This window comes from Argiope bruennichi, chromosome X1 (genome assembly GCF_947563725.1).
Source record: "Argiope bruennichi chromosome X1, qqArgBrue1.1, whole genome shotgun sequence".
Classification (NCBI taxonomy): domain Eukaryota; kingdom Metazoa; phylum Arthropoda; class Arachnida; order Araneae; family Araneidae; genus Argiope; species Argiope bruennichi.
In genome coordinates this window covers 127,115,677-127,256,490 of record NC_079162.1, presented here as the reverse complement: position 1 = coordinate 127,256,490, position 140,814 = coordinate 127,115,677, and the positions used below count along the sequence as shown (strand labels likewise).

General features: G+C 29.2%; 1 long non-coding RNA gene across 1 annotated transcript; it reads right to left on the bottom strand.

Moving 5' to 3' along the window:
* Window positions 1-42,696: 42,696 nt before the first annotated feature.
* LOC129958147 (uncharacterized) lies at window positions 42,697-101,075 on the bottom strand. Its single transcript, XR_008783166.1, has 3 exons — window positions 100,938-101,075; window positions 72,886-73,023; window positions 42,697-42,762 (listed from the first exon to the last, which is right to left on the bottom strand). It is a non-coding gene; the product is annotated as an uncharacterized LOC129958147 (long non-coding RNA).
* Window positions 101,076-140,814: the final 39,739 nt, after the last annotated feature.

The window sequence follows — 140,814 nt, the reverse complement described above, 5'->3', positions numbered from 1 at the left end:
GTCTTATTTTTAATATAATATGAAGGTTTAATTTACATTATTTATATATTCATAAGATAAAAAGAATCTTTTGCTGATATTTTTCGAAATGTTGTTCTATTACATTTAAACTAAAGTGATCATTTAAATTGAGTTAAAAAGTAGGGATAAGGTTTTTAGCTCTATAAAATGCAGAATGATATATATATATTTTTCTCTTTTTGAAAGATACTACCAAATACGTTTAGATGTGCTAAAATTGATTTTTTTTCCAAATCCTACATTTAGTTCACACTCTCCCTATATATATATTTATATATCTTGTTCAAATTTTCAATCGTTAATAAAATACTTTTTATTCATCCACTCAAGTTCAAATACATTTTTTTAAAACTTGATTACACTTGATGTTAATACAGTTTTTTCAAATATTAATTCATTAATTAAATTTAATTAATTTTGAAAACTTTAAATAGACTTTTAGCAGTTTGTAATGCAACTTGAGGTCAACAGGCTGTAACTCAATCGGTAAAATGCAAGGATTTCAGTATTTTTCACCTGCAGGTGAAGAATGCGAGTTCAGTTCTTGCGAAAATCAATAATTTTTTGATACTTAATTTTTTTGATAGTTATTTAATAAAAAGTATTTAAAATAAAATTTTTCTTTGTTGACCTAAGTGGGAATTGAATTAATTTTTTTTAAATACGATTTGTTTAGTACGGGAATTCAAAAGAATGGAGTACACTCCATACTTGATCTAACATTTTATTTTCCATCTAGATTTTTAAGATTATTTGACAGTTTTTCACAAAGACGTAATCAATTTTGTAATTATATCAAATGCCATTAAAAGTCATTGCTTAAAAATGTAATATTTGCACAAATGTCGATTTTTTTTATTGCTATGATAGCTCTTTCCTTCTCCCTCTTTTTTTCCAAAAACCTTTAAATTTTCAATTCATCAGTAAATTAATTAATTACCGTTTCTCGAATAATGGTTATTTTTAAATGACCATCTCAATAATTACATTGTGTTTTAACAACTGTAAAAAATTGCATATTAATTCGTGAAATCTGTTTTTAACTGTATAATATTAGAGAAAATGTAAAATATTTTGTATCCTTTGGGAAGATTATTCATAACGGTACTCTCTTAAAAACTTTACCACTTCTGTACACTGAATATATAAATATATGTAAAAATGAAAAATGTGTATAAATAAATATATAAAAATGCATAAAATGTTTGTTTAAACGTATCGTCCAAGTAGTGATAGAAAAATAAGAATATTTATTATGATTTAAAAAAAATTCTAAATGCAGTTAAAAATATTTAAATTTTTTAGATATTCCTAAAATAGCATTTAAATTACAAATGATTCACTTTCAACTTTTAAAATTGTTCTCATCAATCATTACATCATCTATATCTTCAGAATCTTGTCAAATATAATTTAGTGCATCGAAATTGGTTTTCACACGTATTCAAATCAATATAAATCATACTATGAATGTTTGGATTAATTTATGTTGCTCCTTTGTTTAAAAGAGATAGTGACATATTAGACATTCGTGATATTGTAAATAAATGGCCTCATTGAATGCTCTATAAATCAAGGCTGTTGACCAAAATACGTTTTAAAGAAAACTTCATGAGACCAATTATTATCTATAAAAGTAAGTTGTATCTTGAAAGTTTTTTGTCTATTTGTTATTACTCAAGATTTTTTTTTTAAATTTATAAATATTTTGAATACTTTTTCAGGTTTTTGATCCTCACCTTTTTCATAGTTTTTAAGTTCTTCGATTGTATAAGGTACAGCGATATATACTGTTCGCCTCTCATCTCCGAAAGTGAGATGCGTGCTATTTTCCTGCGAATTTCAAATTAATATTTATGAAGATATCGTGATATATAATGTTATGAAAAGCAATGAATTTTAAGACGAATTCCTTCGGAGATATCACTGAGAAAATAACACGCCTTTTGAATTGACATCCATCGGATAAATAAACATCATGAACTGATATCACAAGATAAAGATAAAAATTTTGTATTTAATTTTTAATAACTTTTCGCTTAATTTTTTATATTTAGAAAATATCAAATGCAATTCTTTTTTTTGGAAGTTATTGACCCAATATTTCTTTTTAAATCCTGATTAAAATGCATAAAAGAAAAAGAGTCAAAAGAATCAAGGACACAAATGACTCATTTTAATCTTCATTGTTCTGGTAAACCACGAAATGGATAAATGTATCGGCTGTTGTTAAAATTAATTTTTACTGGATTTTTGAAAGAAATAATGTCAATTAAAATATTCATTCAGTCAATCAGTCTTCATTATATCAATAGTTGCTTCTGTGTTATCTCTTTTATGACTTTCTTTTAAGTTGAAATTGTTAAAACCGTGTTGTTATTGTTATGAAAATAATAATATCAGTTACAATTATAATTAGCAAATAATAATCTAATGCACAATTAAGTAAAAAGATAGAATTTTTCGAGTTTCAGACGTTAGATGGCGCCACGAACTATTACTAAATAGAGTAAGAAAACGTGCTTGCACATTTTGCTTCATATAATTTTTGGTTGTGTTACCGTTTAAGAAAAAGTATCGCGTTATATCAATTCCTTATCGCATTAGATACGATTGACCGTCGTGTTTTCTTCTTGCATTTTTTGAAAATTTAATCGTTTGTGTATGCTTGGGAATAATTAAGAAGTTTTCTTTTAGAATTTTGTATTATCGAATATACTTCTTTATTATTTGTGCAACTTCAACACACTGCTAATTCCTCAAATATTAATTATTTTTACTGTTGATAAGAATACTAGTCACAGGTCATTAACATTTTTTATGCAAAATAGATTATTATGGTTACAAACCATCAATGCCCATCGTATTAAAACTAATGACAGGGCGATAGTGGAGGGATATAGGGGAGCCAGAAAATGTTCAATAAGCACAAAACGATATAAAAGCTTACTTCTTAAGCTGCTGAGAAATATAGAATGGAAATGAAATTCATTCTACACAACAGTGTTTAGTTTTTGCGTTTGTTTATTTAATTCAATTTTGTTATTAAATAAAGCAACGGTTTATCAGCTTTTTTTTCAATCGAATTTTTATGAAAAAAATTAGTAGTTCTTAATTATTTAGTTTAAGCTACATATAAATAAAGTCAGACAAAACAATTAGGAATATTCGAGACAATACTTTTGTCTTGTGGAATCTAGTGTAACTAGCTGGAAATAACAGTTTGATCCAAATACGTTTTCAACTGTTGTTTAAAAGGCTCATAACTCTCACATATTCACATTAGTGGATTTCCTACTAGGTAGCTGCATAGGGCCGCTGATCTGAGAGAGGGGCGTAAACCGGTCGATTTAAAAAAATTTATTTCTTAGTTGCCAAATAATTAAGTTGGTAAAAAAATAATAATTCCATAAATGATAAAGTATTTGGGTATCAAGTATAATTAGTCAGGCTCCTGTATGTTATTAGAATATTTAGAAAACAGAAAATCTGCTTCAATGAAATGGAGTACAAGTATCGATGCTAAACAGTCTGGAATCATATTTTTAATATAAATGAAAGTCATTGTGGCCTTATATATCTCTATACCTATCTCTATCTATCTGTCTTGAGCCGATTTCAACCAAGTTTTGTACACTTATTTATTAATACAAGAGAAAGAATACCGTTAATTTTTCAAAACACAAAAATTAATTAAATATTCAATTATTTCGAAATTAACCGACATTTTGCAGTAACAGCGGAATAAATAATCTTACAAGAAATATTTTAATACTTTCTAAAAATTTTACGTTTTACCCTTTCGATAAAATTATCCGTTTTTACACATCATTTCTTTTAATTATTATTAATTAAAAAATACGTAAAGACATTAAAATTAATGTTAATTTCAAACTACTGTGCTACTATTTTTTTAATTTCTGTTTTGTTTTGACACATATCTTTTTCCCAGGTTTTCATTTGGCTCAAACCAGTGATTTAATAGTATCTAAAAGCTGTATAAGTCAGTCGTTCAAATGGAGGCAAGATAAGAAAATCCCTTGCGAGTAAGTGAAGTGGATGTAGTCGCACCTGGTTATATGCAATTAATCCATATTTCGCTTTTTTTCCCAACAGAAACTTCGGAGGACAGAGAAAGAGAGAGAGAGAGAGAGAGAGAGAGAGAGAGAGAGAGAGAGAAACTAAACCCGTTATACAATTAATTTTTTTTTTTTTTTTTAACGATACTAATTTCATCTTTGAGCAATTTTTCTTTCAATTTTTGCTAAATCTTTAGAAAATTTAACGCAAATTTTGATTTTGAAACTAGAAAATTTGTAGGTATTTCTTTGCTGAGGTAGTTTAAGACTTTGAACTACTCTAATTCTGCTTTTTTAAATATCTCTTTTATTTTATAAACATATTTTGCCATCACTTTTAGTAACGTTAAAGCAGTGATTTAACAACTACTCAAATCAAACATAGGCCAATCGCTTAGATGGAGGTAAGAAAAGAAAAGCTTCTGCGAGCAAATGAATCAGATGTTTAATGACAGCAGCAATTTCAGGCCATGAGAAATACTGAATATTTTGCCTGTTTTCTATAGTAACTTCGCAGAAAATTATCATAGAAAAAATGTTTTTACATTAACTTAAAATTAATTTTTTAGCAATGACAGTTTTATTTTTGTGCAATTTTTTGAATCGATATTAATTTTAAAAAAAAATTAGTGCATACGATTTTGAAATAAAATTTATAGGTGTTCTTTCAATAAGCAAAATTAAGATTTTCAATAATTTTGCCACTATATTTTTAATTTCTCTTTTATGTTAATACATAACTGTTGACATTTTTCGTTTGAATTAACCAGTTAACTGCGGAATTTATTTTTCGAAGTCCCTCAAGTCCCCCTTTTTGAAGTCAAGCGATGACGCATAGACAGGTTGAACGTAATACAAATGGCTGTATAATAAATTTGACAAAAAATCGCAATAAAGCGAATAAGATTTCATTTTTATTAGATAAAAAATGACACATCGACTGCGCCAAAATGTAGATTTGGGTTGACGTGTATACACGTCGAACGCTATACAAATGGCGGCATAATAAATTTTACAAAAAATTAATAAAGAGAATAAGATTTCATTTTTATTAGATAAAAAATTACACATCAAATGTGCCAAAACGTAGATTTGGGTTGACGTGTATACACGTCGAACTATACAAATGGCTGCATAGTAAATTTTACAAAAAATCGTAATAAAGAGAATATTTCATTTTTATTAGATAAAAAATTACACATAGACTGCACCAAAATGTAGATTTGGATTGACGTGTATACACGTAGAACGCTATACAAATGGCTGCATAATAAATTTCCCAAAAAATCGTAATAAAGCGAATAAGATTTCATTTTTATTAGATAAAAAATTACGCATAGACTGCACCAAAATGTAGATTTGGATTGACGTGTATACACGTCGAATGCACTTAATTGATTAAAGTAATGAGTTCGTGATGGCCAAAAGGAAACATAAGTGCATCACTCGATTTCATGCGAAGGCTCGGGAAGTAAATCTTTCGTGGGCAAATAAAATATTTATTTATTGCAGATGAATAAAAATGCATACGAAGAGCTGTTGCCAGAGCACATGAACGGAATTATAAGAGAAAGCTTTAGAAGCAGAGGCGATTAATAATTTTTATCAAGAAAACAATTGATTTAGTTTATTTGCGAATATTTATTAAGAGAACGGTGGACTCTGTTAAGCATTTTTGCTAATTATGCACTTAGAGTTATGGAATTTTTTATGCATATGTATTAAAATACGAATGCGTCGCATTTTTTAAAAGAAACTTTTGAAAACGAAATATTATTTTAAGAAAATTAAAAAATGCATAATTTTTTAAAATTTTAAAATATTTCAGGCGATTCAATTTTTAATTTCTTCCTTACTACCCAATATAAATTTATTTCATAACAAACAGTGCATGATTTTGTAATTCCAATTAAATGCAGATTTTTTAGAAGTATTTTTATGCACACTCGCTGAATTTTCATAAGAATTTTATGTCTTCCGGAACTAAAATTGACTTTTAACTATCTGAAAAAATTCGAAATATAAAGTGCATACCCTATTTTTTTTCTAATGTTTAACCGAAATCTTTATCATCAATTCTATTTAATTTCTTCAAAAATTAGGACACCTGGAACAATTCAAAGGCATTTAAATGTAATTACAGTATCATTTTGAGTAAAGTAAATAAAAGGTGCTTTTTTTTTCTCTAGGCCTTGAAAATATTCACTTTATTGGACAGTATATCATATAACACTATTTTAGTTGAATATAAATATATATTTTATTGAGCAAAAGATAAAAATAAAATGTAATATTTCTGCCCATTTTTGGTATTTCAAAGTCCACTGTCCCCTTAGTGAAAAATTTACTATTAATTATTAATTGTCTCTCAAAATGGTCTTTAATTCCTTCTTACCCTTCAGCAAGAAAAACAGTTGTAAAAAAATTTGCAGTATTAATATAACAAATATGGAAAAAATCAGCTATCGGCGATTTCTAAAATCATCTACTTCTATTGATGTTTTAATCTTAATATAAACAAAAATACTTGAGGCTACGAATGTTTGTATATATGTTGTACATCTCCTTCTAAATGATTGAGCCGATTTCAGTCAAACTTTGCACACGTATTCGTTAAGACAAACAGGGAAAAAATACTGTTAACTTTAAAAAATACTGTCAAAGTGCAAGAATTAATTAAATATTCAATTAATTAGAAATTAACCAAAGTTTTACCTTTTTTCTGCTGTAATTTCGGAACAAGTAATCTTACAAAAGATATTTTAATATCCTTAAAAGTAAAAATTTTATCATTTCAATAATAACAATTTTATTTTTGCAAAAAATTGCCATTTAAAAGATAATAATTTCATTGTATTTCTTTCAAATGTCAAATTTGAAAGAATTTAAACGCATTAAAATTAATGTTAACCTTGAACTAATCTACCATCCTTTTTTAATCCCTTTTTTATTTTAATATATATCATTTTGACAGGCCTTTATTTGCCGAAAACTGAGTATAAGACAATCACTAAAATAGAGGCAAGAAATGTAAAAGCCATGCTAGCAGGCGAAACAGATATACGTCGATAGCAGCCGCTTTAGGATGCGTGAAATTAACCAGTTAATTAACCAGTAAACCATTAAAATTTACTTTTCTTCCTTAAAACTCCGGAGACAATAAATCTGGGCTATTATCTTTTCAATGATTTCGTCTTCATTTTTATGCTACTTTTATTTCAATTTTTACTAATGCTTTAGAAAATTTAAACCAGAGGATTTTGAAATGAGAAAAATTGCAGGCAGACATTTCTTTGCCGGGCAACATTAATACTTTAAACTATTCTACCTCTATTTATTTAAATTTCGTTTTTATTTTAATACATAGTCTTTAAAACGGATTTGTATATTTTAATATTTTATATAAAAGGAGCTCCTGTATCAATACTACTGTGCGTGAAAGGATTTTATTACTGAGTAACACCGGGTATATCAGCTAGCAGATAAATAAAAACGGTTTACAATGTTAATGAAGTAAAATAAATATTAACCTAAAATAATCATTAATATATTAAAACTGTGCTTAAACTTGAAGTTAAATAATCCATCATAATGAAAATAGGGCCTCAATGTAACTTTACATAATTATTTAATTTAGATATAATAGGATACAGAACAATAAACACAAATATAGATATTTATGTTTTTAAAAACTATTTGACATTAGAAACTTGGAAAAATATCAATTATTATGCGTGTATCAATTATATTGCGTGCTTAAATATTATTCATCTTTCTGTTATTAACACTTTCTTTCACAAAAATTTCTTAAAAATAATGCATTTAAAATTAATGAAACCGATTTTTATGACTGGATTTATATGTTTCAATTTAAATTAAAGTATCAGATTCTATTTAACGTATTGTACTGTAATTTTAAGAGCCCATTTAATCTTTTTTGATGAACATATTTCTTCAAGTATTTTAGGATTATTGCGTCACAAAGTTGTCTTTTTAAAAATTTAAACGCCTTCGTCTCTGCATAATATTAATATATATTTTTGAAAATAGCGATAAAAAAAATGTCACTTTCAAATGTGATTTGTATATCAAAAAATAGTCACATGATTGCGCAACCCTTATGAAATCTCGTTAGAATGATGATTGTAAAAAAAAAAAAAAAAAGAATTTACTGAATCACGACTTTATTATGAAGAGCAAGGTAGAGAACGCCTCGACTTTCAACTTAAGTGAAATATATTTCTTCTGTTTTTTTTTTTTTTTTTAGCAAATAATATAGCCAACAGGGAAATTTTCCTGTAACATATACATTTATTTGTAGAAGTCTTTTGCATGCCATCAATATTCTTCCGATTCCTTGGAATTGATTTGGCGGTGCTGGTTTATGTCATGAAACAGCGGATCATGCTGTTTCATGACATACTTTTTAAAAATCTTTTCCATGTTAAATTTTTTTTTGTTCCTGTTGTGCTACAATTTACATCGTCGGAAAGTACGAATGAAAGTAAAAAAGTAAAATATTATCAATATATTTTTATCATATTTTTTTTCTTTTTCAAGCATCTTTAAGGCCAATATCTTTCTCTCTTTCTCATTGGATAAGCACGATTATGTTTAATATTTTTCAGAGAAAACGCTATAACTTATATTTCTGATTTTTTTTTTCGATTTTTAATAATTTTGAACAAATCATTTATTTGTAAGAATCTTTTGCATGCCATCAATGTTCTGTTCTGGAATTGATTTGGCAGTTTAATTATGCTGTTTCCTGACATATTTTCAAAAACAGTTCTTGTCCATGTTAATTTTTCCTTTGTTCATGCTGTGCTTTTACATCGTCGAAAAGTAAGAAAGAATCAATATATTTTTGATCATATTTTTTCTCTTTTTCCAAGTTTTTAAAGCCAGTTTTTTTCTGTCTACAATCATTGTCTGTGCTCGATTACGTTTAATATTTTTAAGAGAAAATAAAAAAAGGAGAACTTATATTTCTAATTTTCTTATTAAAATTTTGACTTCTTTCCGGCTATTTGCGATTCTGCTTCGAAGTTAAATCGCAAGCATGCCATTTCACTACACATTTAAGTTTCGCATTTGAGTGAGTTTAGTATTTCGTTTCATATGATCATCATGTAATCAACTAACTTATTTTTTTAAAACAATTCAATTGTTTTAAAGGACAAATTCAATGTTATTCGTAAAAATCAATTTTTTCAGCCCCAGATCATTAATACTATTATTATTATTATTTTCGAAAATCGCCAAGCAGTTTAATCCAATGCGAACTATATGAATCTGAGATTTCTTTCGATATATCACATTAAATATATCGCTTCTTGTACTAAATGATTATCTTCATAACACAGAGCGCTTTCCTTGACTCTCTTTAGCCCCCCTTTTTTTAATATTAGAGAGTATTTCTTTAAGACAATGTTTTCTGTTAACAGGTATATATAAACACAGATGCTTTAATGAAAGTAAACTTATATCGTTATTTCTGATTTCTCACATTTTAGTCATTTTGTTTGAGCATTGGTTATTCTGGCTATTTCATTTTGTGTCAAGTGGTCTTTAAGTTTAGAGGGTTACGGTTCGGGATCTGTCAGAAATATGAAGCTTATGCACGTTAAAACCGTCGGGGTATAATGTGTGAAATTTTGAAAACAATTGTCTTCATCGTTTACTGACCATGGTTCAAAATAATCAGGCGTCTGCCGTGCAACTTGCAAAGCGCTGTCACCTAAAGTTGCCGCAACCATGGGGCACTTGACCATCAAATGAAAAGTAATTTGTTTACCGGATTTCTGTCCTTCATTATAAATATTGAATTCGATATGTATAAAGTTATAGCTGTAAACACGAGCGGTATGTACTCGTGTAAAGTGGGACTGCAGTACCCCTGAATTCTTCAATACATAAATATAATCACTTAATATTTATTATTATATAATATTTAAATCCATCAATCATCTTATATTTCTAACCATCCCTTCTAGATGAAATGTAGATAAAATAGTATGGCTATCTGAGAGAATTTTCACTTTCTGATGTCTTAGAGAAGTTTTATCCGTCTCCGAGTGCTAAAACTTACCTTTATTCCAGGGGTGGACATTAAGTCGATTGCGATTTACCGGTGGGCCGCCAAGACATTTTTGGGTGACAGCTTTTACTAAGATCTAAGACGGGCATACTAAAAGAAACATATTTATGGAATACCAACGAAAAATTTCAAAAATATTTCTGACGAGTTGTTTAAAAACGGAGGTATGTTGAACAAAGAAAAATAGTATGACGAAATAATTTCACTCCAAATTCGAGGAACGTTTACAAGAATTTACTAGACTAGAATCAATTGTTACATTCATGTGTTACCCATTTGGCAATATTGATGTGAAAGAAGTAACTGAAAATATATATTTTCTTTATCTCTTGAGGAAAACGAAGTTTTTCTCCTTCAAAATGTCATAATTTAAAAAGCACATAGTTCAAGACCTAAAAATAACTTTTGGAATGTAATGGACGAAGTAAAGTATCTTAATTAAAAAATAAGTTGCATACCATTTAATAACTTTCTTTGGCTCTACCTACTTGTGTGAATCTGCATCTTCAACGATGAATATAATTAAGACAACATATCGTTCCCATCTCACAGACGACCACTTAGAATCCATAGTAAGATAAGCAATTAGTAATTATATATAGAAATATTCAAGATTAGCAGACAGTATGCAGACCAAGTCTTCTACTAACTATAACTAAGTTTAGCTTAGTTATATTAACGTCCGTTGTGAAGCAACACTAGGGCTATTTTGGGACGGACCTCGTCATTTTGAACTGCGGTCAGATGACGAGGACAACACCTGAGCTGGCACTTTCCTCTCCTCACCGCACCACACCAGCGGGAGGACGTTTGGTCTGACGGATTTAACTTGCAACAGACCCCCTTACACGACGGTTATTCGGTGCAATCGGGTCACGAACCTGAAACCCTACGGCTCACACGCCGGGACCTTACCACCAGGCCACCGCGGCCCAACTGTAACTAAGAGAACTAACTTTAGATGAAAATGATTTATTTTCTAATGTATTTTGAATTTTTGATATTAAATGCATCATTTGATATTAGTATATTTGTGTCTATTATTATTATGTTTGTACTTATGTAAGTCATATTCCTTATCTATTATTAACATATAATAAATATTGTATATCTGTTTTTTACCTCACCACCCCTACGCCACTGGGTAGATTGCAATACTTGAAAATATTAGAAATAGCCCTGGAAAAGTTTGCCCACTCCTGCTTTATACCATTCTTTCTGAATAAGCATTAACAATGCAATCTCAATTTTTCTTTCTTCCCAATTAATATTTAATTAACATAATACTGTAAGTCAAACAGAACCTGCTATAGATTTTAAACATATTTTTACTGCAGTAAGTGTTTTGCATGCTGAAATATGAGAATAATAAATAAAGGAAAATAAAAAAATAAATTATAAGACAAAGAAAAAATTATTCAAAGATCATTATAGACAAATTTTAGCGAACTTTTTTCGTAGCTCACACTATATTTTCGACAGTTTTAACTTAGAAACGATTAAATGTTTGAGAGCAGGCGCATGTACAATCTCTGCTACGCCAATATTAATCTGTACGATTATTTTTAAGGTTAGGAAGATGACAACTTTAATAATTTTATCGCTATATATGTATTTATTTCAATGGATTCTTTTAAAAAACAATTCGGTTGCAACCGTCTTAACCTTATAAACGAGGATAATGGATTTAATTAAAATAAGTGTGGTAATTTAATTTAAAATTTCTTAATTGTTGAAAATTTCTAATTCCATAATTAAATTGGCTTAATTTGAATTATGCAGAAATCCTCATTATTTGATGCAGTATTTTAAGCTGGAGCATCTTCTAGGTGATTTATCACGAACCATCTCGATCGATAAATATATTAATAAGTTATTAATGAATTGTTGACGCTTAAACAATTTATGAATCTTAGGGAAAATTATTTCTTTTTTGCGGAATGTAAATATGTCGTTAATTTACGAAAACATTAAATGCTTTGTATATTAACGAAGAAATGTGAATATGGAAAATGTTTATATGTGAATATGAGAGAGCATGTTGATAAAAAAGTATTAATTGTCTGCCCTATAATTATATATAATTATTATTATATTTTATAATAATACATCTACATTTTATATTTAGTGTGATATTTTTTCAAACTTAGGTGCTGAAATGCAAAATATCAACTCAAATTAGTTGCAACGACCAACAATATTGTAATAAAAATTTTAGCATAAATAGAATTCTTTTGTTTGTCCTTTAGATTACTTTTCATGAGTAATGCTCACCAGATGCAATATGTTCGAGAATTAATATATTTTTTATCATATTACGATGCTTAGTTTAGCTTAGTTATATAATTAGTTATATTAAAGCAACTCTAGGGATATACTGAGACGGACCTCGTCATTTTGAACCGTTGTCAGATGACGAGGACGACACTTGAGTTGACACCACCAATTCAAACTTCCACACCACACCAACAGAGGATATTTGGCCACTGCGGATTTAGCGTGCACTAGAACCGCTTGCACGATGGTTAATCGGGTCTCGAATCGGAAACCCTCCGGTTTCGAAGCCGGGGCCTTACCATCAGACCCTTTATTATGATGCGCGAAACTATATGTACCAATATATATCAATATAACTATATATATATCAATATATGTACCTCGAGTAGGTCACCCCTAAAACCGTGAGCTGTTTGGCATTTCGTTAGTCCTGTTATTCTATATTTATGCCACTGTTTATAAGGGTCACTCGTAATAAATGTGAAAGTTAAACGCAAAATAATAAACGTTCTCTTTAAGACAATTATAACCCACCATTTGGAATAACATTTGAAAAATTAATTCATTAATATCATCATTAAGTAAAATTATAACCCACCATTTGGAATAACATTTGAAAAATTAATTCATTAATATCATCATTAAGTAAAATTATAACCCACCATTTGGAATAACATTTGAAAAATTAATTCATTAATATCATCATTAAGTAAAATAGTAATAATAGAATTTAATCAAATAATTGTTCTAAAAGGTTATTTAGAGTAATTAGGAACAAATTTTGAGGCCTCTGTCATTTTTTTTCTATTTAAAATAATCTTATAAAATGGAAAGTAGACCTATAATTTTGTGAGTGCGTAGTCGTGTTTGGAGGGCTGATTCAACAAAGTTTTTTTTATCCAAATTAATTCATTAATTAATTAATTTTAGTTACAGTAACAATCATAATTACCCTGGTATGTTCCCAATTATCTTAGAGACTAAGGGTACATTGGGAGCACGTATTTTGGCTCCCCAACTATGCTGTGTTTCATCTGTATGTCTCGGATATAATATCGGAAAATCGCATGTAAAAGAGACAAATCTTGTGAAGATTTCCTGTGCATAGTTTATTATCCTCTGAAGATTTTCAGAAATGTATAATTTCAGATAGTGGATCAGATAATCTCACATTAGTGCGGTAAGGGAGTTTGGAGAAGAGTAGTGGCTGAGATATTATCTTTGTTATCTGACTGTGAAAAATTCGCTCCATTCAATATCGGTATGTCAAAATATCTTATTTTTAGATGCAACCAAATGTGCAATACATTTTATTTTTATACAGAACGTCATATTAAATATGGGACAATAGTCTGATTCAGATTCTTATTAAATGTTACATTTTGCGTATTGAAGGCTACTTCGTGTAAAGTGGGATACCGTTTGTTGATACTAAAATAAAGATAATTTCTTGTATTAAAACACTTTTTAGTAAACTACGAACTGAGAAGACATCAAAAAAGTGCATGAATATTTTTATTTTTTATCATTTCCGATTTTAGACAGTTAATTGTAAGTGAATTATAAAAGGTAAAAAAAAAATCTTCTATTGGAATTCAATAAATATAATTCTTTTTATATTAATTAATGATACTGTTCAACATCTAGAAATATTTCACAGATTTGAAAGTTCGTATATTGTTCATTTCAATTCCTCATCCTCCTCGTATTTAAGCTTTTAAAAAAATTCTAAAATATTAATTAACATTTAATGAGCTTTTATTGTCTACACGTATCTGTTGTAACATTTAATTAGTACATCTGTACGTATATGAATTTTATTTAAATTTTAGTCTAACTTTGGCATTAATAATATTAATCAAATGCTATAAAGATAGTTAAACATTTTTTTTAGTAAACTATGAATTGAGAAGACATCAAAAAAGTGCATGAATATTTTTATTTTTTATCATTTCCGATTTTAGACAGTTAATTGTATGTGAATTATAAAAGGTAAAAAAAAAATCTTCTATTGGAATTCAATAAATAGAATTCTTTTTCTATTAATTAATTAAATTGCTCAACTTCTAGCAATATTTCACAGATATGAAAGATTGTAAATTGGTAATTCATCTTCATTGGAATGCAAAAAACTTAATTCTTTTTATATTAATTAATTAAATTGTTCAACTTCTAGCAATATTTTACAGATCTGAAAGATCGTATATTGGCAGTTTCAATTCTTCATCCTCCTCGTATTTAAGTTTTCAAAAACATTCTAAAATATTAATTAACCTTCAATTAGCTTTAATTGTCTGCACGTATGAATTTTATTTAAATTTTAGTTTAGCTTTGGCATTCATAATATTATTCAAACACTGCAAAGTAAGTTAAGCATTTTTTTGCATATCAACAGGAAAAAGGGAGGGGGGGGGAAAATGGTGTTTTCCTCCCAGAAATCGATTTTTAAAAAAACATTTGAATTGAAAGAGAAATATATTGTTACAATACAAATATCATGCCTGAAATAGGTATTTGCATCTTACGATGATTTAGAAGAATTGTTTTGAACTTTGTCAAACACTGTTATAGTAATTATATGCTAAATTCAAGTCCGTAATAATCCATCGGTTTTAAAAACGCTGTTTCGGACGAATAATTGTTAACTGAATTCCTTAATGTTAGACATTTTACTTAATAATCAATTAATAATCCAGCTTTAATGTTGCTGGCTTACTTGGTACCCTTTTTCTTTTTCAACAAACATCAAAACTTTTTTATTTCAAGTAAAAAGGGGGGGGGGATGTTTATGGAGATGCATTTTATCGTTGCCATAGGAACCGTTTCCATCCCCAACCAGTTTCCTTACCTTCTGGGATGCTGAAAAATTTCGAAGAACCCATTTGAAAATAAAAATCGACCCAAAGAGAAAAGTAAACTCATTAGAAAATTATTCTGGAAAGAAATGACAGCAAGAACAATCTTAATGGCATTAAATAGCTATATTATTAAGCTACATTTCACAGAAAAAAGTTAATTTGAGTAGGAGTTTGTTTTCATTTATTATTTCGAAATATTTTAATGAGATACTTTATTTCTCCATTTAGCGATTATGAGTTAGACGTTTGAATATCCGATGACCTGCTTTTTTCAGAAGTGGATTAAAATAAAATGAAAAGCAGTAGCAAAGATTCCAAATGTACTTTATTTTAGACCGCAATGACGTTAAAAACTGTATTAAAGGTGAGCATTCGGAAAATAATTTTTAGATGAGCTTCTCAGAAAATCATACCCTTTTCTTAGTTATAAAATTGAAAAAAAGAAATTAAGCAATTTTTAAAATAGTAATCCATAAAATATTGAGATTCATAAATATACCAGTCACATATTTTTCTTTAACCCTTTAAAGGGCCATTTTTTTCTAGTGATATTATGCTAAAATATTTTTAAACTTGAAATTAGAATAAGAAAAGGGATTCATTTAGCTTATTAGATAAATTTAATTTGATTAATTAATAATTAAGTATCAAATCAAGACACATCATTTTGTGTGAGATAAAGAACTGAAGCATCTAAGTTTCTGTCTTTCTAAAAAAATTTGTCAGAACTTATGCCAACCTACATAAATTCATACAAAGATTGATAAATTTGGTGAGAAGCATACTTCCCACGGCCCTAGAAAGGGTTAACTTGTTTCGTGCTAAAGTTTTGAAATTTTATACACTTAGATATTCGTTATGACAATACACTATTTAAACATTTTTAAAGTTTTATTTTTTGTTAATGGATAAATTTAATTAAATTATGAGTGACATCACTTATAAAAGGATTCAAGAATTTTTTTATTCAGGTTTCCTTAATACTTATGATAACGAATAATAAATTAAAGATTGATTAATAGGAAATAAATAAAGGAAAAAAATATGCTTTATAGTACAATAATAAAAATGTGTTTTAAAAAAGCATCATTATTATTTTTTTTATATTGGAAAAAGCCACTTGCTTTGTAGTTTATGAATAGTATATCACGATGTTAAGCTGGTTACTTCCTTCAATCAAATTAGAATCTTTTTGTGACAACTTTTGGTAGCCTTTTTACAAATTTTTTTTATTTAACTTGACATGTTTCATGCTTATAAAAATTAAATTTAGGTAATTGCTTTTTCATTTACTTCCTGAAATTTTAGGGTTTTGAAATTTTGTCACCTACTAAAATACATTTTTTTATATTTTCGGAATTTAGATATCAGTTAATCGATTTATTGATTAATTATTACCTTTATGAATCACAAAGATTTTTGGTATCACTGAGGTAAAATTATCAACGAGTTTCGCGTTAAAAGACAAAGATATATAAAGCATTTTAATTTTTAATTACTCTATCAAAATGATTATCTTACTTTTAGATTTCGAAAAGAATAAAATTTTGTGTGCTCCATAATGCTGATCGAGAAGTCCAATTTTTATAAATTTAATTCATACTGTAGGATTTTGTAAGTTCTATTTTTCACAATCATGACTGTAATAGCAATAAGTACTTCAATTTAGCCCATAGACTTCTGTATTTTAGGCATTTGTTTAACTTTTCCTGGTGTATTATAACTTATCGATCCTAATGGGGATCTCGAATTGAACTTTAGGGCCGTTAAAATTTTGAAAATAGCACTTTCATTCATATTATCACTACTAATATCATCACTGTATAATTGGGTTAAACTGCTTTTAAAATTTTGATTCAATTTCTTAAATCTCAAATATATTACTTTGACTTTCTTATAAAAATATACTTTTTTTTTAAAAAAAAATTTCTTTTTTTTTTAATTCTGTTTCTAAAAGTGATCTTCATTGAAAATTATTAGAAACTCTTTTCTAAGACTATTACAAGTCGTTCTTTTGATAAACTATCTATAAAATGTTGTCTTTAAAGAAAAATTAAATAACGAAAAGTGAAATATTTTACCTCAACAAAGCAACACACTCAGATCTCACGATCGAATTTCAATATCTTCAACTTGCTTCGGAGTAAAATTCGACTCGAGTGGAAAGAAACTTTTCGAAATCCAGTCAGAATAAGAATTTGGAAGAGTTTTCAAAGATTGACTTGAATATTCGAAAATGTGTAATAATTGGTCTAACGATCTCGTGCAATCTAACTTCTTTAGAGGATTAAAACTGAAAATGATTATTTTTATAGTTTATTTATGGATCAGAGCTCTAAAAGCAAAATAAATTTTCTTAACATGTAAGAAATTCTGCATTTGATTGGTTAATTAGTCTCCCATGTTAGAGTCATCTGAGAGTTAATGGGGATGGATCTCTTAATTTTCAACAGTGATCAGATGACAAAGATGTATCTAAACATTGTATCTCTCCAAATTTCATCACTCTAGTGCGAAGACTTTTTCTGTTCTAAAATGGGATAGCAACGAGGTTCAGGGAATGATCCAGACTCAGTATGGTTTTAAATATTAGACACATGTAAAATGTACGGACGATTCCCTTTCTTAGCCAATAAACACAATTGGTTGCATTTCGTAACACAAACACATAAATTTAAATGAATTTCATTAAAGAAATCAGCACCATTATTACCTCTATTATTCATTCAGATGCAAAATTTATTATTGACATTTGTAATTTTTGTCACTCGTAATGCTTATCTGAAACTATTCATTGACATACAGGCAGAATGTTTAACATTTTCAAAGAATACTAAAAGATATGCGTGGAGTTATTCATTAAAAACAAAGCATTGCTCATCTCTATTTCTTAAGAAAATCTAATATCTTCGCTTTAGACAGTACTACTTTTTTTGGATTCAAACGTTGATAACTGAAGCTGCCAACACTGAAGCAAAAAGAAAAAAAAAAAAAACTAGTGTATAATATCAGAAAGATATTTTTGTAGAAAAAAATAAAAATTTAAAAAAAAGCTTAAAGAAAAATGTAGCTTTATTTGAATTAAAAAGCAAAATGAAAAATTTGCCTGTCTTCGCAAAATGATGAACATTCTCTGGAATTCCCAATGCCGTTTTAAGTATGTCCTAACTTTGTTATAAATGTACGCTAATTTCTACAAACTTTTTATGAAATAGATTTCATGCTAGCGTAAAAAAAAAAAAAAAAAAAAAAAAGATTTGACCCGAAATAAACACTATTCAATAAATCTACAACACATTAAACACTACATAGTTGCTTGTCACCGATTATATGAAGGATTAATAAGAAAAAATTGGTTTGAGAGAGTAAAGCATTATAAAGTGAACAACTGGATTTAAGATTTGGAAACCAATATCACTTCAGGCTTTCGCAGCCATTTGAGAAGAGTGAATCGATCTTCCGTTGCGAAGCACATTAGACTGTTAAAACACGAATTCCCTTATAGCTAGATAATAAATTGAAATTGCTCTACAAATCGATTGAAATCAAATGAATACACCTAGAAATTCAAATTAAAAAATGAACAGAATAATTCTTTTTTGTTGCTGTTGAAAGCTCTGTTTTTGTTTTTTCTTAACTAAAAGAATAATTTTATCTATCCAAAAAGCATGTATTAAATTCTGATGCTAAATTCAGCTTCTAAAGCCATATACCACTGTTTATTAATAGCAAATGTTAATTGAAGGTTATTTTTTTTAAAGAGGAAATAAAGGAAGTATTCAAATTTCTTCATTAGATGCTGGTTTATAAATGTATGACAACACACTTTATATGTATAATTTGTTTAATATTTTTTTATAATCTTGTTTATTCTGTTTGTTAGTATTATTCAAAAATATGGTGGAGATATTAAGAAATAATTTTATGTAAGGTGGAAAACAGCGTATTGTGTGAATATTGATATGAATTTCAAAATGAAAATAGTGTTTTGAAATCAATAATTATTTATCATCTTCGTATATTATATGTTAATTGAAATTTGGCAATGGAAATGACTGAAATACCTTTCGTAGTTTGAGTAATAATTTGAAAATAGAAGATTCTAGAGCTATTTATTTGGAATTAACCTGTAACTGCAGACGAGAGTCAAAATGACTCCGCGTTGTTCATTAGTTCTGATTATCTTCTGGTATTTTGTCCTTGAATGCAATCATCTCTTCAGTACCTTCAAGTTGCTCTTTCAACAGTATATTGGCAAAAGTCTGAGTGTAAGCGCGTGTGTATAACCGAGTTATTCTTTTTCAAAGTTTTGTTGTTATTTATGGAGTCATGGACTCCATGTCTCTGAAATTGCTTTTAGTGTAAAAAGAATAAAGAAATATTTTAAAAATAATATTTTAAAATGTTGTATTCTTTATCTTTGTTTGTTAAATTCTAACATTAACATTAGTGTAATTACGTAATATCTAAACGAAGTAAATACTCAGTAAAATATTGTTTAGAGTTTTTTCTTATAACATCTTTCCAACCATTTAATATTATAACATTTAACATTTTTAATATTAATATTTTTAGTATTTTTGGTAACTACATGATTTCCAGAATGTATTGTGTTTCCAAAATAAATTCTATTGCTGTTAACAAAAGACAAAAAGAAAAAAACAAACAAACAATGAAGTCATTTTGACTTCGTATCTCTGGCAGCGTGAGGAAATTCATGTCTCCAGTTACGGATTACAATAAATAAACCACACAAAAATAATTTTTGATGCAAATGAAATGTTATTTAATCGTTACTTTAACGAAACAAACTTTGCATCCTCCACTCTGATTTTATTTATTTTCCGTTAAATGCTTCTGCGGTTTTATTTATTTTACTACATTCTCGGTATGCACTTTAGAAATTTTAACATCTGAATCTATTCATTTTCCTTTAAGTAAATTAAGATGGTGTTCTTCTACAGCTGTATGAAAAATGAAAGTTTAGAGGGAAAGCGAACATTGAAGAAAATCCAATCTCAGTGAAAGCATTTATGAATATGAAAATAATGCATAAAGAAAGTGGCAAAGCTATTGCGCAGTGGAGAGGAAAAGGAAACAAAAAGAAAAAAGACAAGAGAAAAGAATAAATAACAAGTAGAGCTTCCTTTTCTTTTCAAGCAAGCTCATTGCAGGAGTTCGTAAATGACTCAGACGAGTATGAAACATAAATCAACAGATGTGACTCAAGAAGATTCGGAGGACGATCCAAGTAGAAAGACGACCGGATTTTAATCACTACTAACAACACATCATATGGATTATCGACTAAATAAATCTCTGTCGCTCAATTAAAGCAAATTAACCAGACTTTTTGTCTTTTGAAAACCCAAATGTAACTTTTCTAAGCCTTCTCTCTCTCTCTCTCTCTCTCTCTCTTTTATTTTTATAGCTGGATCGGAGAAAAAATGACTTCATCTCATTAATAAACAAGTAGGTGTTTAGACGTCTAGAAGATTTGGTCTTGCGTTATTTTTTTTTTTCAACAATATGATTATGCAGACATTTATCACCTGCCATCCTGTGATTAATTAATGCACCGTGTTGGAAACAACATTGTATACGTTAGAACAAAGACAACGTCCTTGAGACTTAACTGAAAGAGAAAATTTGTATTGTACGACTAAAAAAGCAAATCTATGCATTAAAGAAGTTTCGATGATTAAAATCTTAATGCGATTTTTTAAACATCGGGTAATCATTTGATTCTCTTTATCTTGATTATTATTCTTTTGATGCAATTAAGCAAATAATTCCTGTTCAAAATTCAACTCTCTGATCATAAATATACTTAGCCCATTTAATTATCTCCACATCTAATAAAACAGCGGGTATGAGTTTCGTGTACCTTTCAGATAAAAATTTAATCATTTGAAAAAAATATTAGTCCATAAATAATGACGATAAACCTCCATATGGTGTCACGATAATTTTCTAGGCTAAAAGTTGTTTTAACTGTTAATTAATTTCAGTTACAGTTCTTTAATCAAAAAGGATTTCTTCGCCTAGAATATCCATTTTAATTTCGATAAGTAGAAACCATTTCCAATATTCTTTTTCCGAGAAAGATATGATTTAGAATTTAACGAAACGGAGAAGGAAGTCGTTTTTTTTTTTCATTTTTTAATTAATTTTATAAATAAAATGCTCGAAAATAATTTAAAAGCTGTTTCATTTTGTTTTTAAATTTACTTATTCCATTCCTAATCATTCCATTACTCATTCCATAAATAATAAATATAAATAATTTATCCTTGCATAGAGGTTAGCTACAGATACCAGCTAATCTCAATGCAGGGCTAAAAATGGTCTTTCATAGATATTTTCATCAAAAGTTAAATATATTCACCGAGAATTCCGCCTCACATTTTAAAACTAAAAATAGATTTTTTTAAAAAGATTTCTGTATTGTATTTCTCGTATCAGCAAAGAGATAAACTTATAATTTTAAAGTTATTATTGGAGTATTTTTATTCTTATTTCATTTTGCGCTTTGGTTTCTCCTTAATAGCATAGAATATTTTCGTGGTAGATATCTTCCTTGATTCAACTCAAGGCGCTTTAATAGTCCTCAAATAAGTTTTTAACTAAATAATCATTTATAGTTCTATATATAATTGATATATATTTGATATATATTCAATGAAAAAAAAACCCTGATTCATCTGTTGCATCTTACTTAAGTTTTGCTCTTTGAAAAATGTTTTCACTGGATTGCCGGAGCTATTTTGTTCCTATCAAATTAATCAAGTAAAACACATAGAGATATTTTATAAAAAAAAATTCTGTATTAATTATTTTTTCAACAATTATTGAATATGGAAGATTTTTCGAGGTTCGTTATATTTAATTGTTCGTTGTAAGAGGTTTGTAATAATTCGAAAGTTATTAATTACGATTAGTTTATCGATAGCAAGTTTGTTCTTAAAAAATTCTTGTTCTCTTTGATTAAAAAACTATCACTAAATACTCAGAAATTAACTTTTCAGCTGTGACCTACTCATTCATTTTTGTCGCATATTGTAAATGAATTTATCAAAAGTGCAGAATAAGCCAAGAAGGAAAAGAAGAAAAGACCCGTAAATTTGCTAGTAAAATGAAGTGCTCATTTAATTAATTGGATGAAACTGCGATGTAATGCCACCTATCTTTCCTGCCTATTTGCTAAACTCATCTGAGGCACTCTTCTTTAAGCTTGGCTTTCTACTTAATGACTTGGTAAATTTATTCTATTTTTTGGTCGAGATTTTTTATTGTTGTTACAATCAAGACGCACGATAAAAGATGCAAGAAATGATTTTGATAAATAATTTGCATTCTCCTTCATTCAGGATATGTAATTTGAGAAATCTTCAGAAGTTCCCTTTCTTCTATTTTTTTTTTATTTTATGGCTTATTTCGTTCTAAATCCTGAATAGAATGGCAATACTTTTTAAAAAGTTATATAAGTTAGTAAATAAATAAATAAAGTTCGTGACTTTCAATCATACAACATCTGTAATTCATTGAACTTTTTTTGAAATCTCTACATGGACTTTGCATGGTTTCAAAAGTAATTCTTCAGAAGTAATAGTTAAAGTCGGAGAATTTTTCTTAGATATTCAGCTGCATAAATTTTTTTTAAATAAATAATATAGTTTTAAAATAAAAAGTGTTATTATGAAGAGGAAATTCTTGCATTATGAACACGTGGTTAAAAAACAATTACAGCCAGAAGAGAATGTAAGAGAAAGCATAGGGTGGATCAGAATTCAGGGATTTTTATTTAAAATTTCCTTTTTCTACATGTGCTAAAATAAGTGTTTTTTTTAATAAATTATTAAAAATCACTTTAATGGCCGCTTAGTGTTTCAATGAAAGCTAGTAGAAATAAGGCGTAAAGAGAAATTTAAAGAACATTAGAATATCAAAATATTATCCATAATGTTTAAAATTGGCTGATTTCCGTTTTATCTGACTTAATAAAAAAGAATTTCATCCATTTTAATCATTCTGGATATTGGTTGAGAGATCCTTGGCAAGATAAATATTTGCAGCTATCACATCAAAAAATAAAAATAAAAATTTCCTCTCAGATCTTAAACAATGTTTTTTGAAACATTTATTCATAAATTTAATCTTCTAAAAATAAAACATCTTTAACTCAATTTTTTTGCAATGTTTCATGCAATTAGTAATTATATTTAATCCTTTACGACTCAATTCTTCTTTAAAATCGTATATCGAATGTATTTAATAACTTTTTCATTATTTGTTTCTCCACTGCTGGTCAAACATGAACTGAAACCATATGCCAATCTTTCTTTTTAGATTGGAAGATATCGGAAAATGAAAATCTTGAATTTTAGAGAATAATGAATAAAGACTTACAATCCTATTATTGTACCCATGATGATTTAAAAAATTTTTTCCGCATTATTTCAATACCTTCTACATGAAAAATGAGTGTTAAAAGTAAAATGCGTACGAAGTATAATGTGTTATTTACTTTTACTGCAAACATGTATTTTAAATGCATAAATCCCATATTTTGATTCATTGGCTTTTTTCTACATAGAAGCGACTCTATGAATTATTTAGACTGAATTTTGTGAATTCCAATTACAGAATACAGAAGATGATAATGATATCAGATTCATTTTGAAAGCTCCCTTGTCACTTTAATATAAAGAACTGGTCATCCATAATTTTAGTTTCCTATGTTACAAAGAATCTCGGATGGAACTGAGACATCAACTGTCATGCAATCATAAAATCGATATAATACCAGCAGAACAACGCTACCAATAAACATTTCGAACGAATCGTATGAAAATGCTCCGGTTTGACTTCAAAGTTTTGAAGTTATTTTAGATAAAAGACAAAGTTTTTTTCAACTCTTATCTTTTGTGTTATCATCAAATAAACTTTAATGCTACAACTTCTTCATATGCTTCAAACAATGGGGAATAAAAACAGTATTTTAATAGAAGCAAACATTTCAAAGTATCAAAATAGATTTTTTAAAGAAGCGTATTGTTTTCTCCCCCTCCCCAACATAGACGAAATAATGCAAAATTATTCTATTTTAAAATGGAGTTGGAAAAGGCTTAATTTTTGAAACTCAAATTTGTCTGAATTTTTAATTCAACCTCTTTGAAATGGAAATCTATTCATTTTGCTTTAATTATTTTAAAATACTTCTGTTACGTAGTCTTTTTTCTATTAAATTTGCTTGAAGTTAGTAAAATATATAAAATATCGAAATGAAATATAAAATTACTACAATTTTTCACACAGATGAGTAATTCACCGTTCAGAGCATCTCCCATTCATTTGAAATCTTTTTACAAAATTTTAATTAAATGAAATTATTTCATCTGAATTCTCGACCTTATTATCTTGACTTCAAAGTTTCAAAATTATTTTAGATATAAGAAATTTTTTTTAAAACCCTTATCTTTTGTGTTATCATATCAAATAAACTTCTTCATGATGCTTCAAACAACTAAGAATAAAAACAGTATATTCAAAGAAATAAACACTTCGACGTATTAAAACATATTTTCTTTCCTTTCCCGTCTTAACATAGACAAAATAATGCAAAATTATCCCACTTTAAAATGGAGTGAAGTTGGAGTTAAAATGAAATTCTATTTTAAAATTTTGGAAACTCAAATTTGTCCTAATCTTTGTTTCAGCAGCTTTGAAAAAGAAATCAATTTATTTTGTATTAATTACCTTAGATACTTTAATTGCCTCGTTTTTTATATTAAATTTCCTTGACATTAGTAAAATATATAAAAAAATCGAAATAAATATAAAATTGCTACAATTTTTCACACAGATGATCAATACAGCGTTCAGAGCATCTCCAGTTAATTTGAAATTTTTTGCAAAACTCTAATTAAATGAAATTATTTCATCTGAATTCGTAGCCTTATCTAAGTACAAATTATAGACTATGCGGGTTTTTATTTGAAGGTAGCAACTTCCCGTCTGGACTTCTGATCTGTTAGATATGCTAATTTCAGCTAATCGAGTGACGACGACTGCAGTCGCCATGCAGAGGTGAGCGCCAGTGATTAAGAGAAATGATTCTTTTCTGGTGTGTAAATAGGCTGTTGACGTAACTCAGTAACCTTTCATGCTTAGGGTTGTCTGACCTCGAACTTTTTCAAGGCGTAGTCGTATACACTCGGCTGCGCAGCGCAACGAAATAGACACTAAGTTTATATACAGATAATAACACAAACTAGCAATTGGATTGGGAAAGATGATTTCATAATGATTTGTGCAGTATCAGTAATCTCTTACCTTTAAATTTGAATAATAATTATGAATCGTTAATGATATCTGAAAGTTTGTGAAGGTATCAGCTGTTGGTTCCAGCTAGCTGGAGTTCATCAAAAAGACTGGTAGTTCTAGAGTGAATGCATTTTAATTAGTTTAATGCCTTTTATAATATAATTAATAGGTTTTGAAGTAAAGAATTTAACTATAAATTTCAAATTTAATGCTTCTAAGAAAAAACACTAATAACAGATCCTGATAAAATTTTTTGTAACAGTTATTATCAGGACATATTGAAGAGTTTGATGCCGATTGACCATACTTCTTTTTTTAGAATTTTTCTTTGGCCTAATGTGAAATAAAAGCCTTGGCGTAGAAATTCTGTAAAGTTTATGTGTTTTCCTTTCCCTCGGATATAGTCAATAAATACACTTTGGATTCTTTCATGTACTTACATTTTTTCCCAGTGTTCAGGATTTCAGGAACTCTTTAAGCAGAAAAACTGAAACATGAATCAATCTAATATGTTATTCTTATATAATTAAATTTTGTTTAGAAATATGTGCTGATAATAAAATACTAGTTGTGATGATTATTTTTCATTTTTCTGTGATTGGTACAGTAAAGAACCTAAATTTCTAATCCGAAAAAAAAGTCAAAAATCAATATCAAAGTGATAAGTGTATTATTTAGTATATAGAAAAAAATTATAAAATATTATAATTTTTATTAATAATAAATACTTTATTATAAAATATTATTTAGTATATTAGTATTTTAGAAAAGTTTCCTTTAATATTTTGTAAACAATCATTGAATAGGTTGAAATTTCAAGTTTCCTTTACTTTCTGTAACCCTGAATTAGATATACACAATGAATTATTTACTTAATAATAAAAAATATCTTCTTAAGATTAATACAAATTACTATAATGATTTTAGAACAATAAAGTAATGAATTTCCTCTTTATTTGCAATACAAAAGCAATATTTACAAAATAAAAGTGCCACTTTTAAAATTATAGCAAGGAAGCGGGATTAAGCATGCCTCAATATGAAATAATAGTTTAAGTATTTGCATAATCACATGAAACAGAAAAAAAAATGCCGAACTATTCAAGAAATGAAATTTATATAAATGCAACATTTCAAACTAAATACTTTAAAATACATGAATCTTTATTATAAGATCAATAATTTACATTAAAATCCCGATCAATAATTAGATGTACATTAAATCAAATGCTAAGTCCAAGTAAAATTAAGAATAGCTCACCAATAAAAAATAAATGCGATTTTATCAACTTCAATTATCAAAAAGTTTTTTTTTTGTACTAATCCCTTTTTATTTATTTTTTTCTCACCACAAACAAGACGTTTTCCTGAGAAAGAATTTTACATTCTCCAATCGATTTAATTCCTTTTTCATTAATTTTTATTTTTGTGATTAATTTCGAAATTTAATCTTAAATAATTGATGCAGAAAATTAAGCTCTGCCGCCGCCCATGTTCTAGATAAGAGCGTGCATTATAGTTATAGCATCAGAAAATCAACTTTTCGAATTAGAATCATGTTTTTAAAAGAAGCGGTAGTTCTCAAAAGATTTATAGGCAGAAAATCGGCTAACTTTTGTAATAAAAATATTTTTTTCTTTATGAAATTTGCGAAAAACACAATATAATTTAAATTTCTGGAATTATTTATATCCATTGTTTTCGTTAATTGCATATAGGCGATGTTATTGGTACGTAATTTTCCTCGTCGTGGCTATGAGATAAGCTGTTTTTTTTTTTCGTAGCTCGTTTTGTGTATTATCTAGCAAATGCTTGGAAAAGGGCCAGCTAGATTTTAATTTCGTTAAGAATTCGACGATGAGAATTTTTTCGTTATTAAATTATGAATTAAGTTAGAAGACATCACGAGAAAGATAAATAAGAATGTAGCTGTAACAAAATAAGAAAATACGAGAAAATATGCATGCCTTTTAGCATTTTCATTAAGGATTGCGAAAAATGATGCTTTTATAACGCAGATTTACGCCTTCTTAATTCGATTTCAAAACGATTTACGATAAAAATATCCTTTTTGTGAAATAAAGCATCCGGTTCTGGTTGGTCTTGTCTTTTTGACTAGAAAAAGAAAAAAATTCTCTCTTGAGTCTTTTTCTGCACTGTTTAATTTATCCAAAATCATTGCCATTTAAAAAAAAAATTAATTTGATTTTTTTGTTATTTTGAAAAATTGTATCAATTGTATTTAAAAATGTAAACATTAAGATATGTAATAGAATTTCAGCTATATTTTGGTAGTTCGAAGCATTACAAATTCAAATTTTCATATATTTTCTCTAAGGAGATATATATGGACAGAGAGAGAAAGAGAATATCCTACTTTAAACTTTCTCTATAACATTCAACTAAAATAATGAAGGTACGGTATTATTTTATATTAACTCCCAGAACATGACTGAATTCTTTGTCCTTTTTACCGAGAACATCCTATAAATTTTAAAATTTAAAAACTTTTTTACATATATATTTTGGGGCTATTATCTGATATTAAAATTTTAAGACAAAACCTATTATCATATCGTTGTTATTGTATTAAAATTTCGTATGTCAAGAACCACACAAACAAAACAGCAAATTTTGAAGTAACATCTAAAATCACAAATGTCCCATCACTATTTGTGACTACATATAAATATAATTTGTGACCACGTAAAAAATTTGACAGTGTATATAGCTAATCGATGTTTTGCATCATTACATTGTTTTGACAAATTTAACATACGACATTTTGATATAAGAATGACGTCGTAGACCCTTTTAACTTTTGAAAATTACTATAATAAAGTAAGGAAGGCTTTTAATTTATCACTTTCTCTAACCCCAAAACGATTACCTGATTCTCTCAAAATCTGCTACAAAAAACACATTATGCTTGTTCACATGATTTCAGATATGAATTTATGATTGTAATAAACTACTTTTAACCTTGATGTAAATCAAAAAAACCTTCAACAGATCAGAAAATAAATTTTAAAATTTCTAATTTTTATTTTCATAAAAATTTCTGAAACCGGCAATTTGAAATTTATATGAAAATGGTTAATTACTGATTTTTGAAACAGTGACTAAATCTTAAGTGACATCATATAGGTCTTTTTATATCATCGCTTGTCAAATATAACTCCTCTACAGTAAATAACAAATTCCTTCCAATTTTTAAATTATATACATTAACAAAACTAAATAATGTCTAAAAAAATTAATAGATTTCATTTAAAAATGCTATTTATTGCCAACACACTTTGGTAAACATTACTGAATTTTGAAATTTCAATTACTGCATTCAAAGTTGCCTAACACAATTATTTTCTTTCACTTATCGATATTCTTTTAATCTAAAGAAACTTCGTATTTACTTTCCATTAGAATCGAGATTTATTTTTCATTATCTATTTGAATGGAAAATAGATTATCTGTTAAAGAATAAATAGCAAGCTTTATATAAGAAGAAGAAAATGTTTTGCAATACATTCCAAAAAATGTGTAAGAGTTTTTGGAAAATTGCAAAAGACATTATTTTTAAAAATGCATGTAGCAGAATAGAAAAGAAAAAAGCATTTTTTTAAATTTTTATTTCTTAAAATACACACGTTAATAAAACCATTATTCTAAAATTAGGTTCTAAATCTTTTAAAATTTCAAAATCATGTGAGTTTTCTATAGCATTTTCATTTCAGATAAAAAATTTCTTATGATTTGAATGTTAAATAAGATTTTTTATTTCAGATTAGAAAGATATAATTAACAGGTTTTTGACGTTTTTAAATATCCATATATGTACTCGTAGGATGATCAAATAAGTTTTCTAACTAAACAATGAAATGATTTCGGTAAGTTTAATAAATAAGCGACAATACTTTATAATATTTCGTTATTTTTCCCTTTAAAATTTTAATCAATTTTTTGCTTAAATTTTAGTTTTATCTTTTAATTTAAATGAAAATAAACAATGAAATTAAAGCATTAAAAACTGTTTTTCCTGATTCCAGAAGTTCATATCTGAATTTTACAAATTTCTGAACCCCCCCCCCCCGTCCAAAAAAACACACACGTCAATTTTGGACAGATATGGTCTTTAGAAACAGTACTCTTGTAACTAACACATACTTAAAAAAAAGTGAATAAGATATTGATATTTTTTAGTCTCCTACTTTGATTTCTGTCTATTAAAAGCTACCTTATATCAATACTTTTAAATAGATTTACGGCAGTATAGATTAAAATCCATTACCCCATTCTACAAATTTGCTTTAAATACATTACTAGCGTCATCTACACCAGCTGCTTTCATGACAATATGCTGTAACATACTAAGTTACATTTGATACTGTTTGAAACAATATAGGGACATCACTATAGTACTCCGGCATTTTATTTCAGCGGATTTCGCATCCTATCTGCGGTTCCTTTGGAAGGTTGGAGCAATCGATTCTTACCCATCAGCTTAAAAGTTCAGTAAATATTGACTTAGTTTCGATCTCTGTTGGATATCTACGTTAAAAGATAAAATGAATTTCTACATCTTTTTCTTAATTTCCTTTTAAGATTTTTTTATTTATTTTGCTAAGTATAAATTTTACACTACTGGGTTTACTTTAACGCTGAACTATTTTTTAGATATTAAAACTATTAATTTTATTTTTATCTGTCTTTATTAAGAAAATAAATGTCCAAAGCCATATTTTTATTTCGTCTTTTTAAAAATGTAGAATTTGAAATTAATTTTGTTTAGCTTATCATAATATGGTGGTGAAAATTTTCTTCCTATTTGCTTAACTGTTTCAGAAGGAAATTTATAAAAAAGTTTAAACCGATATTTTTTTATAAGTTTTGAAATTTCTTCCCGAATGCCATATGAACGATAATATTAAACGAAATCTTGACACTTTTAAAATGCTTTTCAAGTAATTAGAAACAAAATTAATAATGATTAAAAATCATGATCAAGTCGAGCGTCTAAATTATTAAAAAATTAAGTTATATTATGGAGTATTATATTATATTATTTTATGTTATTAGGTGCTTGCATGTATTTTGATCATTTTTTTACTTTAAAAAGACATTTATTGAGAAAAATTGGAACAATATATATCAATCAAAATATTTTTCATTATTTTCTACAACTTTTTCCCATTTTCGTCTAATAAGTCTTACATCTGATTGTCTTCGAATTTTTTTAGTCCTCCAGGCCGTTTTTTGTCACTGACATCGAAATCATCCCTCTTAAATCGTTGAAATCAAAACCGACAATTGGGATATGATGGAGCAGCATCACCATAAGTTTCTAGAAGTGCTTGATGGGCTTCGATAGCAGATTTCTTCAAATCAAACAAGCAAACAAACAAAAAAAGAACAATGAATGTCGAAAATGCAATTTGAAGCTTTCCATGATTGAGGTCATTATACACTGAATGACTCAATAATACTAAATGAAAAACTTTCAAAATGATAGCAATAAAGTAATCGTAAATAGGTAAAAGCCAAATGCATTGTCGTTTTTATAGATACTTCGAATGTTTACCAATAGACGTCGCTGATAAAAAAAAAATACATACAAGCACCTAATATATACGAAGTATGTTATAATTTCCATCTAGCATCTAATTGCAAGTGGTGATATCAAAGCTTTTATTTCCCCCGCAGTGATTTCTTGACTTTTATTCAAAAGCAATGGCTTATTGCTGCAGCGGTCAGCAGACGAGGAAATAATGGACACAACAGAGCAATAACCTTCCATTGAAATAAGGAAGATGTTGAAGCAAGGGAAATTGTTGTATCGAACGTTGAGAAGCCTTGCCCTTATAGGGCAATAATGTGCACGTTACAAATTCATTTAACATTTTATCTCATTTTCATCAAATTTTGAAATGTAACCAAAGACAAATGCCTTTAGATAACTTTCTTGGGAATAAAAAACATTCTTTATAAATTACATTATTACTTCTTTTCGAAATGGAACGCATTTTAAAATATTCCTATGGGGGAAAAAAATGTTTCGCTTTACAAGGAAGCCTCGAGAACGAATTATTTTCGTTAAGCGAGGATCCACTGTATATCTATATATTTTACATAATAACTTGCCTCATATAAAATTTATCCAGAAAGAATAAACTAATATTCATACAGAATTTTCCTCTTGTTTAGTTCAGTTAATTTAGTTATATTAACGTCTCATTTTAAACCAACACTAGGGCTATTTTTGGGACGGACCTCATCATTTTGAACTGCGGTCAGATGACGAGGACGACACTTGAGCTGGCACTTCCCTCTCCTCACCGCACCACACCAGCGGGAGGACGTTTGGTCTGACGGATTTAACGCACATCAGATCCGCTTACACGACAGTCCTTCGGTGGAAACGGGTCTCAAACATGAAACCCACACGTTCCGAAACCATCGGGTTCCAAACTTATCACTAGACCATCGCGGCCAGAATTTTCCTCTAAACGGGTAAATTAGTTGTTAAAAACCATTAGTCCATTGTAATTAGGTAAAACAGGAATAAAAAAAGTTAGAAAGTTTTTAAGCTTTGGTTAAATATCCCTTTATATCTCTAGGAACTGATAACCAAAAAAATCCCGCCGGTAAGGGGAGAGTTTCCCCTCAAACTCAAACTTTAGGCTTCCAAAAAGTCAACTGTAAACCGGTTGTATCTTGCTTATAGAACAAATTACTATTATGATTTATCGCAAATATAAGTAATTTTTGTATAAATTATTACATTAGATTAAGGCTTGTATCTGGTATAATTTTCCTGTAATATTTGTTGAAAAATACAAAAAATACCATAAAATATGATTTTTTTTGTTAAAGAGAGTAAATGGAAGCTTTATTGAACTGACAAATTTGGATGTAGTTTGGAAAAGAAAGTTTATTATTTATTTCTTTTGTCAAAATTAAAAAATTTATGTTTTCTTTTTATATGCCAGAGCTTCTGTTAGAAATTTATACAAAGTAATCCATTTCTTTCTTTTTTACTTTTGTGCATTTCGTTTTGAAGAGGAATCATGTAACGTAGTTTAAAATCAAAACTTTACTGAATACCAAACAACACATTACTTAATATGAATCTAAAATTTGGAACATTTGGAATAAATTTTTATTTAAAATTACAATAGTTAAAAGTATTTTCTGTCGATATAATGCAGAATAATATAATTTTTTTAGCTCTACTGTATACAGCCATTATTTTCTTTCTCGAAAACGTATATGACTAAGATATTCGAGACTTATGACGAGATACTTGAGACTTGGCATTTGTTGCTATAATAATGCAATGCAAGTTATACAAGAGCAAAATTGAAATATTTTCGAATATCACCATTCGATAGGGAGGCTTCTACTTGGCGGAAATCTATCTTGGATCAATCAGCTTTATAGTGAAAACAGTGGGCATTCTTCTCCATGCTCTCAGTTACCAACAATACACGTGGAATTGAAAAGAAGTTACAATTTAGTAAAATACATCGCAAGAAATTCTTAGCATTATTGCGACAGCACTTGCTTACAGTGATATAAGATATGATCTTATTAACATCTGGCTGAGTTGCATAAGAGGATGTCAGTTTCTACGAAGCCATATCCGCAAAGAGTCGAAAATCTGGCTATTTCAAATTGAAAATAATTGGCATGGCCGAGATAATGCCTTCATTAGCCAGTCAGATCTTATAGTAATAACCGGAAAAGACATTATTAAAATTTATGCAAACAGTTTTCCCAGAGAAGAATCTGAACTGCATATGCAATTGGAATTGGATATAATTAATCACATGGAATAGTACTGTTAGCTTTATTTAATAATAGCAGTGTTATTAGAAATACAAAAATGAAGAGTTTTATAATATATTTGACACAGTTCCAGAACTATTGGTTAGTAGGATTGACAGCTTATACTATGTTCTTAATGTAGGGGTACTCACTCATCTAGTTGTATGACCAAAGGAAGGGACCAAGCATTTGTTTTTGACAAATACATCGAATGTCTTGTCAGCAACAAAATTTTAGATTTGTAGGGGCGCTTTATGAAACGTACTTCAAGAGGAATACTTTTCAGTAAGTTCTCGTTTATTCACATGAGATTTCTGAGAATAGGTAGTAGTAACAAGGAGCGCTTCAATTTGCAACTTGTTAGCTAATTAGAGAGCACATGCAAAAAGCAACAAAAGATGCTGAAGTAGACATTGCCCGCATCGCAACAGATACGTATGACGAGAACAGCAGTTGAGTTATCGTTGGCAAAGATGTCTTCGTTCTGATTTACTCATTGCTATTGCTGCAAGTGACATAAATTTTCTCATTCTCAAAGAGAGTAAAATAAAATAGAAGTTAGTTTTTACAGTTCTAAAGATCTGCAGAACTCTCTTGCTGTGATTGATTACGAAAATTCTGTTCTATTCTTTCATGTAAATAGTTTTTACGACATAGCTTCAAGATACTAGGGGAAAGGAGAATTGCAGATAGAACAATTATTCAGCCCTAGAAAGTACCGGCTAGATACTGTAACGAAACGTGTTCCGACTTAGGAAGTCAATGACTCAGTGGTAGACTGCTATGAACTGACAGCGATAGTTCGCAAGTTCGTATCTGATTGCAGGCAAATTTCCTAAAAACTGTTTTGTTATTGATTTCCTTTCTGTTATTTCTCGTCTGTTCTAGAATGTTCTTATAATTTCTGTGTCTTTCTAAATCTGGAAGATTCGAGTCATTTCGTCTTGTGGATAAAAATAGATGTAAGGTTTAGTTCCTTGAATAAATCTCGAGTTGAGATTAGCGAGTGTTAACTTGGACTTCAGTTAACGCACAGTTTAGCTACGCGACAATATCTCTGAGATTTTCAATAACCCTTTTGATGAAAACAAAAAAGAAAGAGACATCAACATTCATCAATCACAAAGAAAGAAGAAAACAGCTTTATTAAAATAAAATATGTCTGTTTTAATAAATTCGCTAATTAAGTTAGCCCCGCTGTTACTCCCGCTGTTCCTCTCCAAGTTACTTCCATTGACAGAGATTGGGTTTCGACACCAAATGCGAACATGGCAAGGAAATAATTTGAACTCATCCTGGGAATGAAAGTTAGTGAATAAATCGTTGGTGCTTGTACATACTCCTAAAGAACCTAAATAGTGTAAAAGTGGATGTAATATAGGTTGTGGAACAAAATGCACGTATGTGAAAGTTAATTTGAATTACTCTAGTATGTGAAAGAACTGCCCAGGCCAACAATATAATAATATCGAAGCGTCAGGTATTGCCGGAAAAGATAGCAATATTATATAGCAAAGTTAGATAAATTGCGTTAAATAATTCAATTAAAATTTTTAGTAATTGCAGTATTTTTAAATAAAAAATATTGAAATATATCCTAAACTATTTTTTAAACATTTCGATATTTATAGACCCTTATCTTTGACTATTTTCCAAGTTTTACGTTTACGGAAGACTATGTGTTTCTAGGGGAAAAGGGAAGCTTCGATTTTAAACTATGTTATATGCTTTCTGTTCCATAAAAAATGCATAGAAATTTAAAAAAAAAAACCATAGACTAAGTCTCATAGGCTTTTTACAGCAGCTCTGGTAAAAAAATTTGAAACACAACAAAATTTATAATTTAATTCAAATAACATTTTTTTTTTTGCGTTTTATGTTTGGCAATTGAATAAAATCTTTATTTTGCTCAAATTGAAAAAAGAATATAATCGAAAAATTTTTAATATCTTATTGGTCATTTTTTTACATAAAACAAATTATGACGGTAAAACTACACTAGGTACAAGCTTTAATATAATGAAACAGAAAACGTAATTAATTATTGATGCGAAAAAATTATAAAATTTTTTATAAGCACGATGCAATCATTTACGGTTTAACTTTTTCGCAGGAGGGAGTTAAGAGGAAGCTCATCTCTCAACGTTGGACAAATTTCGGCTCTCAGTTTTTTGAGATAAAAGAAGTATTTGACCAAAGTTTAAAAACTTTCTTTTTCTCCTAATTGCTGTTTATCTGTCTACTCACAGTAGATTAATTTATAGCTCTAGAGAACGAAATAAAAATCTGATCGTTAGCCTGTTGGTTCTCCCTAAGCCCTTCGTTAGTCTTTTTTATCTTCTTACCATTTTGCCTACTCTCTTGTAAATGTCTTCATTAGTTCAGGGCTGCACATGGATATGTAATTTAGATCTTTGAGCAGAAGTACTTTTTACTTATAACTTGAGTTCCCTTTGATAGAAACGCCTTCTAGAAGAAGAATGAGCTTATTTGATCGTTTGTGCTGCAAATGTAGTAATTATATAATACAAAAACAATAAAAAAATTAAAGATTTTGTGGATATAGTGTAATTTGCTTAACATGGCATAAAACAACGGGTTCAAGTCAAACTTTGAATTCCACATACAAAAAGTTTCGTGTGCTTAGAAAGTTTTATTAATTAAAAAAAATATTTCACATCCCACATTTCATATAAAATTACATGTTACAAAAGACTTTGTTGAAGTATTAACAAAATGAGGAGAATGTTCTAACTACCTACGCGAACAATTCTCTGGTTTATCCTAAGCAAGGCTGAAAAATGGGGAATTTGTAGGAAGAATGAATATGGAAATAGAATAGAGAAAATTCTGGCAATCCTTCAAACCAGTAATAACCAATTTTTAGAAACCACAAAGACCCAAATTACAAATTTATTGCAGAAGGGATATTAGCAAATCTCAGTATAATAGGGTAAAATATGATATTAAAAGTTCGCTTTCTCCATTATCATTTGGACTATTATTCCGAAAATTTTGTTACAATCAGCAAGCAGTAAGACGAAAGATACAGCCAAACAAAAAGAGAATGGGCAGGGTTATCAATCAAGAAAGGTGGAATATCAGTTTGACTACTATTACTGGGCGTTGAAAAGATGATCAAGTTCATCAGAAGAAAGGCGGAAAACTAGTTTCAAAAAAAGAAAGGAAACGTTACAATAAAAATTCCTGACCGAATGAAAGGTATAATAAATCATGAACCAATTTTACTTGTCAAGTGATATTTGTTTCAAATCCATACATTCTACACAAAACTATATATGAAGTACTGATGTTTTTTTCTTTTTCTTTTCATTTACCATCGAAAAAAAAAAGAAACAAATTCTTTGTACTTTGTACAAATATTGGACACAAAGCTATTTTATAATTCAAAAACCGAAATAATCATAGTTTTAAAACGATGCATTTTTTAAATTTAAAAATCAAAATTGAAAGATATTGGTTTGTTCTAGATGGATAAATGTTTCTACGAAATTGTTTTATCTATATTGTCATTTAAAACTGAAACTGAGCATTCATCCTTTTTAGAGGAATGAACAATCATCTATAGGTTTGAATTTAGACAAGTGTTGTCAGATTTCTATCGCATAGTTACATATTTCTAGAGAGTAGTGGTTCTCGTATTTTTAAACATGTCTGGGACAATTTCTGAGTTTGTATTCAACTAAAGTTTTTTTCTTCCTTACTAATGTTAAAAGGCTGCATTCTTGGCTGTTTCTTTAACTAAAAAAAGGGGGTTGAACATGATTTCAAGTTTCTGGATTTAAAGGAATAAATTTAAAATGGCAGACAGAGCAAACAAAAATGTATACATGATATATCACATGTGAATTTAAATTATCAAAACCTGACTCATACATACATTTAAAATATATACATTATATATTTACATACATTACATTTTAAACTGAAGTTACGAATTTGAATATCAAATGAAGTCACCTAAAAGAATTTCTTTGCAGCAGAAGAATGAATGGTGGAATTTTCAAATATTTATTAAAGATTTAAAGGTTGTATAATGTAGTATGTATTAAACACTGTATAATGTAAGGTTTTATATTTTTTCACTGAAGTGTCTAATTCTATAAAAATAGATATAAGGAATGCGGAAAAATTTATTTAAAAAAATTTGATTTTGAACTTAATTTTTAATTGAAATTATTTAGAAAACATTTAATGTTAAATTACCTAATTTTAAAAAGAAGAAAGAAAATCTTACTCTTTTGAATCAAAAATGCATTAAGTAAATGATTTTATTGAGCAATTATTAATTTTTAAAAAAAGGCAAAAATATACCTATACTGTGGTGTATTTCTGACTTGGTAGCTAAAATGATGTTTAAAGTCTCTAGAATAGGGGGGCCGTGGTCATATCGATTTAAAAAATGTTATTAGCCTAAAGGTAAAAAAAAAACATTTTTGAAAAAATATGAATTCTAAAATATTAGGATAATATTAACACTTGATAAAATATAATTTATCAGATTCTCGCGTATTTCTTTATATTCACATAGTTATCACAGCGTTTATAAACATTAAAAATTTGTTTAAGATATCCAAGTAGGTTTGGAGACGATTTTTTAAAAAACATTCTTTAATTTTTTTAATTCATAAATTTTTTTATAGTGCGAAGTATATGAAATAATATAAAAAAGGAGAAAAATAGAAAAAAAGCATTAGAAGGAATTAGAAGAAAAAATTATATATTACCATTAGTTTTTGAAAAAAAAACCCTGATTAGTTAATGAAATTTTATCAAATATTTCTGGCTGAGGAAAAAAAACAGAAGATTAAAATATGATGGAAATATTTGGTTTTTATTTCACACTTCTTAAACTATCTAAAATGTTATAGACTACCAGAAAAAAATTATTTTAATAAATAAATATTTTATGAACATTTGAAGTTATTATTAATGATTTTTTGCCAAAAATTTCTCTACGTTTTGAACTGAAAGTGTCTATAAAATCGAACTAAATAAAGTCATCTCAAAATATGCTGTTTATTAACCCTCCAAGGTGTTTGGAATATGTATACTAAATTTCGTTCAAAGGCTTTTGAGATAACACGTTTTTCGTGAATCAATCGTAATGAAATATTCATTCTTTAGAAAATGCGTTTAAAAGATGCACTTGCAGATTAGTTCATCCAAGTGCATTAGAAACAAATTCCCTTTTGTAGCTTTTTAAGAAGTGTTACCCGAAATAAGCATATTGTGGATAGGTAGACAGAGAGAAAATATAAGCATTTCAAATATCATTTTTAGAGATATTTACGATAAAAATAAAACAAATTATTCACTTCCAGTTAAAAATATCACTATTTCCTGTTTCATTTTATTCCTTTGCATATTACTGAAATATATATATTTGTAGTTTTATCTTACATATATATAAAACAAGGTCTGTTTTAGAATTTAGAAAGTTTAGGCTTTCATTTCAGACCATAAAAAATTATTTTCGAATTTTTCAGGGGTAAGCAATCTTACAACCTAGTCGGATACTTTAAATATAATTGTGTACAACTGTGGATGTTCATAAAATTACAAAAACAGAATATAAATCTAAATTAAATCATTGATATGTTATATATATGTTGAAATGTGAAAAAAAATCACCAATTTATTAAAAGAGGAACCCTATAATGGACCTTTCTGCAAAACGTCGAAATCTGCCTTTGCAATGATTCAAATATGAATCACTGTGCAGTGTTTCTTATGAATAACATTACATATGTACGTGATTGTAATGCAAGTTTAACTCTAAATCTTGTAATTAGAATTTATCACAGAATGCTCATTTGAACACAAAGAATTTGGTTGTATAGAATGATATGAACTAAATATTTTACACTGACCGAAGGTAATGAATGTTATAAAAGGAACAGAAATGTTTAGGAAGTATCACTCTTCGATTTATTATTTAGCAGTTTCCTCTGGTTCATTAAAACATTTCTGAAAAATGTAGGTCATTTTTTGTTTGCTCAGGTTTGATTTTAGTTATATTAAACTAAATTATATTAAATACTTAGATTAAATTAAGTTATATTAAACGTTTTAAAGCAATACTAGAATTATTTTGGTACGGACCTCGTAATTCTGAATCGTGGTCAAATGACAAGGACGACACCTGAGCTGGCACTCTCCTTTACAAACTTCCACACCAGTTTGGCCCCGACGGATTGGACGTGCACCAGACCTGCTCACACGACGAATAATCTGTAGAATCGGGACTCGAACCTGGATCCCTCCGGTTTCGAGGCCGGGACATAACCCCTGGCCACTGTGGCCACTTTTTTTTTTTTTTTTTTTTTCGTCCTTAAAAAAATGAATTGAATGAAACGCAATTCGAAACACAGCGGTTCATGCACAGGTAACTTTTTTAAAAGCACAATAAGCAGTTTTCTAAACTTTGAGTTTAAATATGAATATTCGGCAGTCATTGAATTTTCAATAATGGAAATAATTCTAAATTTAAGATTTGAGTTTTGGGGTAAAAGAACTTTATTTCTTATTAAATTTATAATTAAAATGATTTAAATATCCTCCAAAAGTGTTCTTTTAAACCTGGATTAGAATATTTGTCAAGTTAATATTTTGTTTAGAAGCTACAGCAGGACGATTGGTGAGAGATGTGTTTTTAATATGTGATTGGATGATGGAAAAAAAAAGTTGAGCCGTATCCATTTCTAATTTCACATCACACCAGTGCTATTTTTTTTTAATCTCGAAGGCAGATTTTATATTCAACAGGTTTGTTCAGATGATGGATCAGCGAGTCTGAAATCCGAGATCCACATGGCTGAGAAAAGAAACAAGCATCTAATTTACAATTGGAAGTAGAAATGATTTCCATATAGATGGAGTTCCAGTCGAGTGACTTTAATAAAATAATTACGTCAACTTCAGAGATGATACAGGTGGTTATTGTAGCGGAAAAGTAAGACATGTTCTACAGGTAAAAGTTTTCCTGGGATCCTATTTCAAAATTTCCATACTTCTGAAATTAAGTATATGATGTCGCCAGGCAATATCATAGATTCTTTACTGATATTTCTATTAAAAATTAATTTCTATCAATACACATTTAGAGCACAGTGTTTGTAAAGGGATAGAATTAAAAAAGTATAAGCGACCCATACAGAGGCGCATTAAGGAATATTTTTTACGGGGAGGGGGTGGAGGAGAAAAAGAAACGTCCATATACACCAGAGGTTCCCAAACTTTTTTTCTCGTGGATCACTTTCAAAGTTTTACTATTTTAGGTAGACCCCCTGTTGCTACATTTCTACTGTATTCCCAAAACTCCTAAAAAATATCACCCTAAATTGGGGGTGTTAAGAAGGAAAAAAAAGTAGCACATTTTCTTTTGTCTTATTTATTAAACTATTATTATAAAACTATCATTAATAACTATTATTATAAAACTATTATTAATAAAACTATGTCCTATTACTAAACACTTGTACTATTATCTATTGTTCTATTCAATTCTGCGTTTGAACTGAGTCTCGAATATTTTTGAGTACCTACTTAGTGAATGATGCTACCTGCCTACGTTGATAGGTAAATCCAAGCCAAAATTTTTGTTCTTTATTATGAAAACCAGAAAATTTTTCGTGGACCACCACTTACAACTTGTGAACCCCTGTTTTCTTTTCACGTCTACGTGGACCCCCGTGTGGTCTCCTATGGACCCCTGGGGGTCCACCTGGACCACTTTGGGAACCTATGATATACACTTTAAGGGAAAAACTTCATAATAAAGCAAGGAAATTATTTTGAGATTCAAATGATTTTTTTAAAAGTTGAATCTATTTATCTACTTTTTCGTATACGAAATGTAAAGTATTGTAATCTCAAAAAATTCGAACTCGGGATTTTGATAAATCTCCATCTTTTAGACCTCCTTGAGTTCGGAAAAACATTTTTGAGAAATGTCTATCTGTCTGTAACAAAAACGCTTAGAAGTAGAAGGATGAAATGAAGTGAATGTAAATTTGTTATACGGTATAAGGTACCCATCAAATTTGTAGACTTTTATCAAATTTTGAGGGAAATCCATTAAGAGAAAGTCTATCTGTCCAGCTAATCGAAAATAAGTTAGCGCAATGACTACAAAACAAAGAGGCGCAGATTTAACATTTACAGTGTAGAAACGTATCACATTTTCGGCCAAATTCAACAAAGGTTTGCCGTCTATCGGACTGCCTTTTCAGAAACAAGTATACGCGATAACTGAATCGCAGTGATTTTAATATATCAAATTTGTTATCTGATTTTGTGACTACAAATAAAATTCTGTATCAAATTTTTGTTTCCATCGGCCATAGAAAGCGCGACTAAAACAGAAATTCGGTTTTGGGATACTGTTAACTGCATGCTAGTAATTAATCGCCAAAAAACTTGTCAAGGACTAATCTATAGATTCTATAAAAATAATAATTCATGCCAAAGGTTAATATTGTACGCCAATACTATTCAAGGCGTTCTCTGGAATAATCACTTTTATTAGAGAGTATGCGAGAAAGTTTTTGGGAGACCCCTTCAGCTGGTTTTCAGTATATTATTCAAATAGAGAAAAGCATTGTCTCATAACATTTAAGGCTCAAAATATATTGCCATGTAATTATACCATATTTTGGAAGATTATTCGGAATGAATAATGAAGGTTCAAGTAGAATTTGAAGTTATTATGGTTTTTATAAAGCTCGATTTCGTCAAATCTTTTTTTTAATATTTTTTTTATTTGATTAAATGATGAGACTTACTGCATTGAAGCATGAAAGTTGCAGAACTGCAGATATTTGTAGCAATTTCTTTTTCTTGGAGGGATCAAGATTATGATCTGTATTTGAAAAAGAGCTGCTTATTAATGGATTACAACCATTATCGCTAATGACTTTACTGTCCAATAGATCTTTGCATGGCTATTATTTATACCAGATAAGTGTTTTTTCTTTATTCTATCAGTGTGAATCGAAACACAAAGGTTGCTCTCATTGTTCAGGTGACCTCTAGAAGTTGGAGTCGTCAGCACTTGAAATGAATATGCAGGGAACTATTATCACATATTATAAATGATATATTTTATTATTCATTTTGATCAGATTTGATGCAAAAATAAGTCAAACAATACTGATACTGTTTTGATAAAGAAAAATAATTTATTATGATCTTGTGGGATATTTTTAGTATCTCCGATTTTAAAACCTTTGATTCTCCAAAGTCGAGACTTCACCTGAAAAAAGAATGGAACATATCGTTAGTTCTCAATCAAAAGAATATAGCGTGTAATAAATGCATCTTTTTAAACAGATATCAAGGCTTTATGCGTTCTTTTTTTACTATTAAATTGGACTGAAATCTCTTTTGTTACGAATAAAATAAAGGAATTAAGAAAATTCTAGTCTCAAGTCCTTACAAAGAAAATAAATATTATATTTCCTCAAATAATTATAAACACAGGACTCAAAAAACAAAGAAGCTTCCATTTCGAATTATCCTTAAGGAATCAGAAATTTCTTTTGAATCACTCAAATTAAACCACAGAATCATTCTGAAGTGACGAACTGCTTTGATGCCGATTAATATTATACAAAATTGTGGTTATTGGACCAGATTGAACCTGATTTAGGGAACTGTCCAAATTCGGTAGCCTTTTATTAAAATTCTATTAGAAATTAATTTCTATTTTTTGTGTTAGCTATATATTTGATGATAGAGTTTATATTTCAGTAACAATGGTATGAAATTTTAAAAAGCACTTCCATTTTGGCCTTAATTTGACAATTTTTAAAAATAACACATTTTCTCATTCGAATACTTCTTTTCCTTTTCATAAGACAGCGCCCCTTTTCCAGTGTTCACTCTTCAGTAAAACACAAAATAGGGCATTACTAAAAATAAAAGTCTTGTGAGCGTAAAACAGGTGATGCAATGGATGATTTTATTTTAGATCTGAGATTAGCATTTTCTGAATCCCATTAAACACCCTGAGGTTATATTTAAAACGATTCATGTGCTTTTACTTTAGCTCTCGCAAAAATTAAGTAAGAAAAGAAATATGTTAAAAAGCATTAGTTTCTTGGTTTAGAAAATTTACCATCACAAAGCACACATTTTATGAGATTGATCAATCTAATTTTTGAGACCTAATTTTTATTTAAAATCTCTCTTCGCCTTGAAATGTTCATCATTGGGCCTTTTTCTTTTCAATACTGTTTTTACATAACCTTCATATCGATTTTATTACAATTTATAACACTTGTTATACACTTTTTATCATAATTGATAAGCACAAAAAGGACACTCTTGTTTAAAGGATAGATTAAGTAGTCTAGATGTGCGCAAGATCTGGAAGTGTGGTTTAGTTTAGTAATGTTAATGTCCCGCTTTTAAAGCAACAGTAGAGTTATTTTGAACTGCGATCAGGTGATGAGGGTAACGTCTGGGCTGGCATCCCTTCTCCAAACTCCCACACCCCACTAGCAGGAGAACGTTCAGCCCCGACGGATTTAATGTGCACCATGCACGCTTACACGACTTTTCTTCGGTGGACTGGATCTCGAACCTGGAATCCTGCAGGTCTCAGGCCGAAACATTACCACCAGACCACCGCGGCCGGCATGATTTTGAAAATTTTGCACATTTTTCATTTATTTTTTATTTTATTTTGTCATTTAATGTGTACATAAGATTAAATCTTATTTTTTTATCAAATACATTTATTTCGAATCATGTTTTAGGAAAAATAAGTCTTTAGTTACCTCGATCTTTTTAAATACGACAATAAGATCTTTATTATAATTTTTATCTGTGAATGCACCAAAAGAAGGCGATTACAAGAAATCATCGTCAAGTTTCGTTTTATTTGAAAAACAGAGGAATTATCAATAGGGAACTGGTCATATATAAAACATTCCTACTAAAATTTGAATGGAAATGCAAAATTCAGTAAAATACTGAATAGAAATGAATGTCGAAAATTCACCCAGGAGTTTGAATATATATATATATATATATATATATATATATAAGAAAGGGAAAAAATATTAAAAATTTGAATGGAATTTTTAATTAAGTCAAAAGATAATATTCGTGCAGAAAACTTTTATTTTACCATAATAGTAGAAATAAACACGCAATAATTAATTAGAACTTTCGCAAATATGTTGCTTATATATTGGAACATTTTCAGGAAAATTTTTTAATGAATCTTTTAATGTTTGTGCCTTTTAATTCAATGAAAAGTTTTTTAATTAACAAAAATTCCTTTCGGTGTGCTTGAAGGTAAAGGCAGATTCCTTTGCATCTGAGTTATTTACTGTCTGGCAACATAAATTGTTGATTTCAGAAACAGTGAAAATTAGGGCCTGAAAATCTCTTTACAGTCCCTAATTACTAAGGTATTGCAGTTTTCGAAAAAATTAAATTCAAAAATTATTCGTCTTAATGAAACACTAACTTGGCTAATTGGATTTGTTTTTCTATCTTCAATAATAAGAAAGTTATAGTGAAATTAAAATTTAAACCTCCTAATTTTCCACCCCCTCTGAACTATATATATATATATAGGAAATAATCAAAAACATAAGCATTATGTAAATTCCAATTACAAACTATTTCTGAAACAAACTAAAAAACTAAAATTATTTCTGAGTCAAACTAAAAAAGCACAATTGCATTTAGAGAGCGCTAATGCTGCTACTACTAAAACACAGATGAACATAACCAAAGTAGTAAAAATAAAAAGGAATAAAAATAGAATCAAAAGTACAAACAAAAATAAAATAAGAATCCGGCCTGAAGACTTTCTGAAGGGTCACCTTCAGGCAGAGATTCAAAACAAGGTATTTTTTCTGTGAGAGGTCTGACTTTTTGTCCAACAATATTGACCCCTCGTGACCCGAAAATCCCCTGAAATTGAGGCCTAAGAGATACACCGTTTTTTACAGAAACAAAACAATAAATTACAAAGAATACAACCTCCAATTTAAGCGAAACCGGTAGCAGGTAAAAAAATCTACAAAAAAGTGTCCCATCGTGTTCTTTCTTGTTTCCCGCGTCTGTGTCGCGTTGTGTTCTTTCTTGTTTGGCGCTGAGACCCTCCAATTATTTATTACTTTAAATGACGTGGCATTTCTAAGCAGGAACAGATTAAGACGTCTAATCTTATCATAAAAAATATTCCAATAGGTAATCTTCCTATAAGAATCTATCTAATAGATTCCAGTTCCACTGGCTCTTTAGCTCTATATCTGTTTCTATGTTTTATAAATACTCTATAGTCTCACAAAAGTTCCTTTTGAGAGTCCACACATGCTTTTTTCTTCCACAGATGTTGTGTTTATGTTTACCTTTGTAAAGCAGGATAATTGCGTAATATTATATAATATTATAAATATCAAGGAAAATTGAAAATTGTACCAAAATATTGTAAAATGTTACGAAGTTTTCGAACATTTAAATTTCAAAAATATTATACAAATTAATATTAACATAAAAATATTAATTTTAATTCGGGATATGACTTGATTAATTATTTAAAAAAATCTATTTAGGCAATTATTTTTTAATACAATACCATATAAGCAATATTATAAATTTTCGTCAAATATGACGAAATAGATATAGTATAAAAATTTATTTCGATATATTGTATATGTTAAAGGCACAAAGTCAAGTCAACTTAAAAAAAAGTTTTAAAAATCTATTTTTTTTTTTTAATTTTTAAGAAAAAAGAAACAATTATTCGAAATCAGAAGTTTTTTTAAGTAAAGATATTCTTCCTATAGATTATAGCACATCATACTGTATAATGCAATGAATACAATATTTTAAATTTTACATTTATCAATGCTGCTCAGTATAAATCCGCAGTTTAATAATATCATGCGTAATGTATTAAAAAAAACTGGATTTGACTTTCATAATATGAAAATATTATAAATCTGCAAGATGTCTGACAATACATTGAATAAGGAATAATAAAAAAAAGAATAATATTTGTCTCAAATTATTCTGTTATTTAGTATTGAAAGTGTTAAACATTTTCAAAAGTTTCTAATTAGAAAAAATGTCAACAGCTACGATGAATAATTATACTTTTACAGACGATTATTTCACTTATTTTATAGATAGTGTCATTTTTTTGTTTATAAATTAAATTAAATCTCATAAACAGAAATGGTTTTGGAAAAATAAATCTCCTATTTTTAAAAGCAATCACTTCTGGACCTCATCTCCTTGATTTATTCCAATAACTAGTTATCAGCGAAAATACCAACATTTTTTTCTCTTAAGTTACTTTGTTAACTAGACATTGTAAAAAAATGAAGCAAAATAAAGGGACTATGCAAAATTAAATTTAGTCATTGCATGATACTTCATATCGAATAAAGCTCCTTAAGGGATATTCAAGTACTATAATCCATCTTCGCCGCACTAAGTCTCACTCATCCACTGGATGTGACAAGAAAAATAATAGGAGCATTTCACAAAATTACTAAGAGTTATTTTGCTAATGTATAAATTTTTTCCCCCGCCATACTCTAAAATGTAAATTTTAGACTTTCAGTATTGTATTATATTATATAATACTGTATTACTATTTAATATTATCAATGCTGCATAATATTATTCCGTATAGTATAACGATGTACAATATTTTCGCAAAATATTGTGTCATATTATAGAATCCTTACATTTTACATTATTTCAGCACTGGAATCCTTACATTTTCATTATTCATTATTGGGGTAGATATAATATAATATTACGTTTGTAAATTTTTGAATAGTGTGTACTATTATGTTTTACATGGATAATTAAATTTCATTTTAGCGATAAAATATTGAATTTGATTTTGGCTTCCTATTTGAAGCATTTCTTAAGTTAAAAATACCTCGATCTCACATTATTCATTTTTCTTTTGTTATTGTCGTTTCTCCAGCTAAATATTTTCTGCTTCGGAAAATAAATATATTTTTTAAGATACATAGTTATTTTCAAAAAAGAAGCTAGAAATGATTAGATTTCAGGATTAACGTAGAGTTTGATATTTGACATCCGTTACGATTCCAGAATCTTTTTTTTTTTTTTTTTTTTCCATTTAACCCATCTTAAAATTAAATTGTTTTTAACCGAAATATTCCAAGTGGATCCGTCCTTCTTTTATATTTTTTTAAAAATGGATTCATTTAAGAAAGTTACAGAAAATGTAAAAATAAGAGCAAAGCAAGGAAGAAAGAAGAAGTATAGATAATCCGGTTGTCATGGTGACAAAATATTAGGGCATTTAATATCCCCATTTTCAAATGAAATATCATGAGGAGTCGAAAAAATAATACTTTGTCGCGGGTGTCACGGGCCCTTGTAAAATCATTGGCGAAAATCATATTATGTTCTAAACTCCGCTTACTTTGTCTACACCAGTACTCACCGCAGAATAAAACCATTTTAATTAAATTTTAATTAAAGTAATTCGTTTCATTTATGAATTTAATATCATAGATGGAGCTCCAAATTACATATAAATTCTTTCACATATCTAGTATCATGTGTGTGACTCATTACTACTTCACCGTTCAGAGACTGTAGTTGTATTTCTATTTGAAAATAAGTAATTCAGGCAAGAAAAAAAAATGACCGAAATTAACGCAAAGTTTTGTTAGCATAGTGGCTCATTCTCATTATAGATAACCCTGTTGTCATGGAGACAAAATATTAGTGCGTTTAATGCCCCCGTTTTTAAACGAAATATGCCGAGGAGTCGAAAAAATGATACCTTATCTCAGATGCCACTGGCTTTCCAAAATCATTGATCTTCACTAGGGCGAAAAAATTATTTTACGTCTCAAACGACGCTTACTTTCTCTACGCTATAGAATGAAACTATTTTGACTAAATTAAAAAATAATTAAATAAAATAAAAGCAAATCGTTTCATTTGTGAATCTAAATCATAGTTGGAGGTCCAAATTGCATATCAGTTCTTTCACATATCTAGTATCATGTGTTAGATTCATTACTATTTCAAAGACTATAGTTACATTTCTATTTGAAAAAAAGTAATTCAGGCAATAAAAAAAAATGATTGAAAGTAAAAGCAAAGTTTTGTTAGCGTAATGGCTCATTCTTCTTTAGCCCAGAGGGAGGAGTGTTCGAATTGGGTTCATATTCTCAAGGATTCTTATGTTGTGACCTCTAACGTCTGCAGGCTATAGAACGAGGTCACAGTTCACGGAGGGCAGAAAAGTTTTTACGGCATCAAAGCGAAAAAAAGTCTTTCAGAATTCAGTGTGGGTCTACCGCTTCCCTTCTTCGTTCGATCCTCCTCCCTCCCCGTCGGAGGAAAATATAGACCTGATGATACATGAGGGCTGAGAGGAATGATACAAAGCCCCTCCCCGAGACATTTTTCATTCCCTCCCCGCACAAGAAAATGATTCCTCTTTTCTTTTACACGTTCTAAAGAGTATTTCTACCGAGCAACTCCATCAAGGTTTTTGCAAGATTACCTTCTGATGAGCTGGAATATCACTCGCGAGCAGTGTGACCGATGAGTAGATAAACAAAGTACGTGCAGATAAACTCGATCGAATTTCGGTACAAATCTAATGGAATAGCATTTTCAAGGCTATCTACGTGAATCGTGACTTCTTTAATTTTACACGATCCAACTTAGTTTTCCAGTCACAGATTATACGGCTATTTTTTTTTTTTTTGTGTGTGTGTCAGTCATGTATTTATCCAATACTGACCAACATGGAAGTGGAAATTTTTCTATCTGCTTGTTCTTCCCTATTTTAAAGCAAAGAAAGCCATGAGAAGTGAAACTTGAATCACGAAAGGTCAGGGAATGATGGCTTATAATCGTGAAGTTGTAAGGAAGACGAGATTAGTTTTTCTCCCCCCCCTCCTCTTATTGCACATTGTTCTGTAGGTAGTGATAAAAATAAACATCTGAGCATGTGAGGATAATGTCAGCATTACTTCTTATTCTTGAACTAACTGCATTATATGTAAAAAAAAAAAAAAAAATGTGTTGTAGATTCAAGATTAAAAAAAAAGAAAAAAAATATTTTTTAATGAAAAAAAAAATCAAAATTATTTTATTTTCATATCATTTTTCACTGTGTCTCTTTCAAAAACTAATTTTATTTTTCTGCTTGAAGTAGAAATCTGGCAGTAGAATGCTAGATCTGCCATGAAGGATATCGGAAGATTTTCTTCAAATTTTATCCAAAGCACATGAGCAAAATAACGGATGAATTCCAACGAAATTCTTGAATATGTATCGGATGGTACTTTCGAATCTTCCCAGGGCCGGGGTGACCTGGTGGTAAGGTCTCGGCTTCGGACCCGGAGGGCTTCAGGCTCGAGTCCCGATTCTACCGAATAACCATCGTGTAAGCGGACCTAGTGTACGCCAAATCCGTCGGAGCTAAACGTCCTCCCGCTGATGTGGTGTGGAAACTTGTGGAGGGTGGGCCAGCTCAGGTGTCGTCCTCGTCATCTGACTGCGGTTCCTAATTACAAGGCGCGTCCCAAAATAGCCCTAGCGTTGCGTTAAAGTGGGACGTTAATATAACCAAACTAAATTTCGGATCTACCTACTTTATTTTAGAATTTTAAAAACAATTTTTTTAACAGCATAGTGATATATGCTTCATTTAATCAATATATTTACAAAATTTGACTTAGTAATCAATGTCTCAGAAACCAAATTTCTGATGTATTCTCTGATGCTAGGTATTTTAGTGAATATTGCAGGTATGTAAAAATCTGTGCTTTAGAGAGATCTATTTACTACAACAAAATAACTCATTCTGTTCTAATAAATACTAATCTCATGCTATGTGTCGCATTTTTTGTATGTGCTGGTGTTTCCGAAAGATTTTAATGAAGTATAATGCTCTATCTACAATCTCTACATTGGGGTAGTTCAGTATATAGGGTCTTCAAGTTATATGATAGTCTATTGCAATTGTTCTTTACAATAATGCAAATTCGTCATAAATATAAATAATAATAATTTAAGTAATGAAAACATTATCGAACATTATTAATCACCTTTCAGGCAGTGATGAAAACATTATCGAATATTATTAATCACCTTTCAGGCAGTGATTAAAACCCTTCATGGAGAGAAATCTTTAAACATTTCTCTTAATTGATGTACATGACGAGGGTCGAAAATGAGTACTCTGTACAAAAATAAATCATTCATTTCGGAGCATAATATATATTGTCTTTATTTGAAGATAATGATGACATCATTTAAATTTTGAGAAAATTTGTTGTCATAATATCAATATTATTATTAGAAAACAGGGTAAACAAAATGAACATCGAAAAGAAAATAGTTGTACAAAAGTAATCTGCATATTTATTTTCATAGAATTATTCATAGAATTAGAAGCCTTTACCCGTATCATTTCATATTTATCAAAAGATAAAGTATGATAATTTAGTACATGATAAATTTACTTATTTTTAAAATTATACTTTTATTAATATGTGGGATATTTTTATTTAATTATTTTCTACGTTTTATTCTCGATACGAACTGTTTCTCAAACTTCCTATTAGGTGGCACTACTGGTTTGAAATAAAAATTTAATTTAATTTATTAATTGATAATTGCGTTCATAAAACATTAAAATGACAAAAAACATTTAAAAAACACTTTCATCGAGAACACACGGTCATAAAATTTTAAAAATCTAGCCCATCAGGAAATCCTCTGAAAAAATTGCAAAATTCTATCTTTAAAAATATTACACTTATTACTGTCTGACCGTAGCATGATCTCTGTCCGCCAAGTTGTCTAGATGGTGGCGGTCACTTTAGAATAGAATAGATACAGAGCCTTGAATAATATGAGGAATCCTACTCATAGTATAATCAATTCAACTAATTATAATAAGAAAAAGGTTAACAAAACTTTTGAAAAAGGCAAAATAGGCGAAGACAAAAGTGCAAGGAGTTGCGGCAAATGCAAAAAGACGAACAATCAACCACTCTTTTATCACCGCCTAATGGCGCCAAGAATAAAATAAAATTAGAATTCCGTTGGATTCCTCCTATTCAAAATGGATCTTCACTAACATAACCAATTTCTACAGTGACTACCACAGTCTAAATAATGACTTGAACGGAAGAAATCTCTTCGCGGATAGACAGAAACTTGTTTTTAGGCTGCTATTTCTGAGACCATTGCTTTCAATTGAAATAATTCAATGCCTCCAAGATTGCAAACTTCACAGAGTGGCTTTGAGTCATTTCTGGTCGCAAAAAACATGCAATTTTCAAATTTAAAAATGAACAACGCTTTTCATTTGTTGAAATGGGTATGGACTAGATAATTTGTAAAACTAATTTTCACGAATTCTGAAATTTCAGGAAGTTTTCAATACAAATCTATTTTGTGGGTCTATGAAATTTATAGGGAATTTAAAATTTTAGGACTAGATAATTTGTAAAACTAACTTTCACGAATTCTGAAATTTCAGGAAGTTTTCAATACAAATCTATTTTGTGGGGCTATGAAATTTATAGGGAATTTAAAATTTTGGGAATATTTTTCTTCAATATAGTTTGTAATATTTTCTGAAACATCTTTTCGGCATAGAATAAACTCTAAAATATGAAATAACCAAAGAGTAAGTTGAACTTTGGTGGAATAGATTGCGAAATGTATTTCATAAAAATGTATGTTTCTCAATTCAAATATTCTGTGGATAGCAAAAAGTCGCAAGAAAAACACGGAAGATCTTACCAACTACCCTACAGTATTATTGAAAAAGAAGATTGGTTTCGAAGGATCTGCAATAGGGATATGAAAAAGAAACGTTTTCAGTCGATTTCTATAACATACATCTACCATGTTTGTATCTATTGCCGTTACTGATGACAGCAAATAATGGAAACAAATGAAACAAGATCTCATTTTTCCCACGTAATCGATTTTATATTTTGAAATTCGACAGTATGTTTACTGTATATTAATGAATTGATCATAATAATAACTGCTTAGTTTTTGAAGTGTATTTAATAAGATGAAGCTGGAACAAATCGATGTTTGCAGTATTTAATCAATTTTTGGATTATCTCTATTGTTGCGTCTACCTAGAAGGAACTTTTGAGGCCTGTCTTCATTAATAGAGCTCAAATATTACGCCTTCGGATAATAATCAAAAAACTTTTGAAAAAAATACCCCTTAAATCTTTATTTCGCACAAAGGTCCTAAAATGTGAAAGGAAAAAAAAAACACTTTTAACCTAAAAATACTCAGGCTATGGTTCTTTGTTTCCAATAATGTCTGAGTACTTGACTTTAGATACCTGAAGATAGAAAAATTATATATAAAAACTGTGCTGCATTTAAAGTTTGAGCACAACATTTTTGAATTTTCGAGAAAAATCGGAACTTTACAAAACTTTACAACTTTTACGGAACTTTAACAGAAGTCAAATAACAATTTACAAGACAAGAAATGAACCTGTTCATGCTGAAAAAAAAGGGAATATATTGTGTTAGTAGAAAAGATAATACTATTTTTCAAAAATAAATATATAAATAAAAATAAAAAAAATAGCTAAACCAAAAAATCAGACTGATGGGCAATTTGTTCATCTCGTTACACAGGTAAAATAACCAACTGAAGTAGTTTTAAGATAATGATATTGACAATGTGACAGCACAGCAACAAACACAAGGTAGAAAAATGGTGTTATCTGATACATCGAGGTTAACATTCATTTATTTATATTTGAATATTATTTATATTATCATTTATATTATATCATTTATATTTAACATGCTTTGTTGAATGAGTTAGCCTTAAATTTTTCAATGAATACTCAGGTGACTGTTCTTCTCTGGGAAATTTAGCAAACAATTGCTTACTTGCGAAAAAAAATCCCGTTATAAATTTTCAAAAAATTAAATTAAGTGCAATCAATGAAAAGGAAACTGATCTTAATAAAGATCCACAATGCCTTCCAAATATTATCAGAGCAATTAAGACAGGGCAATGTGTTCCAGAAATGGCTGTAAGAGATCCTAAATGTCTCTGTCTTTCTCGATATCTGGGCTGTGCAAAACGCGCTGATGGTTGCTCGTTTCCGAACCAAGTCCTACAAACGAACTCAAGATGATTGTAAACAACTTTGTAACGAAATATATTTCTGCTTCGTTTCACATTAAGTAAGTTTGGGAAATAAGGCTTTGAATGTATTTTGAAGCGTATTCCAGTAGCATGAAGCTTGTTAGAAGACATTAAAAGAAGCATCAATCCTGTGATTGAATGAAACCCATTCTTCAGTTGTTAACTCTTCCCAGAGAACCTTTCTTTGACTATGAGAGTGGATGAGATCAAAGTTGGATTTGAGGAATATACTAAAGGGAAGAAACTCAAATACGAAATCAATAAAAATCAAAATGTTGATGCCACGAGCTTCACTGAGCTGATACGTAGATACATTTTATCACCCTCTCGAATGATGGAATGCTTGAAAAAATAATCCATATTTCGTCAATCTTGCAAAATGGACTCTGCCATTTTCCATACCGTATCATAGTTGTTGTAACATGTGTTAAACCACATAATTATAATTTACAGAACAGGCGGGTGGAGATGGAAATAGAGGTGTCTACAAAAGATTATCTTTGCTTACAAAACCCACAGTGCCAAAATTTCACAAAAATCCTAATTTAAGACTATATCTTTTATTAGATAAGCATAATTTAACACATATTCATTTGTTGAATAGGATGTTGGTGGAATTCGAATTGCAACACCTTCTGAATCATTTCATAAAGAATTATGAAACCAGCTAAGAGCTGCAAATGATTACTCTTATCAAAATAGGATATATAAAATCACTAACATTGGGGAATTATTTAGAAAGATGAATTTACATAATTAAAAGTACCACAGCACATTTGTTTTTTAAACAATAAAAACTTCATTTTTTCGCCTACATTCTAAATCTTTGTGTATGTGTGTGTGTGTGTATAGGTGTGCGCAAATTCAAAACCTAGCATATAATTTGTAAATATTATTTTGTTCTTCTATCGGATAACTAAAATGAAGCATATAGAAGTTATTATTTAAAAAAAACTAATCCGTAATTTGTATGAGTTTAAAGTAAAGCTAAATTGTGGTGTTATTATATTTTAAGCCTTTTGCATGAACTTAAGACTCAAGATATAAAATTTAATAGTTTCCCATTGATCAGCATGCAAAGGCGAAACTTGTGAGCCGTATAAGAATACGATAACCCAAAAATCAATTTTTTTGGATTATTCTAGTATTTAATGAACAAACAAAAAGCAAGAATGCAGTGATTGCCACTCTAGATGATGGGTCCGGGAAGAAGATTTGGAAGCCAAGACTATGCAAAGTGACCCTCTATTTGAGGTAAAAGTAGCTATCCAACATCTTCCTCTCTTTTTCTCAGACTGGAATGAAAATGACTTAAATGTGAGGAATTGAGCTTTAGATTCGAGATAGATCAGTTTGAAAGAAAGGACTGAAGTTCGTTCGAAACCCGGCACTCCTTGATGGATTCGGAGGAAAGGCTGGTAGGCGCTTCATTTCAGAGTTGAAATTTAGGATATAATTGAGGTCGGAGATAGAGGTAAACTTGTATCAAACGATTAACACCGATTCTTCTGGACTCAAGTCATATTAATTGCATGGAAAAAAAATTTGGGGAGCTATATTTTCAAATTTATAATCAAAAATATAAAGTAGTTTATGACCCTTATTCCCTACAAGAATTACGTAAAAATTTAAAATATCACAAAAATCAATCATATCCTTCGATGCTGTATATCCATAAAAAAGGAAATCATGATCAATGAAAACAAGGAATTTCTGATTATGAACTAGCTTTTTTAGTTCCCATTGTACAAAGAAAAAAATATAGCATCTGCAGGCTTTGGTGAATCTGTACGTTACAGTAACACACACACACACACACACACACACACACAAATACACACACAAAGTGGGAGGATGGGGAATTAGATTTGTTTTTTGTAAACTCGTTTGTCAATCAGCATGAATGCGAACACAATAATAATAATACATTCATACCCAAATCGGTCAACGGGATAGGTCCAAAATGCATACTCAATTTTCTTGCCACACTTCAAATCACGAAACGCGCTGTACTATGTAAGTATACTAGAAAGTTGGGGGAAGAACATTACCGATGGATCATTGTTCCTTCTGATTATAAATAGAAGGCACTTGTTGAAATGCTTGAATTATTTTTCCCCCTAAACAAGTACCTGCCTTTTTCTGATTTCTCTTTCTTCGTCTTCTGTTTCAGTTTAGTTTTCTCATTAGTTAAAAATCCCAATTTTTAACTTTCCTAGTTATTAACGTCCATTGCATCAACTTTTTCGATAATAGTAAGGAATTACTTTGAGCATCATTCACTTGATAGAAGCAAATTATCTTTCTTCTCTTAATTAGTCTACTGTTCATTTTTTTCCTCCGATTAAATATTTTTTACTGTGACTAATGTTGCTTTTTTTTTTATTCTTTTCATAACTTTCTGAAGCCAGTCATTTTCTCAGTTCTCCTTTTCTTCAAAAAATAAATTTCTGTTCCATTCACTTATATGCTTGATAACAGTTTGTATGTGAAGCAACCTAACTCTGAATTGTTAAACTGAAAGAAAAAGACAAATGAAAGTATATAACATGAAAAGCACAAGTGGAAAAAATAAAATTTTTATCATTTAATGTACATGGATAATATTTGCCTTTTCTTGGTGAGTAAGTTTTTTTTTTTTTTTAATGATACGAAGGATCTTAGTTTGGCAGACGATATGGAATAATGCAAAACTGAACAACATATTTTATTCTAATAATTCATAAACTTTGATTTAAAAATAGTTCGCAAAGCAATAATTTAAATACTAGTAAGATAAAATGAATATTAAATTTGATTTTAGTTATTTAAATTAAATTAATTATTTAAATTGAAAAATGGTCTGAAATAGATCCAAAATCTTCTTTATTTCTTTTTGGGTTCTTTGTAATAGTGAATTTACTATTTAATTTTTTTTAGACTAACGACGAATCTTTTCCTTATGTTTAAAAGTATTGAATAATAAGCTCACCATTTTTCTTCCGGTTTTGAAAAATCTTCTTTTTTATATTTTCTAATAAACAAAACGAATTTGTGGAGTTTGCTTGTTTTAAAGAAGTAGAAGCAACTTGTTAAATTTAAAGAAAGTTAGCTTCATTCGAAAAATACAGTGTAAACAATTACGCATGTATTAATTCGTTAATGCATGCATGATTTTTCAATAACTGATAAATTATTCCATTTTCCATATATGTATGGTTTTTTTGATAAAAAGAAACTTTATGAGCATATTTGTAAAAAAAAGATTAAATCAAGATAATGAGAAATTATTATTGAAATTAATATTGCAATTTTCCTTCTTGTATATTTTCGTTGTTAAAACAAAATTTGTCTATGAGATCCTGCCAGGCCTCAAGACCTACAGAGGTCGGCTATAATAGTCTTTTAGCTTAACTGTACAATTCAGTTTTAAGAAGAGATTCACCGCATACAAATAAGCTATATGAATATATCATACTGAAATAATATAGGAAATAAGGATTTGTTTTATATATTATAAAATCTTTTCTAAGCACTCATTAATACTTAGAACTTAATGCTGCTCAACGTTGAGAGCTATTGCTTTTGAAACTTCATGAAAAAAAAAGAAAAACCCAACTAATCCATTTAAAAATTTAGCCATATATAACAACATTTTCTTAACAAAAAAATTGAATTTTATTATCTGTGTCTAACAATATGTTTAAGTATTACTAAAGCGCATTTTTAAATCTTTTTCTTTTTCAGAAAACCTTAATTGTAAGCAAAATTACTATTCCTAAAACCAAAAAGAACTAATAAAGGAAAAGAATTTTATTTCCAGAAGAATTCACTAGTTCAAGCTGCCATTATTTCCAAACTCCGAAAATTTGAATAGGAATGAAAAAAAGCAAGTATGAAAATATATAAAATTCATATTTTTAAAAAAAATTGTACTAAAGACGCTACATCTCGTGATAGCCTTTTTATAAAAGAAACAATAGTTTACCCTTCTGATTGCATTTTTTGAAAAAAAAATCAAAATTTCGGTAATAAAGGTTCCAGGCATAATGAAAAATAATCTTTATCAATTTACCAGAAAATTAAATCTACTATGAAAAAAAAAAGTTTCTCCTTTTCCTTTGGTTTTCAAAAAATGTCTTTCAATTTCTTCTTTTTTCAGCTATTTATATGATTTTTTCCAAAAGAACGTATCTTTTTTTTTGGCAGGAAATTAACTTCAAAATGATTGGAAATTGCAATTTTCTGGTTATTAGCTACAATGCATTTTTTTTTATTCAATCAAATAAAAGATAAACAACTTTCCTCATTTCACTATGAAAGCTCCACTTTTATCTATCAAATTAGATTTATTATTCGGATTCCGGATTTATCGGACAGAATTAAATTAATGTTTATGAATTTTTTTTTCTTCTTTGTAACAATGTTAAGGCCTTTTTTCCTCTCTTCCGATGCATAGCGAAAAAAAAAAAAGTTAATCAGTAATGCGCATTAAATATAGTGGAATCTCACTTTACAAGCATAATTCATTCCCAAATCTTAATAGAAATGCGAAACGTTTGTTAAGCAAAATAATTTCCCTCTCATAGGAATCTATGTATAACACGACAATGTGTTCCATCCCGAAAAAAAAATACTTGAACAAATTTATAATAATGTCATTTATTATTTATAATGCATACTTTTTTTCCAGAAAATTATCAGACAGTTATCTTTGGCTACGCTTCAAAAATTGTCGAAAATGAGACACAGCATTATAGTTTAATGAATTTTAAGCTCTAATAGGTATTATCTTATTAGGACAATACTTCTCAACATACAATGCAAAAATTTCCCCTTATTTCAACAACTCCCTTATTTCACAGCAAGGTTGTTGTTCTGTTGCGTATGTTATTTCTTTCTCTCCTAACCAAATCTTCTCTGTAGCCTTTATCTGTGACACAGAATGCAGCTTCATAAGTTCTTCCATAGTTCTGATTAAGTTCCTCCACCAGTTCATTGATATCGTTACTATCCACCTCTAGCCCTATGATCTTAGCCAGAGACAAAATCTCTTTGATTAAGGTTCAACAGGCACTTGCTTAACCTTTTCACTACTGTTCTGGCCCAAGCGGTCGTGAAAATTCAGTGTTAGGGGCAAGTTTCTGTTACAAATGAGGAGTGCAAGATGTAAAGCAAGGGTATCCTTGGTGAAAATTCCTTTTACATACTACACTCCTCATTTGAAACAGAAACTGGCAAACCAGTATAGAATTTGCAAGCCGGTTTAGTTGCGAAAGGGTCTAATCCCTCGGAGTCGCATTTGACAACACTATATGGCCAAAACTTCTTCCATGTAGATATTAGGGTTTTCTTCAAACAAGCGCTCAACACATACTGATACAGGTCAATCCAGCTCACGATGTTCACGGTGAGTGCAGTATCTTCGCGCCACTCGTTTTGCAAAACATCACTCGTTAAGCAAGTGATTTTTTTTTAATGCATTTTGTTTTGGCAGTATTTTACATTTACAATATACGGTCTAATGTTGTATTTTAAATACTGTTCGTAACGCAATTTGAAGCTCAGAAGATTTTCAGTTTACAGACATTTTTTCTTCCCAGTTGGTTCGTTAAATCGAGGGTTTACTAAAATACAGAAAAGTTTATAATGAAATTTCTTCTGTTGAAATCTGCCAATGGACGTGGCCGTCCGTCAAAAACGGATGACATTGAATGATCCGTTAAACATTATGAAGAGCTTAGGGACGGGAAAAGCATTCAACGAATTAAAGAAATTATGGCCACTAGAATGTGTACTAATGGGAAAATCTGCATATTTTGCTTGACGTGATCCAGTAACAGTTATAGAAATTTCAAACATTTATGAAGAACTCGTTGCGAATTCTGATGCTGGCTTGAAAATTTAAAGCTCGTAATCCTTTATTTATCTCATTATTGTATTGCATTATCAATTTTTCAATTTTATTTTTGCATGTTTAGAAAAGTTTTGGTTCAGAATAACTTCAGGAAAGAGGGAAAAAAGCTTTCTTTCTTAATTAAAACAACTTAATTAATGCGATTAATAATTAAAGTTTTTAAAGTCTTGCCCTTAGCTGATATCTACTGGTTACTGTCAGAGTTACTCTCTTCGTGTCTTTTTGAATACAATTCAGAAAAATTGAGCGAAGATAGCATGATTTAAAAGTTACTTTTAAGTACTTAAGTTTGAGGGATAAAAAGAGTTAAACCGGACATTCACGATTCTTTCCCACCATACTAATAGAGTGACAGGACACCAAAATTGCTAATGCACCAAAATCATACGAGCTAATACCCTGTCAATCCCCTTTTAATTCCTGACTCCCATTTGGATTAGGAATTCACTGAATATGGGTGGGGGGAAAGAGCTTAGAGACGAGAATAGCACTCTAACCTCATCCCACAGTACTCTATTGGGTACTTCTGTCAGATGCATGTGAAATTAAACGACATGATTTACTAATATCGACGACCATCTTTGGAAAGACTCATTTGCTTTCTGAGAGATGGACTTACTACAGGGTTGGCCCATGAAATTACCTAATCAGATGAAATATCGTAATCTGGGATGAAAAGCAAATCTCGTTAAAATGGGGTACCTACTTATGTGTGCAAAACAGAAATTGCTTTTATGAAATTCATTATAAATGACATTTTTAAATATTATAATCTTAAATTTTAAATATATGACAACTTTTTTGGCATATAATCCTGATATCCATTTGGGTAACATTTAATTAACTCAATTAAAGTTTATGAAAAGTATTTTTTCTTTGTTCTCTTTTAATGTTCATATTTAATTTAAAAAAAATTAAGTTATTAAGAAATATCTCTCAATTTTTACTCCGTTCTTAAAAGACTAGATAAGATTTGACCTAGTGGAGTGATGGTGATTGAAGAGAGGGACGAAAAATTTGAATGGTGCAGAGTGACCATGAATGACCACCTTTATACTTGAAAAAGAGTCATCTCTATATCCTCCGCATAAATGGATTGCAAGATGACCCAAACAAAGATCCCGTTTCTTCAGATTTCATTATCTGTGCGATACTTTTAGATGTTATCGAACCAGTTCGAAGCACCTTTAATGTTTAAGATTTCCATAGAACAACTGGTACAGAATCTACGCTGTGATATATGTATTTTTTAAAGCGATATAGCTGTAACTTAAAGTGGCTAATATTCTGTGATCAAGTTCTTTGTGAATGTTTGTAGATTTTATAAAAGCTGATGGATCACGTCGAACGAAATTTGTACGCATACAACGAGCTTACAAAATTTTGAAGTGAAATCGTAGTATAATTATTACAAAATTAAACAATATTACAAATTAAAAAATATATTGAAGATATGTTTTAAAAGGAAACCTTTACAGTATGGAAAAAATAATCTTCATGCATTGGTTACCAATAATAACAATAATAATAAAAATAAACCCAGGTTCAAATATCTGTAACAACAATAAAACTAACATGAATTTCATTGGTACAATTAAAAGTTGTGTTGTAAAATATAGATAAAAATATTCACTTATGAAAATTAGCGAAAAGATTTGCAGAAATTAAATGGATATAACCAAAAATATAGCTTTATTCTTTATTTTAATATGCTGTACAAATCCTTTTTATGTCTATACCTTCTGTATTTTCAAGGAAAAAACTTCAAATTTTTATCTAGTTTTCAATTAATCAAAAAATCATTCCGAGATAAGCATAGTTACCATCCAAATGTCTGCAATATCTTGGTCCCAAACTTCGTAACTCAATGGTTTGATTTGTCGAACGCATAAACTTTTGCTTTTATTACTGGTTTAGAAGAAATAACTTTTAAGCCTTTTGATTCTCGATAATATAAATGTAACCCACTTGTAACGGCTACCAAGATAGTGATGTTACTTTGTTTTTTGATACAAAAAGCATCACTTTGCTTTTTGAAAACATCAAAATGCGTTATGTAACAAATCTGATGTTACGTCTACGTAGTTTTAGAAAATGCATTTGATTAAAAAATAAGAGCATTCCGCTTTTATTTAATAACTTGCTATGCTGAAAGTTGCTTTTTACGCCCCAAAGTCAATAGAAAAATAAAGATAGAAACGAAACTAATGAAATTTAAGGTCTGATATATGTGTTGCATTCGCATATATGTGTCACATTTACTATGCATATATGCGATATCATTATAATCGAGTTACGGTTCACAACTTTCGTTTTTTTTTAATTTTATATTTTATTATTATTATCTTACAAAAAGTTCTTGATATAATTTTTATCTTTATTTAAGGCTTCATCTTTTGTATTTTATTTAATTACGCATACGTGGACCACAGATTCTGCCTCCCTTCTTTGTTTCTGAAAAGAATCGACGAGTACACAATATAAGAACTTTTTTTTGGTTAGAGAGTTTATTGACTTAAATATACATTTTAAATTAGGATAGTTTTAACCTACGATTACGATATGCTTACAAATAATTTTAATCTGAATTCTACAGCAAAAGCTCAATACTTCTGAAGTGTGGTTTACTGACATCTCATATCTTTATGTTTACGCTCGTAATATTGAGATGTATTTTGCACTTCGTGATTTTCTTGTTGAGGTGGAATGGGAAGGTGTTTAGTCTTTTATGACTCTAACGTAATGATATAATTCAAATTATTTATAATGTATCTAGAAAATCGTGAATTGCGTAAAAGATAATAAATTTAATCAGCAATCCGGTTACAAAAAGAAATCTTAGAGTATCCTAGAATTTAATATGCATATTTATTCTTTTCAGGATTAAAAAGCATGGCGAATTCTTCTTCTTTAAAAAGACTTGTAAGATGCATATTCATCTGTAATTAATCACTGTAAAGCAGACATTTTAGTTTTTAAAATCATGTTTGATGGATGCTCTAAAATTAAATTCTCTTTTGTATAAAAGCTTTTAAACATTTTTACTCTTTTTAAAACGAAAGATAGAAAAGCTAGGTGAGTGTTCTATTACATGGAATAAATAAAATTGCATCATTTCTGTTACTTTCGCAGTGGTCTTCCTTTTGCTTGTCGGATTGGCAGGGGACCAAAATTTCTCCAGCTACTGTATTTTAGAAAGACATTCTTGTTGGTGTTTTACAAAGCGAAGAGGTAAACAGCTGTTCCAAATGTATCAGTGCTTTCAGACCTAGTCACGAATGCTCTCCTTTTTTATGCAAAACATTTAGTACCCCTGGCAATTAGCACGTTCAGAATGTTTCAAGCTGCTGCTTATTTTGCTGATGCATTCTTTGAATTTCATTAATGAATTATCCTCCTTTTCCGTGCGTAAAGTTCAAGTATTCTGGAAAATATCACGCCAGATACTAATTGTGGGGAAGTTTCTGCTAGTTGACACAACTTTAAAATCTCATTACGATTTTTATAAAAGATTTTCATTTCTTTATATCGAGATACTGGTAAAGCTGGTCAGAATCCTATTGAAAAAATAATTTTTAGAAAATATTTAGATTTTTTCAGTTTAAATTTTAAATTATATCTGTCTCATTTAATGACTTTACCTTTTATCTTAACGGATTCAGCAAAATCTTATAGCTTTAATCGAGCAATTCTTGTGTGTATATATATATATATATTTCGTGTATCTCAGAAACTGCCCTAATAATTTGGATCAAATTTTATATTTAGATAAGGTTTTGCTTTTTAAGTTTATCTATATAGGTATCTTTCCTGAAAAAGTTCGATTTTACATAAATTTTTTCGTAACTAAATATTGACATGTGATTGTACATGACCTGCATAAGTGTATCAGTTGTAGTTAGGCTTCGGATTCCCATACATTCTTTTCATGTAATGAGTTACTGTTACATGATTTTTATGTATGGTTTATAATAAAATAAATATTATTTCAAATGTTCTGTAGTGAGTGGGATTAGATTGATGGGCATATATTATTATTTAAATTACTCGCTAGAAGAGTCTGCTATGTTAAAATAATTTCGAAAACTACTGAAGCTAGTGTTTTTACAAGATTATGCTCAGAAACAGAAAGCCGAATTTTGAAAACAATATTTGTTTCATTAAAACAGTTTCAGACATTTGAATGCTTCATGCTATATTGTTCAAAATGTTCTAAGTAAGAAACATGTGTCATTTGATGATGATGAATTTTGCATTAAACCGCTCACCGTACGTGATCACTGTCTTTTAACTCTACAAATGCCGTAATCTTTACTCAATATACAACAACGTTTATGTATTCCCATAGCTAAAATTAGCATGGAGTTGGATCATGAGAGCATGGTGATTGAGCTGGGGGAAACAAATAACTAATTAATCGATTATAATTAAAATATTGAGGTAACATACTTGCACTCACTTTCACTAAATAAAAGCGCATTATCTTACGAAAACGAGGTTAGATCTAGACATTATTTTGTTGCAGCTTTGTTATAGCAAAGCTCTAAAGCGTGTCTCAATATCTAAAAGCAATCACGAAACATATCTTATGTCTTTTGTAATATATTGAGAAAAAACTATTCAATAATAAATGTATTGATGCGAAGTAGTACAAGTATGTCAACGAACGCATGCTGAGAAATTACTTGGAAAGTCTGCTGTTTGGCTTTGGCCTAATCAGAATTATTGGCTCTCCTAGCGTTTCTTCAGTCAAAAAGAAATTCCTATTTCATGTAAAAATAAATCAATCATTTATGTTTACCACATTTTAATACTGATATGCCAATACCAAGATATTATCAAACGGAAGTACATTCAACTGTTACTAGACTTGCTCATCGGGAAGCAAGTAAACACACAACATAAACAAACATAAATATATGAAGTTGCGTGTTTCCACCTGCGTTTAGGAGGGTATTCTATTACGGATCTATTAAGGGGATTCAGTTGATGATTTCGTTTCATTTAGTAGATTAATTGACTATATTTTGTATGCATTTGTAAATGCCAGTGTATTTGTGATAACAATGCAAAGGAGGAAGCATTGAAACTATCCATATATATTTTGCCTTATTTATGGACATTTTATGATTGAAAAATAAACTCAAGATGTATGATTATTTCGGTATGATACGGGATCATTAGGATCAAACGTTACAGAGTGTGTTATGTTGGTGTTCAGAAAATGGTAAATGGAAGGAAAGAGTTTGGCATTAGAGCTCCAACGGAAGCTATTTAGAAATAGAGTTTAAAATGCATGAATGGATCTTTTAATTGGCTCAAGCATTAAAGATTTTAAAAATATCTTGTTTAGATGCAGAAACAATTACTTGTCCTGCCCATCTTGATTGGAGACATGTAAAATATGGATTAGCTACACAAAAGAAAAATGGTGAAGGTCATTAATGAGAGACTTTCGGTGATTTGAAAGTTTTGGGCGTGTAATTAGGACAATCAGAAAGTGCCTGTATTCCCTTTATGAATGGGGAAGTTAAGACGGAAAGAACCACCAGACAACATGAGAAAATTGAAACAAATCGGTACCAAGTTATGTTAGTTTCATACAATTTTTATTTAACTTTCTTTGTTTCATGTTTGCAAAGATAGAATTTTGCAATGGATTTTCCACTCGCTTTCTGATGTGCTTGAGTTTTGAAATTTTAAGCATTTATGTATTCTGTATGACAATATTATATTATTTTTAAGATATAATTATCCGTTTTCATATTTAATTAATAAATCGGTTTAATTATTATTTTTTATTTCATACGGGTTGCGCTATCTGGTAGAAAATTTGAGATTTAATAATTCCATGAGGAATGAGTAAAAAAAAAATTATTTTAAAAATGGCATAATATTTTTATTAATGCATTATAAATGAAAGACAAAAAAATAATACATTAATAATTAATATTAAATTAAAGTAATTAAAGTTCTATATTTTAGTACATTAAAACAACGTTTTTCTCAAATTTGTTTTTGTTAAATTTAATTGGAATAGCTTAATTGAATGATATTAATTTTTTGTCACAGCTCATGACTCGACTGATGTTAGATTGATTGATCATTAGCTGGAGAATCTACTGACTCTAGTACTTTTGTTTTGATATGTGTTTACAGCAAGTACTAGAGTAATATGGTTATAGTTTTCACGTTTCGCTCTTTGTTATATGGAAATAAGATAAGCCAATATTTATTTCATTCCAGTTGAATTTCATTAATTCATTATATTACTCGCGTAGAGCAGACTTTTATGTAAGGAGATTTTAACTTCATTCGTTTAACAATAATGTAATTTTAGAAAATTTGAGATATTAAAAATAATGCCGCAATTTAGGTGTATAATTTACTTATCTTGAATATACAACGTTAGTTATTGAATCTCAAATACCTTGCTTGCTTTTAACACGTTTTGTGCCGGACATGTTAAATGTTTCATAGCGCGCATACAACTTAGCGAATTTTCACAGGCACACACAGCTATGTATCTGTTAAAATCAAGTTACATTCTTTTGATTTATAAATATAGAATACTCAAGTGTGATTTAATTTGGAAACTTTTTAATACAGAAAATTTGAAAAATTTTACAACTTTTGATACATAATATTAAATGCTTTTATAAATTTATTTTCCTTTTTTTTAAAGCGCGTCTAATCGATGATTTTCGAACTTATTTTTTGTTTTAGAACATCTCATACTTATCATATATTTACAAGTTTCAATATCGAGTCAAATATTAGTTGAAACTGCAGAAAGCTCAGAACAGATCAGGGTAGTTAATGCTTATCTTATTCAGATAATGCTTATTTTATTCAGGATTCTTATTCAGATACAAACTTTTTGTCTGTCATTTTGGATTCGAGTTCGTCTGAATGAACCAAGAATTGCAAGCATGTAATTAGATATATCTCAGTCTATGCACTCTGCGTCACTATTTTATCGAAATATCTTACGTTAAATTTGCCATAACATTTTATTGATATAAAATATTTGCAAAGGCAAGCTACGTCAACTCTCGAATATGTGATTGTCGTATGATATTACAAAATAGCATAAGTTGATGCTGGATTCACCTGTTATATCAAAATTTCGTACATTTTGATGTGTGTCGTTTTTGATATAGAGCATTTTGATATAACAGAGACTGCACACTGAGGCATTTAGCCAATTATACTTAGAAAAGAAAACCATGCTTCGCCCGTATTTCAAGACACGTAATAAAGAAAATATAACTAAAACTTTCAGAAGGTATGAAGAAAACTGGTAGTTACTAGTTGGCTAAGCTAGTAGCAGTGTTCATTTCTTACTCCTGTCATGTTTTAGTTTCTTCTTTCCAGCTAAATTTAAATTTTCCCAAATGCCTATAGGATTGAGAAACAACACACTTTACTATTTTTTAAAGGTCATTTTTATCATATTTGACTCATTCGATGACACTTTATTTCTTTTAACTTAAAGAATTCCGCATTTTATCTCAAAAATTATGATTCGGCGTTTTATTATTTTTCAACTTTAAAGATTAATTTCTGACTCTACGACAATGATATTCTCGGAAGTGTTCTCTTACATTGAGGGCCGTGGTAGCCTGGTGGTAAGGCCTGGCTTTGGAACGGGAGGTCTTCGGGTTCGAGACCCAATTCCACCGAAGAATTGTCGTGTAAACGGGTCCAGTGCACGGGGCCAAACGCTTTCCCTCTGGTGCAGCATGGAAGCTTGGAGAGAGGGAACCCTGTCCCTAGTGTTGCTTTAAAACGGGGCTTCAATATAACTAAACTAAAATGTAAACTAAGATCAAGAAAAATAAAAACAGTGTTTACTAATGGAAGACATTTCAAGTTTAAAATATTAAATTGAAATATTTCGACTTGTCAGGTTGTAAATTTTTATATTGTACCTCTTAATTGAATGTAGTAAACAGAAATCAAAAAATTATGAACACTTTGATGACTGCTCACACAACATGCGTGTAATGTTACGGCCAAAGGTTGTTAGCCGGTACCACACTCTCTGTGTGATATTGATGAACGTAAACAAGTGAGGATATTATTGTTGGCTTCGTATTACGTCGCTGCTTCTTTGATTTAGGTAATTATTACTTTATGACTTGCATTTAAAATTATCACACTAAGGAAAAATATTAAGTTTGTTGTTAAATTGCTCTTAAACGTTTTTTGTATTGAATGTGTCGATATTATTGTTGTTATTTTGTTTTATGTATATGTTCGCACATGTTGAATTATTTCGTGAATTTACATAAAGTTTTTAAAAATTATTTCTTAAAATTTATTGATTTAGTTGTTTTTTGTTTTATGTGTACGTTCGTAAATGTTGAATTATTTCGTAAATTTACATAAGGTTTTTTAAAAATTATTTCTTCAAATATATTGCTCATGTTGTTGTTGTTTTGTTTTATGTGTACATTCGCATTTCATGAATTATTTCGTAAATTTACATAAAGTTTTTTTAAATTATTTTTTCAAATATACTGCATTCGTTGTTTTTTGTTTTATGTGTGCGTTCGCACATGTTGAATTATTTCGTAAATTTACATAAAGTTTTTAAAAATTGTTTCTTCAAATATATTGATTTTTTTTGTTTTATGTATACGTTCGCAGATGTTGAATTATTTCATAAATTTACATGAAGTTTTTTTTAATGACTTCTTCAAATTTATTGCCAACCCCTGGTGTGGTTTGATTGCGGAGGCGTGCGACCATTAAAGTGCTAATTAAATTTAATAATTTATTGGGTGTGCTTCATTAGACAGATTGAAATAGCATAAGGATAGAGTCTTAGCTTCAAGGCCCATTTCCTCCCAAGAACAACTCGCTAATTCCATCGAAGATAAATATCTTTCGCCTGGATTGATATTGAGAGCGCATGTAGGTTCCATGATCATCTAAATTGGATTCATCTAAACTGCACTTTGGGTTAGGAGTAAACATTAGCGTTTACATTCACTGTATAATTTAATTGCACAAATTCTCGAGAAGGTTATACTTCAAAGGTTTAGAAATCACATTTGTGAAAGTAAGTGACAATTACAAGAATCAAGTGCTGAGTCAATTTTGAGATTGGAATTTTAATTTTTAATGAAATTCCCTGCAGAATTGGAATTTTAATGAATTGGAATTTTAATTTTTAATGACATTCCCTGCAGCTTAATTTCCTTATTGTTTTGTTTTCAGCTCTTAATATTTTTGCTCGGAATTTTGTCTTTGAGATCCTGACTTTGAGGTGAAAAAATACTTTCTTCGTTTCAGTACATTAATAACGTCATGTCTTTAAAAAGATTTTTCCTTGTTATTATTTTATTCTTCTTAATCTTTAATTTACAATTCATTATTACAAATGTTATCGAATCTGAGTTCCGTTTTATTTCTTAAATTCACTACGGATGCTGCTGCATATAGAATCAAAATTGAATTAAAATCAATTGGTTACCTGATAATTGAATTCTCAAAATAAAAAATCGCGCATCTTAATCAAGAATGCGTATCTGTAAGGAATTTTAAAACTCATGTGCAATAAGAAATTAGTGAATAATCTATTACAAATCCCGTTTTTCCAAATATGAATCAGTAAAATAAAAGTGTGTAAAATGGTGCTTTAAAAAATCGACTGAATGTGAAAATTGAAATTTACTACCAGAAAAGAAAGAATAAAACTCAAAATTTTTTTGATTTTCTCTTTTTGGACTTTTTTCTGTTACAAATGTATTCCTAATTGCTCATACAAATGAAATACAGACAATCGCAAAGGATTTCTAGAACTTGCTTTTTTTCAATGAAAAGCTGCATGGTAGCTATTTACATGCATGTATGAATACAATGCTGCTTGGTTTTATCGGTAGTCACGAAAGATTTTTTTCCTATCGTGCCTACTGGTTGCGCTGGAAAACGAGATTACGATTTATTTTAAGTAGCTACGTTTTAAATTTGAATTTTCGGAAAAATATAATACTAACAATTTAAAGCTCCGGCTAATATCTGATTTCAAACTATTTTCGCAAGGGTTTTGTTTTTTACAAATGCCCACACGTAATCGAAATTATGTTAATTCCTCGACGTCTAACGCATAAAATTAAAATTTCATTGGTAAAATTAAAACATATTAATCGATATTTCCTTCATTAAGAATCTGATATCTTAATTTTATGATGAATATTAGCGAATAAATAAGTATTTAGACTATCTTGCTCTTTTCTATTGCGTGTACCTGTGCTATGAAATATGTTTTATTCCTACCTATAGATAATGTGCGTTATAGTGCAAATTGTTATAAACTATGGGAAAATTGAATATATTTCTGATTGACATTGAAATTCAAGGAAACTTCTTTGCTTATTGACATACAATTTTGAAATAAAAACCAATCTTTTATTGTTTAATCACTTTGTTTTACTGTATCAAAATAAGAAAAGAAAATGAATTTTACTCGGCAGTTTTCAGAAATAACTTTTCATCCACTTTGAGAGGTAGAAATAGCATTAATACGATTCACCATTTTTGAATGAAAACTTCTCGTCTATTTCAAATCCTAATCTATTCTTGAATTTTACCTAAACGCAATCTGTAATGAAAGCTGTAAATTGAGATTTTTAATTTTTAGACTTCAGTACTTTCGGAATGATAGATGTAAGCATTCAGAAAGGGAGTGGCTATTTTTATGTTATTACACATCATTGTTGCTATTTAAATTTTTCCTTGAAGGAGCTGAACCACTTGCAGTGGCAATAAATTCAGAGGTGCGCGTGCCTAAACAGTCACTGTAACTTCCAGTGAGGTCACAACAAGTATCCGATACTTAAAAGAAATTGGAAAAAGATTTATATCTTCTAAATGAATTAATTTTCAACTTTAGACTGTGCTCCTGTAAATTGTGTTCCGGCATTTTTATTTTTGTGACAAGTGCCTGTGACGTGTGTGGCACGTCGTTGGCGATTCAGTGACAAAATTACCTCGACGTGCGTGACACGTCTCCTCACCACAAGTAGTTCAGAGGCAAAATCAGAAGTTTAATTTCGTGCTCCATTTTGTATTATTACAATTGGAAATTCCGGTTTAGAAGCTATGAAGTATAGAAAAATTTGGAGTTAACACAACAATGTCTACAAATAAACAACAATAATTGTATGAATCCAGCAGAAGCCGCATTAAATTAATTCTTTAAGGAATGCTGATAATTCAAGTCGCTTCTTGGCCATTCTTAAAGCCTTAGATGATTTAACTGGAAAAACATTATCTAACTAGTTAAGTTTTCTCTTTCTGGCAGGAATATTTAAACAGTCATATAATTGTAATGTAAATGCATGAATTTGTAACCATGTAATGTAATTCTTGAAATTTCTCCTTATGGGATCATTTGAAATATAAGGCAAGTGATAAACTCTCTCGACGCTGATGGAAATGGAGTAAATTATCCATCACGAGCGTGTAGCTATTCCATTAGAGGCAAGACGGTATTTTCATACTTCGCTTAGCCACACCATTTCTGGGAACATTTATAGAACATTGACTTGTTCTTTCTAATAGTTTTCCAATGACTAAATCATCTGAAACTGGGATTGACTTTATGTGGCTGTTGTACTAATACTAGGAAATGGTTTATCGACTCCCGAATTCTCTTCTTAATCTTGCGCAAGAATAACTTAAATAACTGTCACAGTTTGCTTTCTATTCCATTCTAAAAACAATTTTTATTGGATATTACAATGGGAGATATTGACAAAAACAGAAGAAATTATTATATAGTTGGTAATTTTCCAAGCAATTTTAGCTGAACACTATTAGACAAAAGGTAAAGGTATTTGTTTGGATCTCGTTTTCTACGAAGATAGTAACTATTTCTAGAAACAGAAATAAAAAAAAATCTTGAGTTATTTAATAATTTTATTTTCATTTTGGCAAGATGGAATTTATTAAATCTGTGGATTTACTGTTAGATTTATAATCTCAATGGTAATAAGTAGAAATGAACTGGACTGGAAGCTAAGAATGGAATATAGTGAGCGTGCTGGTGTGCTTTTCAGTGAAGAATTTAATATATATTTTTTTTTTAGTTGTATCATATTGTGTGGTCTTGCATTGTCCAGGAGAAGAACATTAAGAATTGAAACGTAACGTCTTTTGGACTGATTTCTGCTTTATCCTTTTCAAAAGATCAAAGAAATACCTTGTATTAATAGTTGTCGATGAAAAAAATCAACGTACACGTCATCCTGTCAATTTTACTCTACTCTGTTTCTCGGATGATTTTTATGAGTGAAATTTTCAACTTCTTCTTGATCATTTTTAAGCATCTGATGCCATTTCAATGTGATCTTGACATGGTTTTATCAGGAAACTAGGCGCTTTTTCTGGACCACACATAAAGGTTAAAAATTCAACGATTCTATTCATTTGCATTAGGTAACGTTCATTCATCGTACATTAATAAATATATAAAGAATAAATCATTGTCAAGCGATTATTTAAAGTTTAATTATCTCATCATGATCGCTACAATAATATTAAAATCATCTGTTTGCTGCGATTAAAAAGTGTCATTTATAGTTGATTTAAATTTGTCTCATTGGTCAACTTGATTTGATTAGTTTCTATTCTAAGATAGGAAATTTCAGATTAAACGAATCGCGATTTCTGACATCTGGTTGCGATTTTTATAATTTGATGAATTTTTTTCTCTGAGAAATTTTAGAAAATGTATAAAAAGTATTTTATACTCTTTGGAACTGAGCATGACTCTTAGTTTAGTTATTTTAATGTGCTGTTTATAAAGCAACACTAGAACTATTTTGAGACAGAGCTCATAAATCTGAAACGCGATCAGATGCCGAGGACGGTATCTGAGTTAGAAACTACCTCCAAACTTCAAAATCCCATTAAGGGTATGGCATTTGATTAGACATATTAATTCGCATCAGGCCCCTTATACAGTAGTTGTTCAATGGCCCTGATGTCGAAACCTTACCACCAGGTCACCGGGGCCATCCATTTGAGCATTAGGATCGAAAAATGTCGGTTTGCATTATTTAAATGGTATTAAGGACAAATTATGCACTGTGACTAGTTATATTCAAGAAATATTTACAGGACTGACAGCTAATCGTTCATAATAAATTTGAATCACTTCTTTCTGAGTGAATTAAAACCCTATTTTTTTTATTAAACTTTTCTTTCAGTTTCTTTGAAAAATACAAGAATTGGAAGTAAGAACGCTCAAGCTTGCACATAAGTATGAGAGGGCTTACTTTTCCTTATTGGGCTAACTTGACAGTTCCGATGTCTCGTGGAATAGTTGCAATTTTTGCCACACGGGAATGGGAAACGTGGCATGGTTGCCAATCACATGTCGTTTCTCTTTTACAAGTTACGTAGAGCACATACATCTGAAAAAAAAAAGAAGGAAGTAATTTAAAATAAGAATCATTTCATTTATAATGCCAAATGCAAAACTATAATGTAATTTCTGTGCTTTTTTTTAGCAAAATCTTTGATAATATCATTAAAATTTATTTCATAGTTAATTCCTTCAGTTTGAATATACAATATCTCAATGTTCTTCAATAGCAAGAAGCTAATTGATGATTTAAGATAGTTTTCAACAAGTTTTAATTTCAAGGAAATTAAGGATTTAAGATTACTTGATTATGAATTTTAAATGAACGAGCAGTTCAAATGAAACTTCTGATATTCTCTAATGACAGAAGAAATAAAATTTTCGATAGATCCGTTTTTGCAAAGGTTATAGCTAGTATGTAACTGATACTCCTATTGTTCATTCAATAATTTGACATAGTTTTTCAAATATTGAATCAAATGCATCATTGAATCCTTTTTTCGTATGAAGAATCTTCGTCTTCCGTGATGATTCCTTATAAAATTCTCGATTGCCGTGTGAACCCAATTGTCTATTTTCGCGATTAAACAGGTTCATATTTATATCACATTGATGCTTGTTTTATCATGTCATTTAAAAATACACTCGTATGTCATTTATTTCTTTGTCAATTTTGCTTTGTACAAAAAGAAGTACGAAGGATACAAAAAGAAGGTCTCGAAATTTTGATGATTCTCCTTGTTTGAGATCTCTCTAAATAAATAAAAGCCATCCTACTTTTTAAATTAGTTTCTCTGTATATAATTACGACAGTTCAATACATACAAAGATTTAAATGTAAAAAATTTAAAATTTGTTAGTTGTCTTTACATCAAAATGACTTGTTAATTTCTATAAAATTTTGTGCATAATTTTGTGAAAGAGAAATTCGTCTGTCTGATCATACGTTTACATGAAAATACAATCAATTCGAAACACGACCAACTAGTGGAATGAAAATTTTAACAATAGAATTGTATCAAATTTCGAACTAAATCCATTTATTGACCTGTATAAGTGAACGTTATAACCCAACATGCAATGACTTAGATCAATGGAATTTACATGTATTCTTTGCATAATAATAGTCAATTTATTCAAATTTTGGATTTCTTGAAAGAAAAACATACAAAATGCATAAAACCACGAAGCACGAATGCGCCATATTGTCCCGAGAAAATCTTTTTTGGATGATTTCTGTATGTGTAGAAACATTTGCATTGAGAGATTGCAAATGGGATATTGAAGCCATACTTCGCTTCAGTTAAAGGCTCACATTTCAGGATAAGTATTTTAGAAACCAGTGTCATGCTTAGAGAAAGGGGAAGTCTTAACGAAGTGTATAAATGTTACAATAGTCAGAAAATTCAATGGATTTTTATATTTTAAATTTCACTAATTCATATATAATATATATATATATATATATATATATATATATATATATGTGTGTGTGTGTGTGTGTGTGTGTGTGTGTGTGTGTGTGTGTGTGTGTGTGTACCTATGTATATATATGTAAAGAGAGAGACAAAAAATAAACAAGGAAAATATAAATGGTAAAAAAATATAACAAAAAAAAAATGTAACAACAAAAGTCACGAATTAAGTGAAAAACGAAGGTAAATCGGAGTGAAGAAGAAATTATGCTTAAAAAAAACACATGAAAAAAAAACGAAAATACATGCGAAGCGAAAACGCGAAATGCAGCAATTGAAGGAGCGATGTAGAAATAAACAGTAAATCAGCATTAAAACTGGAAACAGTGTGAAATTTGTAAAACAACGCATTAATTTGCTCATTAGGGGATGAAATCTATGCGGATCGCAAAAGAAATTAGACCATTTTCTGCAAACAGTATCGGACCATTTAATGAAATGATACTGTCTTCATCCCAAATGCTATAAAAGAGTAAAGCTATAGAGATGGGGAAGCGACGTAAATCTGAGAATCAAAAATGCGATAAAAAACGAATAATAATAAAATAATAATATAAATTCAAAAGTAAATGCACATTATAATAACGTTACATAGAAAGGGAAAAAAAAGAAAGGTAAATAATAAAGGAAAAGATTTACTGAACTTTTAGCGTGGGTGAGAGATATATATGCATATCATTTATTTGTAATTTTGTTTGCCTGTTTTCCTTCTACGTGTGTGTAATCACGATTTCCAAAGATGGAAAGAGCTGATAAATGAAATGAAACACCTGTTCTTTACACTAAAGTGCTAGCTCTGTATCCAATTTTGGACAAAGTCGTTGAAAGGGAAGATGACTGAAAGTCATGTTCTATTCTTTTCACTATACGATGAAACTAAACGGAAAACATACCATACGATCTAAATATAGGGGAAAAATCGAGGAGAGAGTCTTAAACATTTTCAAGTTTTTGTTTGTTTTGTTTTGTGCTTTTTTCTCTCAACCTTCTTTTTCTTTTAAGCCTACTTTTAGAGTATTCATGAAAATTTTTCCGGCACATTGCACATTTAAATGTAGAAGAGGAATCGATAAAAATATTTGTTGTTATTTAAAATTATATAGAAGTGCTCTATTTTGGTGGAAAAGAAGTTTATGGTATCTACTTTTTAAACGGCTTATAATTCTCACATTTTCACAACTCATTTTAAAATAGAATATAGAGCGTTATATGCTGTTCATTTGGCATAAATATTACCACATGTTTAATTATATACTATGTCATATTATATACTATACCGTTCATGGCCATTTTTTAAAAATGGTTTGAGAAATTCAATAATTTCAATTTTTAATCCGAAATGATCCAATAGATAGATAGATAATTATGATAACAGGCTTCCTTCACTTTTTGCTACAGTCATCAGTCCATTTTACCCGAATAATACAGACAGCGCAAATACCTAAAGCTGATTTCATTTCGAACCAATAAGTAGACTTTGGCATAGACAAAACCACAATTATTCAGTCTTGATTGAAAAGACAGATTGCATTACGATAGAGAATCATCGAGTGCACTTGCAATTAGATTAATTATCCACCATGAAAGAAGAGCTCAAATTCTCGGTTCGTTAATCAAAGAAAGAGTCATTAAAAAAGTTTTTTTCGAAGTTATAGCTGTATTAAAAAAACAGTGTATGTGTTTGTAAGAGGAAGCTCAAAAATCCTTGAAACCAGAGTAGTCCTATTTTCCATAAACATATTTTGAACAAGCAGGTATTTAAAACAATTTTTGTTTTTGTGTTGTCCCATGAGGGGGGGGGACCTCGTAATTGAGGATTAGAAGCTTCCGGTATGGTGGTTGGTTCTTGCCACCCTTGTGGATACACGAAAAGGTGGGGATCTGGCTCCTTCCATCGATGACGGGACGTACTTCCTTAGGGAAGGGTTGTACCGTGGTCAGTGATGGCCCTTAAGAACTCAACCACAGTTCCCGCCAGTTCCAGTGTTGCTGTTGTGGCGCTCCGGTCATTCCAATTTTTCCGTGTGCCTTCCGGTGGGTCGGAGTTGCAAGTTTATAGTTTACTTTTGTGTTTATAATGCATTTGTCATTAAAATATTAATCTTAAAATTTTAACAAATTTGACCTATGGAGAAGTTTTAATTTTTATCTTTAAGAGGATTTTAGGTGTTGATTATTGTCTTTTTAATTTGATTTAAATTTTAATTCTTTTTCATTTTATTTAAATACTCTGTTGCTGCGGTTCATTTCTCGGAAGTTTCTATAGTCATTTGTATAGAAATATGAAGTACGGCTATCAATAACTGGATTGGTGCGTGGAACATTTTTAATTATAATTTTTTTACAATTTTGATGTTTAACTTGTTTTCTGCACCTCTTTGTACAAATTTTTCACTGTTCGAAGATGTGCTTCAGTACATTTCCAGAAAGCCCTTTCATTACCTCCGTCTCTTTTGCTTTTACAGCAATCTACACTCTCTAATTAAATTCCTTTTGATCTCTGATTTAATCATGGGAATTAAAAGGAAGGCACACGGGAACGAAATTAAGTGAAAAGGGTGATGTTCTAAATGGAACTCTCATAGTTAGTCAAAAAACGTCTTCACAATTATTTTTGTGATCTCGGGCAAAGTTTTGGTGAAGAAGCTATAATTTGAGTTTCCCCAAATTTGGCCATTTTCTCCGATTCGCTCACTTAGAGTAATAAGGGCATTTGTGTAATTTTATTAATTGGCCTGTTTGACCTTCACATACTCAATCAAGATTATGAAATCTCAGATGAGGTTTAGAAAATTTCTCGATTATCCTTTGCCAGAATATTCGGCGTTATTAAGAGTTTCTCAACTGTCTTTAAACTATTCAAACTTGTCAAAAACGACAAATGTTTATCGTCATACACATGTAACAGCGGCGAATAAGTTTTTGTGGAAAATTTCCTGAGCTTTTAGAAGATTTTCACATTAACACTCTGCCCTTTTTGAACAATACTAAAAATACATATTTTATTAACGAATGTAATATACTAGCCGCCTTTGGCGACCAGTTTGTTCAGCCAGATTATAGACCTTTTAGACCGTTAAATGATTAATATGAAATGCATTAAGAAAACAACTTTTTCTTGCTATGTGATAGTCTGAAAAACTCGGATTCAATTGAAGTAGCTTACAATAAATTAAAAAGTGTATAGATTACGAAATAAAAGCGGAAGTTATATTCCTACTTTTGAGTTAATGATTACTAAAAACACACGCTTGAATGCTTTGAAGGAAGAATTTTAATTCCTAGATAGGATTTAAAAACATTGGTATGGATACTGTATCAAATTGGATTTAAAATGTTATTAAAATTAATGGAAGAAATTTTATAAGGAAATGAGACTGATATCATTAAAATGGCAATTTTTGAGTCTGAATATAATACAAGAACTATTTTTATTAATTAAGATAATTGTTTTGAAAGATATGAATATTAATCTTCCAAAATTTTTCTGACAATTCAAAATTTTATTTGTCCGCAAGTTATAACGATTACCTATCTGGTGACGTTAAGCCTATTTTTGCGCTTGATTAAATTTTCTATTTGGAATATTTTTCTTGATTTCTTTTATATTTTCTTTCCTCTGACTGAATATTATTTTTCGTGACACGGCGAATAATCTCCAGAAAATTTCTAATAATATTTTGATGATCCATTAATTAGCTAAGCGAAGCGTTAGATTCAATGGAGTTGTAAAAAAGTTCAATGAAGCAGTCTGAAATTCGTATGATGGTCTGTTTACATTTCATTGTTGTCATTTGATGATCAGTATTAAACACTATTTCTGTGCCACGTATGTTAGCGTTTTATATAGAGAGGGATTTTGTGTATAAATATAATATATTTATTTATGAGTGTAACAGTTTTTTCCAGACGTAACGAACGATTCTAACTAAGGTGTACAGGATTGGGAGCGATGTACAGTTTTGAAACTCGAGCCGATGGTGGTAGGAGTCACAGCAAAGCATTGCTTATGCTCAGTTTGCTTATTGTTTTGTTCTAACGTCAAAGTTGGTTATTTGGTAGAAATATTTTTTCTTTTTTCTTTTGTGTATATTATATTTTTGCTGTTACTTGCGAAGCTATGTATTAATAGATTCACTACAACTGTTTTTCATGACTATGTTTTTTCAGATATGCTAAATTTAAGCAAATAAATGTTACCAATGGTTGTTAATTTTCTACCTAGAATTTTTGATGTAGTAAATCTGGGAATATGAATCTCAAATTATACACATCTGCCCATTCTGGACTGGCGGAGAGTCATTGTTCATGGTGATTTGACAGAACTTGAAATCTGATTGTTAAATAGAAAACCTTTCTGAAAGTTAAAAAATAATAATAATAAAAACCGCCTTTATACTAGTTGAAATTTTAAAAACAATAAGGAACTGCTGATATGAATAAAAATTGTAATTTTGAATACCCCTATTTCTCTTCATTAATTTTTTTCATTTCTAAATACTGAAATTTAATTTGTCGCGAGTAAAATAATTTATTAATAACAAATCTATGAAGCTGATTTTTTTCAAAGTACGCTTTAATAATTCTGAATACTACATCTTTATTATATTTTAATTTTATATCTCACAAAACATACATAATATCTTGCTAATTGTGGGAAAAAATTATAAAATATTTAAGAATGCTTTATGTATTTCTTATAAAAATTGAAAGGAAAAAAAAATAGCTAAAGTGAAATTCTTTAAAAAAAATAAGTAATATAAAATAGAGCATATTTTAACGAATGGAACCGTATATTACAAAAAATGCATTTGTTGCACTTTCAGGTCTGAAGACTCTAAGAAAGTAATTTTTTACTTAGCTTTTAAATACATGAATGATAAATGAAACAAGCTTTACACATAGAAAAATAATTCCCGCTTCCATTTTTATAAGAGTTATTCAGAAAATTGTTTTTTATTCGGGTGAAACTATAAAATAGAGTAAAACCCGAAATTTTTATCACAAATAAATTGTTATTTCTTAAGGACACTGGGGATTCAAAACAGACCCGAATGTCAAAGCAATGACGTTTACTCATCCTTAACATTTTCCCCCTTGTCCACTTTGTTGATTTCAGCGCAGGCTCCTACTGTTTTTCTCTCATGAATATTCCTTCATATATTATTCACAATGCGCCATGGATTTCTGAGAAAATTATTTTCCCGACGAGAGAAAAAGAGTTTCCCGAAGAGAGAGTTCGTAGAGAACATTGTTAAGTTAAGCTCCATTTGCTGGGAAAAGGCTATTTTGTCTTGTTTTATAATTAATTTCCAGTTTTTTTCAATGTTGGATGGCACGTAAAACCAGCGGAGGTGGTCTCCCACAAAATTTCCCGCATACTTTTTAATAAAGGTGATTTTTTATTTTAGACGCTTTTTCCCTAACAAATTTAAATCAAAATTTGACACAAAAATACAATTGTAGTCACAAAATCACGTAACAAATTTGATAAATTGAAGTCAATCAGAGTTTTTGAGCTATCGCGTTTACCTTCTTCTGAAATGACACTCAGAGAGACATTCCATTTCTTGTTGGATTTAGCTCAAAATTTATTATTAGGTGTCTTCAATATAAATTTAAATCTATGTACAGAATTTCATCCATCTAACTCCCTTTGTTTTGTACCTATCGTGTTATTTTATATTCGAACAACCGGACTGACAGACTTCCGAAGAGATTTTGGTCCTAATAGGATAGAAATTTACAAATTAGGTATAAAGTTCATGCACCAGATTTCTTCTGTCCAGCTCAAAGCGTTTTTGAATCATCTTTGTTACAGACAGACGGACATAATGGCTAAAATATACGTATTTTTCGAATTTAGGGAGGTCTAAAACGTGGAGATTTGTTCGAATTTACAACGCTTTCTCTACAATACTATTACAATACTTTCGAATAGTTCGAATTTACAATACTATTACAATACTTTCTCTATATTTCTTATATAAGAAAATAAAATTATTACAAATTTCTATCCTCATTTTTTTATCACAAATGCTGCATTTTTTTTTCTGCGGCTGTAGCTCAGACTCAGAAATTGAGCTTTAGGCTTAGATAGTTCGGGAAGTGGGATCTCCAGACAATGGCATAGCAAGGGTAACTGGCCCAGAGAATTTTTTTTTCCGCCAACAGCATCATAATTTACTTTAAATAATATCAGAACGTTTTGTCTTAATGGTGTTCTCTGTGAATGAAAATCGAAGCATTTTTATTTCTTTTTCTATAACTGAATTCCAAAGATGATCTGCCGTATATGAGGAAATGGTGCATGTTAAATAATGCTTAGTTATTTAACAATCTTCACCATTTTCACTAGATTACTAGTTTCAGAATGAATTTCAATGATGATCTGCTATACGGAGGAATAATAATAATGTCTGCTATAAGAGGAACTTATGTATGTTATAGAATGCTTCATTACTTAATAATCTTTATCACTTTCACTATATTTCAAGTTCCAGACAGAATCCCAATGATGATCTACTATACGTGAGGAATTGGTGCATGTTAAATAAGGCTTCGTTATTTAACAATCTTTACCACTGTCACTATACCAATCTTTCCAGACTGAATTCCAATGCTTATCCGTTATACATGAGAAACTGATACATGCTAAATAATGCTCTGTTACTTAATAACATTTATCACTTTCACTACATTTCTAGCTCCAGACTAATTCTAATAATGATCTGCCATACACGAGTACTTGGCGTTATGTATGTTAAATAATGCTTCTTTATCTGATGAGGCCGAAAAGTTAGAGGTTCGTCTCTTCATGGACTGTTACGAATTAAAAAAAAAAAATATTGCTCTAAGCGACAGAACATATGTTTTTTCATAGTCGTTTGAAAAGAATAAACAAAGAAATAAACTCTCTAAAAATTCAGAACTGTTCATTCCAATTATTTTTTGAAAGCAAAATTAAGATTATTCAGTGAAAGACAAATTTGTTCGAAATGAAAAAGAAATCGATGAAAAAGCTTCGTTATCTGTGGCAGAACTTTGGAATACCCGAAAATTCAAGATTCTTTAAGGTAAAACTGGACGGAATGAAACTTGTTTTTTCACAACCGATTACGAAACATTCTAGGCTTTCTTTGTGCGTCAAATTCCTGAGATTTAATTATCTTTCCGATATCGCCAATGAAGCTTTTTTTTTCTTTTCTGCTATTGTTCTGTAGTTATTTACTAACGGTGGGCAAATCATTTAGTTAGTTTAACCTTCACCATCACCGAATTCATTTTTAAATGAAATTTTCTGAGGAAAGATTTCCTTCGCAATTTTAACTAATGGAGCCGAATCATGGCGTTGCAGTATTCAAGGATTTAACTTCACTTGTTATCTAACATATAGATGCGAGGTCTCTTATGTTGGGATGCGGTCTCTTACATTTTGTCCCACCAGAATTCTGTCATTTTCCCACTTTCAAGAGAATTCAAAACTAAATCATCGTGGCGCAAATCGATTCTACTGATTTTTGACAAAAACTTTTTAGTGCCTGTTTGTCCTTTTTTAAGCTCGAATAGAGAAGGAGAGAATCAATGAATAAGAGAGAATCAATCTTTTATTCTAGATTCCAAACCGAACTTTTGAAGTAAAATTCTTAAGTGTGGATTCGAATAACCTGTGATGGAATTCAAAGTAAAGCAGGAAACGTATGAATAATAAGTAACATCCGCTCCACAGTCAGAATTTCTAGATCAATAAAACGACATTATCCATGGCAAACATATATTCGATCAGGATACTGATAGCGAGGGATTTCAAGTTAAATCTTTAAATCTAAGGGGAGAAGGAGGCTTTAAATGATAACTTAGTCACGCTATTGACAAGTGATTTGGCTACATTAGATATTTCGTTTCAAATAGAAACATTAGAAATATCAGAAAAAAAAATTGAGGCTTGAAAAATGAAATTAAGAAACGGTTTTCTGTGCTAGAAGTCAAATTCTAATCCACATTTTTGAACATCTGGATTTTGGCCATCAGATTGTTTCCTCGGCATTCAAACAATCCATCTGAGCATTGGAATTTGATATATTTTAGAAATGGAATTTCATCTTTTTGAACAAAATACTATATTCGATAAAAAAAAAAACATAGAAAATGCTTCCTAAATTCAAAATGATGATTAAAATAGTTTTATAATTGACGGAATTTACTATAGGATACAGAAGTGTACTTTTGATATGTGAGGCATATGCTATATCATGCTCTTCGTTTTATTTATATCAGCTGCTTCTTGAGTAATGGAAGATTTATCAATTTTGTTTGACTTATTTTGTATCTGGTAATTTTGAGAAGATACTTAAATTCCTCTTGTTTATGATATCTTTGTCCTGACAATTGTGTGAACTAAAAAGCTGAATGTGAAGCACATTTTATATACAATCTCATAAATAAGTAAATAAAAATAAATATGCTTAGTCTATATAACATTATTATGACTGAACATGCTTTTATAGACTATCTTCCAAATTTGTTTTGAAATGGGAAGAAAATAGTTTGGCTGTTATACCAGCATAAGAGAAAAAAAATCTGAGCTTGAAAATTTTGATTAATAAACTTTATATAATTATTGTGAGATTGTTATTAAAAAAATTAAAAATCATTTTAAACAATTAAAAAAAATTGAAGACTAGACAGGTTGGTTTTGTGCAATTTATATACATATATAATTAATTTAACAATAAGTTTGTAAAATAAATTCCTTAAGCTGAATTCGCAACGTCCAATAAATTTTGCATCATGTACTTAGAAATAGAAACAAATCACATTGTTCAATTTCTTCATTGAAAAACCGCCTTTGGTGACCAGCTTATTTGTAAGAAATTCTGGTTATGTTTCAAATAAATTGCATTGTTCTTACTCTTTAAATTTCCTTAAAAGTATTTGAAAATGCAGATTGTGATAAACATGTATCTTCTACAAACATACTCAGGTCATGGAAATATTTTGATATTATAATTACGAAACTTTTCTAATTAAAAAAAAATCTAAAACTTCGGGGAGCTCGAGCTGAAAAACAAACCTTTAAATTAACCATGATATATCTACTAAATGTATTAGAAAGTTGGAACTACTAAAATAGGAGGTAAGATTTAAAATTTTCAAACAAATACCAAAGAAAGTGCAAAAATTTTAAATATAGACTACAGCACGTGTACATTAAAAGCATCATTACTACATTCTTATATTATGAAATGAAAAAAGAAAGCACGTATTTGTTGATGGATGTTTTGTTTCCCTGGTGAAACTCCTGTCTTCCGGGTTCACTGTTTTTTTTATACTTCCATTCTCTAACTAGCGACGAGGGGAGAAGAGGGGAAGATGTGTTCGAAGTGGGGGAAGGAGATTTCATGTCGAAGAAAAAGAATCATAATGTCTATACCCATTATACTCCATTTTATGATTAACATAATTTCTATAGAATTATCTTGCAATAGATTAAAAAAAAAATATGGGCTTAATATCGTAGCTAAATAGGAAATCTAGCGAAGCAAATGGGAAAATATATTTTTAAAACAATTTTTCTTTCAGTGTGACAAAATCAGAAAAAAATGAAGTTTCATGTCTAAATTTCAAATTGCAGAAAAAACAAAAGATTAAAAAAATCATGAAGCAAGTTAAACTATATTTTAATACGCAAAAGAAGGAAATGTTATAAATATTTATGAATTAATTTTATCAAAGCGTGTCAAAATGAGAGCAAAAATGTCATGAAATGAAATTGGCATAGTCAAAAAGGTAATTTATTTTTATACATGATAGCAATTATCAAGGATAATTTGTAAATGAATTTTTAACGCAGGAAACATGTGAATTATGTATTTGATAAAGCAATGAGTTTGACTCTCATTGCAATAATTAAAAATCATTATTATGTATCATTTTTAAAACTGCATATAAATTTGATGAAATGAGAAAAAATTGTACAACAGCGGAAATGGGTATTGTTAAAACGACAATGCTTTGAATTTTGCTATCGAATAAAAATCTTATTCGTACAAAAATGTTTTCGAGAGTGAATGCAAAAATTTTTTTTTCTCATTTTTTATTAATTACTGTTTTGATTCTTTTAAAATTGCTCTGAAATGCACATGACTACTCTTCAAAGAATCTTTGGGCCGAAAATAATATCTTTAGTTGGGGGAAAAAAAGTTGATGTCACTGAGTTGTCCGTGCCTTTTTTTTTTCCCTTCTTCTTTCTGATGAAGACTAAGTAAAATAAATAATGGTAAGCATTTAGCTTATTATGTTGTTTTTGTATTTGATAATTACTGCATACTTTTGAAAAAAAAAATTTGTTTATTCATTTATTCCTTTTTTTTTTCTTATAGGTATCAACAAACATTCTGAAAATTATTCAAGGAGTCGTTTCCTTGGAAATTAATTAAACTAAGTTTGGACTGCCTAAGGCTTTTTCCCCCCTTTGATATGAACGAACATCTTTCATACTGAACAGAAAAAAACATGCAAAGTATGGCTCGATATAAAATGAGTTTTCCTCCGATACCTTTTTCAAACATGAATAAAAAGAAATACAAAGTCGAGGTTGAGTGACTTCATTTTCACCAAATATACGTTTTCACAAACGTCTTTATCTTGCAGTAACTGGTTTCAAAAATACGTCTATTTTTGAAGTTTAAATTATTTTAGGGTAAATATATCGAATATTATAAATATCTTTCATATTTAATAAATATTGGCAGCCATTTTTACTAGATTTATTTACAGATAAAAGCTCATATAAATCATGCTGAAATGAATGCTTTTGCTGCGTTATGAAATGAGTTTAAGATGAAGCAATAGTTTAAATATTGCTTTAATAAGGTGTATAATTGACTTAAACATAGGAAGTTTTTAATGCATTTCTTTGGTTTAACTAAAGGTGTGATATAATAGTTTGAATTCTTTTTTTTTCAATGAAACTTACTTCTTAATTGTATGAGTATTATTAAAGTACACAAAAAGAGTTTTTGTGCTGAACACACAAAGAAAAAATCTCAAAACTAATGTTAATGAATAAGTACTCATACTTAGTATTTTGATTAGATTATTTCTTAGTTAAAGATTATGCAGGAATCACACACAAAAAAGCAAACAATTGTACTCAAACGGTATCAGAGATATTCTTCTAACTTGATTGTGGCTTTACTGAATCATATATGAATGGTTTCAGTAAGATTTAATCTTTTGTATTCCCATTTACACTTTCTAAATGGGACAGAAGTGGCACATATCTGATGAAGAGTGACTTTCATCGGTAACCAAACTATTTTCCATTTAATTAAAAATTAAGCGACATGAAATTTACAGAGAGAGATTATGATGACTTACAAATCTTTTAACTCTTCTGTACTATTTCCGCATTTAAGGAAACTTAAACAATATTTAACTTTATAATATCTATTTAAAATTATTTCAGTAATGGAGAGCTTTCTTTCTTGGAAAATAGCACAAAGTTATTTTAATTGAAAGTTATCTTTTGAGCTAATATCCAATACAGAATGCGTAGTATAAACATTTTTTCAGGGTCTTTTGCCAAGCTGCAAAATTCTGTGACTTCATATTTAAGATATAGTAATTTTTAAAGTCCATTTTAATGAGGAAGTGACTCTGTAATTATGAAAGCTTGGTTGTAGAGTGGAATCTAATTTAACATACCTCGGCATATTTAACTAAAGACCCTAGATTAAGGCTTTAGAAATGTTTCCCACTACAGTCTCATTTTTGGTCAGCAAATCCTGATATTTGCTTGTTCAAATAAAAACAATTAAAAAAGAAATAAATAAATAAAAGGTGTTTAATAAATATTTGGTAAATTTTAATTATTTTGCTTGCATCGAAATGTTAGATTACAAAGAATCGAAATAAATATTTTCAATGGTGCAGTACTTTATAAGTACTTCCAGAGGTCAGAAATTCGTCTGCCAAAATTTCTATGACACAGGCGTTTCCATTATGTGATTTTCTGTTTAAATTTCTCTATTCATGTTGATGTTTAAGTAAATGGGGTTTTTTTCCGACGTGTATTTATCATAGCTTTATCTGTCTTATTTTTTCCCTTACAAATGAATTTTGGAACGGAATTTTATTAATCTACGAATCTTCTATGTATCAGATTTTAATTCATAATGCGAATATAAACGAATATGTTTTGCTCCTTTTTTCATATACCGATTTCTAATACATATCGATTGAGAAGACATGTTATTTCAAACGCCTATTTCACGTGTTTCTCTAAAAACTTCTTCTTTCTAGTTTCTTCCTTCAGTATCATCCGTCTAGACACATATATTATTTAAAGAAATTTTCTTTCTTTTTACTATCAATTTTTTTGTAACTAAGAATCATAAAAATGGGTTACTTTAGGCAGCTACTATGGAGTTCCCTGAAAAACGGAATAAATTGCCTTCTCAGGTATTTTATTTCTTAAATATCTCCGCTCTCCTATTGACCTGTACGTCCATGGCTACCAGGTATGCTCTATAGCTTTATAAAGAAGGATTAGTTCTCAGGATTTTACTCTTATAGTTCTCAGGATTTTATTCTCTGCCATAGTATTTTATGTTATTTCGCGATTAGTGACCGGGTCGGTTTCTAGAAGAAGAAATTATCTTCAATTTCAGTTGATCGGCATTTAAAATTCCCAATAATAATAAAAAATCATTTCATTGAGAGAAATTGACTTTAAGAATCAAGAAAATGACTTATTGAAATTTGAACTTGTTTTTTTGAGAAAACAAATGATATCGTAGCTAATAGCGCTTTAAATAACTACAGCTTTCGATTTTAAATAAATTAAACTGCAAAATATAAAGTAAACATCCTTCTGAAAATAATAATTTCAGACATATTAATAATCTTTTATAATAAAAATATTTTTTCAAAGCTATTGATGGAATTCTTTAAAAATACAACAATAACATTATGAGCATAGATATGCTAAAACTTTAATATTTAAATTGTTTAAGTTATTTTCTTTAAATAAATGTGAAAAGCGTTGATAAAAAAAGTAGCAAATTTTAGAATAAAACGTTAAATTCTGCACACAAAATAACTTTCAAATTTCATTCAAGTTCAATCCGACTTCGTCTAAGGTATTTGTGCGATTCCAAATACCTTTACTTTAGACAATAAAAATTCAACGGTTTCTGCCGTATAAAGACGACATACAATTTCGAAAAATATTTTTTTTTATTATGCATAAAAGATTTTAAATAAATGTTTTTTAAATTATATATAATAAAGTCGACCAATAAATATTTATTTTTTTTTCTTTAAAAAAATATGGTAGTTTTTCTTTCGTAATCCTGTAGAGAAATAATTCTTTAATGAAACCCTTTTTACTTTATTTAGCCTTTTTATTCAATCCTTATTTCATTTTCACAAATAAACATTTTTTTAACTATACCTAACCAAGTTGACCAGTAAAAATTTATTTTTTTTCTTTAAGGAAATGCGGTAGTTTTTCTTTAGTAATCATATATGGAACTAATTCTTTAATGAAAGATTTTATTTCTTTATTTAGCCTTTTTATTAAATCCCTATTTCATTTTCACAAATGAACATTTTTTAACTATACCTAACCAAGTTGACCAGTAAATATTTGTTTTTTTTTTCTTTAAGGAAATACGGTAGTTTTTCTTTAGCAATCATGTATGGAACTAATTCTTCAATGAAAAATTTTATTTCTTTATTTAGCCTTTTTATTCAATCCTTATTTCATTTTCACAAATAAATATTTTTTTAACTATACCTAACCAAGTCGGCCAGTAAATATTTGTTTTTTTTCTTTAAGGAAATGCGGTAGTTTTTTTTTTTTTTTTTTTAGCAATCCTGTATGAAATTAATTTTTTAATGAAATTGTTTATTTAGCATTTTTATTCGTCCATTATAGATAAAAATTCATTTTTACAAATAAACATTTTTTTTAAATTATATCTAAACAAGTCGACCAGTAAATAGTTTTTTTCTTTAAGGAAATATGGTAGTTTTACTTTAGTAATTATGTATGGAATTAATTTTTTGATGAAAAACTTTGTTTCTCTATTTAGTATTTTTATTCGTCCCTTATGGATGAGAATTCATTTTTGCAAATAAATATTTTTTAATTATACCTGACCAAGTCGACCAGTAAATATTTGTTTTTTTCTTTGAAGGAAATACGGTAATTTTTCTTTAGCAATCATGTATGAAACTAATTTTTGATGAAAAACTTTGTTTCTTTGTTTAGCATTTTTATTCGATCCTTATGGATAAGAATCCATTTTTATGAGCACCGTAAAAATTTCTCAGCCGTGAGCGAATTATTTTCCTTACATGTTATTAAAACATCAGGAATGCTTAAGAGGAAATGTTTTTTAAGAAAGATGAATTTGATTTGGATGAAAATTATTCTTTTCATTATAAAGGCGGTTCCAATTTCGATGGTGGCCTAGACTTCCTTTAACATCAAAAACAATTTTTTTACTCTTTAAATTTACCCTCTCTAAAAGAACAACTATATTATTAGTTTTATGTATCTCTGAAAACACAATAGAAGAAGAGAAATTCTTACAAGAAATAAATGGACTGGAAAGAAAACTAAGAAAGCAACAAAAATAATATTGGTAAGACACGCGGAAAAATGAATTCGAGCAAGTCTTTTCAAAAAGAGAAGATTTTATTATAATGATTGGTGTTGGATTAGCGCTGAAATATTTTGTATAGAATGGATTTTTAAATAATGTCAACATGAAAAGAGTTTTCGAAAACCTTTTTGAAGACTTTTCCCTTCAATATTTAAAATAAAAAAACATGCTTGTTTTTATAGAAGAAGGCAAATTTTAGGTAACGTTTTAAAAAGCAATTTTTCTTTTTTGTTATCCATTCGAGCGACAAAGACGACTTTTTTTTAAAGAACTTTTTGTCAATGCAAGATAATTTATATCGAAACTGCAGTTCGGAATATTTAAGATTATTTTTCGAATTATTTCATAATTATGATTGAATATAATAGACGTTTCACTTTAAACATGCTATAAAGTAAAAAATACTGAGCCAAACTTACCACGCATCAAAAATAGGGTATAGGATTTTATGTTCTGTGAAAAAAGAAATGAAAGGTTTAAAAAATACGTGCTAGGTATATATCTCGCTGTATTCTCTGTTCACGACCCCTGTTTTATGATCACAGCAATATCTAAATCAGTTTATTAACGCTCGTAAATGCTGTATTGGAGTACGAGAAATTCCTTACGTTGCTCATCAAGTATATTCTTTTAAAATTATTTCCGACATAGCTTTATCACCAGTTTCATATGAATCTTTCTTTTTGGAGTCCATATTAAGAGGATTTTTGCTATCTGACCGTTTTGCAAGATGAGGCTTTATTTCGTACTAATTCATGTGTCCAAAGTTATATTGGCAGCCTTTTGCAAATGACAGGTTTTCCCTTTTTGCCATTTCATGAACACCTCTGTCGCCAGATCTTAACTTGATTTGAGTGATTAATTGTGACGTTTAGATTTAGTTAGATATGATCTTATCTCAAAAGTAATATTTGCCATTACAAATTGTCTTATCCATTCTCCGACATATTCATGATACTGAATTCATGCTCTTCATCCTTTTATAGAGAATATGATTTGGTTGCAAAAAATGTCGAGTGGCATATTTATTGCCAAATTATAACTTATAAGATATGGTATGATATCAATGTCAATAAAAAATTTTGATTTTTCTAACTAATTATTTTTCTAACTAATTATTATTTTGTTGGATATAATATCCCATAACCTCTATCTCGATGCTACCAAGTTTCAATCCAATAATTTTCATTTTAGGACACTTGAAAGTGAAATCTCAATTATGGACAGTTTGTGCTTGAGTTAAATTGTTTTAGTCGCAAAGCTAAAGCTTATACGTTATTCTTATTGTTTTTAGATCGTCGAGGTTAATGTATAAGAATGAGTGGAAAACAATGCGCCACGTTGAAATACTAAAAATTTAAGCATCTAGCAACTTAGGACAAAGATATCCGTATTGTAACTTTCCTTTGCTTTGCTCTAGTAATGGAGGAAGGCACAATTAGCAATGATAATAAGAATAGAACTGGCAAATGAGTTAAAATTGGATGTTTACTGAAGAGATGAGTAATGATTTTTAGCAAGAGCGATATTATTGACTAAGAAGTGAGACCCAGATTCAATATAACACAAAGAAAATATCTGAAGAACGCGTGTTATTTTTGGATTTCTCTGTCGTATTTTCGAGGGGACACCCAGGATACAAAAATAATTTGTAAATTGTAAAGTAATTTAGAAAACTATTCTGAAGAGCTCAGCTGCTCTTTTTGCCATCAAAGGCGTTTTATTTATGTAATTTATCATTATAGCATAAAAAGATGAATAATTAACAATCAATTTTTAACTAATAAGAAACACATACTCACATTTAAAGGAAGTCCAAACAGTGCATTCACAATTTTTACTTTCTCGTATAAGATGTAAAGAGAAAGTTTTGTAATCGTCAAAAAATTCGAACTCGAGATTTTGACAAATCTTCATGCTTTAGAGTTTAAAAAATTTTTTTAGAAAATATCTGTCTGTGACAAAAATAACGCAAAAACGCTTTGACCTATTTTGGAAAATGTCTATTTGTCTGTCTGTCCATTTGGCAATCTGTGGTAAAGATAACCAAAAACCGCTCTGAGTTATATGGATGAAATCTGGTATGTGGTCTTTACACTAAATTTGTAGATAACGCGAATATAACGCGATAACTATTGAAAGAAGAGAGCTAGAGAGATAAAATTGGGTATACAGATTTAAAATCTATATTGCAGATGCGTGTCAAATTTTGAGCCAAATCCAAAGAGGAGTTGAACGTCGTTCGGTCTCTACTTTCAGAAACGCGATAACTCAAAAAAGCAATAATTTAAACAAATCAAATTTGGTATGTGATTTTTTTTACTGCAATTGTAATTCTGGGTCAAATTTTGGCTTCAATCTGTTGGTAGAAAATGCTTCTAAAACCCAAATTCACATTTATTAGAAATTATGAGAAAGTTTTGAGGAGCGAATATCTGTAAACAGTAATTCACCTTCATTAGAAATTAAGCGAGAAAGTTTTGGGGAGAGAAATGTATGTAAATAGTAATTAGCATGCAATACATCAAATTAAGTAAAAATCAATGATCTGCTATAAGAGGATGTTCTATCTTGGTTTTCATTTGTAGAAGCTAAAATAATACGAATAACCAGCTATCATCAAATATGTATTATAAATAGTTTTTACCAATGCATTCATTATTTTTTAAGCTACATAGAAAAAGAACTCTTGCCCATTAATTTTTAGATCCTTTGATAATCTTTCTGATTAAAAGAAAATGCGTAAGTAAGGCAGTAAGAAATCCTGAAACTGAGACTCACTTCAGTTTGAAAAAGTTCGGCACTTGTGAAAAAAAATCAAAAGGCTGATAGTTTAAGCGGAATGTATGCAACGAGGCAGAAAACTGAAAACCTCCATTAAAGCTCAGAGACACATGCTCAACGATGTATAAAAATAGCAGCACAGACCATGCTCCCGCAACGAATCATTGCTTGTGGATGCAGGACTTCAAGTTTCAGCTGCTCAGTAAAACGCATAAATAAAAACAGTGCGTTTTTGAGGAAAAAAAAAGTGTGCTTTGTTCTTTGCAGACCAAATAGGGGGAAGAAAAAGATGCCGAAATCCAATTTAATTCTGGAGAGATACTCACAATCTGACAGATGCAATGAATAAAACATTAGATTGTGAATAGAAAAAAAAATTGTGTATAAAATCTAAATGACAAACAATATATTGGAGTTAACTAGAGGTCAAATAAAGGATGGATGATCCATTTGTAGTATTATTTCACTTTCAAAAAGAGAAAAAAAAATTATTATTTTGTTAATGATAATAGGTAGAATGGTTTCAAATTCCGCAACAAACGAGGAACTGCCCAACTTTCTTCTGATAATAATGCTTTTTAAAAATGGCTTTAAAATGACACCACTAAAAAAAAACCCTACTAATTGGTATTTTAATTTTGAATTTTCTGTGTTGCATCCTTCAGTTTTTTGTTGTTAAAATTCATTACGTTTTCTTAAAAATTATTCTTTCTCTGGCATCTAAAGGAATTTCCGACTTCCACCAAATCTTATCTAGAATTATCCTAAAAAGAAAATCAAATACCTAAAATCAATAGAATGCATTCAAGTGCTGAATTAAATCCTGTTGGGACTCTTAGGCAAAGCAGACTTTGGAGGTAGGGAATTAACCACTAACCTACTTACAAAACAGATTTTTTTTTGTTTATTTCAATTTTATACATATGTAAACAATTCTTAAAGTAACAAATATTAAGAAGAAATGAAATAAAAAACATTTAATTGTTAATTATCTTTAAGAGAACTGCTTTTCAATATATCGCTTACAGAATTAGTTTATTCTAAATTAAAAATTCTGCCATCTATTCCGTTTTAAAAATGTCAGTAAATACAACAAAAACATTCTTTAAACAAAATGGCAAAGAAAAAAACTTTTTTTTTGTACCCAATCTAATATAAGGGGAGTCAGGACTGTTGACTTGCCTGATAGTCAGCCAAATGAATATAACTATTCTTCCCTGAAAGCGAATTTATCATACATTTATATATATTAAACGATATTTAAATTTCATTTCAGTAAGTCCGAGCACACGTACTTTGTAAATGTACTGAAAACATTACATTAAATGACCTTGAAAATGCCACAAAAAATCTTTCAAAAACTCTGGACTCTATATAGTCGCCAATTTTACCAGTTGAATAATTCTCACCTGAATAATCTTGAAGATTCTTTATAAATTGTATTTCAATCGCTCATGAGAATAGTTTGAATAGAAAAAGGAATCGCAGCGTTTTCGTTTTAAATCTAAGTTTTATCTTTAAATATGTGGGAGGAAAGAATGAGAAAGCCGCTAAACTACTGTTTTCCAAGAAATGGTGCTTTGTGATACCCCGAGGGCGGAAGAAATTCTTTTCCTTCTCCCTACATTATAAGACTACTGACAAATAAAAGGGGCGTCTCGCGGTGATGACACTAGGTGATTGACCAGGGCAGATCGCCGGAGGTTGACCCAGATCGATTCAGAAGATGGAAGCGACGAAAGATGCCGTTAAACAAAACTTATTTTGTTTGCTAATAACTTGAAATATAAATGGTTTCTAATGTTAATTAAGAATAACTCAAAATATAAATATTTACTTATGTTAATTATGAAAAACTTAAAATATAAATAGTTTCTTATGATAATCAAGAATCGCTTAAAATATAAATAGTTTTTTATGATAATCAAGAATAGCTTAAAATATAAATAGTTTCTTATGATGATCAAGAATAACTTAAAATATAAGTAGTTGCTTATGTTAATTAAGAATAACTTAAAATATAAATAGTTTCTTGTGATAATCAAGAATAACTTAAAATATAAGTAGTTGCTTATGTTAATTAAGAATAACTTAAAATATAAATAGTTTCTTGTGATAATCAAGAATAACTTAAAATATAAATAGTTTCTTATGTTAATTAAGAATAATTTAAAATATAAATAGTTTCTTATGTTAACTAAGAATAACTTAAAATATAAATAGTTTCTTGTTAATTAAGAATAACTTAAAATATAAAAGGTTTCTTATGTTAATTAACAAAGTATGAAATAAATACGATGTATAGATACATCCTTTTCTTGACTGGGTTTTCAGCATATCCTAACTGTGATTGGCTGAAAAAAAACTATTTAGACGATCTACATTACGAAGATATAACAGTGCCTCGCAATCTGAAAATTTTTTCAAATGGGTCAACTAATAGTCTTTCATTTCGTAATATATTTGATTCAGCCGGTAGATCTGAAACTCAATCTTGATCGAATTTTTGCTTTATCTGGATTTTTACATTTAATGTCAATGGCACCAAGCAAATGTTCGTAACTATGGAAAAGCAGGGCTTTACATGTTATACGAGTCGTCAAACTATCGTAGAAATAAAATGGAATATAGGTAATATCAATTAATAATAGACCAGTATAATTTAACTATGAAAATGATTGATAATAGAAAATTTCCTCGAAAGCATACATATAAATTTATTTCAATAAATAAATAGAAATTTCTTGGACGTTATGTGCCCCCAGTTCAATGGAGTTACAAATTTTTACCTTATTATTAAAAAGAATTACCTTATTAATTATTAAAAAGAAAACTTTCAACGAACCTCCAAGGAAAAATAAAACACTTTTAGTGAGGTTTGATGTACAGTGAACGAAAATTATGTTGGCGTAATCACTGCTTCGTCACTCCTAAAATGTTGTCTTTTTAACCGTTTGACAGAAACGGGCTTTTGAAACATTGTAAGAAAAGGGGACAGCTCTTCAATGCAGTCGCGCTGAAAACTTCTTTATTACATCAGCAGGCAAAATCCTAATGTATTTTGCCAATCAAATAGCGAGCACGTTTAAATAGAGCGAAAGATACCAGAAGGATAGCGAGAGGTTCTCAACCCTCTTCTCAGAGATTAAAAAAATATTTAATTCTCATATCGATTATTTAATTTACATCTTTTTTCACAGACAGCTATAGGGCCGAGGTGGTTTGGTGGTAAGAACTCAGCTTCCAAACCAGAAGGTTTCAGGCTCGAGTTTCCATTTTTCCGTAGTACCGTCGTGCTAGCGGGCCCGGTACATGCCAAATCCGTCGCGGCCAAACTCTCTTCCACTGGTCTGACTCAAGCAGGAGGCGCCGTCCCTGTCATCAGAACGCGGCTCAAAATTACGGAGTCCGTTCCAAAATAGCCCGAGTGTTGCTTTAAAGCGAGACGTTAATATAACTAAACTAAACTCACCGATAAATAAAATAGCATTAAGGCTATTTCAAACCATGCTAAAGATACGATATTGAAAAGTGTTTTCTCATGATTCACCATTCTTATTTGTTCATAAAACATTTTATTTCAAGATAAAGGTAATTTTATAATTACTTATTACAGAAACATTCTCTTTATATTTAAACCATAAATATAATTCAAGAGTGACTTAATTAAAAGATTCTTGGATAGCACAACATAAAATAGTTGACATTTTTTTGCATTTAAACAACGTCAAATCGAAATTAATATCAACAGTCAATCCCTTTTTAAATCTTTCTGGAAGCTGGTTATCGAAGCAGATGGTATTCTAGAGCATTCTTTCATTATCGTATATCGAATTCTGCTCCGCATAACTTTATTTACTTGTATATCGTATGTAAAACAAAATTCCACATAGCATCCTTTTCTTGTAACTCAGACGAATGCTTGCAATCAAATATTAAATTAATCATCGTCCTAAAAGGGTTAAATGTTAAATATCTTAAAACTCAATGTCTATAGAGCATGAAAGATATCATCGAAAGTGAGATTTTCTGGAAATCTGACAAACCTAACAAAATGTCTAGTCAACCGGACTTAAAGTGCTTTTCCAGAAGCATTAAAACTGTCCCCAATCCAAAGATATCTGAAACACAAAGATAATTCTGATTTGATTTGTTAGGGCATCGCATCAGTCGTTTATCATCTCTTTTTATTCTGAAATATAGTGGAGCGAACTCATTTTCTATGCTGTCTCGTCACACTTCATTATTATTTCCTCAGATCGAAGGATCATTAATAGCTCTAACTACTTCCCAAGAGGAGTCAGAGAAAATGATTTCTCCTCTGGGATTTTTGACATCAAAAGCAGATGGTATTCTAGAAAATTCTTTCATAAATGAGAAAACGATGTATAAAAGAATCTCTAAAGCATCTAAAAAAAAGACTTGCATGTTTGTATTATTCATGGAAATAGATGCGCATTTCTTGAAGCAAAATAAAAAGCATAAATAAAACAATTAACAAAAATGCAATTAGGGGTGAGTGGGAGAATTCCGAGCAACTAAAGAAGTAAATAACTCCTATTTATACGGCTTAGTTCTTTGGTAACGGGATATCTGGTTGTAATTAAAAAAACAAATAAACTTAAGAGTAGTTTTGTAATAGTAAGTTCTACAATGATTTTTCATTGTCCAATTTTCAATTTCATTAAATGCAAACAGTAATTACGAAGTGAGAGCAATTCTTTTCAGACCTACCAGTTTAATTTTAAAAAAATTATGAATTTTCTAAAAAGTTCGTTTGCGTGACATAATTATCAATTTCGAGTAATTCCACGCTCTGAGTGAGGGAATACCACTCATGTGGCTTTAAACTGAAATGTTGTGAAGTAGGATTAAAAATATTGTTTCTTAAGAAATATATACGCATAAATGTAAATATTAATCAAATTTGATGTAAAATTCGCATATTTTACTATAATATAGAACAAATTGTTAAAATGACGAATATTATTAAACAAATTTAACAAAGTTCACACAGTTTTCATTTGATATAAATTTCGCATATTTTACCATAATATAGAACAAATTGTTAAAATAACGAATATTATAAAACGAATTTAACAGTTTTCATTTGATATGAAGTTCTCATATTTTACTATAATATAGAACAAATTGTTAAAATAACGAATATTATGAAACGAATTTAACAAAGTCCACACGGTTTTCATACCCGCAGTAATCTTTAAGAGTTCCGCGAGAACAAGTAATTAAACTCGATACTATCTTTGGAATTTTTAAAGCTTAGATTCTTGCAGAATTGAAAGCATAAACCACTGCGTGTTATTCACACTTTCCAAGGATTCTAAGACTCAGAACTGTTACGTTTCTTTATGGCTAAATATTTCCGCAGGCTTTTGCACTGTTCTTATTCAGTTTCACCTGGATGTAAGTTCGTTTTTCCAATTTTTATACTTTTCAAAAATTCGTTGTAAATTTAGTTTTAGTCTAAGTAGCTTATTTTAAAAGAGTTTTCAGTACTTTTAGAATAAATCATCGAAAAGTTTATGCTTGCCAGTTTGGGATTTTCTTAGTAATAAGGGCAGAGCCTCTTTAAGAAATATCTTCAATCAATCAAAATCGACTATTTTTGTTGATTTATTCAAATAAGTTTGAGTTGTTTAAGTTAAAAAAAATAATACACCAACTTTCCAATGCTTACAAAGTAACCTAACTAGCTTCAGAGCGTGTTTAGCGAATTTTTGCTCTTGAAAAAACCGGAACTGAGAAAAAAAGCATCATTCTAACTTGATTTTCAATAGATTAGATTGTAGAAATTTATCTCGAATAAAGTAGATCCAGGGATGGCAAAAGATCTTCCTACATCCCTGGTTTCTTGGCCTCCCTATACAATAATTTCAATGGCTACTTCTAGTTGAGCCTGGCTCCAAGATCTCTTATTAGTACTTCGCGTGTCATTTCGTGGCATCTATAAAATAAACAAGGTACCCATGAAAGAGTTTTGTTATGGGGCGATACAGCTAAGTAATTTAATAAGATGGAATACGGGGCACCAAATATCATATTGCATGGAATTATCCATGCAGAATTTACACATTTAACAGGTATTGTTTCAATTAAAATTCGTTAAATTGGTTCAAAAAATGGCCTATTGTATTGAAAAACTCTGGGTCTTACAATATTTGCAGATTAAAGTTGTTTTTATTGCTCACAAACAGAATCTTATCTTAAAAACTGAAGGCCTGAAATTATAAAGAGAATGTCGATTCCATCCAATATGTGACAATACTGTTACATATATATTCATTTTTGCATATTATTATTTTTTATTTTCTTCTGTATTATTATATTTTAAAATTTGCATTTTATTCTAGCTGATTTCCGGCGCGTTGCTGCAGCAAATATATATATATATATATCATTTGAAATAACTATCTTGTTTAATTGGGAATGATAGAAAGAATCATATTTATTTTCTTATCGATAACGAATACATTCATTACAATTGAATGATGTCAAAATGAGAAGTATAAATAATATTTATTCTATTTCTTGACTTTATTAATTATATATATATATATATATATATATATATATATATATATATATATATATATATATATATATATATATATATATATATATATATATATATATATATATATATATATATATATATATATATATATATATCGGACCCGTACGAAATCGGATAAACGCCGGTATGGCAGCGCATAAAACACTAACAAACAAAAATTCATTTTTATAAATGAGATATAATAACTGCACTAATGCCTATAACCTTCGCGCAGGTGCAGGCTATAAGTTGACCAAATTTCATCGCAATCGGATGAACGGTACAGCAGCGAATAAAATATGAAAAAACAAAAATTCATCTTTATATTTTAGATTCATTTTTGTTTAAGTTGGTAGTCTTAGTCTAAATTTCTTTTCAATATTTTCCAAAATTCTCGGAATGTTGGTATGCATGTCGCATGCTTTAGTTTTATGATTCTATGTTTCAATACGAATGCTCAATGCTTCAAAATCTCCCCTGTCGAATTTCCTGCACTGTACATCAGTTTGGGTAGGTAGGTGAAACCTGTAAGGGCTAAAAAATAAAATCGAGAAATTAGAAGGCCAGGAGGCTTAATTCTAACGCACATATCTTTCATCAGTCAATGCTTTAGAGAAGATCGGCTATTATTTTCGTGGTCAAAAGTTTGTAATTCATACTGACCATGCGGCTTTTGCTTGTCTCAAAATATTTTGACTAAGAAATTAAGTATCAAAATTATGTATGCTTTACTATGAAATTATATATCAAAAGTATTCTACTAATATTGAGGTCGAAATTTTTTTCAGGTATCCGGTTTATCTTCATCTTCAACATTCAGTTCATTTATATATTAATGACATAAAAACACATCAAAGGAATGATAACATATGCGAACCTAAGTATCATGAAATCAAAGATATCATAGTAAATTAAAAAATTTCTTAAGATAATTGCACCATTTTTCTCCAAGCTTAAATTATTAAATTAAGCATATGAACCGTTTGTTTATCCATGTGTGTTAAAAAACGATTCATTACACTACTCCTCAATACAATTGGTCTAAGAATATATCTGATAATTTTAAATTATTAAGCATTGAATTGTATGTCAGCTTAATAAAAGTTAAAGGAGAAAGTATTCATATTTAACCTAATTGATAAAGAAAATAAAACAAAAAAAAAATTTGGTTTCTTACAACAAGTAAACCTGTCACTAGTTAATCTTTAGAATTTATCAATGTTGAAACTATTGGAGAATTTAATTTTAATAACTGTTGCAGCTTCACGCCGATAGATGGCGTATCTGTCGAGTACAAAGTTCCTGTTAATTCTTTTTGTATCAGAACGTAGAGTGTGTAAGAACGATTCTGTGAGCGAGACGAGGCATCCAACTGTGAGAGGTGTCCTAATCTGTAACAGTCTACATGAAGTGGCACAAAAAATGTGTCCGAAAATAAAATGGTGTTCACCAGAAAGAAATGAGTAATTATTTGAAGAGAATTACAATAACAAAGCAAAGCGGTTTCTACATATTGTAAAATGACAATGCAAAAAGGCATGTTCTAAGCTTTTTCACCGAAACTGAAAATTCTGAAACTTATATGAATGCATTAATCAATTTTTAGTAACCAAACTTAAATGTAACGCAAAATTTCCTTCAATAAAAGTTTCATGGGCAAAATTCCTAGAAAAAGTTGCCCATGAATATGATTTAATCTCTCAATCAATAATGAAATATGTTACAGCATACTTGTTGTTTTGTATTTTACCTTATAATTCTTTTGGCTAAAATACTATTAAAAACCTGTTAATGAAACTAATAATTTGGCTTTACAGAGAACACTAGACTTTAGTAATAAATATAAAATAAAATATAATGTTGGCTTAATTAAAAAAAAGATTACTTCAGATAATCTTGTTGTTTATAAAAAAAATTAATTATTTTATTGCTAAAAATTAAATTTTTCTTTTTTCGGACCATAAAATTATTCAACAATGAAATTGCTTATGATATTAATAAGCGAAATTCGTCAGTGTCCTGGCATAGGGGTGGCGCGTCTTCTGGGTATCCCGATCTGATCTGTCTGTCCCGGTTCGGGCATGGTTGTTCCTCTTCTGTGTTCTATATATGAGCTGTGTGTATGTGCCCCCCCCCTATAAAAAGAAGTCGTGCAAGCGATTGTGACGCATGAAGTAGCTAAGTCGTACTCTTGGCCCTATTTGGTGCTACTGAAAAAACAAGAGGCGCTCTCTCGGTTTAAATTGTTGATCGATAACTGTCAGCGGGCTTGTGAAGTGCCAAAATTCACATCACAACAAAAAGCGAAATTCTTTGACAAAACAACCCACCCAAATTGTGCATGCTTCTAAATGGATTTATTCATTCCTCAGAAAAACATATTAGCCTTGAATAAAGAGTCACCAGACGAAAAATAAGTAAATAAATAGATAGATAAAATAAAATTTCAAACCTGCCAAATAGCTTTCATCGTTTTTTAAGAATCACTCCGAATAGAATTATTTCCCCCACGGAGGGCTGATTCTAACGCGGTCTCTTCTTTTGTATTTCCCAAAGAAAATACAAATCATGAAATTACGATTTGATGTTTAACTGTCCCAGTGCAGCCATTACTGTGATTTGCCTCATGCTTTATCTGCCATTAAGTGAATGCATGGGATAAAACACAACGCCCAAATCTCATTTTACCCGCATTTGTTGACAATTCCGGTTGTATGTTCAGGTGTCAAGAATAAAGTACTTTTGTTTCTTCAGTCAAGCCAAAAAATGGCATTGACACCAAATATTTGCATCCAAAACTATCTTTTTTCTTTTATTAGACATATTGTGTCATTTTTGTTTACCTATTTTGTTTCAGTTTACTTTTCATGTGCGAGAAAACATGTTTCACACATGTTTTCTTTTGCATTCCTTATCATTTCTTTGCATGCATCAATAAACTTTCTTCATTTATGAATTGTAAAGAACAATTCACAAGTCCATAAATCATGTGGAAATTTCTTTCTCAATTCTCTGAGGATATACTCTTTTTTTTACGCTGAGGCCATCATCAATGAACAAACATCTTATAAAATAACTTTTGACTATATCATTCAAATTTTATTTTTAAATCAAACTATGTAATGATCTGTGTTTTTGCGTCTGTATTATTGCACCTTTTACTTTTGTATTTGCGCTATCGAATATTTATTTCAACTGATGACCAATAATCAACTAATTAACCAGTAACTAATTTTTCAAAATTTTAAGTATTATTTAGAAAGTTTTTCCCTCTTCACAGAATACATGCAAGCAAAGGAGCCTGATGCTTTAAGAGGCTTATGGAATGGAGAGGATATAGAAAAAAATTCAATTTATCTATTTCTGAAAATTAATTATTTTCTGATCCCTTAAAAGCAAACATATAAAAGCACTTTAACTTTTGAGTTACAAGGGCACTAAGATTCTCAGAATTTGACTTCTGTAACTGTCTTACATGGCTCTGCAATATTCAACTGGAATTTTTATATAAGCTGTTCTATATCTTTGGCTTTGAAATTATTTAAAATGAAATATGCTTTATTTCTCACATGCGCCGTTAAAAATTATTTACTGGAAATACATTTATTTTCTCGAATATTGAAAAAAAAATTTTATATTTTAGAATAATGCTACACTGACATGTTACAAATTCTATAAGTTTCGTATAATGTGGTCGAAAACTCCGCACCTTATAAGCAAATAGATGAGGAAAAAATGTAATATTATTTTAATAAAAACTTTTATTTTTCCAAATTTTAAATTCTATTCAAAGACATATCCGTCTTATTTTTGCGAAAACTAGGAAGATTTTAGAACTACGCACTACAAACGAAAACAACTGATGAAATTTGTAAAAATATATCAGTTTTCTGCGAATCGTAGAAAGTTCAAATCCTTTTCTTCTTTAGCAATTTCTGGGTGGTTCCATAAATATTTTCGTGACTGAATTTTCACTGAAAAATAAGAGGTGAATTATATTCTTTGCACGTTAGAAGTCCAGGGGCAGTTTATCCAGTCTATCTAAAGAATTTGAAAAAATGTCTAATGCATATACAGGGTGTTCCAAAAAAAAGTAGAACAAGTTTATAGTTCCCTAAATGCTTCAATACGCATATATTTTCACTTAACAGGTTTCATTAAATAAGATGAGCAAGTGTATGCAAACTGCTTTACTTTTGTCGAATTTGGTAGTAAAAAGTTTTAAAAAATTAAACTTTTTTGCCACCCAAGTGCAAAACTGTAGTAAAATGTTTCTCTTACTTGCATCTATGCACATGCAAATTTTCACGTTTCTATCTATAAATTTTGCAGCAATGTGCTTATTTTTAAATTTAGAGGCACTCATAAAAATTTTTGAGTAACATTTATTTGTAACATTTATTTTAGAAATGCAAACTTTTTCAATACAGAAAAACTGCCATTTGTAAATATTTGTTTACTTATACATCATCCAAGTATCGTGACATGAAGGAAATTCGCTAATCAAGCATAATATTAATTACTTTGATTGGTCGACAATTGAAACATAGAATAAATTAAGAAGGGAAGGGAAACTGAATATTTATGATATTTTAGAGAAGTACTGGAATGCCCAACAGTAGTAATTGGAAATTAATAAATTGGGAGTAAGAATTATGGAAAATAGAATAAATTAAACTAACTTTGGAACAATTTGCAATAAGTTGTTATTAGGATATTTCAAATGGAAATTTTTCCCAAGCTGATTTTTATTTGATCATCCAATAATTTGAATTCTTTCTGAAAATTTTGGAGTATTTACAAAAAAAAAATCATTTAACAGGGGTTATTGATTATTGTTACTCGTTATTGATTCTACAATTCTTTTATTGCTTCTATCATGTACTCATAATTAAAATTCTGATAACGTATTAATATTGTGTAATATTGAAGCTTTGAAATGATGAAATTTATATAAAAAAATGCTCCTTTACTTAAAGAGCAAGTTAAAGGCAAAGTTTTAGCATACAACTCAACTGTTCAAACTCAGATAATCCAATTATGATCTCGGAACGTTTCGTAATGAAAATAACAAGATGCACCTGCCTTCATTCACACAAAAAAGTATCAGAATAGTCCACAATAAAAAAATTATTTCTTTCTTGAGTTATCTAGAAATAAATCCTTTGTAATGAATTTCTTTTATTGGCCGTAATAAATAATAAATTTCTCTAATTTTTTCTTACCTGACTCGTCATTGCAATTATTTTACTGCAATTTATTTATTCGATTCTGTTTACTTTTCAATTCATGTAGAAAAAAAAACTGTATTTTCATTTGAATTAGCATTTCATCATTCCGGATTCATATCTATGCTGTTTTATTTATACTTTGGTTAATTATTTTTTCTGAATTAAACGAAGAACAATCGATTACTTGAACTAAAATGAATGTGTTTTTGAGAAAGTTTCGTTATGTTTTTTAATACATTCCAATTGCTTTCTTAGAAAAAGATTTATTTAAAGAATCAAGAATTTATTTAGAGAAAAATTTATTAACAATTTCATGCGTTTACAATTATTATTAGTCAATTATGTCTCAAAGCAAGTAAAATATTTGATTGCATGATTTTCATGAAAGATAAAATTCATTTTTATTAGATTTTTGATATTTGATTAATTTCTCTCCTTTTCATTTCAAATGTCTGAGTGTACTTTTTTATTCATTGTCTTTTCGTTTTATCTATTTCACATATTTAAATTAATAAGCAAAAGATAAGGTATTTATTAACCTTACAATTTGACACACAAAAAAAAACCTCAAGTACAGTATCTAATAGAAGGAATTCAAGTTTTTAAAACAGAGAAATTAAAGGAGAAAAAATATTAACCGATCATTTTTCTTCTCCACAAAAACAAAGGGGACCAATTTATGTTCACATGATAAACGAAAAGTGATTCATGTTAATTCAAATTTTGCACTCCTACCGTTTGGTATTCATAGCGGGGAAAAATAATTATTTTACTGTTTACAATAATTACTTTCTTTGACAATATAATTCCTGTTCATATATTAAAACTCTATTTTTTTTTACTTTGTTGCATTTATTTAATATAATTTTATATTAAAATGAGGATTATTCGCGTTCATTACCACTATAAGAGTAAATCGGATTTAATTGATAATCATTTTATTTAAATTAATTATTTAAAAGATTACATATTATTTTTTTTTATAAATCCTTAAATAATGTGTGAAAAATCTTTATATTTAAAATAAAGTGGTATATTGTAACTTTGAAGTGAATTTGGAATCTTCCTTTCGAAATTTTGCAATTTATGTATTTAATAACAGAGAATAGTTAGAGTGAAAACGTTCTTTTTTGCACTTTAACAGCCAAAGGACGAGCAATAATGCATTCCTCTGATCAAAACATAAATAAATACATATTTATAAAACAATACAATGCTCCTTTCAGTATCCCAAGACTACAATTTTTCGCTAAGGGGCACGTTGCTTGGAGGATGAACGACAGCATTTCCAGAATTCTTCGTCATTCTTTGATCTAGATAACTACCCTATTGGATACTTAGTCGTTCAATTTTTTCATATCTATGTGAGTGTCATGCTGTTTCTGACAGCACTATTTTAATTTAATTAAAAATTGAATATTGATTGCTTATATGGCTTGTTCAAAAGGCAAAAAAAAAAAAAAAAATCTGAAGGGGCGTGAAGAATATTTTATATAATATCATTAATTGTGGCCGAAATTGCTACCGTTGGTAATCTCAAAATGTTATCAAAAATTTCAATAACAATTATGAAATAAGTATTTTAGCATAAAAAATCGATATTGTTTTGTAAAGAAGTAAATTACTAAACTTTAAGAATAGAAATCTCCCGTTTATTCATCCTCAAATTTAATGTTTAGACCTCTTATAATAAATTAAAATATTTTATGTATTATTATGTATGAAATATTTTTTTCGACAATATTACGAGTCTTCCACTGTTTTTATGTCATCCGAGTGCTTCATATTGTTAAGTGTAAACATCTTCTCTCATCTTTTCAGTCACCCATATTGTGACTAAATAAACGCATCCTAACACATGCGCAAAAGTACTGGGGTTTAAAATTTAAATTAAAAGAATGAACAATGGGATGAACAACTGTGTCATACGATGCAGCAACTAATTACATGTTTAAAAGACATGCTTAAATACATTTATTATGTGGCTGCGACCTCAAAGAAAATGATTAATGAGTAATCTATCATAGGTGTTTTTTCTGCAAACCCTCGCTAAGATAGCAATTCGAAACTTCTTTTACAAAGGTTCCTCTAGGAAGTCACGCAATACTCATCACTAATAATAGAAAAAACAATTTCATCGCATTGTCCGAAATTTTAGAAGAGCGGCTTCACACTGTTTGGCACTTTTCATTCAGATGTCAGCCACATAAACCATTATAATCGTGATAGATTTTTTATATCGTTCCGTTTATTTTTAAGCATATGGCAGACGATTTCAAAAGAATTTTACGAAAAAACGCGATTTTCAGAAATGACCATGTTTGTGAATTTTTTTCACAGTAATTAATAAAAATAAACAAGAAAACTAAAATGTTTACGACTTCAAAATATTAAGTGAAATTTTGAGAATTTTTAGCTCAGAATCTAATAGGCCGATTACAACAAGTGATGTGCGGTATTTTTAGGATTTGCTTTAACATTACTATTTTTAACTCAGACGGAAGCATTTTAACTCACATGTATGAGATAAAGGAAAATAATTACTGTGCGTCTCGTGACAGCATTAATTAGCCCAAAATATTTGCAATGTCACCAAGAACCCACTTATTATCTAACAATTTTTTTTTCTCAAGATGTCTGTCTGCCAGTCGGAGTTTTCAGCTTTGATATTCTTTTATTGTGAATATACTTTTTAAGTATTATAAGTAAAATTTAAAATACTTTTTTTATAAAAATCATTTATTTTGATTCATTTCTGATGAGAAGAACCAAAAATAGTGGTTTTAAAATATAAAAACAAACAAATTGGTCTATTTTTAGGAATTCTAATAAGACACAATTTTGCAAACACATATTGCATTGTTTTCATAATCTACTTTCAATTTCAGTTGTTGCTGCATTAATATATTTACATTTAAATGCTAATAAAACAAAAAAATAGTCTTAAAAATTATTTTTGACGCGAAATGTTATATTAAAACTAATTAATTAATAAGCTTGATTAAGCAATTTTTTTTTGCTAAGATCGTATCCATTTCAAGTGAAAATCTAATAAATATATTATTTTATTATCACATTAAAAGTCAAGCCCGACAAAGATTCGGGTGAAGTCAAATGCATGTCCCATATCTGCTCCTTATTGTCTTAGAGGATAAACTGAATAAGGTCGCGCATATACAAAAACACTGAACCTGCAGACCAAATGTATCTTAAAATAAGCTTGCAAGCCTATAAGGTTAGATATTCTAAAACCCCTACTAGTGAATAAACACTTGTGTTTCAAAATGTTAATGATTCACCAAAATAATTATTTAAATAATAAATGTTTAATACACCACTCTTTTATAACGGACTAAAAAGTGTAAAATAAATTCTCCGCTTCATATATACTTAAAATCCCATTCAGATTTCTGACCCTATACAGATTATTCTGAAAACTTGTGATTGTTAATTTTAAAAATTCATAATCTCGTTTCTGCTGAGAAATTGATTAATGTTCTCCATTATCCTAGCAATCTCCATGGCGGAATGATTGTAAACAGCATTTAAATCTTGCAAAAACTTACAATTTTCGCAAAATTTGTTAGATTACCGGAAGTTATATCAAATACAAAAATAGTAGTCTTCCGTTTTGCCAATATTTTATGTCAGATTAACAACTAATATTTTAAAAGAAGTTACATATTTATTACTTCTCACGAATGAAAGTTGATTTTTAATAATGATTTGAAATATGGAAGAAGACAAGGAAATTAAAGCCGAGGTAAAAGAAAACGTGATATAGAAGGCGAAATCTAAAGTTGATGATTTTGACACTTTTAACAAAAAATGAAGGCTTTGAAAGTAAATGAAGAAACCTATCTCGAACTATGCATGGTTGATTTTTCATTATATATATATATATATATATATATATATATATATATATATTGATCGGTTATGTCGAAAGTGCCAAAACGAAGACCCGTATATTAAAATAATACTCCCAGATCTTATCGTTGCAGTAAACGGTAGCGAAGAAGTGTTCAATTTTTAGATAGTGTAAATACCAAAGAAAAATGAAGTGAGTACTGGATTGAACGTTCTGATTGAAGAGAAAGCTCTAATTTCTGCTACTAAATTGTACTTCTAGTACTATGTAGTTGTATTATATAGTAGTAATTTTAATGTGTGTTTCTAAGAACTAGATATTTTTTCACATGTGTCATAATATTCATTCGAATTTGTATTAATAACGATTCCTATTCAGAAAACTGTGATTATGAATTAACGAAATTGAAAATATTAATTAGTTATGATAACTTATATGCTATATTTCAGAGAATAGAATATTTTTTTATTGAAAAGCATAAAAAGATCAGTGCTTTGAGGTTATAGGGAAGGGAAAATTAAAATGAATTCTGACGCATTATATAATAGTTTTTCATTATTTAAATATAACCGCGTGAAATCAGTTCTTTATTTTTATCAAAAATCCAATCACATATCCCCGATCACTTCATAGTTTATGGGGCAATTGGGACACACCAAAATAATTTTGAACGTTTCCTCCAACAGAAGGTAATTAATTACTAAATTAATTGGGAAAACGGCAATGTGTTAATGAGCCCTGAAGTATATGATTATGCGCTTATATGATAAGGCCTATTTCCATTCTCCTAAAAAATCATTTAAAATTTTTAAAAAAGCAACATTTCGAAAATTCATTTCCAATTACACATTGATCCTGATTCATCTCTATATACAGTAAGCACGAAGTTATTAATTCTTTTTTTTTGTATACAGAATAATTCTTATAAATAAATTTTATTTTCATATCAAAAAATGATCGCGGATATGTATAAAAACTGAAAATGTTTTCGTGGAGTGCAGATCTAATTTGATGGTATTTTAAAATTAGCATATTGAAATCGTAACTAACTGCGAAATAGCATAACTATTTCAACAAATGTTTTGATGTACAGTGTTAAATACATTCTAAGAACATTTCATTTTTTCACCAAAGTTTATTTATTCAACCAGATTTTCCTTTCTTCTTTGTTGTATAGGTATACAAAAAAAAAATTGCAATCGTCAAAAATTTCGATTTCGAGATTTTGATAAATCAGACAGTTTATCTTACGGACTCCGACAGATACACTTTTGTAATTATGTGCATCCGTCTGTGTGTATGTGAATATTATAGTAATATATTGGAAGAAGCAAGACAGATGAAATTTGGTTTGTCATCTTCGCATCAGAGTTTTGCATAAAATTTCTCAGATGGAAGAAGTACTGTTTATTCCCAAGTATATACTCACATACATAAAACGAAGACTTGATTGACTTCAATGACTAGAACTTCCATGACCACCATACCAACATGATTCTTGAAACCGATAAATGGAAACATGGCAAAAAAGAGCTATTCAAATAATCTTGCTTCTTTTATTAAGCATAATTTTTTTCTCGCTTATTTCAAGTGAAATCTCATTAAATTTTAATGATCTATTCAATAGCAATACGCAACTTTCAAATTTTTTAAATAATAGTAATTTTAGCAAGCGCTATATCCAATCCCATCGTCATCGGCATTATTTGTGTAACAAAGTTAAACCAGCAATATGTTATGAAAATATACTAAAGGGAAACACTTTGAATTTTTGTCTTAAGAAATTGGAATAAAATGTGAACTTAGTAAATATATTAAATAATAAATGTGAATCGAATTTCGTTGATGCATTATTACTTCATGTTTCTTTTTACTTTATTTTAAGCTAAAACGTAGAAGTGCATTCGCATTGTCTTTTCTAAACCCTGAAATGGAGTGGCAAACAAAAACAGTTAGGAGTTATGACGTGCGACAAAATAAACAGTTCAAACGATAGATTCCATGCAGTAAAATAATATATTATTTGTAAAATAAAATTAAGTAGCATGATAAAAATGATCAAAGAAATTATTTTCCTCTAAATCTATTAAAATGGAAGATTTGATAAAATTTTTATCCGACTTAATGCAGTTGAAAACGAATTAAATATTTCCAGTTGGAATGGCAATTTCTTTGACAAGGGATCATTAAGATTCTGGTTCGGTGAAATTAAGAAATTTTGTTTCAATATTCTTCTTAAATACTATAGCTATAATTATTTTAAGCTCAAAACAATGCTTATAGTTTTAATCATTGTCGAGCTTTCATATAAAGCAAGAACGATGCGATTCGTTTAAAAAATGAAAAATTCCTGAAGAGTTTCGTTTTAAAATGAAAAATTCCTGAAGAGTTTTTCATTTTTGAAAAGAATGAAATACCGTTGTAATAGCATACCAGAATAAACGTAAGCTAAAACAAATAGTGGTCGGCGCAATTAAATATGACTTGCAATGCATTTTTTAAAAAAGAAAAAATACCCGGTGTCATTTAATAAGAGATATTAATCTAAATAAATTAGGATTTAACAATATTTTTAGCAGTAGCATTCAAAGATTAACAGTAGATATTTTTCGAGGGATTTTTTTTTTGTTGGGTTTATATCAACTTTAATTTCTTAATCGGCCGCAGAGGATGTAGAATTCATTTTTATCCCTTTAAGTTTTTTAATTATTTATATATTTTTTATGTTTTTATTTTTGTGGGTTTTTATTCTGTGGTGGATATTAAGTGGCATGTAAGTATTAATATTGCTGACTGGAGAATAATTTTTCTCCGAGTCTTACTCAGGCTCAGATAACTCCTATATTTTTGACAAAAAAAAAAAAAATTACTATGAAAATCTGAAATCAGAGCTCTTTTGTATTTCATTCGAGTGTTCTTTTTTTCCATTGTAAAAAAAAAAAAAAAAAAAAAAAAAAAAAAAAAACCAAGGATTTTTTAAATCTAGAACAAAGTATTCAAATAACTCTTCTTATAAATTAAAATATAAAGTCAAAAAAGAGAATAACAGTTCTCTATTTATTTTTCAATTACATAAGTTATTACATTTATTAATGAGTGTCAATTATTTATTAATATACATTAATTAATAAGGCCACTTATTCATTAATGATTGTCAATTATTTATTAATATACATTAATTAATAAGGTCACTTATTCATTAATGATTGTCAATTATTTATTAATATACATTAATTAATAAGACCACTTATTCATTAATGATTGTCAATTATTTATTAATATACATTAATTAATAAGGCCACTTATTCATTAATGATTGTCAATTATTTATTAATATACATTAATTAATAAGTGCCAATTATTCATTAATGCGTGTCAATTATGTAATAATATACATTAATTAATAAGTGTCGATTATTTATTAATATATATTAATTAATGAGTGTCAATTATTTATTAATATATATTAATTAATGAGTGTCAATTATTTATTAATATACATTAATTAATGAAAGGTAAATTATTTATTAATATACATTAATTAATAAGCGTCAATTATTTACTAATGAGTATCAATTATTTAATTTAAAGATTGCAAGAATCTCTAACAATCCCCTGCTATACTTTTCTTGACATTATTGTAGCATCGATATAGCTGAAAATTAAACATGCAGTTATTTCAAAAAGAAATTGCAAATTTTATCTACTTTTCAGCTCTAAAAGGCCTTCAAAATAAAGCTTCCAATGGTAAAAGGACTTATTTTTAAGCTGCGAATGAAAGGTCCGTCTTTTTGGTTTCTAATCTTTTCCTTTATGTTAAAAGGTTTAAGGGTAAGTATTTCAATATCGACGCTTCAAAGGGAGATTCTTCACCAATTCTTCGTGAGTGATTACGATGCTTTTCATAACAAAATCAATAGAATTAGTTATTCTACAGACAACGCCGACAAAGGAAGGATTTCTGCTATACATCAGAAGGGAATGCATGCAAAATGACGCTCGGCCGTTTTCTTCTTGTACAACTAATAACTGTAAGTCAAGGATTAAGCTACTCGGAACTATTTGTTACCTGGAATAATGGTTTCACCTAAGAAGCAATTATTTTTGTTGTCAGTCACGTGACTTATTCCTCTACCCTAAACTGGTAAGGTCTTTGCTCTAAAGTCCCGCTAAAAGGACATTTATACTACGATAAAAAATCTTTATACTACGATTAAGAAAAGAAAGTGAGAAAATAAAGGATATTTATTATTTTATGCTTTTATCTTCGGCAATAGATTACATGTTTGCATACATACCATTTCGATAGCATAAATATTTTCACTTAAGAAATTATACCTTCAGTTGAAGATGTAAATTGAGTGATTCATATCGATTCATACCATTGTCTCGAACGATGAAGAAATCGCCTCTCAGGTATTCCAGGTCATTTAGTAGGCTAATTCTTTTATAATCAATATGAATAGCAATTCTTTTTTTTTTCAAAAGCATTTAGGTTTGAGTATAAATTGTAGTTAAAAATAACCCACGATTTTATACGGAGAAAGTGAAAACCCATTCAAGGCTAAAGAGTTAATCTAAAGAATTAAAGAGTTAGAGAGAAGAAGAGTTAATATGAACAATTAATTTTTTTAAAAAATTCATATTCCTAAGAATAGGCATATCTCAGTTAGAAAAGCATATTTTCAAAATCTAAAGAGATATTCGAGTGTAGACAAATGCCACTTTCATTGTCAGACCACTCAGAAAATTCTTCCTTTTTAACAAAGAAATCTGGTCAGTTTTCTTAGTATTTAAGAAAGCTGAAAAAAAGAGATGCTCGAAAATCGTTTGCAAAGTGATATTATTTTTCCTACTATTTCAAAGTGTTTATTTTAGAAGAATAGTTAGGTATCATTTTCAGGCCAGTGGTTCTGTGCCGAGATGGAATCACGAAGTTTCTACAATGGCTTTTGTGTAGTTTCAATAGTTAGCCAACTCATGCACGAACGAGCACGTAAATTTATTCATTACGCTACGGAAATCACTGACGCATTTTCATAGCTAGGTATAGAAAACACACGAGAAGAAAAGCTCAAGATTATAATAGGTCATTAAATAATTTGCTTCAGCTTGAAGATATAAATACCTCATAAGGATTTTCTCAAAAAAAAGAAAAGAAAAGAAATGAGGATACAACTGCATTGGTACTGAATCTCTCGAAATGATTCGCTATTGTAATGTCTTCCATTTCATTTAAAGTCTAGTGACAGATTTTTAGTTGTGACTGCAGGACTAAAAGTTCAAAGTATATTTCCATCAAGCAAAGATAAGCCATGAATGCGACATTAAATTCGTTAAGGTTAAGCCTCCTCACTCTGGTGTGGTGTCGAATACGGAGAGGGGGAAGTTATCCCAAGTTTTGTTCTCGTCATATAATTGCTACCCATAATTATAAGGTCGTCCCAAAATAACTCATTTATCGCTCCAAAGCGGGAAGCTTAATTAAATTATTCTTACCTTTCGAAGACTGGAGCTAATTTCTATTACACAATTTTCGCTCTCCAAAGTAGAGGATGGTCGCAGTGCAAATGGTTGAGCTAATAAGCGAATAGAATTTGCTTAAATGTGTTAATATGACAGTATCATAAGACTCGATATTTACAAGAGGTTGGAACAATAATTATGACTTCTGCATCTGTTCTACAATTTCTTCTATCTCTGTGATCGGATGAAAATGTTATTGCCTTGATTTGTAAAAAGATAAATAAGGGATTAAAAGAAACCATTTTTTTCCCCATAACTTTTGAAGAGAACTTCTTGTTTGGATTGATAGAATTTACCAAAACTAACATATCTTTAGAATAACTTGTATTTCCTGAGTTAAAATGGAAGAAACTCCGATCAGAGGGATTTTTAGAGCATTGAAATTGAGTTGAGCTCACATTCAAGTTATACCTAAACAGCAATTAAATACTATACTTAAAGTGATCAAAAATATGGTTCACTTCATTCAATCGTTCATATGTCTATTTGCATCATAAAATTGAAGAATGTTTTCCTTTCTGTTTTCTCATATAATTCCACATAAAAAGTCATTTTATTCGTTTAACTCCTATTGTTTTCGAGACATTACGTTCACATAACGTACGAGTGGGTAGAGAAGCATTGACGGATTTTCGCCAAAATTTGACACACTTATATTTTTGGAATGAAAGCCATATACTAAATTCCTTTTTGCAATCTATTATTTTCCTCTATCTGTAAATATTTCATCATATAATATTCACTCACCGTTTGGATTTTTAAGTTATTGTTAACATAGCTGTAGTTGAGAGATATTCGGTCCAAAATTTAATCCCTTTCTACAATATTGCGTTGACCCCTATTTACATTACATTTTTAAGCAAATGTGTTCACCTAAACAGAGATGGACCGAAAAACAAACAGTGTAATTTATATTTTGTGTATTTGTTAGAAAAATGTATTTATCAGAGTGTGAAATGTCCTTAATAAATAAAATTAATTAATTATAAAATTTAAAATACTTCTCAAGTTCTACAACTGATTAACTTTTGATAATGGATTTGAGGAGTGATTTTGGCAACTTTATAAACATAATTTCGGTATAAAAAAAATAAATTTTAGAGCAATTTATTTCCGAAGCATTATATGTGATCTATTTCATTATATTTTAATTTCTAAGGAAAAAAATACATATTTCTCCTAATTTTAACAGGAAAGTTATTCCTCTGGCATAATTTCCTGAACCCCCCCTTCCGGTGGGTACCTCAAATATGGGGATGAGAAGCTTCCTGTATGGTGATTGGTTCCCGTCATCCAAGTGGGTACAACATTAGTGTGGTATGACTACTATTCACAGATGACGGGACGTGCCTGCTACGGGAAGGGTTGTACCGCGGCCGGTGATGGCCCTTAGGACTCAACCACAGTTCTCTCTGTTGTCGTGGTACCCTGTCAGTCAATTGTTTTTTAATGTCTTCAAGCTGGTTGGATAGTCAGTTAGATTTCCAGCAGGACAGTTTAAGTATTGTAGCTACTTTTAGACTGGTTTAATAAATTACTCTGGATTAAACCGTTATGTTTCAAGATTCATGGTTTTCTAGAAATGGAATGGTATACTTAGAGACGTTTCAATGTATTTCGTCATGGTAAATCTCTAACTTTTGAAAATCATTAAGAAAATTTTTGGAACATCGAACTCAAATATAAGAACTTGAATGTTTTTTTGAAAATGCTACTCATTTTTTCATTTTTTTAAACCTAATTTTTAATATTCTTTAAAATGTACATTTATGACTTTTTGGGTGATTTTTCAATGATAAATGACAGCTCTTTTTATGGTAAATATTTTTTAATGTTTTAAGCGCATTATCGATTATGGCAAAATATATATTTATCTCGTGTCAGATATAAGGGTTGGGGAACGATAACAGTTTATGCAAACTCAGCATTTCTGATAGACTCTACCTTCTCGATCGTTTGTATTTAACTTTGTTTCTTGGCAAAATATAACTCATTTGTAATTTTGTCTGTGCGTATGCCTAAATAACCCATCATATTTTTAGCTTGTTTTAATCAATGTATTTTTATTTATAAAATAAACTCGAATTATTTTTTCCAGGCCTTCACTTTTTTTGTTATTCTCATATAATAATATGACAGTCATTATTCTGTCATGTTGTAATAGGATTGCCAGATGTTTATTCCTTTAGCTGAAAACAAATTTAATTATTTTATTTTGGTTTATTAAGACTTAATAAAAAAAATCTGAAAAGATTTTAAGAATTTATTTTTTAAATACTTTCCGTCTGAAATTCTGTTAAAAATGGGTGCATATTTCATAACGCGGGTTTTTTTTCTTTCCTAACTAACAAAGTTATTTTACAATTTTTTTTCTTTCGATACAAAAGATATTACTTAATTTATGCATCGGAACTTTTAATCTTAGATTTTATTTCTTTATTTCTTTATTTTTATTTGTATGATATTTTTAGGATATCAATGTTTTTCTCCTTGGAAATAAAAATCACAAGCCTGACCTGCTTCTTTCTGTACGTCATCACATAATAGAGAAATATTATATTCACATCGCATTATTTTTCATATCTAAAATTAGTTTTAGTGATATCAAACGTTTTTCTGTTTGCATCTAATTATTTTTTATTCAAAAATCAGTGAGTCTTACCCCTCCTTTAATTCATTTCTATTCCTGTCCTTTGAAATTGCAAATTGAACAATAATCTATAAATCTTTGTCATTCAACAAAATGTCACTCCTTTTTAACTGTTTAGATTTTTATTTTTATCGTCCAATACTGAATAATTGATCATCTTTTTCCGTTTATGAAAATGAAAACTAAGAGTTATTTATTCATTTTAAATAATTATTTTTCTGATGGCCATTTTTTTAAAAATTAGATAAGAATGCTTGTTCCGAACTAGAAGAATAATAGGGCAAATTACTTTTTTTAATTTGTATTGTAAGAATGGAATTTATTTTGTAATTGATTTTGAACTTCCTTATGTGCTAGGATTTTAAAATTTTGAACAACTGTGTACTCTAGATGATAGAACACAACTGTGTTTTCATCAGATATTGTTTTAATAGTTTAAGAACTTTATTATCTATTAATAATTTAATCACCTTTTAATTTTGTGTTTGTGGCACCACCGTATAATGGATCCCGGAAAAATGATAACAGAATCCATACCATTTATAATAATAAATCAGGGTTTTAAAAAGTAAAAAAAAATTGAATAAATTATCTACTTTCTTCTAATCAAGTAACTGCAGTATGTTTTGAAAACTAATTTTATTTTATACTAATGACATTAAATCGAAATAATTTATTTTTCTTTTTCCTAAAATATTAATTACTGGTATATTCATAGAAAAGTAGAGTTTTCGTTCTGTTCCAATATACTCTGCAATGACGATTTAATAAATTTCTGATAATAGTTTACAGAAGATCTTCAAAAATAAAAATAAAAGCTTTAATCGTACAATATTGCATATTGTTTCAATTATTTTCAGCTTTTACATGCGCTATGATTATTTATAATACATTTTTTTTTTGAATTTTTCTTATATGCAATATACCTTAGCTACCATCTTTTCAATAATCTCTGTATGGAAAAATTGGAGGGATAATCTCCAATTTGGAAGAGTAAAGGCATGATATTTTTACTTGTATTGAGACCCAAGACTTCCAAGATAAAGGACATTTCTTCATATATTTCCTTGTCTTACCGTTCTGCGCAAACATAATGCTTATTATCCATTACGTAATAACAGTCACGATTTTATATTGTCTATTATTTAGCATTCAACGTTTAACTTTTTACGTAATGAGATAATATATCATCTTTAAAAACAAGCTTATCTACTTTACATGAGAGTTGATCCTTCAATCTGCTCAGTTGAAAATCCCTGCTGAGATAATTAGATACGACGGAAATGTTATTTTCATCTGTCCACCGATACCAAATAAATTTCTTTGGAATATCTATCTTCTTAACGAACTGAGTTAAAATGAGTTTCTAGCTTATTATGAATTTCCTAAGTAAAAACGTAACAAGTTGATCTTAATTAGACAAAGATGCAACAAATCTGGAAACCGTCATTTGAAATGTCTACTGTTAAATTTTAAAAGTGGAATCATGTTTTTAAAAAATGTATTGAAATATGGCTAAACCTACTTGAATTTTATAAAGATTGAACCTCTTCAGTTACAATTCTTTTATAATTTGTCCTTTTGTTTGCCTACTTTATTGGAATTGTTAGCAAATTTCTGGAAAATATCAGCCAACTAGGGAATATTGGTATATTTTGAACATAGTATACTTTTGATTACTAATCCCTATGTTTCCATCTTGCCGTGATCTTTTAAACAAATTCAATTGATACTCATAAGTATTTAGTAGAAATTTTTGTTGGTCTTGTTTCAGGTCTTGTTTATGAAAAAAGTTGTGAAATTTTTTTTTTTTTTTTTTTGTCTCTTAATAAAAAGTAAAATTTTTATGCAATTATATTTCTTTATTTACCGATTTCAAGAATTGCTTAAGAATTTCTTTTATATTCCAGTTTGTACAGTATAATTTGGTAGATAAATTACATACTGTTTGTAAATTAGAACTAACCTGCAAAGTTTACTATTTGTTAGAACTGCAAACTGTTATTTTCTATATCATGAATCACTGATCCATTGTACTTGATATTATTAACGTGGTCTTTTTTAGGCTACAATACAATATCACTGAGCCAGACAGGGAAAAAAAACTTTGATCTTGAAGCTATAAAAATAAAATGGCGCTGTTTGTGTTGACAGAAAAAAAATTCAACTAGGAAGTCGTGTAAAATATATATTGTTAAGTTTACAATATCGATATGACATTTGATGGCTTATAATACTCGAAATAAAAATTCAAATAGGTTGCTTGGTAAGAGAATATTTTTTGTAATAGCAAAGCTAGCAAATCTTACTCTGCTTAACAAAGTAAATAAATAAAATAACAAAGACTAAGTATTGAGTGACGGGAAAAAGAGGGTTTCAGAGTCTAGTTTGATAGTTTGCAGTAACTAGTAATAAAACTCGACTTATCAAGTGGAAAAAGTAAGAGTGGTGACGTGAAAGAAAAAATAACTGGAGAAGAATGGTCGAGAGCTATTAATGACAAGGTGCGCCGCAAAATTATCCATCTAAAAATATAAAAAGTAAGTTTGTAAAGAGAAATAACTTTCAACACTACTAGCATTAGAACTTTCTTAAAAAATCCTGAAGACGCACATTCCAGATTAAATCTTATTCTTCATCATCGCATCTAGAATTTTATCGAAAGAGGAATAAAAACAGTACAGAAAACTGTATAATTATAAGGATGTGATCCGAGGTACAAGACCATCATCAATCATGAATGATTGAATTATAATTTTTTTTTAGTAACCTTCCTAACTTATTATATAAGGAAAATTAAAGTTGAATGAATGTTACATAAAAATAGGATATCAATTACCAAACTAAAATGCTACATTGTTGGGGGTTTTTTGTTACAAAATGGAAAAAGATCCAACAGATTTCTTTATATCTCTGCGAATACGAAATAGACTTTATGAATTTCTTTCATATGTGTTTAATTTTGTTATCCTTCATCTGAAGCAAGAATGAATCATGTATATATTTGTCTTTTCGAAATTCTAGCCTTATATCTCCTATTTTATTCATTTTAATATGCCATGAATGAATTTTACACGTTTTTAGCATTAAATGGAGCAAAATTCAAAATTTATGCCAAACTCTAAATAGAGGATATATTATTCGTCAATTCAGTTTGTAAATTTTCGTGGAGTTGTAATGAGAAATTATAACAGTTTTTCTTATGTTTTTTTTCCACTCAGACTAGAGAAGAATGGTCGAGGACTATTAATGACAAGGTACACTGCAAAATTATCCATCTAAAAATAAAAAAAGAGAAGTGTGTAAAAAGAAACAACGTTCAGCACTACTGGCATTGGAACTTTCTATAAAAATCTTGAAGACGAACATTTCAGATGATTAAATCTTTTTCTTCGTCATCGCATTAGGAAATAGAACGAAAGAGGAATAAAAACAGTGCAGAAAACAGCATAATTCAACGAACAATAGGGTGTGATCCGAGGTGCAAGACCATCATCAATCATGAATCGTTGAATTATAATTTTTCTTTTTCTATTAACCTTCCTAACTTATTATTTACAGAGAGGGAAAATTAAAGGTGAATGCTTATTACAACAGGATATTTTAAATTAAAATGGTTCATTGTTAGCTTTTGTTACAAAATGGGAAATGAAATCCAAGTTACAATAGATTTCTTTATATCTCTGTGAATATAAATTAGACTTTACGAATTTCTTTGATATGTGTTTTATTTTTTCACCCATCATCTGAAACAAGAATGGATCATGTATATATTTGTGTTATAGAAATTCTAGCCTAATATAATGTTATTTTGTTTATATCTAATATGCCCTAAATGTATTTTACACGTTTTTAGCATTAAATAATGCAAATTCAAAATTAATGCAAAACTCTAAGTAGAGGATATATCATTTGCCAATTCATTTTAAAAATTTTCAATCAGTTGTAATGAGAAATAATACAGTTTTAATACAACTTCCTTGTTTTTATTTTTTCACTCCAGTATCGTGATTTAGTTCAGTATCATGATTTCACTCCAATATCATGATCGAAAATAGTCAAGATACATTTTCGATTTTATGAATCTTTGATGCTTTAGATCAGTTGATGCATGCTTAATAAGCGAAAGCTCTCAAAAATCTTTACACTGATGTGATTTGGAACGTGAATGAGAAAAATGCCAAAACAGACTTCATCCTCGTCAATAAACCGTAGCTCAAAATGACGAGAATCTGCTCCATTTCCATCTTAAAATGTCAAAACAGGTCCTCATTCCATCTAATCCCTTTTTCCACTGAAAATGTAAAAAGTCATACATCAAAAATTCCATTTTGTTGAAATCCACTAATCGATATCCCCTCACATCAACAACGGATGTCAAATAGCCAATACCAAAACGCGAGATGGCTGCTAAGGTTTAAAAAAAATGCAATGAAGCCGTATTTGTTAAAGATAAACTGCTGAAAGTTTAAATGGATTTTCATTTTTAAGAGAAAATTCATAGATTTTCTTATTTTTGAGCCTTTATAGGTAATCTTTTATCTGTTTGCGAATCATATACCTTAAACACCATTTTGTATTTTGGAATGGATGACTTAGCCTCTGTGAGTGATTTTAAAGGATATCGACAAATGGATTTTAATCAAAAGTATTTTCTGATATTCGACCATTTGCAGCTTCAGAGATAAATTTTAATTTTAGTTTAAAAATCGAAAAACAATAAATAATATAGTATTCACTGCATTTTATGATCTCCTCTAAATCGTTTTCAACATCTTTTGTTGGATCCACTGATTAAGTTTATACAGTAAATAATGAAAGTGGTTTCATGCGATTTGGATTTTTCTCCACTATTCCTCTGGTTCTTTGTATAATAATAATAATAAAAAAAAAAAAGAGTGAAATCAAAAAAAAAAAAAAAAAAAAAAAATTCTGTCCAATACATGGAACTTTAAATTTGAAACGAGGCAGAATATTTCTTTTTCGATATTCCTTCTCAAGCCGAGGTACATCCGTGATATTAATAAAAAAGCAAGATGATGATAAGTGAAAAATGAAGATATTCATATTATTTCCTTGATTCATTTATCACTATTCATTTATATCACTATACTAAGGAGTGAAACTGTTGCTAGGTAAACTAGGTTAGCTTCAACGGAGGACATGGTGCAGCATATTGCTGTTTCAACTTTCTAAAATCTTATTTGGTCTTATTGGTTCGGGGAAAGGGAGTACCACAAGTGTGTGGATGAGAAGTTACTTGAAAGAGTAAGCAGGCACTCGCTTCTCTAAGATACAAAAATTGTGATTTTTTTAGTTTCAGGGCTCATTGTTGATGACAGAGCATACTTTCTTAGAGAAAGGCTTTTGAATAGTCAGATGATAAATATTTTGGGCACAACACAGTATCTCTATCAATCGTGGTCATCCCTATACTTCGGGAGGCTCAGGATAGTTCGTGAGATTTTGATATGTATTCCCATCCTATTTGCTACATCAATTCATCATTGTTAATCCTTATGCAATTGTTTATAATCCAGATATAATGCAATTCAGAATATTCAGTTTTTTAAAAAATTTATTTATTTATTGAAATTTGTTTATCTTATAACTGAAAACAACCAAATGTAGTTTCTCTCAGCGTTATTTGTCAACCGAAAGGGAGACTTTAGGAATTTTTAAACAATGAAAACATCAATGTTTATTTCTTGTCATGAAATAAAATGAATTTATTCAATTATTAAAGCAAACATAAGCTTCGCCGGTAATTCTGTGAAAGCAAAAGCAATAAAAAAAAAGGATACTCTGAAGTAATTTATTGAAATTTTCATTTTTGAAGACAACATGCTAAGTCCTAAAGTGTAAAACATGTTTTTTTTTAATTCGAGCATGAGTGATGTGAGAGTAAAAGTTGCGTGTTTTAACAGTTTCTAAAGATTAACCATTCATTCCTCGCGAGGCTTGGATGCCATGACAACCACTCAGTCTGAAACACGCACGAAATAAACTGCTAAAAACAAAAGGAGAATGTTTAAAGGGTGCTAGATCTATTTCATCCTTTTCAGTTATTTCCACCTTTTAATATAAAGTGGTTACAAGCAATCATATCCAATTTTTGAAACTGAACATTTATTTGGCTAATGCATTTTGGTTGTCACTTTGAAAATATTACATAACATTTTTAGTGTTCTTTAGCTAAATTAATGTCTAGTTTTAAAGCTACCTGAAGATTATTATTACATACGAGGTATTTATTAAAACGAATAAATCCCTTCATTGTTTTAGTGGGACATTTTGATCTAAGGAAATCAATATTTTAAATTCCTGGAAGCGTTCCCATTCTAAAATTTGGATCGTTAAAGCTTTAATGAAGAGGAAATTCTTCAATAAAGGCTGAAGTTTAATTAAAATAATCTGATGTCAATGATAAGCTGAATGTCAACTATTAATATATTTAATAATGCTATCAGCAGAACAAATAAACGTAACAAAGCAAATAAAACTATAATTCGTGTTTTAAGAATAATAGATTTTACTTACATATATTGCGAAAAACCAGGCTCATTTTTAAAACAAATTTAGACGTATAATTTCACAACACCCAAATCTAAAAATAAGATGAATACATAAGAAAAGATGTTGAATAACTCAAGACGTTATGTTGCATCACGTTTTCAACAATTCAAAATAGCAGTATCCATTTCCATTGTTTTCATTCGTTTACTCGTATTTTCTTTCTTTCTTTTTCACAGTATTTGAATTCAGATGAAAAATCGAGTGGTTGTGACAGAAATAAGCAGTCTATCTATGTAATGCTTTGGTGAGAATACAATTAAAAAAATCAAATGCTAAGGATAAAACTGTTAAAAGAATTGAATGGAATTGCCCAAAAATCTATGAAATATAGCCGTAAATATGTTTATTGTGATGAAACAATCGTAAAAAAGACGCACTTCTTGAACTAAGCCATTAGTTGGCTACGATAACTAGCTTACCAGATGACTGAAATGTTCTATTTAACATCAGAATTTTCAATATGGAATAAAATAAATTTTTTTCCAATTTTTCTTCTTAATTAAATATACTCAAAATTAACTTCACGGGAAGACATAAATTAAAACTAATTGTAAAATTTATTATAAATATTTTTAATTTGACGTTGTTTTTTAAAAAGTAAAAAAAAAATCTACATGCTTCGGAGATAATAAGCTCAGAGATATTCTCAAAAATAATAAATAGGAACATAATAATGACATTCTCTTTCGGACTCATTCGTAATCCTATTGATTTCTTAGCTTTATAAGAACAGAAAATGATGGGTTTCCGGAGTTTAGCACGATAAAAGAATAAACACGGTTTTATTTTCTAAATATAAATGTAATTTGTTTCCATTGTAAATATAATACTGTGCAATAATTAATTTAAAGTGATTATGCAACAAATTTTGTTGAAATCTTCATTGTATGCATAAATGTTTCTTATTAATATCAAAGCATGCAAAAGAGGGCATCAAAAAGTTTCAATACTCTTTTGTAAACTTGCGTTGTGACTCGGAATTTAGGAAGTGTTGATTTGAATGTTCTTTTAACATTCCTTTTCCTTTTAAAAGGATGCGACTTCAATAACGATTTATAAATTTCGCAATCTAAACTCGATTTACTTACTATTACCAGCCCTCCAATCGTTGCTTTATTAAAGAATATTAAGGAAACTTTATTGAATTTCAAACAAAACATTCTTTCTAATTTTTGAACTGAATGTTCTTTCTTCCATTTAGAAATACAGTATATCTTAAAAGTGACGTAGCGAAAGTAAGTAGCCTTCGAGACATGACATATACCATTTTTCCCCTCTTGTCAGAATCAGCGATTTAGTAAGTGTAAATGAAATGCGTTTTTTTTTTCATCACCTCTTCATATTTGTTTTTAAATTGTTTCTAAACACATCAGTATTTTTTCCCTATTTGTCCCCGAAGCATCTGTACTCTCTTCTTTTGCTATCCATTACTGTTTCTATAGCTGTGGAGTGATGACCCCAGAAGGGGTCATATACATCCACAATGGAGTAGCATAAAATTTTAACAGCGCTGCTTTCTTTCGTGTATGAAAGTAAAAAAATAAAATAAATGAATTAAAAATTTAAAAAAATGAAGATAACGTTGTCTAAAATTCAAATTAAATTTTTAACTATCAATATCCTCACTAAATTTTTACTTTTATTTGTCCAAGTTAGAATCGAAACAAATTTTTCAGAAAATTTTTTAATATCTTTTCCGCTTGACTAACGACCCCGAATTTAAAAATGTTACCCTACTAACATGAAAATGTTTGTAAAAAGCAACGTTACACATTGCAGAGACCAAACTCCGAAAAAATGAAAAATGTCGTCGTTGTTTTATCAAAATGTCCAAAGTTAAAAAAGTGAAATTTTATTGCAACAGCTGGAACTACTAACAACTATAACTAACTTAACGAGTGCTTGGAATCAAATTCTTTTCCGTAAATTTGACATAAAGCATTTTGTTACGACAGAGACGATAAAAACTTGAGTTGGGTAATTTCTTTTGTCGGAGGCGTAACGTGTATTTTGGCGAGCGACCTCGCTGTAGATTATGTTGTTTCGAGATATATTTGTTTTCATACATTCATGTCTCTTGTGATGGAAAAAGAACCATTAATTCTGTATAACTGCCCCGTGTTCCATTCCATTCTATTGGATTCAATAACCGAGATGGAAACGCAGCTGAGCGGGATGGCGTGCTGCCAAAAAAGCAAATATTCGTCTCGCTTCATTTCACGAAGCCTCAAATCCTGGACAAATAAGCAGGTAGCTCAAAATGGTTCATTAGAAGATGGCTAGTAGAAGAAAGAAATGTAATACACACATCTGTATTAAAGAAAACAGTTTGCGTCTTCTGTTATTGAAAATGGCTGAAGTATATATAAATATATGTAATGATATCTCTAAATTTAACTTAAATCCTAATTAATTTCCTATTTTTTATATTAATTATGCTTTATTAACTTCATTCTAAAATGTTCTCTTATTTTCTGATCCAATTCCACCTTTTTTATTTAATTCATGCAACAGAAGCTCTGTAAAATTGCTGAAATCGACAAGTTCCCACACTGAAGGAATAAAAATGTGTCGACCTAACACATTCTTTCAAAAGATCCCTATAATTCCCTTACCTAAATCGACACACGTAAAGAAATCCCTATCAGAATCTCACAGTATATAATCATGGGGATAAATATTTCATTCGCTTTTTCTCTTTCACTCTTGTGCCGCACTGTGAACGGACGTGTTTTGTCCGCTCTTTTTGTACACAAGTTATGCCTCCAGGAATGGAATAAAAGCAAAGTTTAAAAATTAATAGTGCCTTTTCTCTCTTCGGCTTCTGTTTAAAAAATTATGTATACATATATATCTTTCTAGTTTCTTTGCTAAAAAATAATAATAAAATAGGATAATGAAATGGACTACTAAATTTATACATAACTTTGAATAAGACTATCACGAGTAAAAAAAATAACCGGGTATTATTATCGAGTGATTACTTCCATTCCGTTTTTTATGAAGCAATCCAGCAACCCCATTACTATATTTACTTTATTTTTGTTGTTTCTACCCCGTCCAGAAAAAGCTAGATAAAAAAAATTGATGCACAGACAGATACTTACTCAATTTTTACTGTTTTTACCTCATCCAGAAAAAGCTAGATAAATAAAATTTGATACACAGACAGATACTTACTCAATTTTTACTGTTTTTACCTCATCCAGAAAAAGCTAAATAAATAAAATTTGATATACAGATTTGGCAACTGAAGTGAATGTCAGTATGAAATTTTTAATCAAAATCTTCAAGGGGTTGACAGTCTGACGGTCTATACTTCCACATGCCTGTAAAAGTGAGAATTCAAAAGTAAAAAGACTTAAATAAATAAAATTTGGTGCATTATTTCTTGTCTACAATTGAAGTTTTATGTCAAATTTTAGTTCCAGTCAGTAGAAAGAAGGAGTACAAAATTCATATTCTGTTTTCTGCCAAATTTTAGTTCCAGTCAGTAGAAAGAAGGAGTACAAAATTCATATTCTGTTTTCTGCCAAATTTTAGTTCCAGTCAGTATAAAAAAGGAGTACAAAATTCATATTCTGTTTTCTGCCAAATTTTAGTTCCAGTCAGTATAAAAAAGGAGTACAAAATTCATATTCTGTTTTCTGCCAAATTTTAGTTCCAGTCAGTATAAAAAAGGAGTACAAAATTCATATTCTGTTTTCTGCCAAATTTTAGTTCCAGTCAGTATAAAAAAGGAGTACAAAATTCATATTCTGTTTTCTGCCAAATTTTAGTTCCAGTCAGTATAAAAAAGGAGTACAAAATTCATATTCTGTTTTCTGCCAAATTTTAGTTCCAGTCAGTATAAAAAAGGAGTACAAAATTCATATTCTGTTTTCTGCCAAATTTTAGTTCCAGTCAGTATAAAAAAGGAGTACAAAATTCATATTCTGTTTTCTGCCAAATTTTAGTTCCAGTCAGTATAAAAAGGAGTACAAAATTCATATTCTGTTTTCTCGTAGTTGTGAATTAACCGTATACTAGCAATTCTTCGTCAAAGATCGTACGCTGATGGACTCTTTTGAAAGCATTATTTATCAATGGAATGCGGTTAATAAACAAGTACTGTTTTTGTTTACTATACAAAGAAACACTAAACTCTTATGTGTGAGACACTCAAAATAAAAATCGGAGTGCTCATGGCGCTCACGACCTTGCGTATCGATTTTATACGAGGGGAGAAAATAACGTCTTTATTAGAAATTATACAAGAAAATTTTAGGGAGACCACTCCCTTTAATTCGTCTTTGTAATGATCAGAGTTTTCAAAAGTTTAAATTTTATGCACAAAAATTATGATCCATTTCTGATAGCATTTTTCTCATTTGAAATGTCCTACCACTGGTGTGGTGTGGAGGTTTGGAGACGAGGTGCCAGCTCAGGCATCGTCCTCGTCATCTGATCGCTGCTCAAAATTGCGAGGTTACGAGGTCAATCCCAAAATAGCCCTAGTGTTGCTTTAAAGCGGGACGTTAATATAATTAAACTAAATTACAATTCGAAAGCAGAGCATTAAATTAATAAATCTGTTGAAAATTATACATAAAAGGAAGTTGATATCGAGTTAATTTGTTGATTCTTCCTGAAATTTCCTAATTTATGATTTAAAATAAATTAAACTGTTGAAACGCCTATTTTGTTTATTATCCTCACATACTATCATTATTTAAAACTGATTTTTACCCTAAATGACATGATTATTTTTTATAATTTTCAACCGCAATTTTATAAATCAATATCTATGAATGTAAGGGCTACAAGAAAAGCGATTCATTTTTTTTATTTAAATTATTTTAAATCTGTCATTTTTTAGTAAAGAAATTTTATATAAGACTTTCCAATTTCAAGTAAAAAATGCAAATTAGTTGCTGTAGAAGCTAAAATATTTTTATATATTTGGGTATATAATTTGCAGTTGAAAGTATATATCTAGGTGAAGCATTTATCTCTAGGTAACAAAATATTAAATACTGCATTTCTCAATATACAGTGTGTCCCCAAAAAGTGGAACAAACTAACTTTTATTTCCTTAATGATTGTAAGTAGATAAAAAATGTCGTAAAGCAATTTTTTTATAAATTCCGAACTTTTATTCTAGTCTTAACATTATACGACTCTCTTACGCAATTCTTCCGATAAAGCAGTGAATATAGCGTCTTGATATTTTTCGCATATTAGTAATAGAACAATTCACTAGATCTCTTGCTTTTTAAATGAAAATAAATATTTTGAAATTGCCGATTTGACTCTCCTAAGCATAGTATTTTTCTCTTAAAAATTTTTTTTTAGATATTTTTTTTTCAGAAATGTTGCTTCGCAAGCGAAACAACCGATGCTTGCGACATCCATTTCCATTTCTGGAGAATTTTCGAAAGCACCAGTGAATTCCCAGCTGAATATTCAATCGATTTCATAAAAAATTCTCATTATTTTTGTCCCTTTCCTCGTTCTGAATGAAGAGTGTATTATAATGCGACAGAGGAAATTCGCCATAAAGCATTTTCTGCAGCCTTATCTCGATTCCAGCTGCTGTACGTGGGTGCAAATGAAACATTCTTACTGATAAATCAGTTGGTTTCTTTTCATTCAGATTTTAACACTCACGAGATTCTGTTTCATACTTTCACATTTTAATACTCTCAGAATTCGTGGGAGTGCAAATTTTATATTATTGTTTTAAGCTTCTTTTACGTCGATTGCGATAATATTAATTTACTATGCTTTTTTCACACTATTTCGTTTGATGAAATAATTCGAATTAAAAGTGAAACATAAAGTACTCGACAACAATAAATGGGAAATAGAGTGGAAACGCACGATTACCACTCTATCACCAGTGAATTCGGGTGATAATGTTTTATGATAGGTATATGAATTCGGATCCAAAATTTATCACACCTTAATGTCTTTTAATAAGCCGGATATACAATTTTTATTCGAGGAAATGACCATAAGTTAGATTTTTCCAAACAAGAGAAAGTATTAACTGGTCAGTGAGTTATTTTTGAGTCCTTTCATTAACACAAACACTTTTGCAAATTTCTATGGCAAATTTCCTATAACATTTCATAATTCATTGCCTGTATAGAAATTTCTCATAATGTGTTTCATATTAATTTATCTCTTTATTTCGCTTCAAAATTCACATCTTTATCTATTTATTCACATCTTTATCTATATCTTGCCATCTATTTAAGGTTGAATACTGCTAAGTTCGTTTTCTAAATTACCCTAGTGTATTTTTACAATGAGATGTTTATACATTAAATCAATCCACTACGCATTTATTCGCCTCTTGGGCCCGGACAAAACAGTTTGGGAGACTTTGGTACTGTTACTGTGAATAGGTACGAAAGACTAAAAAAAGAGAGAGAGAGAAAGAAAAAGACATTGAGAAATGAAAATCAGCCTCTAAATAATAACGAGAAATCATACACAGCTTTTGTAATCGAAATATTACAATACACAAAATCATGAATCTTTTATGCCTCATACATCTTTACAATAATTTGAATGACGAGTTTATTTTAACAGGAGTTTCGTAGATTTTTCTTTGTCAAAAAAGACTTCATTTTCTTTGTCACTGTAAACTATAAAATGAAATACAAAAACCGTAGAAAGAAGAAATGACGAAAAGAATAGCACGAAATATTGCATGATATGCAAAATTGCATTTTTTCCCCTGAGTAATTTCCAACGAATTCATATTAAAAAAAGGTTATTGTACCCTTAAAAAGCACCACAGTAAGTAAACAATTCTGAATTAAAAGACATATGTAGAAAAAATATATATATTTTCCCAAAATCATGTACAATATTTGATGTATCTGAAAGATATGTTCAAGGGAAAAAAAAACAGCTTTCATTGCTTCCGTAAATGTAGTGAAAGAAAAAAAAAGTAATTCAAACAACAAAACAAGATAAAAACCGGTTTGATTGTATATATGCAAACTATATATATGTTTAATATTTCATTCTTTCTCAACATCAAAGTCGGTCATGAAATCAATCTTAGATCTAACCTCCTCTTTTATCTCAGATTAATATAAATTAATCTCAAATGGAAGAGTAAAGTATAATATAAAAGAAAATGAAAAGAAAACATTATTTCTCTGAAAATGAAGTGTTTAATATAAAAGGATAAAATGGGGGAAATGGAACATTTTAAAAAGCATTTTTTTAAGAAATTGATATTTTTAATAAATTTCACAAAATTATTAAGGTGATTTAAAGAAAAAACTTTCTAAGAATATGAATGCTTTTGTGAATATACAATTTTTACATCATAGCGCACAGATAAATCTATAAAACATGTCGGAAGTTTTTTATGTAAAAAAATTCAGGCTTTTTTACTTGCTATTTCCAATGGCTCATTGAAGCTAAAACACATTGTACTTTAATAATTCAAATAAGATAGTTTGATCAAGTCATTTTTAAAATTAAAAAAAAATCTTGTGGGTGCTTTTTATTTATATTTTTTATTCCACCTAAATACAATAAACAATTAAGAAAACTTGTGAATCATATAAATTGCAAAAATTCATGCTCTAAAGTAATGCAAATTGGCAAAAAAAAAAAAAAAAAAAAAAAAAATGGAAGTGTTAGATCATTCAAGGATATTTTAAAATGTTTTTATACATAATTTTGTTTTTAACTGCATTTAGAAATTATATATATATATATATATATATATATATATATATATATATATATATATATATATATATATATATATATATATATATATAGGCTCTAAAAATACGCATTATGCATTGTACATTAAAAAATGTGCATTGTTCAAGTCACTAACTGATTTATGTCTTACGTAATTAAATTACGAATGAAATAATTTTTTTCCTCAAACAAGCGTTAACATGATTAATGCCTTACATAATCAGATTATGAATTAAATAATTTTTTTTTTTGTTTCTGAAACACATATTATCGAAACAAGCAGATGTTCGAATAAATTAGCAAAAATAAATGAATAAAATGATCTCCAAAGTAACAGCTTTCCCCACGATGCTTTAAATGTTCATTCATTTATGTAAATGGAGCATTAATTATACTTATTTTTCCATTTTTCGTTTCACCGTATTAAACATATCCTTTTTTATTTATACGAAACAAGAATATTAATTGTGCACATAAATTGTTCTTCAATTTTTTTCCATAGTTAAAGATAATAATGTTTTATTGAGTGGGAAAATAATTGCTTCAAAATCATTTCATGTAATAATAACTTATTTCACGGAATAATAGGCCAAAAAAAAAAAAATGTTTTTTGTGCTTATGGATTTTTTAGCATTATCTTGAAAAAAAATTGTTATTATATTCTCAGGGAAAATATTGGTAAATACAATTTGTATGTGCATTTCAGCTCGTTGCCATTTTGAGAAGCATTTCATTACATTATAGAGAAAACCCAAATGGTCCTTTTAAAGAGATGAATATATGAACTATAGAAAGAATATATCTCGAAAAAATCTGGATTCATTTTAACAACATTTAAGAGACGGTATTCTTCTGTAAAAAGGATTACAAAAAATATAGTTTGAATTTTCGCAAAATTTCAGCAACGCCAGTGGGTAGAATTTTCGTAACGCAGAAATGGAAATGTAAAAAGTCTATCTAAATAATTCTTCATGAAATTCAATTTCATATTATATGAAAATTAGGAACTGCCAAAAATATAAATACTATCTTTTAGAAATTTTCATCCCTTAAATATTATGCTTGATGCAATTTATAGAATTTTCTGCCACAAAGATTCAACAAATAATTTAGTAGAGGAGGAGAGAACTTAAACTTCCATAATGACTCTAGTCGAGTTTCATCAATAAATACAAATAATTAAATATTCCTATTCTCTGGAGAATAAGAATAGAAAGGATAAGGAATAGAAGATAGAAAGGATAAGGAATATAAACATTTTTGTTCCTATTCGCTAACGTATCTTCATTCTATAAAGAAATATTCGTTCCATTTTGCTAAACACATACTAATATTTAAATAGAAAAACCAAATCGGGGGGGGGGGTAGATTTTGTGTAAAAAAGAGACTGACATGTAAAAAGTATAACTAAATAATTATTTATAAAATTATATTTCATATTATAATAAAATGTGGAAGTGCCAATAATTTTAAGACTATCTTTTAGAAATTTTTATCAATTAAATATTATACGTGATGCAATTTAGGGAATTTTCAATCATAAACATGAAACGAGTCATTTATAAAGGAGGAGAGTGCTTGAGCTTTCATAATTGCTCTTGTCGAGTTTCATCAATAAAAACAAGTAATTAAATTTTCCTATTCTCTTGAGGCAGAAAGAACGGAACGTAAACATTTTTATTCTTATTCGTTAACATATCTTCTATCTATAGATAAATATTAGTTTCCTTTTGAGAAATGCATTCTAAATATTTAAATAGAATAATCAAAGAAAATGGCTGAGAATGTAAGCATTTATATCACTTAGATATTAGAAGAATGGTTGAAGTCATAGAATATTAATGACTTAAATGCATTATATGAAACTAGTCAAGACATATTATTATTACTAATTTTAAATGTTTCCGCAATGTATTGCCAGTTTATAAATAAAAGTAACCCTATTGGAACTTTCCATTTACATTAGCAAGCAATAAGGGGGGGAAACATCACTACTAATGGAATAATAATATAAATAATATGAATTGAAAAATTGTGTGGAATTTATTAATACATATTATTTATATAATTTGTATTAATAAATTAATTAATTAATAATTAATAATTAAGACTATTAATTGTAAATTATTATTATCGATGTTTTAAATATTACATAAGACTGTTATGAATATTTAGGGGAGGGTAGTTGAGAAAATGAATGAGAAGAATATTTTTACAGAATTAATTACGAGTTGAATCATTTTTTCAAACATATTTGAAAAAATGGTTTCAATAGCAAGATATGAAATTGAAGAAATAAATAACATTCATACATCTAAAGCAAATGATTATGCGAAAAAATGAATTATTAAAATATACAAATATTTCATTTCTTTATTCAGTCTAAATTTTGCACAATTTTAAATTATGCACAAAATAAACGAATCTCCTCCTCTTAAATCTTCTAGACAATTTATTCTTTTTGACACTTTTGGAAGTGCGAAATGGAAGTGGACAAATTATTCGAGTGGTTCCAGCCTCTTAAGAGATACTTGAGTTAAATCTACGCATAGTTTGAACCACCTAAAAATAATATTAATATACTTTAAAATTTATTGATTATATTATATTTTCGAGCTTAAGTAATGCGTAGAAGTTAATAATAATAATAATAAAATTTCTTAGATTTTTATTTTGTTTCCAGTCTTTAAGCTTTATTCTAAAGAACAGTCTATGAGAGTATTATATATTCAGAATAAAATCTATGAAACTGGTTCATCATTTTACAACTATTCTGCATATTGATTTGCAGGAAAGAATTGAATTTGCTAATTCGTGAATAATGAATACTTTGCTTGAAATTTAAGTCCAGAAAACTCGACTTTTCTGGAAGGGTACATGAAAATTTCTTTTTGTAAGTCAGTTCCTTAAAGTACATTTTTGAATTATTCTTTATTGAAAATTGGGCAGAAAATAATTTTGCACTCAAAATCAGGGGAATTCTCAATTTTTTTCAGAGTATACGTTACCAGTGATATATGAAATGTCAACATTGTATAGCATGCTGAGGCATTTTGAAGCAAAGTATGAAATATGGGAATTATTTGAATATATTATATATGTTTCCAAGCACTGCATGTAATAAATACTTGGAAACTTTCTATAGAACAGCAAATACTATTGAGATAAAGCATGAAAAGAACGCCACGGAAACCTTTTTCTTTAAGACATGCGCATTATACAAAAAATACAAATTTTTTTAGAAAAAAGTTATAAAAATGTCTCATTAAAAATCTTTTATTCAAAATTCTTAGAGAAAAATGAAAGTCAAATAAAATATCGTAACTTTGACGGTCATTTGACGTTGAATAAAATGCCTAGGAAATATGTGAGATATTAATCCTTTCATACAAATTCCTAGGTATTATGAAGATATATATTTAATGATTAATTTATTTAAATTTCTACAAATCCATCAACATCAACCTAAAAAACTTTTTTTGCAAAATTTTTGAACTAACATAAATGATAAATGAAAATCATTCTCTAGACTGTAAAACTCAAGCATATCTAATTAATTCTATGCTGTGGTGCGCGCAATGTTGCACTTCCTTTTGGGATTTCACGGCTTAACAGTAAAGCTTGAAGAACTGTTCCTCCATCAGCTCTAACCAAGTTCAGGTAAAGCAACCCTTTTCCGGCTGAAAAAGTTTTTTTTCACCCCATGTTTAGTTCAGTTTAGCTATATTAACATCTCGCTTGAAAGCAACATTAGGGATGTTTTGGGACGGACCTCGTAATTTTGAACCGCGGTCACACGACTAGGACGACATTGTAGTTCTATGTAGCATGCGATGAAGCTTTTTTTTTTTTTTTTTTTGGACGGGACCACTTTAGCTGGTCATATTGTCCTTCCAACATAGAAAAAAACTGAGAATTACTCTGGTAGCAAGACAAAATAGTCTTAAATGTAACAAATTTAGAATGAGGTTTTGTGACTATAATGTAATTCTGTGTCAAATTTTTGTTTCAGTGGGTTGGGAAAAAATATTTCTAAAACACAAATTCGATTTTTGAATTCTGTTAACCATATGCAGGGGATTAATCGCCAAAAAACTCTTTAAAAAATGGCACGAGGGATTCTGTACAATTGTTAAACTCACGCCAAAAGTTAATATTTCGTAATTATTATTCGCCAATAACATGCAAGGCGCTCTCTGGAATAATACCTTTATTAGAGAATATGTGAGAAAATTTTGGGAGACCAAACTTTGGTTTAAGTTAAGTTGGAGGCCTTTGGTTTAAGTTATTTTCAAAAATGCTAGTAAATAACATTCTGACAAGTTTATTTTATCATAAAAATCAATTATAACCGAATCACTAAATTTTTTATATTTAAATACAAAAGAAATGAATGTCTAATTATTTTAGCACTACATTGTGCTGTCTTTTTATTGTTCATCTGTAGCTGTGTCACTCTTTATAAAGGAACCCAATTTAAGAAAACAACTGTGTAAATTTTAAATTAGAAACTTACCTATTTCAGGTAAAAAAATATATTAGCAAATTACTTTATTAATTTAATGTTGAATTATGCCATATTAAGCAATAGAGTGGAGCAAATAGGCAAAACCGATGCTGTTCAGTATTACAGCATCAGTGTTGCATGTGATTCAATGTTACAGGTAATATAGGAGCAATTTATTCACTCTGCCAATGCACGAACAGCCATTTCTCAAAAGATATGCACCCAAAAAATAGAAGGCGCAGTAAAACTGAACATTGAATATTTGAGCATAGAATAGTTCGAATTCGATCCAACGATTTATATGGAATTTTCCCGATACATTTTCATCACTGACATTTCAGCAACGAATCACAAGTAGGATGTATTATTTATAAAACTCATTATTCGCTTTAATGGAAGATTACAAAAATTGAACATTCAAACATTTCTAGAATATCATCGAAATGAATTGATTTTTCTTTCGATAAAAGCTGAATGAGCAAATGATTCGTTTCAAAGTAACTTTTATGGATTCCATTGCATTGGAAAGGAATCTCCTCTTTATCCTTTTGGAATGATTCAGATTCCTTCAACTTATCGATTCGAAACAAGTTTCTTTCAAGTTAAAGCTTCATATATTTTAAGCTTCAAAATTCAACAAAGCGAGTCTTTAAATGATGCAATACTGAATGACTTCACAAAAACATGGCATCTTTTTCGTCTTGAAATAGAATTTCATTGGGTTTTTAAATATTGATGCATTTATCATGTGAAATTAAAAAAAATTACATTAAAATTTGTTTTTTAAATAATAAAGTCTATCTAAAAATAAGTAAAAAAAATATAGAAATTTTATGTATCATGTGGCAAATATCTCATTATTAAGCCCTTTAATAAACAAAAATTTAAAATTATTTATTCTTGGGGATCATAGTTAATAAGGTTTATTTAAACAATTTTAGCTTTTCCTTACTTTGAAGTAACTTTCTCATTTTCTTAAAACCCCACTGAATGAGGAAACGGATTGAAGAAAAGTTAATTTTCTATGAAAAAAAATGGTATTTACATCATATTAAGGATTTTTTTTTACATTGCTATAACTGTAATTGAATATAGAAATCTGAGTTCTTTCTTGTCTGAAATTAATATATTAGTACCAACCCTTGATTTTAAAGAATTGTCTAATAGCAAATTATAAGCTTCAATTAACATCAATTGTCAAGGAAAAGCCCAATTTTCTCATATTAATATCTAGATTTGAAAATGGGGGCACAAATTCGAACTAATCATCAGGATCTAAAAAAAGCAAAACATAAAAACAAAACAAGCTTCTAGGAAAAAAAATTATTATAAATATTAGTCTATTTAAGATAAATATTAGTCTGGATGAGAACCGAAATATCTGTTGATCTAAATAGAAGACCCTTGAGATTAATTCATCATCTAACCGCCGCGTTTTTTGTTTGTTTTTTTAGTTTCTAATATTCAATATAAAAATTAGATTTTAATTGATCTAAGAATACCATGATTTTCTTTCCAATGTTTAAACTTCATAATTATAAAATGAACGGCTTTTAAACAAGATGACAAGATTTAATGACGACAAGTTTTTTATTTTGTTTTTGAACGAAGAAATGTTTTCAAATCGTTTTCACTTCATGCTAACCGCCTCAACTTATTCGCCTATAAGAGATAGAAAATTTGAACTTTTTTGCCTAAGGTAAGAAAGGTCTCGAAATTAAATAAAAGGAGACTAGCCTTATGATGATTACATAGAATATTATTTTTTATTGATAGTTATTCGAGACATGTAGATGCGCTCGTTTGACTTTTAAAATACACATTGGGCAGAAACACGATTTTTATGTTATACCTGCCAAGCTTTATTTTTCTGACGATCCAGATAGAATCGTTGCGTTATAGGTTATAAATAGGTTATCAACATCCCTCCGTCCCCAAGAGCTTTGCCTTCGGCAGGGATAAGGAATGCTTCCCCTGATTAACTCTGCGAGCAAAAAAAAATATATATGATATATATTGCCAGTGGCACAGCAAGGGAATGTGACGCCTGAGACAAAATATTATTTCTTTATGCTCCCATTCTTCATCAACAGATTAGTAAAGGTAACTAAAGCTTAGGGAATGGGAATTATGATTTTTTCACCCCTTATAATATATGTGTCTGCGTTTGGAATAATTTTTTTTTAAATACTGTAAAATAGCTTTATTTTTTTAATTTTATCGAAAAAAAAATGTTGGAAGTTGCCGTTGAAACCAAGTTTAGTTCAGTCACATTAACATCACGTTTTAAAGCAGCAGGAGAGCTATTTTGGGACAGACTCGAAACTTCGAACCACGATCAGATGACGAGGACGGCACCCGAGCTGGCATCCCTCTCCTAGCTTCCGCACACAACGGTGGGAGGGCGTTTGACATCGACGGATTTAGCGTACCCTAGGTCCGCTTCCCCAGTGATTCTTCAGTGGGATCGTGTCCCGAATTTGAAACCCTCCAGTTCCGCAGCTCAGACCTTACCCCCAGGTCACCGCGATTCTATTGGAAGCCAAGATTTACCAATTAAACGACAAAAAGTTTTTTTTTTAATTGAAAGAGGGCTTTTTGGCTAAAAAGAGTTATAAAACAAAAATCTTTCAGTTAAGAGTTTATAACATGATTTGCTTAAAATTCTGTAGATAGCTTAAGAAATATATTATCAAATTCTTAAACTAAAAAATAAACTGCATATCTATCTACTTTTTAAATATTGGGTTTCGAGTGATAAATAACATGAATTTTTCAATTTTTTCGCATTGTATTAAAACAACTATAGAATATTTTGAAATGAACAGATCGTTTATTCTCTAGTTTAGGAATTTCAGAATATATTGATAAATTATTATATCAAATTTGAACAAAAAAATATGCGTTCGATTTTAATTTATGAGGTTTTTCATAAGAAAATTCAACCAAAGATTTGAATTTGAGAAATTAGCATTAAAATGCATATAAATGCCAAATATAAAAATCAGTGTAATTCCCCCCCCCTCAAAAAAAATTGGGCTTGATAATAAAATTTAAATGATTTCATAAAGAAAACTGTTTAAACATGAAGAATATTAAATTTTAAAAAAATCATATTTTCGAAAAAAATCATCTTTTCAACGTAGTCACTTACTTTCATCACATTTGCCTTTAAAAAGTGGCATGATTGCACTGATGTTTTGTCTCCATAGCATCTATACCACCTTTACCCGCTTTTACTACACCTCTGTATATTGTATTTCTGCATATTTTAACGCGCCGCTTAATGGATATTTTTATATCTATTAAGCGTCGTTTCAGGGTTAACCTTTTGCCGGCTACTCCAACCCGCCCGAAGGCTTAAAGAAAAAACTTGAATGACCGGTCCCCCACAACTACAACACTGGTGAGAACTGTGATTAAGTCCTAAGGGCCATCACCAGCCATGTTACAACTTTCCCTTGAGAAGTGCGTCCCGTCATCGAAGGGTGGTAGCCGACTCCCACTTTTTTCTGTACACACCAGGGAGGTGAGAACCAGCCACTATACATGAAGCTTCTCATCCTCATTTTAGGATCAGATCTAAAGAAGTGCTTCCTTGTAGAAAGATCAATACGTTTATTTCGACGTATTTTTCTTTATTCATTTTAAAATTGAAGCAATAGCAAATCGTTTAGTACGCTTAAAGGAATACACAGGGTGTCTCAAAACCTTGACCGTGGCTTTTATTCCTGAAATATTGATCGTAGACATATACTGTAAATTACAAAGTTGCCTAAAAAAAGGTGCAAATTGCTATGAAATCAATTAAAGTTTTCAGGGGATTAAACTTTAAAAAATACAAAATATAAATTTTTATACAGACCCCGTACAAAAAAGTCCCCAGTGAGTAAAATGTGCGGCATCCTCTAATAAGGTCATGTACGAAATTTCAGCATTTTATCCCAAAAAGTTTCAAAGATATGAAATTACAAAAATGCTGACTTAAACCGCTTTTCGATGCCTGGATATGAGTCCGCAAAGAGAAAAAAAATCATGTCGGATGTTCGTGTTTTAGGGGTCGTATACAAATTAACAAAGAAAGCAATGATTGAATAAATAAATAATAATTTTACTATTTATTGGATCAAAAGTATTAAAAATGTGTAGAAATAATAACTTAAAGGAAAGATTACTTTAATGAAAGATTACATAAGATTTTTTACAAGTTCACTGACTGTGCTATTTTTAAATTATATTCTGTAATTCATGATATAAAATTTTAAAGTATTTTTCTGGAAGCATAAAATTTTAAAGTATATTCAGGAAGCATATATTTTAAAATTTGTATTTAAATCTAAAGATATGAAGCATATTTAATTTTCTTATGATGCATTCCTGCGTCGCGTCATCTGCACTGAAAATGTAAAAATTTGTAATTTGAGAATTTTCTTTGGGAATTTTCATGATAAAATTCTGAAATTTTGTACATGACCTTAGTAGAGGATGGGACACATTTTACTCACTGGGAATTTTCTTTGTACGGGGTCCGTATAAAAATTTAAATTTTGTATTTTTTAAAGTTTAATCCCCTGAAAAGTTTAATCAATTTCACAACATTTTGCACCTTTTTTTTACGAAACTTTGTAATTTACAGTATATGTCTGCAATCAGTATTTAAGGAATAAAAGCCGCGGTCGAGATTTTTGAGATACCCTGTACATATGTCTGAAGCGAATAATATACGATGATGTAAGATCATATTGATCTAATTTAACTCAAGAGACGTTCACTGAAGATAGAAACCGACCTGTTTCATCTATCAGCAAAACACTGAGAAAAATAAATAATTCGGCTCAAGATACATTTATTTAATAAATAATTATATTTTAAATATATTACTATACATTTAAATTTTATATTAATAGCTTATTTTATATATTTAAATAATACATATAGTATTTTAATAATAGCGCATTTATTAAATTATTATCAATTATCAATCATTATTATCAATATTTCAAAAATGGCCAATTATTATTATGACTTTCGCTCATTTATGCACACCGGTGAATTTTCAGTCAATTTTTTTTTTTTTTAATTTAGAAAAATTTTTGTTGTTTTAATATTTGTCATTCCTCTTTAATATGCGCCAACATTATCTCACTTGTACATAATGAGAAACGTTGGGTTTGGTTTGTTTCCTCAACAGTTTTATGGTGTCATATAAATAAAATATATCAAGTTTCGGTGGCTTCATTTTCCGCCAAGTCAATGAATACCAAAAATTTCTCTTTGGGAATCGATTCTTTACCCTTTTTTTTTTTTTTTTAATTGGGTCCAAATGTTGTCGTGCGTATATAAAATTCTTTAAGCCTAAATATTCGATTATTGTTACACAAGCATTTTGAGCCGTATTTCGCTTCAGTTTATCAGTTCTCAAATATTTTCACTATCATGCAACTATGACGCATTCAAGTGTGCGTCAAGTCGCCGCATAGTGAAAAGCATTTTGGACATTTTTCCATTAACTGATTCCGTCTAAACATTTGATGAAGATCGATTATTTTAATGTCAAGACGTTTTTCAATTGTATACAAAAGAAACACAAACAGACAGTCTACTACATAATAAGAAACTTTGGGTTTGAATTATAAACTCTTTAAAGGATTCCTTCCGACATTCGACACATGTATACAATCATAACGTAAAACTCGCATACTACAATTTATCTTTCTAGCTTGTTGCTAGAATTTATTTTGCTATCTTTTTCACTTACACCCGAATAGGCAAACCTACAGATGATTAATCCATCATCTGGTTTGATCGAACATTTCTGTCAGAACTGTCATTCTTTTGATGAAATCATATGCAAGATTTCATTCATCCAATTCATTACGTTTGTAATCATCGCATTCCTATGCGGCAGACAGACAGACGCTGATCGATTGTTTTTAAATTTTTTGCTAACATACAATTTTGGATGAAAAGATATAATAATGATTTTTTATCGATTTTGCTCACGGACTAGTCTATCCAAAAATATTATTCCGAAAATTATTTTTTATGGACCCAGGGAGGTGTGAAGACTTGAAGATTCCCTAATATCTCGCGGTATTTTAATAATTCACACGCACTTTTTTGATAACCCATAATATGTTGTGACTTTACAAGCCCGCTGATAGTTATCTGTCAGCGATTTAAGCCGAGTGAGGGTCTCTTGATTTTTCAGTGGCGCCAACTAGGACCTAGGGTACGACTTAGCTACTT